General features: G+C 40.3%; 1 protein-coding gene across 1 annotated transcript; it reads right to left on the bottom strand.

Annotated features, from left to right (window-relative positions):
* Positions 1-36,699: 36,699 nt before the first annotated feature.
* On the bottom strand, positions 36,700-141,426 carry LOC142110965 (olfactory receptor 6N1-like). The gene is made up of 4 exons (XM_075193788.1): positions 141,352-141,426; positions 92,516-92,666; positions 54,257-54,345; positions 36,700-37,680 (listed from the first exon to the last, which is right to left on the bottom strand). Exons 1-4 carry the CDS (start codon positions 141,424-141,426, stop codon positions 36,700-36,702), a joined length of 1,296 nt encoding a protein of 431 aa, XP_075049889.1.
* Between the last annotated feature and the right edge of the window lie 2,753 nt (positions 141,427-144,179).

Genomic DNA, 144,179 nt, shown 5'->3' with positions numbered 1-144,179 from the left:
TTTCAACATCTCTTTCCGTTCTAGATCTAAGAATATTAAGGCGGATGCTCTATCCCGCTTATTTGATCCTGCTGACTCAGAACCATTGGAGGAGAATAAATGTATTCTGGACCCTAGCCAAATTTTGGCTGCAACACATCTCAAGAGAAGCTGTCCCCCAGACAAGACCTTCATTTCTGCTCCTCTCCGCATCAAACTGTTACGATGGGCTCATCATTCCCTCTTCTCGGGTCACGCCGGCATTTGCAAGACTTTGGCGTTGCTATCTCCCAACTACTGGTGGCCTTCCTTACAAGAGGATGTAAGGAGGTTCGTGTCTTCTTGTTCCTTATGTGCCCAACACAAAACTCCTAGGAGGAGACCTTATGGCCATTTGCTTCCACTGCCAGTTCCTGATCACCCGTGGTCAAAAATCTCCATGGATTTCATTACAGAGCTACCTTCCTCCGAGTCTTCTACAGTAATCCTAGTGGTCACAGACCGTTTTTCCAAAACCTCTCATTTCATTCCATAGAAAGGTCTTCCTTCTTCCTCCTCTTTGGCCGATATTTTTATTAAGGAGATATTCCGTCTTCATGGTTGTCCTCATCACATTGTCTCTGATCGTGGTTCTCAGTTTATATCCAAGTTTTGGAGATCCTTTTGTCACAAGTCTGGAATCAAACTCGATTTTCCCTCTGCATATCATCCACAGTCTAACGGCCTCACAGAGAGAACTAACCAGGAGCTGGAGAAATTCTTGAGAATATTCATCTCTGCCAATCAAGCAACTGGGTGGATCTCCTTCCATGGGCTGAGTTTGCCCATAATAATCATTTCCACTAGGCTATCTCCAACTCTCCTTTTTTTGTTCTCTATGGCTGCCATCCCAGATTACCCACCTTTTCCCAGATTTCTTCTACCGAGGTTCCAGCAGTGGACATATTATTTCGCAGGTTTTCCCACGTCTGGGAACAAACCAAATTAAGCCTTAGAAAGGCCATCACTAGCTCTAAACAGGCCTACGATAAAAGGAGAAGAGCTGGTCCTAATTTCTCCATCGGGGACAAAGTATGGCTGTCTACACAGAACATTCGTTTAAAGGTTCCCAGCAAAAAGTTTGCTCCCAGGTTCATTGGTCCTTTTTCCATTTCCGAGATCATCAATCCAGTAGCCTTCAGACTAAAATTACCACGTTCTCTTCGTATTCCAAATGTTTTTCACATTTCCTTGCTGAAACCAGTGGTTAATAACGAATTTTCCACTCCTTCTAGAGTTCCTCCTCCTGTTATTATTCAGAATCAGGGTGAATATGAGGTGAAACAAATCCTAGACTCTCGTAAAGTCAGAGGTTCCGTACAGTTCTTGGTAGACTGGAAAGGATATGGCCCTGAGGAACGCTCCTGGGTAAGAGCGGCTGACCTTCATGCACCCCGTCTTGTTAAAACTTTTTCATAAGAAATTTCCCTGTAAACCTGTGTAGGTGTCCGGAGTCCACCTTTAAGATAGGGGGTACTGTAATGATACTTACCTTTCCTTGCTCCCCCGCTGCTCAATCGGACCCGGAAGCCTTACTTCTGGGTTCGGCGGTCACATGACCGCCAGACCTGGGCAGGGAATTCAAATCTGGACTTCCTATTTAAACAGCGCTCTGACACTCTAGAAGTGTCAGAGCAACTTACCTGTTCCTGGCTCCTGATTCCTGTGTCCTCCTGGCAGAGCCGTAACTAGGGTGGTGCGGGCGGTGCCGTCGCCCCGGGCGCAAACCCAAGAGGGCGCAGCAGCCGTCCGCTACCATCCCCTCCCCGCCGGCATAGTAAAAAAAAAATTACAGCAGTGTTAATAAAGATTTAAAAAAAATAAAAAAAGTCACCTGACCTCCCGGCGCCTCCCGGCAGTCTCCTCGCTCCCACTGTATGTCGGGCGTGACGTCATCACGCCCGACGTAATTTTCAGTGAGGGTTCAGCGAGGAGCACTGCTGGGGCAAATAGGAGCAGCAGCAGCGCAATACAGGAGAAAGAAGAACAGAAGAGATAAAGGCGATGGAAAGGTAAGTGAAAATGTATTTATATTATGTGTGTGGACAGTCTATGTATTTGTAGTGTGTGTGGGCAAGCTATGTATTTGTAGTGTGTGGTTAAGCATTGTAAAGTACAAAAAAGAGCTTGTACTTTTGGGTGGAATGGTTTATGGTTCTCTCCTGTTCACTTTAGGAGTGTCTACTGTGTGCTGTTTCACAGATCCTGAAAAAAGTCACAATGCCCCATTGTAAGCTGCTGCTAGCAGCAAAAGGGGCACCATGGTCCTGCTATCCCTCTAATGGCTTCAGTTTCTTCATCTATGCTAGCCATCCTGCTAGATTTAAATCCTGGGCGTAACAAGCTGCATTTGATTTTGAGTGCCGACTGTGCTGAAAGGATGCTTTATATTTTGCTGCTATGTTCTGTAGTGGGATTGAAAAGTGAGGGAGGGTCTGCCTCTGGGTGTTGCTTTGGCTACTGCTCTCTGCATTAAGGTGTGTTCTGTTTTTGGGTGCAATATTTATATTTGGGAAGGGTTCTGCTTCAGGGTGCAAAGCTGTATAATTCGGGGTGATTTATAAAATGTATCTAATAATTTGTAATTATTTGAGTATTAAGTGCATAAAATATTACAATACCTATCACTATATATTTTTTGCATACATATCAGAATTCTTTCAGTACATTTCTAGCCACACCCACACATTAGGTTGGCCACACCCACTTGTCATATGCCACTCCCACTTAGATGGGGGGCGCCGGTGCCCTGTCTCGCCCAGGGCACTAAAATGTCTAGTTACGGCACTGCCTCCTGGTTTCTGCTCCTTGTGTATATTGATCTCCTGTGTACCGACCCGGCTTGCTGACCCTTCTGGATTCTGTTACTCCTGTGTACCGATCCGGCTTGCTGACCTTCCTGATTGCCTGTGCTCCTGACCTGGATTGTCTGACGTTCCTTCCTCTATACGTTTATCTGCCATCTCTGTGTACCGATCTGGCTAGCTGACTTCGCATCTGTTCTGGTGACCCGTGTACCGACCCGGTTTGATTGACTCCGAGATTGTCTCCCGAATCTGTCTGCATTGCCTACCTGTGTACCAACCCGGCCTGTCCGACTATTCTCATCCTGCTCCTATTCCGCTGTACTACATCTTGAGGCAAACCTGAGGACCGCGACCTGCGACTCCTGGCAGCAAAGCCCATCCCGCCTTGCGGCGGTTCTTGGTGAATACCGGGGAGATCGTTAGACTCCGCACCTCAGTTAAGCCAGCGCTAATCAAGGTTAGTAGTGTATCCAGTAATCCGTTACAACAGGTCGATAAGCGATCAGCTCAGTAAGGGACGTTGGTTCACGTTGTTGCGTTAGAATGATGCTCTGGTTTGCCCAGTTAGTTTGGCTGGTGGTTATTTGGATACAGGGCCTACCCCTGGCTGTAATTGGTTGAGGCATTTCGATGGGTCCTCCTTGACTAAATATCAGTTCAGCACAGTTTTTCGGCAATGTTTGTGTAGACTGGGTTTAAACTCGGCCAACTGCTGCTCTCATATTTTTAGGATCGGTGCCGCCACGGTTGCGGCTGAGGAGGATTGTTCTGTTCAAACCATTATGACATTGGGTAGATGGAAGTCTGGGTGCTATAAGAAATACATTAGACTGCAAGATAAGCGTTGATCCTTGCTTCCTTCCCTGGCTGGGCTGACTCATGATGGGCATGGAGGGATTTTCCTAATTATTCCTTTAAATGATTGGGTTGTGGCTCCTCAAGGTTTTTATGGTCTTACCTTCATTTGGGTCATCCCATGCATCCTATCTACTGGCTAGGCCCGCTGAGTTTAGCTAATCATTTGCTGCATTTAGTTTCCTGTTCTTATGTTTGAGTTGTTGTATTTACATGTTTCATACCTACATGTTTCTGGTTGTCCGTAGGACTCCGAAGAGATGTGGCTGGAAGGACATTCTTTGTGTATTGGGCCAGTAAGAGTGGTCCAGCTCGCACCACAAGCATTTTCTCTGGGGCTAGAGGGGTTCACTGGTTAGGTGTTAGGGGACACCCTTGGGCTTCTTTATTAAGTCCTCTGTCCCGGAATAAAGTCAGTTTGTGGTGCCCTGAGATACTGGAGGTTCATTTGTGTCAATGACATGGGTAAATTGAAGGGTATGGAAATAAACGAACATGATAAGTCCAATTTTGAGGTGATTCTGTCTCACTGGCCTGGGATCCATATAGTTTGGTCAGATATTATTCCAAGGAGGATGTGGAGAGGTAGTTTTAACCTGGTTTGCCTCAATAAAGCCTAGGTTGAACCTAGCCATTGTGAAGTTTCTGATGTGAAAATGGGGTATGGTAGTCCAGACATTAAGTTTAAGTTTCCTCACTTGTACGGGTCAGATCAAGTGCACCTTTCGGATGCATGTGTAGTTTGTTTTGTAAAGCCAGTTTTTCGGGTTCTTATTCTGCTCTGAGAAGTCACTTTGGTAGCTGGCTTCGGATTTTTCATTCAGAACTTAGCTTTGGCAGAAAAGCATGCCAATCAATACCCACAATGACACATTTTGGTGGCGGTGGGGCACTCTTCCTTATTAGGGAGGTTCAATTAGTAACACTACCCCATGGGTATTTATGGGACACTTTCCTTCCAGACTGGCCCCAGCTATTGAGCCAAAACAGGGTAGAGTGGGTGCTTTAATTTATTTTCAATAAAATTTGTGACCTTTTATTCACTAAACAAGTGCCAAGTGTCTTTATTTATTAGGTAAGACAACTCTTGTGAAGGGCACTTAGGAAAAGTTAATATGTAAATCAACCACTAGGCAAATTAAAAACATTAGTGTCTGTTCTCTTATCAAGTCTAAGTAGAATATCTTAGATCTGTAGATTATATAACATGATGGAGAGCTTAAAAACTGCCCAGACTGTAAGTGTCTCTTATAACTTCAGTTTATTGGTTTGTGGATGCACTCTTTTAATAAATACATTAATTTTATTTTTTCCTAATGGGTATTTTTCTTATCATAAACTGCCATAGAGTTCAATCTAATGTCACTCTGGAATCTGCTACAGAAATCAATGAGGAATCTGGTTAGTATTACTGAGTATCTTATACCAAGAAGCTTGCAACTGCTTTTATTAATCCCTGTTCACATCCTTCTTTCTTCTTGCATGAGTGAATATCATGTCCCTAAGTCACACACTTATTTATTGTACTAAATGTGACCATCCTTATTCCTTGTATAATTACAGCATCTTATTTACTTCCCACCTAGTATTAACCCTTTCAAAGCCCCATTCCCCCTCCCAACTGTTTGTCCAGCTCTCCTGAAACATCTCTCCAATGCATGCTTGGGTCTTTTTATGTACAACACTTAATTTGCAGCATCCACTGTAAGTAATCTCCTCGCTGATCTACAATACATTTACTTTATGAGTATATTGAATTATTTTTGTTGTTATATTTGGCATAAATTTTAATGACTTGGTACCCTATGGTTACGTATATGCTACCGACTATCTTTTATCTGAACCAAAATGTATTTTTATTTATCTAATGCAGGTCTACCTGCATGATCGTATGCTTGCATCTTCTATATATTTGTCTGTATATATGTGTTATTATATGCTAATTTACTTGTTTAACATAAATCCACCTTTTAAACAAGCTTGTTCAATGTTTTGCACCTGGATAATTAAATATAAGTTATAGATTAGAAATAAGTAGGCTGGTGAGCCAGCTCACTACTTTCACGCATCTTCAGATCTGAATCAAGGCAAAATGTCATTGTTGAGTTGTCGGATCTCACGGGTTTTGGATTCCATATGTACCTCCCTCCCCAGGAGATCAAACGCCATTGCTCACAAAGAAACAGGGGTAGCAGTGTTCTTGTCACTCTCCAGTCTCCAGTGACATTGCTCAGTGCCATTGCTCACACAGAAAGAGGGGTAGCAGTGTTCTCGTCACTCTCCAGTCTCTAGTGACATTGCTCAGTGCCATTGCACACACAGAAAGAGGGGTAGCAGTGTTCTCATCACTCTCCAGTCTCTAGTGACATTGCTCAGTGCCATTGCTCACACAGAAAGAGGGGTAGCAGTGTTCTCGTCACTCTCCAGTCTCTAGTTACATTGTTCAGTGCCATTTCTCACACAGAAAGAGGGGTAGCAGTGTTCTCGTCACTCTCCAGTCTCTAGTGACATTGCTCAGTGCCATTGCACATACAGAAACAGCAGGGGCAGCAGTGTTCTCGTCACTCTCCAGTCTCTAGTGACATTGCTCAGTGCCATTGCTCACACAGAAAGAGGGGTAGCAGCGTTCTCGTCACTCTCCAGTCTCTAGTGACATTGCTCAGTGCCATTGCACATACAGAAACAGCAGGGGCAGCAGTGTTCTTGTCACTCTCCAGTCTCTAGTGACATTGCTCAGTGCCATTGCACATACAGAAACAGCAGGGGCAGCAGTGTTCTTGTCACTTACAAAAAGTGACTGGAAATTAGTGTTATTGAGGTTAATAATAATGTGGGAACAAAAAAAGAGCCCGATTATGTGATTTTAGCAAACAAATTGGGATTTAAGAAAAAAATAGGGATCAAAATCAAAACCAATACCAAAACACGAAAGGGCGGTCTTGCCAAAGCCAAAACCAAAACCAAAACACATAGTTAATCCAGATCCAAAACCAAAACCAAACACGGGGGTCAGTGAACATCTTTAATTTTTGTTGGCCTAGAATATAGTGAAGAATATAAGTGTGACAGAAATAAGAAACTCATGGGGTTTTACATGCAATGTAAAAGCCTTGTTAAAATAGAACAAAGTAGGAAGCTTAAAAGCTTAAAACAAATTATTTAGTAAAGGTTACAAAAGGAAATGTATAAACCAATAATCTCAACATGTCTGAAGCTGGACAAAACATACATACTTACCAGATTTGGACATTGATTCAAGGGAGTAATCTTCTGCTATAGTATTTGTTTTATTATGCTCAGTGTTTGGACACTGTGATTGATGGGCTTGGCAGGGCATATGTAGCTGAACATTTCTTAATTAATTAAGTGGGTAGTCCCCAAAGGTAATTGCATGCAACACAGTGCCGTAACTAGACATTTTAGTGCCCTGGGCGAGACAGGGCACCGGTGCCCCCCATCTAAGTAGGAGTGTCAATAGTCGAGTGGGCGTGGTCAACCTACTGTGGGGGCGTAGCTAGCGCTTTACAAGTTCTAAACAGCACTGAAACCCCTCCCTCCCCATTCTTCACGGTCTGGCTTTGTACGGATCTTTATGTAATAAGCCTCCATAGAATCAAAGTACTTTAAATGCAGCTGTCACATGCTAGCTGTATAAAAAATGAATTGTTTTTTTAAATAAAACTCACTGAAACAAATTAAAACATAATTGTAACGGTACCATCTGTATCACACTGCCCCTTCATCCCACTGTGCCTTCCATCACAGTTTCTCCTTTATCACACCGTGCCATAGAGCCATCTTTATCACAGTGTGCCCCCTTATCACCATCAGACGAAATTATATATATATATATATATATATATATATATACACACACACACACATACAATATAAAGAGCCTCCTAGTGTCCGCCATACAATACAGAGAGCATTCCTGTGAACTCAATACTATACAAAGAGCATTCCTGTGACCACCATACTATATGGAGAGCATTCCTATGACCGTCAGACTATACGGAGAGCATTCCTGTGACCTCCATACTATACAGAGAGCATTCCTGTAACCGCCATACTGTACAGAGAGCATTCCTGTGACCGCCATACCATACAGAGAGCATTCCTATGACCACCATACTATACAGAGAGAGTTCCTATGACCACCATACTATACAGAAAGCATTCCTATGACCACCATACTATACAGAGAGCATTCCAGTGATCTTCATACCATACAGAGAGCATTCCTGTGACCTCCATACTATACAGAGAGCATTCCTGTGACCACCATACTATACAGAGAGCATTCCTGTGACCTCCATACCATACAGAGAGCATTCCTGTGACCTCCATACTATACAGAGAGCATTCCTGTGACCGCCATACCATACAGAGATCATTCCTGTGACCTCCATACCATACAGAGAGCATTCCTGTGACCTCCATACTATACAGAGAGCATTCCTGTAACCTCCATACCATACAGAGAGCATTCCTATACCCACCATACTATACAGAGAGCATTCCTGTGACCTCCATACTATACAGAGAGCATTCCTATGACCACCATACTATACAGAGAGCATTCCTATGACCACCATACTATACAGAGAGCATTCCTATACCCACCATACTATACAGAGAGCATTCCTGTGACCTCCATACCACACAGAGAGCATTCCAGTGACCTCCATACCATACAGAGAGCATTCCTGTGACCGCCATACTATACAAAGAGCATTCCTGTGATGGAGAGGGTGCAGAGGTTACAGCTGTATTTCGGGGGTCCTGGAGTCAGAATTGACAGGTGTCAGGGATCAGAAGGAAGGGAAACATATCTGGATAGGAACAGAGGGAAATGATATGCAGGGCAAGGAAAGGTCAATGATGGGGGCTCTGTACTGTACCAAGAGTTGGGAGGGGCACTGGAGTCATAGTTATCAGGAGCAGAGGTGAGAGTGTTGGTGGAACACATCAGAGGTTCGGGATTTTCATTGGTTCTCTTTTTGGAGAGACAACAGTCAAGTGTCAGTAACTTCTTAATCAGCCATATATTTAGTTTCATTACCACATATACAATCACTCAGGATTGCAAAACCCTTTGCTACTAATGCCAATATTCCCAATATCCAACATGAATCATTACTGACCACTTTACCAATGAGGTTATGCATCTGCACAAAGGCATTTTCAGAGTTTACTCTCCTATAAGTGCAAATTGTTGAGCACTCTTTTCCATATGTTTCTCACAGTGGCATAGGCAATTTGTCACTTATCTGTCTGTTTCATACTGGGTTAGGGAGGCCTTGACCCTACTTCAGTCACTATTATTCTGGCAAGACATATCAATACCATAAGACAGTCATTTCTATTTATCAGAACAAGACTCCCCTGATTTGAAGACTTTGCAGTGTGATGCGTGAATCCAGGTGTCTCTTTCCTGTACTTTCACTGCCATAGGAGTCATCAACAGGACTTGATAGGGACCCTTGTATCTGGGTTCAAGACTTCTCCTGATGTGCTTTCTCACGACCACCCAGTCCCAGGTTGCAGTTTATGGGTACCTGTATCAAAATTAGGGTCTGGAATGGAGGAGAACATTTGACCATGTATTTCAGTTAGTTGTTTCTGTAATAAGGAAACATAATTCAACAAATCACTATGTACGTGCTGTAGTTGCTATGGGAAATAACAGCCCATTCTGTTTGCTGTGCCAATCAGTATCTCATATGATGTTAAACCTGTGTCTTTCCTAGCAGTGTATTTTACTGAGTGTAGGTAAACATGAGATCCATGACAGACCTGTTTCAGACATTATTTTCTGCATTTTCAATTTTAGAGTACCATTAAGGCGCTCCACACATCCTGAACTTTGAGGTCTGTGAGGGCAGATATGATTCCCATGTCTTTTACTGAGTTAATGGAATCCTTGCCCCATAAAGTGTGTCCCTCTGTCACTTACAATAACCTCTGGTACACCATATCGGCAGATTACCTTATTCACAATTTTCTTGGCTAATGCTTTAGCATTTGCTTTTCTATACAGCCATGTCTCCAGCCAGTGACTAAAGAAGTCGACATAGACGAGCACATTCTCAAAGCCCAAGCATTTGGGAAGTTTTATAAGTCTATCTGTATCCTCTGAAAGTGATACTATGTCTGGTGTCTGCTTTTTCATGGAGTTGGGACAAACTTACCTGGGTTATTCTGTGCACAGATTTAGGGATCCTGCCACTAACGTACTTTTGGCAGACACAAACACTGACCTTTACACCACTCTCCATGCACTTCTAGTGCTCCATGTTTTGCCCAAGTCTTTTTCTCATTCTCTGTTGCTGTTGGAGTGTGGTTCGGTCAAACTAGGGATCAGAGGGTCACCATGTAAATAGACTCCCCTTGGGGTACTGGGGCTTTGGCGGCATCTCGTGCGGCCTGGTCTACCAGTCTATTTCCCTTAGCTTCAGGGGTAGTATCTCTGTGTGTGTCTTCACCTTTTATCAGTCTGGAGGACAGCTGGAATGCGGTGAACAGTGCCCTGGTATGTTCATCATATTGACTGGTTTGCTTGCTGAACCCATAAGGTCCCTACTTTTCTATATAGGGCCATAATAATTAGAGATGTGCACCGGCGACTTTTGAGGTCTCGTGTTTTGTGTTTTGGATCCGGATTTTCGTTATTTTTGGGGTTCGGATTTGTCTCGCAAAACACTTGACGAAAGGTCTCGGTTCGGATTTAAGGTTTTGGATTCGGATTTTTTTTGAAAAAAACATAAAAAGTTTAAAAATCAAGTTTTTGGGCTTATTTTCACTCCTAGGCTATTATTAACCTCAATAACATTCAATAACAAGCATTTCCACTAATTTACAGTGTATTCTGAACACCTCACAATATAGTTATTAGTCCAAAACGTTGCAACGAGGTATCTTTCTGGACTGCGTAGAGGAGTGGGTCACCACAATATATATTAAAAACCCTGAACTTTTATGATTCGCACCAATAAATGTACCTGGACTGCGTAGAGGAGTGGGTCACCACAATATATTAAAAACCCTGAACTTTTATGAATCGCACCAATAAATGTACCTGGACTGCGTAGAGGAGTGGGTCACCACAATATATATTAAAAACCCTGAACTTTTATGATTCGCACCAATAAATGTACCTGGACTGCGTAGAGGAGTGGGTCACCACAATATATATAATAAGAAAACCATCAACTCGTTTGATTCGCACCAATAAATGTACCTGGACTGCGTAGAGGAGTGGGTCACCACAATATATATTAAAAACCCTGAACTTTTATGAATCGCACCAATAAATGTACCTGGACTGCGTAGAGGAGTGGGTCACCACAATATATATAATAAGAAAACCATCAACTTGTATGATTCGCACCAATAAATGTACCTGGACTGCGTAGAGGAGTGGGTCACCACAATATATATTAAAAACCCTGAACTTTTATGATTCGCACCAATAAATGTACCTGGACTGCGTAGAGGAGTGGGTCACCACAATATATATAATAAGAAAACCATCAACTTGTATGATTCGCACCAATAAATGTACCTGGACTGCGTAGAGGAGTGGGTCACCACAATATATTAAAAACCCTGAACTTTTATGAATCGCACCAATAAATGTACCTGGACTGCGTAGAGGAGTGGGTCACCACAATATATTAAAAACCCTGAACTTTTATGATTCGCACCAATAAATGTACCTGGACTGCGTAGAGGAGTGGGTCACCACAATATATTAAAAACCCTGAACTTTTATGAATCGCACCAATAAATGTACCTGGACTGCGTAGAGGAGTGGGTCACCACAATATATATTAAAAACCCTGAACTTTTATGATTCGCACCAATAAATGTACCTGGACTGCCTAGAGGAGTGGGCACTGGGCACCACAATAAAATATATAAAAAACCTTCAACAGGTCTGCATTACACTACACATACGGCTGCTCCTCCATCCTCTCCATCATATACATGTTGGAGTTTTAGCGTGTGACAACCTCTTGTTTTTGATAATGTCAGTGCATTTTGAATATTTTTCAATTTGCCCCACACCACTGAATGTACTTTATCTATGATACGCATCTATCTATCTTGACTGCGTAGTGTGGTGGCCCCGGTACACAATTTGGTACCGAGGCCACAATATAATTAAAAAACCCTCCACGTGTCAGAATTCCACCAAAAAAGGGTATGGACTGCGTAGTGTGGTGGCCCCGGTACACAATTTGGTACCGAGGCCACAATATAATTAAAAAATTGGGCATCAACTGTCACCGTTGTTTAATATATGATACACCTAAATATGGACTGCACAGTGGAGTGGCCCCGGTAGTAAATTTGGTGCCGGGGCCACAATACCTCCATCAACCCTCTAAATCCCACTCCACTGATGGCGGACACCGGGCGCACGTCTAACACCAACATTGCAGTTACAGCCGCAGTTATACGCTTTGCAATAGGGTGACTACTATCGTATTTTGTGGTCATGGCAAACGACTGTTGGACGGTCAATTGTTTTGTGAAAGACTTAGCGGTCTTACGACTTCCCCTCTGGGAAGATGACCGACTAACAGCAGCAACAGCAGCAGTGGCAGTAGTAGGCGTACCGCTGCAGGATTCCTCGGATGAATCCCGTATTGAGGAGGACTCAGTCTGGCTGCTGACTTGGGCTGCAGGACTGAATCTGATGGAGATTGTGGAGGAAGTTGACGAGGAGGGTGTTGCTGGTGTGTATCCAACTGGACCACGGGATTTAGGTGTCCCTGTACCGATGAGGGTCCTAGCCCCAGTTCCTGAACTAACCACTGAACTATGAAGGTTATTCAGGTGACGTATAAGGGAGGATGTTCCTAGGTGGGCAAGATCCTTACCCCTGCTTATTTGAGCTTTACATAAACTACATATGGCCATACATTGGTTGTCTGGATTTGGATAAAAATAACTCCAGACCGAAGAGGAGCATTTTTTGGTCTTCTGACCAGGCATGACGATGGGCTTTTTCATCCCATGGACATCAGCTGTTTCCTCCCCTGGTGCCTCATTTACAATAACCACATCACCATCCTCATCATCAAGTTCCTCCACAGCGCCAGCTACATCATCAATAGCCTCCTCCCGAGCCACCTCTTCCCGTACAGTGATGGGAAGGTCAGGCTTCACAACCACCAACATCCTTGGACTCGCCTTGTGGATTTGTGATAATTTCTCTTTAGAAGGCAGAGTTGTTTGCTGTTTTGTTGCTGACAGCATAACTCTCTTCAATTTTTTGTAGGGGGGGGGAGGAGGAGGAGGGCTAAGATCCGTGGGTGAAGCTGAACCACTAGTCATGAACACGGGCCAGGGCCTAAGCCGTTCCTTGCCACTCCGTGTCGTAAATGGCATATTGGCAACTTTACGTTTCTCCTCAGATGATTTTAAGTTTCTCTTTTTGCTACTTTTTCTTAACTTGGGCTTTTTGGATTTTACATGCCCGGTACTACGAGATTGGGCATCGGGCTTGGAAGACGACGTTGATGGCATTTCATCGTCTATGTCATGACTAGTGGCAGCAGCTTCAGCATTAGGAGGAAGTGGGTCTTGATCTTTCCCTACTTTATCCTCCAAATTTTTGGTCTCCATTATATGTAGCACAAGATACTGCAGAATGTGTGAACTTGGTAATATTGCAGTACCAATGGACTTATACTGCTGTATTGGTTTTGCAAATTTGGTTATAATTATTATATATATATTTTTTTAAAAAAATTTTATTTTTTTTTACTTTTTTTTTATTTTTTAAAAACTTGGGAATAATGGGGAAATAACTATGCCCTTAGAAGCACAGAGCACAGGACACAGCACCACTGGACTGAACAGGACACGGCACAGGACCCAGCAGCACTACGGAACTCAGCAGGACAGAGCACAGGACACAGCACCACTGGACTGATACTGCAGAATGTGTAAACTTTGTAATATTGCAGTACCACTGGACTTTTACTGCTGAATGTGTGAACTTGGTAATATTGCAGTACCAATGGGCTTATACTGCAGGATTGGTTGTGCAAATTTTGTGGTAATTAAAAAAAATTAAATTAGTTTTTGGTATTTTTTTAAATAACTTTTTTTTATTTTTTTAAACACAGGGGAATATTGGAGAAATAACTATGCCCTTAGAAGCACAGAGCACAGGACACAGCACCACTGGACTGAACAGGACACAGCACAGGACCCAGCAGCACCACTGACCTCAGAAGGACAGAGCACAGCACACAGCACCACTGGACTGATACTGCAGAACACAGCACAGCACAGCACAGCACAGCACAGCACAGCACAGAACTAAACAGCACAGCACAGAACTAAACAGCACAGCACGAGATCTACCAGGACAGAGGACCACCTAACACACCCTCCCTCTACCCTGATCAATGCCCGAGTGAAGATGGCGGTGACTAGCGGGGAATTTATAGGATCCGAGTATCGCGAGATCCGACAACGGGATTATGAGTCAGAGCCTCAGTTTCAGATTTGAATTTGGCGCCAATACCCGGATCTGTCTCGGATCCGACTCGGATCGGCAACGTTCGGGTGGGCTCGGATTTCATAAATCCGAGTGCGCTCATCCCTAATAATAATGCGCAATTACAAATGCATAACTTGAATCAGTGTAAATATTTACTCTTGTGACTGTCCTTCTGTATATATGCATGCAAGTGTCAGGGCCTTTAGTTCAGCTTCTTGTGCTGACATGTGATTAGGTAGAGTCTGTTGAATCACTATTTCTGTGTGTGTGGTTACAGCACACCCTGTATAAGGGACAGGATCTATGTAATAGTGTGAACCATGTACAAAAAGAGTGATGTCTGCATCTGGTAATGGTTTATCTTTAATGTCAGATAAAACCAGAGATTCTTGTTTCATTAGTTCTATACAATCATGTTCAGAAAATGTTCAGAAAAATTTTGTGTTTGCATTTTTTTCTTCCTGTTCAAGCTGGGATGAAATTCCCCCAAATCCCTAGGGGAACCCCAATATACGCAGGTACTTCTCCCATGTTTTGAAACTTTCTGCAATAAGGCAGCAGGATTCAACATTGTGCACTGCTTAAGTGTAATGTTACTGGGAGTTAGCAGTGCTACTTCATAAGGATAGGCTTCACTAAGGAGCATGTGGAATGCAAGGAAAAGGTTCTTGGTTTGTGAGTTCCACAAGGTTCACACAGATCTGGTAACTTTAATTTTTCTGGAAGAGAAACACTTAGCTTTAATACACTTGCTAATAAGCCACATCATCAGTTTTATTAGTGTATATAATAATAATAATAATAATAATAATAATAATAATAATAATAAGGATTAGTAACAGTCCCTGAAGTACAAGACTTGATACCAATCCTCCTATACCCTTGACCCAATCGGCCAGGTAAAGCCATGAAAATTATCCTTCTAGATAAGCATCTCCAGTGTGCTCCTTTAAAAATTTATATTTCATGTCTTATTTTTTTGTAAGTGTTCATCAATTATTTTCTCTGGATCAGCTGGGTCACTAGTTAAAAAGGTGCAATCCTGGGCTTCAATTTATATATTTAGGGTCAGGCAGTATCCTCCAGACTAAGCTCTCAGGTAGTCCAATATTAACCTATTGTCTTGTGTAAATGTAATAATGTGTTGGGCCACAATACTCACAAATACATTTCTGCATTGGGTGTAAACCTCTACAGTCATGGGTTGCTCTTTTCTTTATTTGGTTTGGTTAAACTTTCATATTAGAATTTTCTAATTATATTATAATGATCTCTCAATTACTCTTGGCATGAGTCTGGTTCTTCCAGACCTGGCTTTCCTTTCTAGACTAGTACACATCCACAGCCTACAGCAAAGGAAAATAACGTGCAATCAATATTCATCCTGCTAATATCAACGAACTCCACTCTCTGGTGTCTCTTGGACCTTTAAAAAACTTGTAAAATACATTTTACTCAGACTCCCCTTTGTCTGAAGATCTTAACATATATCCGTGAACATGAGAGGCTCTGGGGACTCTTGTGTTTCCTTTTTGTCTTCTAACTATGGATTTCTTAGGGATGGAAAAAAGGAAAGGGAGGAAGAAAATGCACAGTGCGCTCAGCAAGTGTTATATGTCACTTATTTCACAATAGAAGGGAATGTCCATTGTGTTGTATATCTTCATATTTAGTAAATCTGGCTGGTAACAAATGTTTTGTTTGTGCTTGGTTTCTGTCACAGCGTACGGTACCGTTAAGGTAACTAGGTGTCCTTGCACAATATCTATACTCTTTTCAAGCACTAAAGCAGCTGCAGCTTATTGCTTTTATGCAGGTAGGTGCTGCTGGTAGTACCGGGTTTAATTGTGCAAACTAGTATGCAAATGACCTTAGCTTGCGACCATGTATCTGTGTCAGTACCCCTTGTACATGTACACTGACTTCATGACCAAATAACATGAAAGGCTTCTCCTAATCTGACAAAGCCAGTGCTGGCACTGATGTTACTTCAGCTTAAAATTGGTTAAACACTTGGCTCTGCTCAGAGGAGAGTATAAATGCCTTGCTATCATCCAGAAGTGCTATTGCAGGAGCACAGATAATAGCTCTTAAAGTCTTAAATCTTTTTAATTTCTGTACAAATATTGAATTCCCATCAATACATTACCATAACCATGATACAAAGAATTATTTACAGTATATGACGATTATAGCACAGTAAATTAGGGCAGTGAATGTCTTTACAACACTGATTGACTCCAAACTGTAATGAGGATACAAATAAAAGCCTTTTGCTTTCTGCACATACAGAAAAACCACCTAGTTTATGCATTTGCTATGCGAATAGCCCATAAACTCTAATATCTCTTTCCAAACCAAGGTAATCAATACTCATCAGAATCTACGTTCTTTAAATCCTTCATTAGTTTATACTTATGTTTGTTGTGGCTGTAGACCAAAACATATTGCTAACTTCTATTCATTGGAAGTTGGATCAATGCAATCTGGATTGCCTAATGGGTCTTTGCAGCTGGAGAACTGTGAATAAAAAAAACTTTTACATAGAGATTAACATTTATTCACTAGGAATTACAGTAACTATCATGCTTGTCAGTATCAGTACATCGTTATCAGATAACCAGTAAACATTTTTGTACAGTGAACAGCTGCTAAAAGATTAACTGTGACGCTATGCATTCCATGCCATGATTTCCTCAAAGGGGCAGTCCAATCTCACAAACAGGGAATGTCAAAGTGACGAGACCTGGGCGAGTGTTCAAAGCCACTCCTTTCTCATCATCACCTAGTACAGCCCCCTTGAATGACACTAATATGTTTTCTGGGTTTACAAACATTCAATCTGTAATCTTGGTTCCAAGCATTCAGCCATTTAAAAGCAACATTGCTTTTCTTATAAATCAGAGTACTATCATTAGACACCTCACACTGTGTCTGTAAATCACACAACAAAATCTCCCGTAACCAAATATTGACACATATTTCCAGATTCTGTGATTCCCATGCTGAAAGTAAAAATATATATTCACAATTCTCACTCACAGACGACATTTTATCTCGTAACATTTCATAACAAACCCTCCTGATTTCTGTGAACATTCATCAGTGCCATTTTTACACAGATTAAAACAGTTTTTAATATCTGCATGTAAAAACTCACTCCCACAATTCTCAACTGCATTAAAAAGAAAGCTATTTTTCTCAACTTCAGAAACAAAACTATTTTGTTCAAATACAGAAACAGCTTGTTGGACCTCAGCCAGCTGAAAGTCACTGTGTTCTTCTGACTTATCTACATTATTTACAAATGTACAACTTTTTCAACCTTGAAACATGTATCTTTTAAAACAGACAAGACAGACAAGCATTGTGATTTAAACTAAATCACACATCTCCCTTACAGAGCACTAAGACAGAGAACAAGCAGCGTGAACTTATCATGGATCTCCCTCACACGCAGTAAGACGGAGCACACACAGAGAGAAAAATTAGCTGATATCTTCCAGCCTACTGCTGTGGAACTACAAGTCCCAGCATTAGACTAAATACAAATTAGCTTCAAAATGTTATTATCACTCAGCACTCAACATATTTTATCAATTCTACATACATTGTCAGATAACAAAAAACAGAGTGCTTCTTATCTCAACACACTGAAATCTTTTACACAGAATTAAGGGGGGGGCACATTTCACTCTCAGCTGCGCAGGATCAAACATACATTTATAATACACAACCTAATTGATTCATTATTTTAGTCATTATATCATTTGTATCAGTTTTTGAACAGTTGATTCATCATTCAGCTTCTGATACATTTAGCATATCCACATATATATTGCGACTTTCCAGATCTCTTAACTTTTCTGTGCCACCTCAAACAATCTCTTGGGATTTGATCTCAATACCCCTTTGTTTTTGTCACATTACCACTTACAACACCTTTGTTTCTCCATTAACACATATCAATTCCTTCCTAGCTATCCCTGCTTTCTTGAAAAATTCCCTGCAGACCTTCTACTCCCCCATTTCTCTAAAGTCCTTGTGCATCATATCTATGAGGGAGCTGCTGTCATCTATCTGTTTACTATCTATAATTCCCATATTGACAGTATTCTGTTGAGTCCAAATCAGGACTCTTATCTAGTTTCTGTGGGCTGTCCTTGCAGTGGACGTCCCGTTCTGTGGACTCCTTGTACTGGATGTCCGTGCTAAATAGTTTCTTTGACAGTATCTGTAACGAAAGTCTTTTGGAATTCTTCTACATAATTTCCCTTTTTTGATATATCTCTGGGGATGGTGTCTAAAATGTTCACTCAATGTTCAGAACAGTAACTCTCTAAATACCTCTATTCCATTACATGCTTCTTTAATCAATGTCTTATGTGACTTTTATGCTTTATACATCATACAATAGGCACAAACACATGCACTCAAAATTCACTCATCTTTCAAAAATTTAATCAACAATACAATTACAGTAAACAAATTGGGTTAGTACTGTATTATATTAATCAGATGATACTTGAGACTCACAAATTCGCGTGTCAGGTGCCTCAGACAGACATGAGGTGACCCAGACTAGGAAGACCAATGAGTAGAAATCTACTGACCGCGGATGTTGGGGTTCAATGTGCTGAGAAACCTCTGTTGTCTGACTTGCAGCCTGCTGGACAGCGAATCTCGGTGGAACCTTCAAGTTGTTAGATCTAAAATTCTGATTCAAGTTTGCCTGTGATTTCAAGTATATCCGTAAGCGCTTCAATCAGCTGAAGAGAATTGACACAGAGCAAGTTCTGTAAACAAGGAATATTCTCTGATTTATTGATACAAAGATACAAGTTTTTATAGCCTACTGAATAAATGAATCCTATGGCATAAGCATACAAGTCTATACCACTAGTCTATGGGAAGAGCTACTGATTAACTTTCTCACATATTTTCCGGTGTTTACCTTCTCCCCCTTCTAAGGTGTTATGCACCTAAGGTGTTATTCCTCCCTTAGGATGTAAGCTCGTATGAGCAGGGCCCCCTCCCCTCCTGTCTCCATACCTGTTCTTCCTCTCTGTCTTTACTGCATATGACTGGCCAGAGTTTCTGAAGTATTGGTACTTTTTGTTCATTGTTCTGTATGGTTTCACCCTGTATAGTCTACTGTTAGTACTGTGTGCGGCGCTGCGGATACCTTGTGGTGCCTAACAAATAAATGATAATAATAATAATAATAATAATAATGCACGTTTTGGCGCTATCCAATAACGATTGTCGAATCTCGATTTGTATTTCCAATGCACAAATATTTATTCTCAAAAAGTAGCAGAATAATTCAAGCGAAATAATAGTAAGTACAGCCGTTACTTATCGCAGGCGCTCTGGATCCAGTGAACAGTCATTCAGTCCTGAAGTCTGTGGACAAGATGTCTGAACACTACATGAAAAGCTCCTGCTTATATGCAAACAGAAATACAGTGAAACAATGAGCTTGTGATTTCACTGCTTTTTTGATTTCAAGTGCTGTTTTTGTTTAAAGTGTGGAGTTGGTTCCAGTAAGGATTGCTGTGCTGTGCTGAGAGAGTGATCTAGTTTGGGGAATTATTCTGTGTGTTTATTGAACAGGATTAGTTTTTCTGTGTGTTTATTAAGTGTCCCTTTTTTTTTTTTTTTTCTTTTCCTTCTCTCTGTTAGAGCTAGTGGGTGTGGTTTAATTGCATAGTTGATACAGCTGGTTAGTGCAAGCTCTATTTAACAGGAGGTAGCAAGCGATTTCATTGAGCTTGTGATTTCACTGCTTTTATGATTTCAAGTGCTGTTTTTGTTTAAAGTGTGGAGTTAGTTCCAGTAAGGAGTTGAATCCAGGAAGGGGTTTAATCTGGTAAGTGGCTAGGAAAGGCTAGTACTAAAGTTCACTGTAGGCTATAAGAAGTTAGGTTAGCCATAATAAGATGAGTAGTAGCAGGCTTGAAGATTTCACTCAATGCATATCTTGTCATATGTATGCACACTTGGAGCAAGTGTTCCAAGGTTTATACCTCTGTGAGAAATGTGAGCAATTGGTCTCTTTGGAAGCCCAGGTAACTGATCTAAAGCAGACCATTGCAACATTGAGAGACATTGCCAACCTGGAGCAGAGTTTACAGCGCACCATTGATGCGTTATCTGAGCAGGGTGGAGCAGAGACAGAGGAGGATGCACAGGTAGGCAGCTGGATAACAGTTACTAGGGTTAGCAGAGGGAGGAAGAGGCAGGCCAGTTCTGAGCTAGGCAATCCCAGCAGATTTGCCAGATTGGATGAAGATACTGTGGAAGGCAGTCCAGAATTGGTAGAGTTGGATGACACTGCTTCCTCTAGCAACCAGGGGAATGGTCTCTCCAGCACAGAGGGGACCAAAGTTACTCAGGGACCCAGGCAGATTGTGGTGGTAGGGGATTCAATTATTAGGAAGGTAGATAGGGCAATCTGTTACCGGGACCGTGCATGCCGAACAGTGTGTTGTCTCCCGGGTGCTCGGGCTCGGCATATTGCGGATCGGGTGGACAGATTGTTGGGAGTGGCTGGGAATGACCCAGCGGTTTTGGTGCATGTTGGCATCAATGACCGAGTTAGAGGAAGAAGGGGTGTCCTAAAGAATGATTTCAGGGACATAGGTAGCAAACTTAAGGCAAGGACATCCAAGGTAGTATTTTCGGAAATACTACCTGTGCCACGCGCTAGTCCAGGGAGGCAGCGGGAGATTAGGGAGGTTAATGCGTGGCTAAAAGATTGGTGTAGGAAGGAGGGTTTTGGATTCTTAGAGCACTGGGCTGATTTCTCGGTCAGTTGCCATCTTTATTGTCGTGATGGATTGCACCTGAATGAGGAGGGGGCTGCAGTGCTAGGGGAGAGGATGGTTAGAAGGTTGGAGGAGATTTTAAACTAGGCTCGGGGGGGAGGGGCAAGCAAGTATTTATGGGATAGACATTGAGAGTAGTAAGGAGGAATTTAACAAGAGTAAAGGGGTGGAGAGGGGGGAAAGGCAAGCATAGCCGATAAGGAGTGGCCCTTTTTAAAGCAAAAAGAAATACCTAAGGGAGGCAATAGACTTAAGTGTATGCTTGCAAATGCAAGAAGCCTGACAGGTAAAATGGGGGTGTTAGAACTAGTAGCAATGAATGAGCAGTATGATATTATAGGTATTACTGAGACCTGGTGGGATGATACACATGACTGGGCAGTCAACTTGGAAGGCTATTCTCTCTTCAGGAGGGATAGGGTAAATAAAAGGGGAGGAGGAGTATGTCTTTATATTAAGCCATAATTAAAACCAAGTATTCAGGAAGTTATATATGAGAATATTGGTGATAATATAGAGGCATTGTGGGTGGAAATATCCAGCGGAGGAAAAAGTTCAGAGAAGTTTCTGATAGGGATATGCTATAAACCGCCAGATATTAGTACGATTGAGGAAGCCCAACTTCTACAGCAAATTGAAAAGGCTACACAACTAGGTCAAATTTTAATTATGGGGGATTTTAATTATCCGGACATTGATTGGAGTACTGAGACCTGCGGTAGAGCTAGGGGAAATAGGTTTCTGAGCACGCTAAAAGACCATTACATGACTCAATTAGTTGAGGAACCAACTAGGAACCGGACTATACTGGACCTAGTAATAACAAACAATGTAGACGTAATATCAAATATTCAAGTAAAGGAGCACTTGGGAAACAGTGATCATAATATGGTCTCATTTGAAATTAGTTTCCAGAAACAACAGTATAAGGGATCAACTAGGACTTTAAACTTTAAAAAGGCAAATTTTAATATGCTAAAGGAGTCTATAAAGAGCATAGACTACATAGCATACACATCTTACAATCCCCTTGCCTATCTTTCGCTCACTCTGCTTCTATTAGCTGGTGATATATCACCTAATCCAGGTCCCCCACACTCCTCACACACACATACATCAGAACACTACCGTTCTATAGCAAACCTCAAACACATCACCTGTCTACCCTCTCTTCCCAAGTCCTTTAAATGTGCCCTTTGGAATGCACGATCTGTTTGTAACAAACTTACCTCCGTTCATGATCTCTTCCTCTCAAAAAACCTCAACCTTCTGGCAATAACAGAAACATGGCTCATGCAATCAGACACTGCCTCACCTGCAGCACTTTCACATGGTGGCCTCCATCTCACCCACACCTCCAGACCTGAAGGCAGACAAGGAGGTGGGGTTGGACTACTTCTCTCCCCACAGTGCACATACACAGTTCTACCAAATGTCCCATCACTCACGTTCACATCTTTTGAAGTACATGCTATTCGCATTTTTAATCCATTCTCCCTACGTGTTGCGGTGATCTATCGTCCCCCTGGAGCACACCAACAATTTATTGAGGATTTCTCTGCATGGCTCCCTCACTTCTTATCTTCAGACATCCCCACCATCATCATGGGTGACTTCAACATCCCCATTGATAACCCACCTTCCAAAGCTGCTTCCAAACTACTCTCTCTAACATCCTCACTTGACCTCTCCCAGTGGATTGAATCATCTACTCATAAGGATGGCCACTGCCTTGATCTTGTTTTCTCTAGACTATGCTCAGTTTCTAATTTTATTAATACACCCTTCCCCCTCTCGGATCATCACCTTATCAGCTACACTCTCACCCCCACTGCTCTAACCTCTCTACTGTCTAACTCTACCAAGCCTCCTCATACTCGTAGAAATCTTAATTCTATTAATCTTCAACAATTTTCCACCTCTCTCCAACACCTTCTCTCCCCTATCTCTACATTCTCATCCCCTGAGATGGCAGTACCTCATTTTCACCTAACCTTAGCAACGGCCCTTGATCAAGTGGCTCCAGCGACACTTCATACTACACGTCGACTTCGATGTCAACCGTGGCACACCAAAGCAACACGAAATCTTCAAAAACTGTCCCGTAAAGCAGAACGTCACTGGCGTAAAATAGCTCTAATGACTTCTTCACATATACTTCTGTCTACCACTCCTATCGAAATGCTCTGGACACTGCAAAACAAACATACTTTCAATCTCTTATCTATGCTCAGGCTTCTAACCCCAAACGCCTTTTCAATACATTTAATCATCTTCTCAATCCTCCCACCCCGAACCCTCCATCTACTATCAGTGCTCAGGATCTTGCTACCTACTTCAAGGACAAGATTGATAAGATCAGACTAGAAATGGTATCCTCCTCCTCAACAAGCCATCAGCTCATTTCCTTCCCACTACCCTCTGACACCCTTTCTTCATTTGACCCCACAAATGAAGAGGAAATTTCTACGCTCTTCTTATCTTCCTACTCTACCTCCTGTCCTCTTGATCCTATTCCCTCGCAAATTGGTAGATCCCTGTCTTCTGTGCTCATTTCACCTCTAACTCAAATCTGTAATCTCTCACTCTCTACTGGCATCTTTCCATCACTATACAAGCATGCAGTGATTACTCCTATTCTAAAAAAACAAAACTCCGACCCAAACTCTCTCTCAAATTACCGTCCCATCTCTCAGCTCCCTTGCCCCTCCAAGCTTCTAGAGAGACTTGCCTACACTCGCCTCACACGCTTTCTTTCCGCAAACAACCTGTTGGATCCTCTTCAGTCTGGCTTTCGTTCTCAACACTCCACAGAGACTGCGCTGACCAAGGTTGTTAATGATCTGATCACTGCTAAGACTGAACGCCATTACTCTCTCCTAATTCTCCTTGATCTCTCGGCTGCATTTGACACCGTTGACCACTCTCTTCTCATACAAACGCTGCAATCCCTAGGTCTTCAAGACACAGTTCTATCCTGGTTCTCATCTTACCTCTCTAATCGCTCTTTCACTGTTAATTTCTCTGGAGCCACATCTGCTCCGCTTCCCCTATCAGTTGGAGTACCACAAGGCTCGGTGCTAGGTCCTCTGCTGTTCTCTATCTATACCGCTTCTCTTGGAAATCTAATAAGTTCCTTTGGCTTTCAGTATCATCTCTATGCGGATGATACCCAAATCTATCTATCCTCTCCTGATATCTCGACATCTGTGTTGTCCCGTGTAACTGACTGTCTTTCTGCCATTTCATCTTGGATGTCCTCTCGTCAACTCAAACTTAATCTTTCTAAAACAGAGTTAATAATATTCCCACCCGCCAACAAGAGCATACCTGACATTTCTATCTCTGTTGATAACATGACCATAAATCCCACCCCACAAGCTCGCTGCCTAGGTGTAATCCTTGATTCATGCCTATCCTTTGTTCCCCACATTGACTCTATATCTAAATCATGTTACATACATCTAAAGAACATTTCCAGAATCCGCACATATCTCACACAAGACAATGCTAAAACCTTAATTCATGCACTAATCATCTCCCGCATTGACTATTGCAATTCCCTCCTTACTGGTCTTCCCAAAAACAGACTCAAACCCCTAAAATCTATTTTGCATGCTTCGGCAAGACTGATTTTCCTTGCAAATAGCTATTCCTCTGTTGAATCACTCTGTATGTCTCTACACTGGCTGCCTGTCTTCTACCGAATCCAATATAAAATACTTTTACTAACCTACAAGGCCATCAACAAAGCTGCACCAACATACATCTCCTCTCTTGTCTCAAAATATCTCCCAACTCGGCAACTCCGTTCTGCAAAAGATCTGCGTCTCTCATCCACCCTCATTACATCCTCCCATTCCCGGTTACAGGACTTTTTTCGGGCTGCACCCACTCTATGGAACTCTCTCCCTCGCACAATAAGACTCTCCTCTGGTCTACAAACTTTCAAGCGTTCTCTGAAAACCTACCTATTCAGACAAGCTTATAATATTCCTCAACCACCATCTTAACCTCACTACCTTTAGCCTGTTACACAATTTCACACAAGACAACTACCCCCGGACCAACATTGTTGTGTGACAGGATCATTTAGCTTATGAGTCACCCTACCTTTGCAGTCTGGCTGGGCCAAGATGCAAAATGTATACTTAACCTCATGTGTCAATCTCCCATTGTCCCATAGATTGTAAGCTTGCGAGCAGGGCCTTCTCACCTATTTGTCTGTTTTACCCAGTTTGTTTATTAGTTTATTACGTTTGTCCCCAATTGTAAAGCGCTACGGAATATGTTGGCGCTATATAAATAAATGATGATGATGATGATGATAGACTGGGACAAAGCCTTTAAAGGAAAAAATACGGAAGAAATGTGGGCTGTCTTTAAAATGTTGTTGGAAACATACACGTATAAGTTCATTCCTATGGGAAATAAATGTAAAAGAATTAAGTCTAAACCAATGTGGCTAAATAAAAAGGTAAGGGAAGAAATGCAAAGGAAGAAGCGTGCATTTAAATTGTTTAAGTCTGAAGGGTCAGAGGAGTCCTTCCATAGGTACAAGGAATGTAATAAAACATGCAAAAAGGAAATTAGATTGGCTAAATTAGAAAATGAAAGGCACGTTGCAAAAGAAAGTAAGACAAACCCCAACAAGTTTTTTAAGTATATAAATGGCAAAAAGATTAAAAAAGATAATATAGGACCCCTAAGAAGTGAGATGGGTGAATTGATAAATGATACTAAGGAAAAAGCAGAGATATTAAACACGTTCTTTTCTTCAGTATTTACCAGAGAGGAACAAATGGCAGGAGTAATACATAAAAATGGAAATTAAACCATGCCATTAATTAATACTTGGTTGTCAGAGGAAGAAGTCCAAAGGCGACTGAAGAATATTAAGATAAATAAAGCTCCAGGTCCAGATGGCATACACCCAAGGGTCCTTATGGAGTTAAACTTTGAAATAGCTAGACCGCTATTCTTAATTTTCAGAGATTCAATCTCATCAGGCTCAGTACCAAGGGATTGGCGAATCGCAGATGTGGTGCCGTTGTTTAAAAAGGGGACGAGATCACAACCAGAGAATTATAGACCTGTAAGCCTGACATCAATAGTTGGGAAACTACTGGAAGGTATTTTAAGGGACAGTATTCAGGATTACTTGGTACGCAATAAAATTATTAGCGGGAATCAACATGGATTTGTGAGGGATAGGTCATGTCAAACTAATCTAATTAGTTTCTACGAGGAAGTTAGTGGGAACTTAGACCAGGGCAGGACAGTAGATGTGGTCTACTTAGATTTTGCAAAGGCCTTTGATACAGTGCCACACAAGAGGTTGGTTTACAAAATAAGGGAACTGGGTCTAGAAATCAAAATTTGTACTTGGATTGAAAACTGGTTAGAGAATAGGGAACAGAGAGTTGTGATAAATGGAACATTTTCTAATTGGTCAAAGGTCTTAAGTGGAGTACCTCAAGGTTCCGTGCTGGGACCACTCCTTTTTAATATATTTATTAATGACCTTGGTGATGGTTTAGAGTGTAAAGTTTCTATTTTTGCAGATGACACTAAACTCTGTAAGGTAATAAAATCAGAGCAAGATGTAGCTTCTCTACAGAGGGACTTACATAATTTGGAGGATTGGGCGGCTAAATGGAATACCACAGATAAATGTAAGGTTATGCATTCAGGGATCAAAAACAAGAACGCAATCTATAAATTAAATGGAATTAATTTGGGAGAATCTATAATGGAAAAGGATTTGGGAGTGCTCGTAGACAGTAGACTTAGCAATAGTGCTCAATGTCAAGCAGCAGCTGCAAGGGCAAACAAAGTATTGGCATGCATAAAAAGGGGCATAGATGCAAGGGAAGACAGTGTAATTTTGCCACTGTATAAATCGTTGGTAAGACCTCATCTTGAATATGCAGTACAGTTCTGGGCACCACTCTATAAAAAAGATAATTTGGAACTAGAAAGGGTTCAGAGAAGGGCGACAAAATTGATAAAGGGTATGGAGTCATTAAGTTATGAGGAAAGGTTAGCCAGTTTAGGCATGTTTACTTTAGAAAAAAGGCGTCTAAGGGGAGATATGATGTACAAATACATTAAGGGTCAATACAGAGAGCTTTCATGGGAACTTTTTACCCCAAGGACCATACACAGGACACGTGTTCATCCCCTAAGGTTAGAGGAGAGGAAATTTCACAACCAGCAAAGGAAGGGGTTCTTTACAGTAAGGGCAGTCAAGATATGGAATTCATTGCCAGGGAAGGTTGTGATGGCAGATTCAATAGATATGTTTAAGAAAGGGTTAGACAAATTTTTAGCGGAAAGGTGTATCCTGGGATACGACCGTTAATTTAAAATAAAGGATAGTAGTGGATATAGGGTAAAAATTGGATTGCAATATTGAGTCTGGGGGGATTTTCAAAATTGAAACAGATGGGCGGTTGCCTACTCTGGATTAATTTCAAATATAAGTGCAGGATCGCAGGAGATCCAAAATAGGTTGAACTTGATGGACTGGTGTCTTTTTTCAACCTCATCAACTATGTTACTATGTTACTATGTAATGCAGATGGTATGGTTTGTTTCTATTGGTCCAGGCTTCAGGAAGGTCCAGGGGGTTGCAGATCATAGGCTGGTTCAATCTAAGGAATCCAAAGGTGGGGGTCATCTCTCCAGGGGATGAGCTCTGTTCTTCCCGCCAAAACTCCAATTACAACCAGTCCATTAGCATTTTACAGTCAGCATCATATTAAAGGTTTGTTCCCTAACATCAATAACTAGAGTATGCAATGTGCGATCTCTTCGCTGAATGCACCGGACAGCTGCTGATGTAAAGGGGATCAATATGATACATTTCCTTTAACCTGAACCATATGTATCACTAATATGCATATAACTTATAACTTATAATGTTACATATAAACACTACTATATTTTGACATAAATAACTATGTGTTGCGACTACGACTAATGTGTACTATTTACAAATGTGTGTTTGTGCCAATGTATACAAAAGTTTAAAAACTGTTATTGCCACGTGTTGCCCTTCCACGCCGCAGCATGCTCTACGCATAATTTCAGACAAAGACAATCAAGTTTGCTTGATATTAATTGAGATGACTTTATCCAATTTGCTGACTTCGACAGCTCCACCCTTTGATAGTGTTATAAACTTTCACCTAATCACCGTCTCAAGTTCAGGATTATACAACACTTCTTCACAGACCATGATCTCGGTATCTGACACCACCCTTTCAGTCTCGTTCTCAGTGATTCTCCCAGAAGACTGTTTTCCACACTTCAACACAGTAGGAACATATTTGACACCTAAACCATTTGCTAGGATGACACCAGGTATAAGGAGAAGGAGCTTACCTACACTAGCAACCATTTCCTCTACCCACTCTCCCAGACCAGAGAACCATTTCACAGGGTTCAACCATGAGAACCAACCTGCCACATTTTCTCCGACCTCATATAACGAAGAATTATGGTTCCTTCGAAATTCCCATTTCAGTTGCAGAATTTCGTCATTTTCCGGTCTATAACCTCTTTGGGATCATCTGTATTATTGGTGATGTACGTGCAACACTTGACACCAAACTGGGTGGCCAAAGTCACACAGTATCCACCAGTAATAGAGGTGAGATAATTCAGTACCAACCTATGTTGCACCAACTCCTTCTTGTACGCTTGTAGCTCACTTCCAGTATACCTGAAAGTGTCATCATACATCTCGCTGATATTGTCTATTAATTTAGCTAGTTCTTGAATATATTTAAAATTTAACGTTCCCCGAGCGGTCCTGGTGAGGTCTAGAGCAACCATAGCTTGAAAACCAGCGGTTTCACTAATCAATTTTGTAGCTATGGGTTCCTCACCAGGAATCATATTTCTCTTGCCACAGTGTTCATACTGTGTGTGTATGTATGGTGGTGATGTAGTCTTATGAATACCAACCATTTCTTCATGAGTAATAGTCATGATTTCAGGAACCAGTTTAGCTAAGAGACACAAACCCTTGGAACTCGGAGTCACCGAGGAATAAGCTTTTCTCCCACAAACAAAGTACACATCATCAGGGAGAACATAAGTAACAGTATGCCCATTAATTATATCGCATAAGGTTTTGACAAAACTACCCATGCCTAATGCCTCCAATTGTTCGAGACACGTGTCAGCATGGATGACATTCTTACAATTACCTATAGAGACCTTTCTAATGGATACTTTCTTATGTTTAGTTACACGCCCTAATTTGTGGTGTCCATCAACAGTCCTGCCTATTGATGACCTTACAAGTCTCTCTCCAAAATGAGTGTGGCGAGCCATTGTCTGATCTGTGAGGTCAGCTTCCCAATTCTCCAGACGCTTTGCATGAGAGATGTTTAGGCACAGTAAGGATCTGTCTAAGGAGTATTGTCGAAGCTTCAGACTAGGGGACCTAGTGTTATTGTACCTCCCTTCTATGGGCCTCCCTCCCCTCAATTCTAGTACCTTAGAAATGTTTAGTGTGAATGGTACTAGTCCTATGTTATGCTGTCCCTGAGGCACATGTGAGCACACCCAGCACTCAGTTTGATTTAGAACCTTACCCACTAAGGAGTGATAATCCTCCAGAGGGTGCCCGCCCATGTCCAGGGTACTGGTGGACTGGCATCGCTGGATGCACTTTTCTTCAACTAGGGAGTCACAGAACTTACAGATACAATACTCATCAGATAATAGCCCCTCACACTGTCTCCGAGTTCCCGAGCTAGCAGATCTTTTCATGACCCCTGGACCAAGCTTGATAATAGGCTGCTCTGGGTATTCTAATAACTCCGTCTCATCTGTATCACTAAAAGAACCTGCCTCTGTCCTCCATCCTCCTTCACAAAAATCGAGTGTCCTAGAAAAAGTAAAAACAAGGAAAATCCTGGAAAAAAAGAAAAACAAAACCCGCCACTCCATCGCTGGAAAGATAGTTCAGTGTCGTCGGTCTCAGCTTTATCTCGCACTTTCTCTGGGTTACTGACTCTCCTGCAGTGGGTGAAATGGACCCAAGTGATGTGGTACTGGTCAGCAGCACTTGGTATGGGCCTTCCCAACGGTCTGTTAAACAACCTGAGTGTAAGAAATTGCGGATAATAACATAGTCCCCAGGTTCAACATCATGACAGTTCGTTTCTGGCATACCAGGTGACATCATTTTGAGTTTTTGTTGTTGTTTTAGCTGTTTGCTTATTTTGATAAGATATTGTACAGTCACTTCATTATTACACTTTAAGTCGTCTTGTGGACTCACGATCAAATGAGGTTGTTGGCCGAACAGTATCTCAAAGGGGGACAGATTAAGAGGAGGAGTGGTTCGGATGCTATGGAGGACTAGTGGCAAAGCTTCAGGCCACGCTAACCCAGTTTCAGCCATTATCTTACCAAGCTTGTTCTTAATAGTACCATTTACTCTTATCACCTTACCACTGGCTTGTGGTCGGTAAGGGGTGTGAAGTCTGCTACTGATTCCCATGAGCTTACACATATTTTGGAAGATATCACCAGTAAAGTGGGTACCCCTATCACTTTCAATGATTCTAGTAATACCGAACCTACACACAAACTCTTGTACAATTTTCTTTGCAGTGAACACAGCAGTATTAGTGGCTGCCGGATATGCTTCTACCCAACCGGAAAACACATCAATACATGCTAACACATACTTTAGATTCCTGCAAGGTGGTAATTGGATATAGTCAATTTGTATTACCTGAAAAGGTCCGTCTGTAGGAGGGATGTGGGATGGCTCAGTTGGAATAGTTTTCCCGACATTTTTCCTCAAACAAGTAAGACATGACATTGCTTTTTTACCAGCCTGAGAGGAAAATCCAGGAGCACACCAGTATGCTCTCACCAGTTTGCACACACCTTCTTTACCCAGGTGAGTCAGACCATGTGCTGCTTCAGCCAGGCTTGGATAGTATGTTCGGGGAGCTACAGGCTTACCTTATCCATCCCTCCAGAGTCCTGAGGACTCTTGACCACATCCCTTCACCTTCCAGACCGCCTTTTCCTGCAGGGAACACAAATCTTGCATTTCAATTAATTTCTGCATGTCTAATGTCTGAAAAACCATCATAGTCTCGGTCGATACAGTCATAGGTTGCCCTGCTGCCCATTTAGCAGCTTTGTCCGCCCTGTTATTGCCCAATGACACCGGGTCTTCTTCAGAGGTATGGGCTTTACACTTTATGACGGCTACTGTCCTGGGTAACTGTATCGCTGATGAAAGTCCTTTTATGTGTTGTGAGTGTGCCACTGGCATGCCTGCTGCTGTCGTAAAGTTTCTAAGACGCCAAAGGGCCCCAAAATCGTGCACTACCCCGAAAGCGTATCTAGAGTCAGTGTATATATTAGCTGATTTACCTTTTGCCAACTCACAAGCTCTCCTTAACGCTACTAGTTCCGCCACCTGGGCTGAGTGAGGTGGGCCAAGGGGTTCAGCTTCTACAACATCCTGATCGTCTACAACAGCGTAACCAGTAAATAGTTCTCCCATTTCGGTCTGTCTATGACAACTCCCATCTGTATAAAACGTAAAATCTACATTTTTTAAGGGGGTGTCACGTATGTCGGGCCTGGCAGTAAAGGTCTGGTTCATGTATTCCATGCAATCATGCGTATCAGTACTCTTGCCAAACTCATCACCATCCATGGTTTCCTCACCTCCCCCCCTTTGTGCCTCTCGAGACACATATGGAAGGTATGTAGCTGGATTTAAGGTGCTACATCGTTTGATGGTGATGTTTGAGGGTGCCATCAGAGCTAGTTCCCATTTTGTGAATTTAGCTGAGGAAACATGTCTGGTTTGAGCTGAGTTCAACAGAGCTGATACAGCATGGGGTGTATAGACAGTTGAATCATGCCCTAATACTACGTCCTCACTCTTACTTACCAGAAGAGCTATTGCTGCTACACTTCTGAGACATGTTGGGAGTGATCTTGCCACAGTGTCCAATTGTGCACTGTAGTATGCTACCGGTCTGCTAGCGTCACCATGTTTCTGTGTGAGGACACCTGCTGCACAACCATCAGCTTCCGTACAGTATAGTTCAAAAGGCTTTTCATAATCAGGTATTCCCAATGCAGGTGCTCTAGTCAGACTATCTTTAAGATTAAAGAACGCTTGCTCTGACTCTTCTGTGTATACGACACGTTCTGGTTTCGAGGAAGAGACTAGCTCCTGCAATGGTAATGCCAGAATAGAAAAACCTGGGATCCAGGATCTACAGTATCCTAACATTCCCAGGAAGGTACGAATTTGCTTCTGGCTCTGCGGCAGAGTCATGTGTTGTGTGGCCTCGATTCTGTCCGTTGTCAAGTGTCTTAGCCCCTGGGTGAGACAGTGTCCTAAGTATTTGACCTTAGTCTGACATGGCTGTAACTTGTCCTTTGCCATTTTGTGCCCTGTTTGCGAGAGATGGAGCAACAACTATTTAGTATCATGTAAACATGACATAAAAGAATCAGAGCACAACAACAAATCGTCCACATATTGAATTAGAACAGACCCATTGCTAGCCTGGTGTCACTCACCGGACTGTTAGTGCCTCTAGGTTGGGACATGGGTCTCTCTCGCTCCTGCCGGCGCCTCTCCTGAGCCGCGGCCGTCCACCATCTTGACTAAGATTGCGCATGTGCTGAAACCCTGAACTGTTAATACCTTGCCTCTAGTCTCATTTGTTAATTAATCACCTCTCAGTACTTAAGGCACCTGTTGCCCTATTACCTTTGCCTGTTCTTGGTTCTCATTCCTTGAGATTCTGAGGTGTTTCCTGTTTCTGCTCGTGTTATCCGTTTGCTCTGGACAAGTCTCCTCTCCACATCGGTAGTAGAACTTACCGGCTGCAGACTACTCTCACTACCTCCGTTACCTACCTGCTCCTGGACAAGTCTCCTCTCCACATCGGTAGTAGAACTTACCCGCTGCAGACTACTCTCGCTACCTCCATTACCTGTCTGCTCCTGGAAAAGTCTCCTTTCCACATCGGTAGTAGAACTTACCTGCTGCAGACTACTCTCGCTACCTCCGTTACCTGCCTGCTTCTGGACAAGTCTTCTCTTCACATCGGTAGCAGAACTTACCCGCTGCAGACTACTCTCGCTACCTCTGTTATTTGCCTGCTTCTGGACAAGTCTCCTCTCCACATCGGTAGTAGAACTTACCCGCTGCAGACTACTCTCGCTACCTCCGTTACCTGCCTGCTCCTGGACAAGTTTCCTCTATACATCAGTGGTACAACTTGCCTATTGCAGACCACTCATGTTACTCCATTCCACGCCTGCACCTGGACAAGTCTTCTCTACACATCAGTGGTAATACTTGTATATTGCAGACCACTCACGTTACTCCGTTCCATGTCTGAGCCTGGACAAGTCTTCCCTTCACATCAGTGGTAACCCTTGCCAATTGCAGACCACTCACGCTATTCTGCGCTGGACAAGTCTTCTCTACATATCCGTGGTGAAACTTACCAGCTGTAGACCATTCATGTTTCCTTGGGATATAGCTACTACTCTGTATGGTACCTATTAGTTGGACTAAAGTCTACAAGTGCCTCTGTATTGTAGCTGCAAGTCGCTGACTCTTCTACTATATTGTTGATTGGTCTTTGCCTAACGCTACCCAGTTATCAAGTACTGGCCTGCTATATGCTACCTGCGTGCTAAGGCATTTGGACTCTTTCCTCAATTTATCCTGTTTACTAAACTGCTGTACTATCACAGTTCCACGATGCCAAGACTCAGCATTTATACTATTGACATTCCTTTCCTCTATTCTACTGTATGGTTCCACTGATTCACTACACTACCCAGAGGTCCGCACTTCTGGTAAGTGTAGCTACACCTGGTGAATTCTGGGTAAAACTCCTAGTGCCCGTGACAGCTGGAAAGTTTGTAAACAGTCATGTAAGGCTTGAGAGAAAATACTGGGGCTGTCAATGAACCCCTGGGGAAGTTTGGTCCATGTATATTGCACCCCCCCGGTAGGAGAATGCAAAAAGGTATTGGCAGTCAGGGTGAAGAGGGACTGAGAAGAAAGCAGAACATAGATCAATGACAGTAAAGTGACTAGCAGACGGTAGAATCTGCATGAGGATGACAGCTGGATTGGGCACTACGGGGAATTGGCTCTCAACAACTTTATTAATTCCCCTTCAGACCTGGACTAATCTATAGCCCCTCCCCCCACTCTTCTTCACAGGGAAAATGGGACTATTTGCTGCGCTGGATGTACGAATGAAAATCCCTTGTTGTAACTGCCTCTCAATAACAGGATATACCCCTAGTTCCACCTCCGGTTTTAATGGATAGCGTGGGATATTTAGAGCTATCCTACCACTTTTTAGATTTACCATCACAGGAACTACGTTTGCCATTAATCCAGTGTCCTGTCCATCTCTGCTCCATAGGGAACCCGGTATTTCCAGCCACATCCCCTTTACTTGAGATGGACTTTGTTCTATAACGGTAGAGTGTAACATTAACCTTTGAGGGGTGTCCAATATATCCTGTACCTCATGCGCGACCTTCTTTGGTATATCTAAGAACACACCATCTGGGCTACAGTATATGACACATCCCATTTTACATAACAAGTCTCTCCCTAGCAAGTTAGTAGGAGCTGCTGCAGCTAAGAGAAATGAATGCTTAGTATGCAGGGGCCCCGATAGTAACTTCTGTGGGTTTAGTTAAAGGATAATGTAACACTCTTCCCGTTACCCCCATAGCTGGAATAGTTTTACTGGTTACCTGTAGATTGAAAGGAGAGGTTATCACAGATCTGGCCACCCCTGTATCTACAAGAAATGTTTGTTTCCTACCAGCTATGTCAACTATCATTGTTGGTTCTTCTCTCTGACTCTCAGTTAACCTCACTGGCTGTAGACTACAGGTATGACCTGACCCCTAGTGCTGACTATCACTTTCCCACACGGTATTTTCTGCTATAACGTGTGCGGGCAGGTATGAGTCCTCTTGTCTATGTGAATTCCTCTTTGGAAGATACTTATGTGACCCACCCTTATGTGTATTGTGTCTCTCCTTTTTACAATCTCTCATGAAATGTCCGGAAGTTCACATACGCAAAGCAGGAGGTACACATACGCTAAGCAATGCAATACAGTTAAAACGCAATATGACAATAAAAAGAAACAGTTTTTCTCTTTTGTCCCTAGATTCAAGTTAGCACACCTTAGATAATGCAAAACGGACATTCGGTTTCACAACACAAAGTAAAATTCAGGTTTTGAACACATCGCGTTCTTACCCATATATGACGCGTCTCCACCCTTTATTGGGGAACTGAAATCCGTTGGTCTTGCGTATTGTCCAGCAACGAAACCTCTGCCGCGAGCCCCCAAATTGTTATGCACGTTTTGTCGCTATCCAATAACGATTGTCGGATCTCGATTTGTGTTTCCAACGCACAAATATTTATTCTCAAAAAGTAGCAGAATAATTCAAGCGAAATAATAGTAAGTACAGCCGTTACTTATCGCAGGTGCTATGGATCCAGTGAACAGTCATTCAGTCCTGAAGTCTGTGGACAAGATGTCTGAACACTACATGAAAAGCTCCTGCTTATATGCAAACAGAAATACAGTGAAACAATGCAGATGGTATGGTTTGCTTCTATTGGTCCAGGCTTCAGGAAGGTCCAGGGGGTTGCAGATCATAGGCTGGTTCAATCTAAGGAATCCAAAGGTGGGGGTCATCTCTCCAGGGGATGAGCTCTATTCTTCCCGCCAAAACTCTAATTACAACCAGTCCATTAGCATTTTACAGTCAGCATCATATTAAAGGTTTATTCCCTAACATCAATAACTAGAGTATGCAATGTGCGATCTCTTCGCCGAATGCACCGGACAGCTGCTGATGTAAAGGGGATCAATATGATATCAGACATGACATGTTTCCTTTAACCTCAACCATATGTATCACTAATATGCATATAACTTATAATGTTACATATAAACACTACTATATTTTGACATAAATAACTATGTGTTGCAACTACGATTAATGTGTACTATTTACAAATGTGTGTGTTTGTGCGAATGTATACAAAAGTGTAAAAACTGTTATTGTCACGTGTTGCGGCTGGATACGCCCTTCCACGCCGCAGCGTGCTCTACGCATAATTTCAGACAAAGACAATCAAGTTTGCTTGATATTAATTGAGATGACTTTATCCAATTTGCTGACTTCGACAAAGGACAGATGAGCCTATTATTCTTATCTCAAGGGGAGCTGGAGGTTCATCTCATGTATGCAATGTAAAACATTAACAGCTCCCACACTACGAGCTGAACATGAAGGTGTTCTCCATGTCAGCTTAACCTCAAGGCCATGGGCTTACATCTTGTAAAACTGCAAATCAGCAGAAAAATGAATAATCTCTTTTAGCAAATCATATTTCTATGCAAGTTACAATAAATGGCTGAACAAAGGCCTTAACAAAAAATCACATTTAACACTATGAAACTTAAAAGCAACAAATATTTGTTACAACATTGCTTTGCTTTAATGGCTAAAGTCCACTTTCCATCTGAATATTTTCATCTCATTATTCAACCCCTGTGGGTGGAAAACTTGTGTTTACTTGAATTGATCATTTCTGGATATCCCACATACAATGTATTTGTTTTCTGAAAGAATGCTTTATATCTTTATTTCTCAGACTGTACACAACTGGGTTCAGCATGGGGGTTAATACTGTATAAAACATTGCCACCAGTGAGTCTATATCAGATGAGTAGGAGGGTGTTGGTCTAATGTACATAAAGATCAAAGGTAGAAAATACATGTTCACCACTGAAAAATGAGAGGCACAAGTGGAAAATGTTTTCCTGCGTCCTTCTGATGAAACTATTTGAAGAACAGATTTGATTATTTTAACATATGATACTACAATTAGAGTGAAGCAGATTAGAAGAATAATAGCACTAAGCGAGGAACCAACAATGACATTGAGCGAGGTGTCTGCACAAGCCAACTGAAGTAAAGGTGGGTGATCACAGTAATAATGGTGAATGATATTTGGGCCACAAAAAGGCAATTTATGAGCTAATACTACCATTGCAATTGTTGATGAAAATCCCAATATCCATGACACCATAGTCAGGAGAATGTATAACTGTCTGGACATGATGTTATGGTAATGAAGAGGAGAACAGATAGCTAGATAACGATCATAGGCCATTACAGACAGAAGAAAACATTCAACAGCCTGCAAAGACACAAAGAAGTACATCTGAAGGAAGCAGCCCATATAGGAAATGGTATCAATATTCATTGAGAACTTGCTGAGCATCTTGGGGATGGTCACAGTTGCAGAACTCATGTCCAAGAAGGATAGGTTGCTGACAAAGACATACATTGGTGTGTGTAGCTTTTGATCCAGCATGACAAGGAGGAATATGATGCCATTACCCGTGATTGTGAAAAGATAGATGGAAAGAAAAATGCAGAATAATGAAATGTGGAATCCCTGGAGACTTGAGAACCCAATGATGATGAACTCCTTAACAAAGCTTGTTGTGAGATTGGTGGAATCAATATTATGTGTATACAATGTCTTCACCTGTGCATACTGAAGACAAGATGGAATTGTAAAACGTGTGCTGATTTCATTTTACATGTCAAAAGCAATTTCTGTAAACTAATCTGTAAACTGTTGTGTGCACATGTTCTTCATGTCTTTCATTAGCAGTACCTTAAATTTACCCAAAATTGTTGTTACTTTTTACAATTCTTATATAATTAAAAACACTCTCAAACAATTTGAAGCTGCACAAATCCAATGTAATATTAAATAAAATTCCTAGAAATTTAAAGGAGATAATGTTGAGGTAAGAAATATATAGAGCAAAACATAGTAAAGAGGGATACAATAAGACGTCTACATTGAGAGTTGTCCAGCTTAACATTAATTGCATTATATGCCAATAATATTGTTTGTTTTTAATACAAAGTGCAATAAAAATATCACAACTTTGAAGTATAATTTTCTTTTTATTTGTTATATGTAGTCACATCCTTATTGCATACATGTTTTAGGTCATGGTTATGGTGCGCACATTATATTCCTATTTTTGATGGAGTTTTTCTAAAAAACATTTTATTCATAGTTGCCTAGAATCTCGTAATGTCCAGGATTCTCAGGACTCCTGAGAGAGCTTACCTGCAGCAAGGCAGGGGGCAAGCTGTAAATTGCATCATCAAGTCCCAACCACCCGAGTTGTTTTGTTTTGGACATAATGACATGAATTGTATCATTATACCTCCCCTACTCAGTTTGCTGAGATTGGTGGGTCTAGATCCAAATGCTCCACCCACCTGATGACGCAAATCTATATCTTAAGATGCAATGAAGTGAATAAACTAGCATTCCTTTTTATAATGCAGAGTATCTGCTACGGCAATCCGTGCAGCATAAACTTATAGAACTAGTAGCAGAGGTCTTCACCTATAGCAGCCGCCTTTCCCGTAGAGACTGGTTTTGCTCACAGGTACTCAGATGCCCCAGGACTTAAACTCAAGGTAGTATAAGTTTATACTCACACGGCTGCGCACAGGTACAGGAGATAGCCATAGAGGGGAGGCAGGCCAGAGATCTGCGGACTGGACGGAGCACCGGAAGAGATGTTAGGTACCAGCAAGGTCACCGGCAACAGTTCGGAATCCGGGTACAGGGAATAGGTCGGGGTCACAGGCAAGGTTCAAAATCCAGAGATAGGCAATAAGTCGGGGTCACAGGCCAGGTTCAAAATCCAGGGATAGGCAATAAGTCGGGGTCACAGGCCAGGTTCAGAATCCAGGGACAGGCAATGGTCATACACAGGTAATCAATGTAAGGTTAAACACCACACAATAGCACAGGAGCAGGCAGCAGTACTGGGACAGAACGCTATACCGGCAGGGAGGCTAAGCCCTCCCTGCCTTTTACACTGGAGCCAACCAATCAGGCTATTGCCCTGCAACAACACACAGGGCACAGCTAATTACATTAAAGCCCTAATTAGCCCACAGGCTGTATTGCGCATGCCCGGCTGAACTGAGTGGCCGGGGCGGGATAGCAGTGGTTTTGGCGTCCGGCCGTTGCCCTGGCAATGGTCGGAACCGTGAAACCGGATGTGAAGTCCCGGTCGTCATAGCGACGGTCGAGAACCAGGGGCAGTGAGTCGCGGCAGTGCCTGCGGCCGCCGCTGCTCGTGACAGTATATAAGATCGATGTGTGTGTTTCTAATAGATAGCCTTTAGCTTACATTCCATCCTCTTGAGTGGGCCAGCCCAAATTTATCTGCTTGTTTCTTTTTTTGGCGATGTGTAGACCACATTATTTTGTATCAGGAATACAGTATAGCATACCTCCTAATTTACAAACATGTAAAATAAACCACACCCCAATCTACCCAAACCCTGTCTTGATCCATGAAAACCTGTACACTTTGGTACTAAAACCCACGCATTTTACCACAAGACCTACCCCTTTTGAGCTCCACGAATCTGGATTGTCCTGCTGAAATCACTACAGTTAGGAGAGATAGCATAGCTGTTTTTATTAAACATTTATGAAATTATGATCCTCATTTATGACATGTACTTGAAGTGTCCACCCTGTGTACATCAATCTGTACATTTACTCTCTGCTTGTAACAGATGCTTCCACAAACTAGAAGTAGTTCAGGTCCCAGTGAAACAACTTTTTGGCCCCCAAAGATTCACTTACCTGATGTTGTGAAGATTAATGGTTGTCTGAGGTTCTGGATGAGTCTGACAACTTGGCTTCTCCTGTCTGTCTTGTGATTTCATAAGATAGCAGCATGTGTGACTCATAAATGAGGGTCACATGACGTACATGTGGACCACAGCATATGTCAACCAACATATACCTAGCTACCTTCGACCCCCTTCTCATGAAATGGGGCAAACATCTGGTCCCACACAAATGCTGTCATCTCGCTCCACACATTTATGTGCCTTGTCAGATATCTAGATCCATACATGCAAAATACCAGCATACCAGGTCATCACATACCTGGTTAGTTCTATATATGAGCAATATTAGAATTAGAGATGCGCTGGCTCTGTTTTCCAAAAACTGAACCCCCCCCCGAACTGTGCACATCTGAGCACCACGCTGAGCCGGCTCGGTACTTTCCTGCTTCCTCAGATCTGAATCGAGGCAAAGCGGCAACTCTGCCTCATAGGATCTTGCAGGTTTTGGATTCCAGAAGTACTTCCCTCCCCAGCAGATCCAGAACAATTGCTCACACAGAAACAGGGATAGCAGTGTTCTTGTCACTCTCCAGTATCCAGTGCCATTGCTCAGTGCCATTGCTCACACAGAAACAGGAGGGGTAGCAGTGTTCTTGTCACTTAACAAAAATTGAGGTAGAGTGTTAGTTCAGCGCTCCCTATGATATAGTGTTGATGGTATGCAGCCTCTTGGGATCAGGGAAAGGGGGAAAAGGGGAAATGAAGGCTAGCTCAACCCTCAATGAAAGGGAAACAGTAGTAATCCCTGGGCGCATAGACAAAGGCGGCATAGGAAATAAAAATTTATTGTAGTTAACAATAGGTAAAAGAGTTGCAACTCTATAAAGTGACTATACAATTTAATTAAAATAATTGTATACAAGTGTCTTATAGTCAATTCCACATATAAAGCAGAAATAAAGAATGTTACATGCAAGCACTGTAATGGTGCTGAAATCGGTAGATTATATATGCAGAGATATGTAAATAGTGACAATGTTCAGGGCAGAAGTAGCCACAAATACAATAACCCTGTAATTGGATGTTAGGCAAGTAGAGCACTGCTTCTAGGGCTATCAAGTCATAGTCCACTGATTCAAGTGATTGGCAGTGTGGCCATTTCTCTAGGGTAATAAACAGTCTTGAAATAGGTCCTTATTTGAGAAGTAAGGCAGATATGTCCATTAGAAAAAAACAGTAATGGAGGCTGGTAGTGGGACTTACCCTTGGTTAAGCAGGCTAAAAAAAGCTGCAGTGGTCTTCCGTATACCTTGATGCCTCCCATCTGTGTGAGGCTGGTTACCGTGGGGATGCTCGAGCGTCCTGCTGCCGGGCGCAAGTCTCGGTCTTCCAGTGGATGGTTGTGCGCATGCGTCTGACCTTATGCCGCTACTCCGCCGGTGATTGAAAAAAATTCCTACTGTTTCACTTAACAAAAATTGACTGGAAATGACTGGAAATTAATGTTATTGAGGTTAATAAATAATGTAGGAACCAAAAAAGAGCCAAGTTATGCGATTTTAGCAATTTTTTAAAATAAAATAAAATACAGATCAAAACTAAAACCAAAACACGTGAGGGCGGTTTGGCCAAAACCAAAACACGAAGTTAATACAAATCCAAACCAAATCCAAAACCAAAACATGGGGTTCAGTAAACATCCTTAATTAAAATCCGGGTGGTGCAAACAAGACACTTAGGGCTAGATTTACTAAGCTGCAGGTTTGAAAAAGTGGGGATGTTGCCTATAGCAACCAATCAGATTCTAGCTGTCATTTATTTAGTACATTCTACAAAATGACAGCTAGAATCTGATTGGTTGCTATAGGCAACATCCCCACTTTTTCAAACCCGCAGCTTAGTAAATCTAGCCCTTAGTAATAGCTATACAAAGGCTCAAAGAGGAAAAGGAATATGTCATGCATGGGGCACTCCGTGAGTTGCTTCTATCATCATTGAAAACTTAGTCCTTCATTAGAATTATTTAAAACAAGAAATAAATTCCCATTTGTTCCTGAATAATCACTAGTCGCGAAGTAATTAAAAACTAAGGAAGTGCTGTGAAGGTAGTGAAAAATAATAACTGTGTATTTAAAATGGCAGGTGCCCCCCTATGTTATATAATGCATTCATTATATCTAGTTTTATTTCCTCATTTTGTTGTTCAAATCTCTGTTTGTTACTTTTCAATTGTCACTGGTATAAAAAAATATTTTATCATCCACCTGTGTCCTTTATATTGGTGAAGGCTACCAGTGTTTTATAATGTGCAAGAATCCATTATTTTGTTATACATTATAACAATAGAATGCTTCTCACTGTAGTTACTTTACATACATAAGTACATTATTTGTCCTACTGGTTGTCTCAATATCAGTAGATAATTTCCAATGGGACCATTGTCTCATTGGTTCTTTCAGCTGTCCTATAACTAGCAGTTGATGGCATAGAAATTATTATGCCTATTTTAAGCTGCAAATATTACTGCAGCTGATGTTAATACAACATCCCCAGCAGTCTAAGGCATCAGAGCTCTCCAGAGGATTCAATTCTTCCCTTAAAGCAATGTATTTCCTCCCATCATCATATTTCCTGACTGACTATTAATAGGTTTTGTCTACATTCGTCTGGCTATGTAAATTTCAAATCCATTGTCAAAAAAAAACACCTTATCCTTAGGTTATTCAATAAATTGATATTACCCTTTTTGTAAGCAATATAATACTCTAATAAAATTGTCATATACATTAGAAAGATAACTAATAAAGTCACATTTACCATGTAAAATATTATGACATACAGACACAAATGAAAAATAAAAATACAAGTTCAATCAAATTTAATACAAACAACTGTTGTTTTCCTCTTTAAAAATCAAGTGGGGATCTTCTATCATGGCACAATCCAAATGGAGATATCTATTAAGCAATGTAAATAGACTACAGGGCTTCATATACTATATCAGTCACACTGAATACTATCAGTAGGAGGGGTTAAGTTAAGTGGTTTGAGTCTGTGTCCAGGTACTTCAGTTGCATATATCAATATATCCCATTTAAAAGCTTTGGGTTGCTCTCTATGTGCACAAACCGTTCAATTAAATATTATTTGTGAAGAGATAATTTGATTAAAATTTATGTAATCATTGCGTGTGTTGTCATGTTAAGTTACTAAACACAACTATGTGTGACATTGCTCTTTGCTATATCATACATCTTACACACAAACCCCTGTTTTCTCTCTACTTACATTTCTCAGGTAAACTCCCATAGCACAATACACTTTAGCTGTTGTTACTAGAAAGTCATAAAGTCAATAATAGATATACAAAAATCAAATGTGAGCGCAACTTTGAACTATAGAAATTGGAACATGCCTCACGCACGATCTCTGCATCTCACATGAATCTCTTTAAAACGGAGAGTGATTTTTAATGGAGTTTGCTCAGTTCCCCAGAGGTTGATTAGAAGAAATGTGCAAAAACAATGGACATTTGAGACTTTCTTAATTATTGCACTATTATGAATACAACAAAAACAAAATAACTATACCTTCTGGGAGTGTGTGTTTTATAACTTTTAATTCCCATAACAAAATTTCAGACAACACTCAGATTCGGCCCATATATTTCAATGACAGCAAACACACAAAGCTTATTAATAGTTTAGTATCTTCTTGAGGCAAACTTTGTTGCTGGTTATTTCTAGTGGGGTCAACGCTGATACACAAAGCTGCCCACTGACCAGCAGCATGACATAACTACTTAAAATGATAGCATTTATATTTCTACTTTAACTCCTTATCTAAGTTACCCTTATATGATCCCACCCCAAACTTGGCGCTGCCCACTTCAACTTAATATTCTTAGCATTTGGCTGTGAAAGAGTTGAAACTTTTGTTATTTGTTCAAAAGAATGTCGAAATAAAAAGCTTTAACCATAATAGTTATATCCTATTTAAACCAGTTTAGCCGACAGCTGTATTTTGTCACCTAGTAAGACAAGGTCTTATAATTTGTATGGACGATACGCTTGCGCAGTATCAATATGCCTATATTACTTGAACACTTTATATATATATATATATATATATATATATATAACATCCACCTGTGTGTTCACTGATTCTCCAACCGTATGAACCTCAATTTCACTGGTCACTTGACAATTTAACTTTGACACTACTTGAGGTTCCACCGAGATGTCCAGATCTTCATCACGCACGGACAGCAGATGTTTTGGACACCGGATGACAGACTAACCAAAATCGCAATCGCAGTGAGTAGAATCTTTGCTCAAAACAAACGCTTTTCTGTCCTCCTGAGTCAGTCCGTGTTTGAGCAAAACTTGGATATCGTAAGTCTCAGTGATCAGATTTTTTTTTCTATGTACTTTAATTGTTATTAGGCATATGATTGAGTGACTCTGTGAATATATGAAAAGAGGTTGAATATTGGATTTTTAGACTGTAATATTGAACCTCAGAGTGAAGACTACCCTGGCTTTATTCGGCAGTCTGTCCTACACGCCCCTGACTCTGTGGGCATATATTTGATTGTCACTGCCAAAATCAACAGAAAGAAGTGCCGGTATATAAAGCTGCCCCTTGAGTTTGGTCATGGACCCCTGCAGTTCTCCGTTTTACCCAAGTGAGGCGTCTGGAGTCAGGGGATTGTCTTGCCTGTCCTTATGAATTCTAGTCATAGCTGTCCGACTGATTTTAAGGGGGTAGAAATTCATTGTACTTAGGGATCTTTGTAATTAGTAGTACTTATAGTACTAATTTTCAAAATCATAGTATATTGGAGAGGAATAAGGACAAGAAAGGGATGCACAACAACTAGATTATTCCTGTAGACAATCAGACTGCATATTGTAGAGACTGAGGCCTATATATGCACAGTCTTATTGGATAAAAGTTCAAACTTTTGGTGCCAGATTATTCCTGGTGCCCCATATCAAATAGGGTCTGTTGTTTTCATACCACTTAGCTGTCATTTCATGCCACTGACAAAAGATATAGGGAGTATTTGGGAAGGAATATTGACAGAGGTTAAATTATCGGCTCATAGTATAATTTCAGGTGACTTTCTAGATCCCAGATTTTGAGCATAGTCAAAGGTTTTTGACTATGGGGAATACAGATAGTCATCAGCTAAAGACCTGTAAAAACCGGTTGATCAGCGGCATGAAACTGCAGAAAGATTGGTATATGAAATGGAATTAATTGAAAAGGAAGAACAGATGTGCTGTATGGACCTTACAGTCAAGGAACAGTCACAACCAGATGATCCCAAACCAATCTTAAGAAACAGAACATAGAAAATATAGTAATTGGGGATGTTTAAGTTGTGGATAGTGCAATGACCCAGGAGACACAATATGTCTTAGTGTCAGGCAAAATGGGTCCTATCCTGGCCACCATGTTCAAAAGCTAATCAATCAGGAAGAAATAATCTCACGTACTTGGACAGACTTTAAAGTACCCAGCCCAAGAAATTAGCTTGGCCATGTGGATGTCCGAATACCCACAATTGGAACAACAAAAACTGTTACAAATGCCGGTATAAAAGGCCAGGTAAAATACAAGACCCCGAAATAGAGTCCTCAACGCCAACCCCTTCATATAAGGAAGTATTGCCCACTGGCATGTTTCCCATAATGACACAAACAAGAAGAGAGGGAAGAGCAGAAATTAATACCACCTGGAATAAGCCTTTGAGTACAACTGAATTAGTGGCCATAGTTAAAGATATCCCTGACATAAGAAACGAACCAATGGCAGTTCATAAAAAATTACATACTGTCTATAGTGCCACTTGAATAGATTTAGATGAGGTTATTTGAGCCTCAGCAGGAGACTCTACAGCGCAAGGTGTAGCCAGGGTTGCAATAACAGGCCAAGAGGTTCCTGCTAATGTAAATGTTTAGAAAACATTGACATCTAGTGAACAATGGCTACAAAAAAAATGCCAAATAAAGTGTGAGGGGTTAATAGAACATGACCCAGCTAACAAAGAAAAACAAACTTATTATGATTGAGTACTCTGCAGACATGCAGATCAGGGATACACTCTAGATATGGTCCGGGACACATCTTTAAAAGTTCCTTGCTTAATGAGCTAGACCGTAAAATTAAGTAATAATTATACCAAAGTCGGCCTGAGCCACGATCCTATGAGCCCACTACATTCCTCACAATTTTGAGAGCAATCAAGCAGAATCAAAAGGACTTGGCAGAAAAATGCAACAAGCCTATTCCCTAACCTGTCTGCTTCATAAACACAGACAAACATGGCAACTGGGACTTCACCAATTGGATCAGGAGTAGACAGAAACAATGGAAACCTACCTCAGAGGTGGCAAAAAGAAAAGCCCTCTGCTTCATTGCCACCATCATTGTCACATGAAGAGAAACTGTCCTTCACTGGCACTTGTGGAGCCCACAGGTCCTAGTGCAGGACCCAATACACAATAGGAAAAGGGCCCCCAGGTACCTACTCTACCTGTGGTTTTACCTAATAATTAAGTGCCCCAGTGTACCATACCTATTAAAATAGAACAAAAAGTGACTGTGCTCTGACTAGTGAATATTGGGGCAGCCAAGACAGTAATTAGGGCAGGACAAATTCCTGAAAAATTGATAATGAAGCACCACATAAATGCAGAAGGCTTTATTGACACCACTACTTTTTTAAGAAAGGCCAAACCCTTATCAAAACAACTACTTTCTGGTAGAGCTGTGGTAGCACAGGTACAGGTATTAGAAAGTTGCCAGGTTAATTTACTTGGGTCTGATCTGCTATCTGCACTGGAAACAGCTATAGTTTACAAAGAAGGGAAAATAACCATCTCTACAGGGGCAGGGGTACATCAACAACTTGCCTATGACGCGTTCATGTAACTCTATACATTACATACATGCACATGGCTTACAGCCACGGAAATTAACTATGTCCTAGCACAGGTCCCTGATGAGTTGTGGACCACCAGTATGGTAGATATAGGCATCCTACCTGTCACCCCACTCTCTATCCAACTTAAGCCAAATGTACAGACCCTACGTATGAAACAATACCCTCTTAACAAAGACCAGAATGAGGCAATAGGTAGACAAATACAAGACTGGGTGCAGGTTGGGGTTTTGAGACCCTGTTGCTTTCCCTGGAACATACCTCTGTTCCCAATCCAAAAGAAGTCCAAATCAGGTGAGTTAGTCTCTTACAGTATGGTCCATGAGCATCGGAAGTTAGCAAAAGGATGGTAATAGACAGCGCTATTGTGCCCAATCCTCACATATTAGGGTTAGGGTTTTTCCACTGTCTTTCCAGGTTGTCTCTGCGTCCTCAGGCTCTGCTGGTTTCAGTCCTCTCTGCAAAATGCTGCTCAGTCTGTCTCCACTCCAGAGATCCCTCCAAAATCAGGGTTAGGGTGCTGCCATCTTTGATTTGGTCATATGATTCCTCTCAGCCAATCAGTATATAGCAGCCTCCACTCCAGGTTACCCTCCAGTTCCCAGGAGCTGTCATTTTGGATATAGTCACCTGATCAATCTCAGCAACTCAGAGTACTGCTTGAGCCCAGCTGGCCGCAGTCTCCAATTAGGGAACAACAACTACTATAAAAGGGGTAGCTGGAGCCCTTATCTGTTGAAAGTGCAAGGTTGTATTTCCAAAGGCCAACCTGGTTCCCAGCAGTCTGCAGTCTTTCTATCGTTCCAGCTCAGACAGTGCAGTTTGCATTCCAGCACCAGTGCGGTTAGGTTCCGGTTCCAGCATTCCTAATCAAACATTCTGGTTACGTTCCAGCTCTAGCATTCCAGTCCAAACATTTCAATTCCATTCCAGTCCCCGCATTCCAGACTTGTTCCGGTTCCAACATTCCAGTTACAGTCTGGTTCAGCAATCCAGTTCCTGCCTGGTTTCCTCTGTTAATATATCACCACCTGTACCAGTCCTTACATTTTCATGCATAGGAGCAAAATCAGGCCACCCAGCTTTGTGTATCTAGTCACCAGCCTAACTCTAGAGACACCACCCAGTCTGGGTACAGACAGATCCTCAGGCATGACAATAAAATCCCAACTGTCTCAGAATGGTTCACTGAGGGGAATAAGAAAGGAGAATGGGATGTTGTGCAAGAAGAAAATGAGAGAGAGGATATAAATGATTCTTTACCAGCTATTGTCGCTTTAAATTTCCCCTGCAAAGTCGCCGATTTCCAACGACTTGCAGAAATCAGCATTTAATACATTTACCCCCCAGTTAGTATTTGGGGTAACTGAAGACTATGGCCCCATCTGGAAAAGTAGAGTCTTTATGGGATCCTCAGGGAAACCAATTAAACATGCTGATTGCATTTTATCTTTATTTGCTGCTCTGCAGTTACCTAGGCAGGTGGCTATGGTGAAGGTGAGAGCACACACTTGAGACAATACTCTAGAAGTTAAAGGAAATGCACTTGCAGATCAAGCAGTCAAGGAAGCTGCTTTAAAACCCGGTGTCGATAATATATTAAATGTGACAATTAAGACATTTGATCTTGACATACTAAAGCAAATGCAGAAAAAGGCTTCTGTAAAAGAGAAGACAGAATGGGGAAAACTGGGGTCATAGGAAACGGAGGGGGAATGGGCGGTTGCTCATTGCTATTGCCTTCCCTCTTCACTATACCCTATAATGGCATGGCAAGGTACACATTTCAAGGGCCATGATGGGAAATGCCCTAGACAAGTACTGGATAGCACCAGGCTTCAGCCAGGCAGCATAAGCTTATTCTGCAAGCTGTACCATATGTGCTTTACATAACTTGTAAAACCGTCCCGGTGCCTGCTAAAACCATTATCAAAGATCATTATCCCTTTCAAAGACTACAGATTGATTTCATACAGTTACCCAAAATTGCAGGATATGAGTATGTACAAGTGTATGTGGACGTCTTTTCGGGTAGCTTGAAGCTTGGGCCTGTAGGACAGAAAATACTAGAACTGTAGAAAAAAAATTAATCTGAACAAAAGGAGAAAAAAGCAAAGTTTCTGGTATTACGTAAAAAAATTAATGTCAGAAGCAGTTTGCAGATATGCATCCCAGAGAGTGACGGGGAAGTCACTTATCTGGAGAAATACTAGAATACATATTAGCAAATCTAAGCATCTCTCAGACTGTGCACACCCCCTATAACCCATAATGCAGTGGCAAGGTAAAAAGACTAAATTATACTATTATATTAAAGTTACAGAAATTAATGGCTGAGACCCAGAAAAAGTGACTGGAACGTCTCCCACTGGCTCTGTTCTCGATAAGAAATAGTTCCACTGAGAAGCACGTTTTAACTACTTACGAAATCCTTTTTGGAACTCCTGCTAGGACAAGATGTTACTTTCCTCAGCAATTGTAGCATAAACATGCAGATTTAACTGAGTAAGTAATACAATTGCAACAAGAACTAACACGAATACACCACAGGATATATGTTTCTATTCTAGACTCTAATCTGTCCAATGAGACTCAAAGCCTGAAATCAGGTGACTGGGTGTGCATAAAGAAGCACGTGCGAAAAGGATTGGTTCCCCAGTTCGAAGGGCCATATCAGGTTCTACTCACCACACCAACATCTGTCAAGGTGACTTTACGAGATTCCTGGATCCAAGCATCTCATTGCAAGAAAATACATAAGAGTAGTATGGTGGAACTATAAAGTCTTAGTTCACATTTTTTACATTTTATTAAATAACATAAGAAATGGGTGATCACAATTCACAGGGGCCTAGGTCTGGTCAAATATTATGGATATATATTCTAGGTAGCATTATTCTTTGTGCAGGAATCACACTTCTTATCTGCTAATTGACCCCTATACATTTGAGAGGAGCACTAATGACACTCATGTAGTCCCTAATCGCACCAAAAAAGAACTGCATAAATTATTGAATTCCGAATGGGTAAACAATTTTTTAATGGTGCATATACATGCAAATGTTGAATTTATCTGATTGTTGGATCTGTACTCATTCCCCCATAACATCAAAGACTATGCCATTGTCAGGCCGCAGGCTTTCTGAGGAGTATAATAGAGCAAACACTAACCGGTATTAGCGCTACTGAACTAGCAGGTGCGGAGTCTAATGTACCCCTGGTGTTCGCCAGGGACCCCCGCAAGGAGGTTTGGAATTCGCTGCACAGGGTACGCAGGTCGCGGTCCTACTAGCCAGTTGCCGGTGTAGCGTAGAAGGGTCAGACGGTCCGGGTCGAGCCAATCAGGAATATACGGTACCAAGGGGAATCCGAAGGAGTAGTCAATCAAGCCGAGGTCGCAATACAATATGGGTCACACAGAAAACGGGATAGTCGCCAAGCCGGGTCACAGCGAAGAGCAGGAGAAGAAGCACACTAGGAGAACCAGAGCAGGAGAACCAGGAACACTGAACAGGAAACCTGTTACTCTTGGACCCTAATGGCGCCAGAGCCAGGTTTAAATAGAGGCAAGGTACCGCTGATTGGTAGGCTCAGGGGGCGGCACGATGGAGAGAATTAGCATCCCGTTGCCTAGCAACGGGACAGAAGCAGGGCGCATGCGCCCGACAACACCGCCAGCCGGAAGCCGCAGCGGAAGTCAGACGTCTGTCCCCGTCTGACAGGGGATCAGCGGGGACGGCGTCTGACAGCCATATCTGGTTCTACCAGTAATTTGGGATGAATTAGCACTACCAATCAATAGAAACTGGACAAGATGTAGTACTGCACTACTGTGGCATGCCTCTGATATTATAAGTGGAGGACAACAACAGTTACCAGAAAGATATTATTATGTTTGTGGTCATCGAGCATATGGGTTTTTTACCAGTTGGAGGTCAGGGATCCTGTAGTCTACCAAGACTAGTCACTGCGACATGGATTAAAAAGAACATAGATTTAAAACATAGCCCATTCCATATGATTCATAAGAGAGCACTTCAGAAGGAACATGCACATGATTTGATATATCAACCATGGTGTATAAAAATGGGACTACCTTATCCATGTTTAGAGGATCAGTACAAAACGCCCATAATATGCAAAGTTTAGCCAAATTTTTTGAAAGTGTAACTGATGGAATTTTAGAGGTCTTAAACATTCAGACCATTACTTTGCAATATCATATTAAAATATAGCGACACCATCAACTGGCATTGGATTATTTAACAGCACCCTAGGGTAGAATGTGCCAAATAGTAGGTCCTGTATGCTGTTCCTATGTAGCAGATAATTTTTTTGAACCTATATATGAACATGTTAAAAAGGTAAAGGAACTTAAAGAAGAGATTAGGAAAAAAAATAAGTCTTGAGCATATCTTGGATGGAGGATGGTTCTCGTGGTTAATTCCAGCAAACTGGTTTAAAGGGATTGGTGGGTGGTATCCAGCCATCTTTTCAGATATCTTACAATCATTGACTCATATATTAGTGATAATACTTGTTTGTTTCATTACAGTAAAATTAGGAACTTAATTGATAAAAAAAACTAAAGACAACAAAGTGCTGTTCTCAAAAGAAAAAAACAACCAGAACTCCAACTGACGCCCTAGTAGGACTCATGTCAGGAACTTCATCCTGGACCAGCAGTACACATTGTTCTGATTGTCATCAATTGCAACCTGCAGGACTGTATACCTGTCTGCACTGTGATGGTCATCTACAAGAATAATATGTGTTTTAAAAAACTTTACAAATTAACTTTTTTGTTTTTACATTTGCAATTAGCTATGTTAAAGCTAATGAATGCTATACATGACCTGTAGGTAGGTCTGCTAATGTCCGGTATGTTGAGTATTGGCAATTTATCCTAATTATAATTGCATCTACCTTTTACCTTTGTTGTCTGTCTCCTCATCCCTCCACATCTTAACTGTATTTAACAGCAGAAAATAAGCAAAACTTGTAATCAACTAGATTGTCTCTAGATTTAAGATAGTTAGGAGTTAATTACTGCATGCAGCTATTAATCAGTAACTGCTTAAAATGTCAAACAGGATATTGCAAGTAAGCTGAATATGGGTGTACAAATTAGATATGAGGGTCAGAAGGAAAGTTGATTAGAGGGGGAGGGGCATGTATATATGATTGGTAACCGATATAGTAGTCCTAATGGATCATGGAACCCACGATTTGGAATTCACTAGGGTTCTGAAATTGTGATATATATATATATATATATATATATATATATATATGGACCAATTATTTGTGATGAGGCAGATAGGTTCAGGTTTTGAGCAAGAAGAGGGGAATTGAAAGAATTAAAACTTTTGTCATTCGCTCAAAGGAATGTAATGATGAAAACTGACACCCATAACAGTTATATCCTGTTTAAACCAGTTTAGCCTGCAGCTATATTTTGTTACTTGTTAATACATGTCTTATGATTTGCATGGATGATAACGATACGCTGATGCAGTAGCATGTATATATATATATATATACACACATATATATAGACTTGTTTTTAATAAGCTAAGAGTATTTTGCATCACCCACCTGTGTGTTCACTGACTCTCCAGCCGTATGAACCTGGATCTCACTGGTCACTTGACAACTCACATTGTTGTTTATTTGGATTTTATTATTTTGGGAAGTTTATGCTTCCAGTATCACGCTATGTTTTTTTGTGATTTGTTTTATTTTACATGATCATCCATATGGGGAGTGACTTCCTGCAAAGAAGAATCTGAATTCTATTGAATATAAGTATTATTTATTTTTATTTTTATCACTCACCTACTATGTAAGAAGACCATAAGAGCTTGAGGTTTCACCATTCTTTTATTGTTATCACTTGACAACTTAACTTTGACAGCTATAATGACAAACTGCTCATTTTTGAGTCCCATCGATATGTGTCTCAAGGTATTCCCTGCAGGGTAAGTGTGTATTGAAAGCAGTGACAATTGTAGAGTAGAATCCCATCATATGTCTATGTAATGGACCAACGTCGGCCATACCTATTCTATGGTATGGTACTGTACAGGGGTGTAATTAAAATGACAGGTTTCTTAAGCATATTTTTAACTTGAATTGACTTCTAGAGGCACAAGTTTTTGTCTTTTTACCTTGATGATACAATGGTCTACCTGTGAGTGTAGCTTTGTTGTTGGCTCCATTGCTGTAACTCTCCCTGCTGAATGCTTGTGCGACTGTGAAGGAGAACAGAGTGTCCTGATACTATGGTTGATATTTTATTATCTTCAGCCATAACATAGCAGAACCAAATTAGCTCACTGGACATTTTTTTACTTTCTTTTTTTGCTATTATTATAAGGGCACAGTTGTACACTTATATTAAAGCTGACTCTAATATTTCAGACTCTTCCATGTTAATTTTGAGAGAGGGGGGCAGGGGGTTTGAGGGGTTACATCTTTAAAAGTTTTAGAACTCTTGAGCTGCAATTTGACATGCAAATGGAGAACCACCACTGAGTATTGCATGAAAGAATAAGAATAAACAATGACAAATTTGGAATAGTCTAACATTGAAAATCTTGACTTTTGCTCTACTTCCTGTATTGCAAAAAAAGTCACCGTTTTTTGTTTTTTGTGAGAGCTCAGTGTACTGGATGTTTTATGATAAACCATATTTTTTTTTGTCTGTTGATTTTACATTATATTGCTAGATCCTTTTCTTAAATTTGGTGTTTTTGTGATTTTTTAGTTCTCACCCACTTTTTCAAATTCATTAAATCTAAGAGATTCAGTGATGTCTTCCTTTTTTGTTGTAGATTAGTTGAACATTCGGACAATCTCACAGAGTATAATGCAATCATAGTCCCATAGTGGGTACCTTAGGCCGGGTCATTGGGCCACCTGCAATTTTTTTTTATTTTAAAATGTTTCTAATAGACTGATGAGTCCATGTCTTGCCCCCCCGGGCTAAAATTTGCCAGCCCTCCCCTGTTCCCTTATCTTGTCCTCTCTCCCCTTGGCCCTGGCTCTCTCTGTGACTACTGCCCTATCTCTCTTCCCCTACACCTATAAGCTTCTAAAGAATCTTTATCTACAAACACCTTACCATTTCTTCTCTTCCCACTCCCTCCTCAACCCACTCAACCTGGTTTTCGTTCCATGCATTCCTGTCAGGTCTGTCTGATCGTGGCATCGCTCCAGAGCTGTACTTCCAGGTAGCGCTGCGGCGATCACGTGACCTGAGGAGGAGGCGGGGAATTCTAACTTCCCCACTATTTAGTCTTCACTATAACACTCTCCAGTGTCAGAGCAACAAGTGTACTTAGAGCATTTTGTTTATTGAAGTTAGGTTAAGATCCACATTGTTCTCCATATGGGTGAGGGTTGTAGAAATTTCAGTGGTGTTTATCTGAATTGATTCATTGATTTTCCAAATACTGTGATAGCAGCCATTCAGGGATTCCCGTCCACTGACTTCTGGTTCCTTAGCCACCTGATGCTCTTCCACATCACGTGGCTCCTCCACCAGCTCATCTTTGAAATCACCTGTAGCTGTATTGGCACCTAGAATGAAAGGGAGACCCCCTAAAAAAGGTATCACCATGTTAAATCATATGCCACTGTGTAAAGATAGATTACAATACAAATATGTGTGTGTATGTTTGTGAGTGTGGGGTAAAAATGTTGTTTCATTAATTCTGACTGTATTGACCCACATAAATGTATGATTTTAGCTTCTGCTAGTTAAGGGAAAAAAACAAACAATCCGAAAACAATAATGTAATATATAAATTTAATGTACCTGGTGGTGTGATAGGCTCTGTGACGGGTGGGCTATATCCGGTGTCAATTAGGCCCACCCCTTACACCATCTCCTCATCAAAACAGGCCATTGCCCTGGTCTCAAGTGAAGTGAGTTCTAGTGGGCCAGTGGACCACCGCCTGTCCTTTAAGCATGCCTGCGGCTGTCACTCAACTTGTCCTTAAGTCTATGTTTAAAGTCTTGCCACCTGTGTGACAATTGTCAAAATAAGGATGAAGAAAGATTAAATTATCCTAAAAACCTTGACACCTTGACACTATCAAGCGCAGCCCCCACACTTCTCCTAGGTGCTGTGGATGGACGCCTGTCTGCTCTCACTCTACCTGATTCCGGGTGGCCAATAGATGTGCAGGATGTTTAAATAACTCATATTCACTTGCAAATATGCAACCTGAATCGTTCTCTCGTATCAAGCTGCGGGTGCTGAAAGCAAAACCTGACTGTTGCTTTCAACTACCGGCTCGGTATGTCACGAATGAAGACAAAGTTAATGCATGAGGGGCCGTCCGCAGGTGTGTGCGGCTCCAATTGGGCAGTTCTTGCACTATTGTGCGATTGCAACGCCGATAGAGCATTTTGCGGAGAAGGCAGCCTAACCTTCTCGAAGAATTGAGGGCAGAGATAGTTGTACGTAGGTTCACTCAAAATGACAGTGTTATAGGCAAGTGGCCTAACACACTCAAAACATGTTTGCAAAGGCCTCTTTTGTGTCCATTCCTACTGTCTACAGTATTTATTCCTTTCTTGTACTTATTTTGCTTGATTTAGTACAGTTTATTAGGTGCCAGTTAACATTTATAACGACCTTTGCTATGACTTGATTTACTATCCATTCATTTGATTTGCATGTAGTGTTACATTAATAGGAATATACTACTTAATAGTATATTAACAATAAGAAACTGTAACTGCCATGCCCCATAAATGGCAAATGTCTGCTCTGTGAGTAACTGCACAGCAAAATACACAAAGGGACAGACCATTCTTGATGTCAGTAACTAAAAAACTATTAATGCTCATAACTGTGGTCCCAAGAACAGTATTTCCGATTTCTACAACATTCAGCATTTTATTTATGGAACATCTATGGTGTTGGATATTTCACATTGCAAGCTACCATTATCTGCATTTCTGTGTATGTTGGACACCAAAAAAAATATAAACTAATATAACAAATCCTATTTTCAACAGAACGCCAAACGCCACCACAACTGCAATGAGCAAATGGCCCAGAAGGAAGAGGAGGTTGTCCAGGGGCCGGTGGCTCAGGAAGAGGAGCTGGCCCAGGAGGAGGAGGACGCAGCTTAGGAAGAGGAGCTGGCCCAGGTGGAAGAAGCAGCGGGAGCCAACTCTTACACAATGTCACCACTCCTATTCAGGACACCAACCAAACCAGCAGACCAGCAACAGGTGCTGATGGAAGAAAGTAAGTACTGGGAGTTTTGCCAATGTTTTATTAAAGCATAAACAAGTTGACATGAAAAACTGTTTATACTTCCCATGGTCACACTGTACAAAACCAGAGGTCATCCTAAGTATCCTCAATGGGGAACCAGTTCCCTCCACTTCTTGTCTTGTGTGCAGGCTGGTAAAGAAGAGGTTGGATTGAAATTGTATCCAGGGAGTTGAGCGTCTGCTTAGCAGCCTATTGGCAAAATTTACAATGAAAAAACGTCAAAAAATATACTGCCAAAGTAAATAAACAAACAGTATTATACTTCTGATTATTACTGTATTCCGGCAGTTCCCAAAGTGTGCGCCGCGGCTCCCAGGGGTGGCGCGGCACTGTCACTGGGGTGCCGCGAGCCAGACATAAAAAAAAGAGAAGACAGAAACTTACCAATCAGCGCGGCGCCGGGACCCAGCAGCCTCCTCTCCCCCGCAGCAGCTTGTCACTGACGTCTATATTCAGTGACAGCTGTGGGAGAGAGGAGGCTGCTGGGTCCCGGCGCCGCGCTGATTGGTAAGTTTCTGTCTTCTCTTTTTTTTATGTCTGGCGTGGGGCAGAGTGAAAAGGATGGTGGCACTGGAGGGGGACAGTGTGGCAGCGGAGGGGGACAGTGTGGAAGCGCAGGGGGACAGTGGACAGCGGAGGGGGACAGGGTGACAGCAGAGGGGGACAGGGTGACAGGTGGCAGCAGAGGGTGACAGTGTGGCAGCGGAGGGGGACAGTGTGGAAGCGGAGGGGGACAGTGTGGCAGCGGAGGGGGACAGGGTGACAGCGGAGGGGGACAGGTGGCACCGGAGGGGGACAGTGTGGAAGCGGAGGGGGACAGGGTGACAGTGGAGGGGGACAGGGTGACAGCGGAGGGGGACAGGTGGCAGCAGAGGGGGACAGTGTGGCAGCGGAGGGGGACAGGTGGCAGCAGAGGGGGACAGGTGGCAGCAGAGGGGGACAGTGTGACAGCGGGGGGGGACAGCAGGCAGCAGAGGGGGACAGTGTGACAGCGGAGGGGGACAGTGTGACAGCGAAGGGGGACAGCGGGCAGCAGAGGGGGGCAGCGTGACAGAGGGCTGCAGATGGGGCAGCGTGACAACACATGTGCACATAACATAACAACTGTTACTCTTGATGCCTTTAAGCAGCGTATGTGACGTTTCGCATCTTGTGGACATCGGGCATTCGCAGCGGACAGGTACGTATGTTTTAGTACGTATGTACGCTGCGCACTGTAAGCGTGCTGTAATGACTCAGGCCCATTGAGTTTAAGTGCGTTCAGTTTTAGGTGCGTTCAGTTTTAGGGCCTCTCTTGTCAAAGTATATTGTTTCAAAGGTTTCTATAAATATGTTCATTAGTCCATACAACATATTTTGCATTTTAATTGTATAATTGTCTTAATGTGCTTTGCAGTGTTTACTGTAACATAGTAATGTCATACTAACATTGACGCTAAATGTTAATCAAACTTACCTTGAAACTATTGACACCCATGGCAAAAATAATTAAATGCAATGATAATTATTTAATCATCTTTTTAACTAAGTTGACTGGGTGTTTAATACTTTATATAGCTTTTGTATTGCTATATATTTTGCTTACATGCACCTATGTTGTATAAACTGATATAAACTGTTTCAAGTTTCTCTTGATCTATTAAGAAAGGATGATTACAATGCTATTTACGCCCCTCAACATAACATAAATAGGGGACTTTAATGGTTGTTATATTTCTCTCAGGTGTGATCAATCTGTGTGTTAATACCTTGTTGGTATCTGAGCCCTCTTTAATGGCTCTGTTGGAGTTTATGGTAATAAAAATAACACATCCTTGTGTCTTTCCCTATAGGGACTAATAAAGGAATAGATACTTAGCTTAACATAAACAGAAGTGACCAAAATGGTCCCAGTTGGTTTATATTATGGAGATTCACACTGACTTTGTAGAAATGGAAAAATATGTGATGCTTGGGCAGAGTGGAGACATCTGAATGGAGCGCAGGAACAGTAGGAAAAGTTAAACTGTATAGTTTTAGAAGGAACAAATCTTTGTGTACCGCTGGTTGGAATAAACATAAGGAAAAGAAAGTCAAATTGGTTTTCAAATGGGGAGAAGTTTTTTAAAAGCAAAACAGATAATTTTTAAGAACTATAAGCTGACTCAGAAGAATAAAGATAACATAGTGTATCTAGGTAGGCAGATGGAGGCCACAAAACAAATCACATTTGCCAAGGCTCAGACTATAGAGAAATGACACAGCGAGCAAACAAGAGGATAAATGTTTTTAGACATATGAAAGGAGAACAAAGGGAGGGAAGTAATATTATAAGATAGATGGCAGCAAACAAGACTATAGCTGATCATCTAAATAAGTATTTCTGTTCAATATTTACAGTGAGAGGAGAAGAAAAGGGGTCACAGATGCCAATAATGACATTCATCCCAGTAAATCAGCTGAAAGTCACACACACAGAAACAAAGCAACAGAACAAGTAATATTGGACATAAAACACATCTGCTGGAACATTGATTACACGACTTACAGGTGTTCACAAGACTAAACACCTTATTACCTAATTACTTAATTACTGGTAACTGGCTTATATTGCTCCTTATGTTGTTCTATCATAATACTATCAGATTACATTTCACTTGATGTTCTATATCTACATTTAGAAACACATTTATGTGCTCTGTGTTCTTATAATAATTGATGTTTGAATAAGAACTGGTAATTGTTTTCTAGGCATATTATTTACATATATTAACTCTCATAACAACATCTGTTAGTGATGATTAGACACATGATATGTTAGTAATATAATCCTAAAGACATCTGTTCCCTCTGAGCTTCAGTGGTAAAGTAATGGGATATATGTGGGATATTAAGACTTAAAGCAAGAACTTGGACATAATATATATATATATATATATATATATATATATATATATATATATATATATAATTATCTTTAGATGTGTAGATGATATAAGTCTTTAATACATTTTTAAAAACTCTATTAAGAGTCCGTTGCACATAAATCACTTTCCCAACTTTTCTACACTAGTAATTTACATCATTAGTGTTCCTGCATGTGTGTTATCTACCCTAAGTAAATATCTAACTTGTTATTGTAGTTAGTGTTTTCATTAGTGACTTTGTATGGTAAGTATATCTTCTAATTTATTTTTAAAAAATGTTCTTTACTATTAATTGCATTCTTATAGAGCCTGAGTCATTAAGGGGAGCAAAGAAAAGGAGTAAGTTTGATCTTGGACAAACCATGTTACAATGCAAGGGGTGCAAATGAGTTTATTATTTTGCACATAAGATAAATACTGACTATTTTTTCATGTAGCTTACAAATAGCTGATTTATTTTTACACTGAAATGTAAAGTTGATCTAAGACTGTTTCCCAGCCCTAATCCTCAAGTACCCCTAACAGTGCAGGTTTTCCAGGTGACCAGTGATATAATTAGGACCACCTGTGTATCTTTCAAAATGTGTCAGTCAGTAATGATTACACCTGTTCTCCAGCAAAGAGAGATGGAAAACATGCACTGTTAGGGGTACTTGAGGACTAGGGTTGGGCAACAATGATCTAGGACATGCCCTACCCCAACTATAAATCTGCCATCACACCTTAAATTTACCTCCCCCCTCCAATGCAACATGATTTTGCCCTGGTGCAAAATTACTATTTTTTTATGCTTTACTTTCCTTAATGATTCAGGCCCATGGTCTTTATATTTAATCTTCAGCTCTATGTAGTCTGTGTATTAGATAATAATACCACCACCATCATGTTGGCAGCGGCAGTAAATGATTGTGCAGAGCTTGTGGGCGGCAGTTACATTGTCACTCTTGGGATTGTGTTAGTTAGGATAGGGTTATATGTGACACAGACAGTGTTTGTGTTGGTACAAGCCTCAATACACACAATGTCTATTTTGTGTGCAAACTTGCATATACACACTGCAAACAAAAAGATCAGTTTTATTTAATATAAACAGCAGTGTCCTCATAGAGATGAATATAAATATATTTGTTGCATTGCTCCCTCCCCCAAATACTTCTGTATTTAGAATAATATGTAAAATGAATTTGTGGCCTCCTGGTCCTACATAGGTGGATAAGGGGAGTGCACGTGTAAGTTCAATACAGTAATATTATTATTACTATTATTGTCGTAGATTTGTAAGGCGCCACAGTGCTCCGCATCGCCGTACAGTAGGGGAAACAGTACATACATAAAACAGGGACATACAAGGTAGACAAAATAAATGCAGACATGAAAACAAAGGGTATATATGACCCTGCTCATTAGAGAGCTTACATTCTAAATGGAAGAGGGCACAGCTGAAACAAGAGGAGGAAATGTGTTTCAGAGTGGAGATTGGGATAGTTGTGAGGGTGCATTACTGTGAATAGTGTTATTGAGGATAAGGTCACCTCTAAAAAAGAGATGGGTTTTCAAAAGGCATCTAAAGATTTGAAGGTTGTGGGAAAGTCTGATTGAGCATGGTGGGGAATTCCATAAGTGGGCAGCAGCACGGGATAAGTCTTGTAGGTGGGAGTGAGAGGTGGTTACCAGAGATGACACAAGGCGAAGGTCAGATGTAGATCTAAGAGGGTGAGAGGGAGAGTATTTTGATATGAGACTTGAGATGTATGCCGGGGTAGTGTTGCTGAGGGCTTTGTAGGTAAGGGTGAGTAATTTGAATTTGATTCTGGTGGACAGAGGGAGCCGGTGCAGGGATTTGCAAAGTGGTGCAGCAGATGTGGAGCGGTGATAGAGGAAAATCAGTCTTGCAGCAGCATTTAGGATGGATTGAAGTGTGGATATATGGGTGTCCGGAATGCCAGATAGCAGGAGGTTGCAATAGTCAAGATGGGAGATAAGATTGGATAAGAGTTTTGGTAGCAGGTTGAGTAAGAAAAGGGCATATATTGGCAATGTTTTTAAGTTTGAGTCGACAGGACTTGGAGAGAGTCTGGATGTGAGGAATAAAGCAGAGGGCAGAGTCAAGTATGACACCAAGGCAACGGGCTTGGGAGACTGAGAAAATTGTGGTGTTATTGACAGTGAGGGAGATTTTTGTACAGATGGTGACACTTGCAGGAGGGAAGATAAAAAGCTCTGTTTTGACATGTTGAGCTTTAGGTAGCGTTGGGATATTCATGTGGAGATAGCAGAAAAATAGTTAGTTACACGTGATAGTACAGAAGGAGAGATATCAGGGAAAGAAATATATAATTGGGTGTCATAAGCGCAGTGGTGGTATTGGAGGCTGAATGAGCGAATTAGTGCCCCAAGAGAAGAGGTGTACATTGAAAAAAAGTAAAGGGCCAAGAACAAAGCCTTGTGGGACCCCAACAGATAGTGGAAGTGGAGGGAAGGATGTGCCAGAGGTAGAAACACAAAAGAAGCAGTTCAATAGGTAGGAAGTGAACCAGGAAAGAACTGTGTCATGAAGGCCAATCAAGTGAAGGGTGTGTAGGAGAAGAGGGTGATCAACAGTATCAAAAGCAGCAGAGAGATCCAGGATAATGAGTATGCATAAATTATCCTTAGATCTTTGAGTATGTAAATCATTGGTCACTTTAGTGAGAGCAGTTTTAGTGGAATGTTGGGGGCGGAAGCCTGATTGCAGAGAGCCGAGAATGAAATGAGTGGAAGTGAGAAAGGTGCTTGTACATTAATTGCTCAAGTAGTTTAGAGGCAAAGGGCAGGAGAGAAATAGGACGGAAGTTGGAGAGAGAGGCTGGATTGAGAGATGATTTTTTAGAATAGGTGAGATGAGTGTATGTTTAAAGGAGGATGGAAATGTGCCAGTGGAGAGAGACAGATTGAAGAGGTGAGGTAGGCATGCAGTGTAGGAGAGGGAGCGGAGAAGTTTGTAGGGATTAGGGTCAAGTGGACAGGTTGTAGGGTGAGAAGATAAAATGAATGCAGAGACTTCGTTTCAGTTACTGGAGAGAATGAATTAAGGGTGGATTGGGGAGTTTAGGTAAACCTTGGTAGAGTGAGTGGAGTGAGTGGAATTTGACAAGAGGAAATATCTTTTCGAATGGTGTCAAATTTGTCTTTGAAATAGGTGGCAAAATCATGGGCAGTGAGGGAGGAAGGAGGAGGAAGTGCAGGGGGGCAGAGAAGTGAGTTAAAGATGGCAAAGAGGTAACGTGGGTTAGAAGACTCAGTGGATACTGAAGATTTGAAGAATGTTTGTTTGGCAATTGAAAGGGCAGTGCTGTAAGATGAAAGGATGAATTTATAGTGGATGAAATCGGGATAGGAACAAGATTTCCTCCAGTGGCGCTCTGCAGTGCAAGTAGCGGGTCTGTTTGTTGTGCCTTGGCTGGGGTTTCGATAGTCGGAGATTATATGTAGTAGCTGGAGCTGCATTGTCTAGGGCTGAAGTGAGTGTTTTGTTATAGAAAGAGGCAGCTTGATTAGGACAGGGCAATGCAGTCATTGGAGAAGCTAGTTGTTTTACTGAAAATGAGAAGTAGATTGGGTTAAGAGTACTTAGGTTTTGTTGCATACGTATGTATTTGGGTGCAGGGGGAAGGGCATGTGGTAAGGGGAGGCTGAAGGAAAGGAGGTTGTGGTCGAAGAGTGGGAAGGCTATATTGGAGAAACTAGAGATGGTGCAGTAGCAGGAGAAGACAAGGTCAAGGGAGTGCCCATCACAATGGGTGGGAGATGAGGTCCATTGGGAGAGACCAAAGGAGGAAGTAAGTGAAAGAAGTTTATTGGCAGAAGATACAGAGGGATTATCAATGAGAATGTTGAAATCACCTAATATAAGTGCAGACAGATCAAAGGATAGGAAATATGTGAGCTAGGCCGCAAAGTTGTCAAGGAATTGGGAAACTGGACCTGGGGGGCGATAAATGACAGCAACACGAAGATGGAGAGGATAAAATAGACAGATAGTGTGGACTTCAAAGGAAGAGAATGAGAGGGAGGGTTCAGAGAGTATGACTTGGAAGGTGCAGCTTGGAGAGAGTTGAATGCCTACTCTACCACCTTGTCTGTTTCCGGGTCTGGGAGTGTGGTTGAGGGAGAGTCCCCCATAGAAGAGAGCTGCAGGGGATGTAGCATCAGAGGAGGTGAGTTTGTTTATATCAATAAAATTCATATTTTGCTCTCTGTATTAGGTGGCAGTCTCATGGCTGCCCTATGTATTGTTTGGCAGTCTCAAGGTTGCCCTCTGTATTGTGTGGCTGTGACAAGGGTGCTATGTGTTGCATGGTTGTCACAAGGGTGCTGTGTATTGTGTGGCGGTCACAAGGGTGCTATGTGGTCTTCTGCTGCTGTAGCACATCCACTTCAAGGTTGGATGTGCTATGAATTCAGAGATGCTCTTCTGCATACAACCCATCGTTAATTGAGTTACTGACGCCTCCTGTCAGCTGAAACCAGGCTGGCCATTCTCTTCTGACGTCTTCCATTAGCAAGGTGTTTCCACCCACAGAACTGCAGCTCATTGGATGGTAATGGTTTTGGTTTTGAGCATCATTCTCTGTAAACTCTAGACACTGTTGTGTAAAAATCCCAAGACATCAGCAGTTTCTGAGATACTGAAACAACCCATATGGCACCAACACTCATTCCACAGTAAAAGTCACTTAGATTAAATTTTTTCTCTATTCTGGTATTTGGGCTGCAGTTTTTTGCAATTTTTAACCATGTCTGCATACTTTTATGCATTGAGTTTCTTCCACGTGAATGGCTGATTAGATATTTGCATTAACTAGCAGGTTTACAGGTAAACCTAAGTGAACAGTGAATGTGTGTGTATATGTGTGTATACATATATCATCATCATCATCAACCTAAAATAGCGCCACCATATCCCATAGTGCTTTAAAATTGGGAACAAACAGTGATAAGACAATACTGGGCAATACATACAGAGAGGTAAGAGGGCCCTGCTCACAAGTTTACAATCTATGGGACAATGTGAGTTTGATACACGCTATAAGCTATATCATATTGCATATTGTTCCAACTTGAATGCAGAGGTAAAAATTATTTAGTGGGCTCTATGATCAGTCACACAACAATGTTGGTCAGATGGTAACCTAGGGGAATAATGGGTAGTTGAGGAATATTATAAGCTTGTCTGCAGAGGTGGGTTTTCAGAGAACGCTTGAAGGTTTGAAGACTAGAGGAAAGTCTTAATGTGCAAGGGAGGAAATTCCACAAAGTGGGTGCAACACGAAAAAGTCCTGTAACAGGGATGTGATGAGAGTGGAAGAGAGACGCAGATCTTGTGCAGAATGGAGGTGTCTAGTTGGGATACAAGTGAGGAGATGTATTTTGGTGCAATTTTGTTGATGGCCTTGTGTGTTAGTAGAAAAATGTTTTGTTGAAATTGTTAAAATACAGACAACCAATGTAGAGACTGACAGAGCGGTTCAGCAGAGGAAGGATTGAGGATTTTGGGATGACCAGTAAGGAGGGAATTGCAATAGTAAATATGGGAGATGATTAGTGCATGAATTAAAGATTTTGCATTGTCCTGTGTGAGATATGTACATTTTTTGGTAATGTGTTTTAGATGTATGCTGCATGATGTAAATATAGAGTTGATGTGGGGAAGAAAGAATAGTTGTGATTCAAGGATTACACCTAGGCAGTGAGCTTGCAGGGTGGAATTTATGGTCATTTTAGCAACAGAAATAGAAATGTCAGGCAAGACGCTTTTGTTGGTGGGTGGGAAAATTATTAATTCTGTTTTGAGTTGGCGAGAGGACATCCAAGATGAAATGAGAGAAGGACAGTCAGTAGCATGAGACACAGGTGGTGAGATATCAGGACAGGATAGATACATTTGTGTATCATCTGCATAGAGATGATACTGAAATCCAAAGGAGCGTATTAGTTTTCCATTAGAAGCTGTGTAGATAGAGAAAAGCAGAGGACATAGGACTGAGCCTTGTGGTAGTCCAACTGATAAAGGAAGCGGAGCGGTGATGGATCCAGAGAAAATAACAGTGAAAGAGCGATTAGATAGGTAGGATGAGAACCAGGATAGGACAGTGTCTTGAAGACCTAGGGATTGTAGCGTTTGTATCAGGAGAGAGTGGTCAACAGTGTCAAATGCAGCAGATAAATCCAGGAGAATTAGAAGAGAGTAATGGGCTTTAGTTTTAGCTGTGATCAAATGATTGACAACTTTGGTCAGGACAGTCTTTGTGGAGTGTTGATAGCGAAAGCCTAACTGAAGAGCATCTAATAGGTTGCTTGCAGAAAGAAAGAGTGTGATCAATATAGATACATACAATAGTGATTTATATATATTTATACTTTGTATGTTTGTGTTAAAGCACTTTATAAATCCCCTACACTGGCTAGAATTATTTCTAAAATGCAGTACAGCTTTGAAATGGAGACGATAGACTCTGCCATACTCCACTTCTGCTTCGGCCCTTATCATGATGTGGTTCAAGTGGCATGTATACATTGCAGAGGGAGCGGGTGCAAATAGAGGGTCATCTTCCTTCTCTCCCACTCACTCGCTAGTGGCTTTACCTGATTATCCCCAGGAGGATTAGTGGTTACCCCCACAGCATCTTTTGGAAGTTCTATGTTTCTATGATGTGTATTGCAATTTTTTTTTGTTTTGTTGTGTTGTTTCTATTTTCAGAATTTGTGGATTTATATTTGTTGTAATACTCATTGAGCAACCTCTCCCCCTCTGTGAGGGTCTTCCCCCCCGTATCCCCCCTTGTTGATTCCCCTTCTTTTTTTTCTGTTGCCCAAATTATTTGCAAAAACTTTATAAATAAAAATAATCAAAAATTGCATTTTTGTCTTCAATGGTCAATAAAATAACATACTTTTACATCTCAACTGTCCCGATTCCATCAAGATAGTCCTAATTCTAGGGGACTATCTTCATTAGCCAAGAGCTTGTCCCAGCATGAGGAACAGCAGTGATGTATTTCTACTCTTCACTTTACATACATGCTGTGTGCCAGTTAGTGGTGCACTCTTTATGTAAGGGAGGATTGGAGGGAGATATAGGTAGCTGGAGGGAAGTGCAAGCTATGCCCTTCATGGTGCTGACCACACCCACACACATCTGACCAAACCCACACATAACTGGCCACACCTCTGATGGGACAGCACTTTTCACAACAGGCCCTTTATATTTTTCAGCCCCAGGCCCATGTGGCTCTTAATCTCACCCTGGCAGCAGTCAGCACCTGCTGTACCTGGAATGATGGGCGCTTTGGGCACGTCTATAATGTATAAAGTCCCCAGGGCGGCCAAAACTGTTTTAGAGATTACATTTACTGTGTAAGATCACTGTCAGGGTAACATACACAAGTTTAGCATGGCAACACTGAAGAACATATCTGTAATATCGGCCTATATATAGGGGCTGTGGGATCAATAGGATGCTCAGCCCAGGCAACCAAACTCCATATATTGTTTATTTGTTCCATGTTCTGAAATAAAAAAATTACTTTGTACAATACTATATTATATTGGGGAAATGATAGCATAATACACAGAACATAACACATAACACATAGTACATAATACACAGCACATCACATAGCAAATAGCACATAGTTCATAGTACATATCACATAGTACATAATACAGAGTACATAATACACAGCACATATCACATAGTACATAATACACAGCACATATCACATAGTACATAATACACAGCACATATCACATAGTACATAATACACAGCACATATCACATAGTACATAATACACAGCACATATCACATAGTACATAATACACAGCACATAATACACAGCACATTGCACATAGTACATAATACACAGCACATATCACATAGTACATAATACACAGCACATATCACATAGTACATAATACACAGCACATAGCACAAGGTAAATAATACACAATACATAATACATAATAATATTGTTCTCTGCTTCAGCATGCACATTTATAGTGTTGCTTCTCTGCTATCTGATAGCCCAGGTATGTCAATCAATATCGGTTTCCTTATTATGGTCTGTGATGCACATTTAAGGATTGTGAGTGACATGATTCTGAAATATATTGAGGAAAATCATTTTTCTAACAATTATAATTAGAGATGGACGGGCTCGGTTTTATTAAAGTAATTTTATCGTTTTAAAATAAGCATTGCCCAATCAATTGTATGTGTGTCCAAAGCACAAAGTAATTTATTTTAGCAGATGTAAATAGTCAACAATTCAATACATTATTATATTATGATAAAGTACAGTACAGCCCAGCCAATACCAAAAGATAATACATACATACCGCTACAATCGCATGCGCTCGCTGCGCACCCACGGGACCCGATGGACAATATTCTGTATAGAATACTGTGTCAGAGTTGACTGAGGCCCCAGTGAGATGCAGCTAATATATATACAGTCAGTGTTTCATTGTGAACAATAGAGATGACGTAGATTGTTTCTATAGGTCCAGACGTTGGGTGGGTCCAGGCCAGACAGGTAATAGGTTGATTCAATCTAAGGAATCCAAAGGTGGGGGTCTTCTCTCCAGGGGGTCTGCTCCTTTTCATAGCTAGTATCATACAAAGGTTTTACTCTCTAATATCAATAACTAAAGTATGCAATGTCAATCTCTTCGCCGACTGCACCGGACAGCTGCTGATGATTAGGGCTTCAATATGATACCAGGCATGACACCTTTCCTATTATCTAAACCTTTAATAACACTGAAGTGTACATATAATCATCTTATATAAACTAATAATAAACCATCTGCTCACAAATTACAGTGTAACGGAACCAATATGAATTGTATAAATAACTAAATGTTGTAATGTGAGTGTGTGCGTGCGTATTTTACCGTGCGATCGCATCACGCCACATGTTACGTGGCGTATGCTTCGCAATACGCACGGCAAACCAATATTAAACCAATATACTTTCGTTCATCCAATTATACGACTTCAACAGTCCACCCTTTGATAGTATAATAAACTATCACCTTAAAGATGTTATATGCAGGATCTCAGTACCACGTTTCATTGTTATGTAATACAAATTCCCCTTGGTGCATGACCACGCTGTTTGTAGATCTGAACAAGTTATCATAAGAGAGAGAGTCTTAATCCTCTAAACGACTTCTTCTACTATAAACCGTACACTTCTGGAGCTTGGAGATAACCTTTTGTATGCCCTTCAAGGGTGCAATAAAACACTTAATACATTATTTGGAAAGGTACAAGGTACAGTAGAACGTGTATCAGCTATACAGAATTCTCTACTACAGTTCTTCAAGTTTAACAGGTTCTTCTGTCCAACGCATGTCTTCAAGCTCAGAATACATTTAAACACTTCATGTTCATCAATAGCATCATCCTATGTCTATCAATAATGTCATATACAATCTCCTTCAGCATGCGTTAATATACACACATCCAATAATGTCACCAGTTCTTTTCATCAACACTTATGGGCGGGTTATTGTCTGTTCATTCTTCCCAGTCTCTCAATACTCAGATTTAACAGTGATCGGCTTGCAAAGCATTGGGAGACTTCAGACTAAGGGACCTAGGTGTCCTACTTTTTCCCTTAGTGACCTCCCGCCTATAGTTCGGGTACCTCAAGAATATTTAGTGGAAAGAGAACTAATCCTACTTGATATAATCACTGAGGCACGTGTGAGCACGCCCAGCACTTTGTTTGGTCTAAAACCTTACCCTCCCAAGAATGATAATCATTCTCAAGGATGCCTGCTCAAGTCCGAATATTACTGGACTGACATCGCTGGGTGTGTCTCTTTTTAACTAAGGGGTCGCCGTACTTACGGACGTAATGCTACTCAGACAATAACCCCTCGCACTTTCTCCAAGCTTTCAAAATTTTCCTTTACCCCTGAATTGAATAGAGTAATTGGCTGGACTGATTATGCTACTAACTTCTTCCTCCCCAATACCTCCTTATCATTACCTGAACCAGTCTCCGTCACATGCTAATAATCAAAAGAATTAACCGTCCTGAGAAGAGAGTGAAATGAGAGAACACAAAAGAGGAAAAACTACAACTTCATGCTGGACAACAGTCTTAGCCTTTGGCTCAGGTGCTACTAACTGCATTCGAGGCCTTCCAGTACAGACTCATGAGTGCCCTTGGACCCTTCTCTGAGTGTTGGCCCCTCTGCAGTGGGTGGTATGGGCACCAGTGTGTCTCTGCTACCCTTAAAGCCGTGAGGCTGGTAGCCTACACCTGGTACCTGTCTGGCAAATAACCTAAGCTTAAGAGATTTCTGCTCCACAACTTACTCTCCCGATCCAAAATCCTGACAGTTAGTGTGACTTTTCAGGAAACAGTGTTTTGGACGTTCTTGGTTGCTGTCTCACTATTTACCTTCTCTCAAGGTCTAACCTAGCCTCCCAGTTACAATCTCATCTCACAAGGGGTCAAGAACATTTCAAAAACTGACAGGTTAAGAGTCTGCCCAGGGATGATCTCTTGGTAGCGGGAAAGGATTAGTGGCACTTCAATCAAGTTCCAACTCTTATTCTATTCAATTCATTCTACCGAGTACCATTACTTTATGTTCACACTGGTTTATGGCTAATTGAAGGTATGTGATTTGTTACCACTACTCATACATTATACATCTATTATCAATAACATGAATACCCCTATCATCTATTATAACTCTAGGACTATCACATTAAATAACAAAAGCTTTGAGTATGATACAGTAATACATTTAGACATATTTCAATACACCTCTACCCAGACATATTTCATTGGTACACCTGTGTATACTTGAGGATCCTGCATGGTGGTAATTGGATGACGTGTATTTGTTTTACCTGGAGGAAAACCCATCAGCAGGAGGGATATGGGATGGCTCTATTGGTCTACCTTGTCCATCTCTCCAGAGTCCACCAGACTCCTCACCACATCTCTTCACCTTCCAGACAGTTTATCCCTCAGGTAACACAAATCTTCCTATATTAACCAATATGTGTATGCGTGCATGTGTGTGTGTGTTCACCTTTTTAAAACTAAAACAATACAACGAAAAAACAAAACAAAACATAGATTTGTTAGCTGTCACATAAAACCCTGCTGTCTATTTGACAGCTATGTTCTCCCTGGTGTGACAGCCATGTATGGTTGTGCGTGTAAGTGTGGACCTTACTAGCAGCTACTTCAGTTGGTAACTGTGTCACTGTATGAAGTCCTCTATGTAGTGTCCTAATCATGTGCTGGTATTGCTATAAAATGATTTCTCAGTCACCTCAACATCACTCTCTAGACTAGAAAAATGCTAAAGACCAATGTATATCAATCAATTTTCCCTCTGCCAACTCACATGTCATTCTCAGTACCTCATATTCAGCTACTTGACTAAGTGGGAAAGGCAAAGGGGTCTCTTTCTATAACACTTTCTTCAAATACAACAGTATCCAGTACATGCCTGTCTAACAGTGAAAAATATAAAACATGAAAATTCTACATTTTCTAGGGTTTCACATTATGTCGTATCTTGTGGTAAAAATCCTACTCCAATGTTCTATACAGAGATGCATATCTGTATGCTTAACCTCTAGCATTCTTCTGTCCTCCTGTCCTCCCCACCCTTTGTGCATCCATATAAAGGCACATTTTTGTACAGGAGGCACGAACCAAAACACAAAAAAAACAAAACAGATATGCAATCTATAAAACATGAATCGTATTTCCACAACAGAACCTTTCTGCTTAAAAATCAGCAGTTTCTATACACATGAAAACAAAACCCCTGACTGTTTCTGTAACTCATGTCAATCTAGTGTGTGCATCTCTGAATTTGTCTTATGTAAAAACATAAAAAATATGTTTTAGCCCCATTGTTGAGACTGTGCCTGATTTTATCTCTATCAGAGCAGAGAGAGAGAGAGAGAGAGGGAGAGGGAGAGGGAGAGGGGAGAGAGGAGAGAGGAGAGAGAGAGAGAGAGAGAGAGAGACTAGCATTTGTGTAAAGAATGGGAAATAGGAAAGCAATGAATGATGGGAATACAAAGGTTTGAATACAAACATACATGTAGAAAGGGAGATTTTTACAACAAAATGACAGCTGGATTGGACTCTGACTCTATGGGGAAATGGCTGTATTCATTCCACTGCTCCCCTTAGCTATTTGCAAACTATGACCCCTCCCCATACCTGACTAGGGGGTCTTAACAGTGCAATCCAGTGTCGCCCGTCATTTGTTCATTAAGAACTCGGTATCTCATTGACTACATACCTTTTCAACAGACTTTCCTAACTTATGATAGAGAAATGAAAAATTTACTCTTTGTGACTCATTTTTTTCCTCTGAAATACATAAAACGATATTTTGGAGCAAAGTATGTACATACTTCATTGTTGGATAATGATTCTCAGCCAAACAAATTATCATGAGTCACTGCAGCCTAAAACAAAAGAGTGTTCCAATTGTCAATTGTTAATTTGTCTTTTAAGAGTGATTCTTCTATTTCTCTATCTCCCCTTTTGATCACTAAGTCTATACTCCTTTTGTGTCCCCTTTATCTGTGAGAAGAAAAACAAGATAGTTGTCTTAAAACAGCAAACAAAACAAACATTTCTATTCTTTGCCATCGGCCAGCGATTTAGGAGAACAAACATTTTACAACATAAATGAACAAACAAAATCAACAAAGATTACCTTTTAAATAAGTTTCTTCCTACATTTTGCACATTAATACTTACCACAGATTTAACCTTTACTTTGTCTAGTTGTAGGATTACAGGTCTGACCTGAACTCTAGAGTTGATTATTGCTTTCACGCACAGCATTTGCTGCTATAACATGCGTGGGCAGGTGTGAGTTTTCTGGTCTATGTGAATTCCTTCTTGGATGATATCTACGTGACCCACCCCTATGTCTATTGTTTCTTTCCTTTGTACAATCTCTCCTAATGTGTCCTTCTTCTCTGCAATTGTAACATCTCACTATTCTGGGTTTCCTGTTATGTGGGTTGTATGCTGGTGGTCGTGTGTGCAGTCCCTCTAGTGCTGGGATACTTACCATCATTACCCTATCACTTAGTGTCTTTTTCTGTTCATTTATACTTTTATCATGTCCTATAACTGACTCCCTGAGAGCACTTACAGTGATTCCTCTCCAGTTTGGTAATGAAGTTTGTACCCTTCTTTTCAAGTTTTCCTTGAGGCCATCCATTAGAACTTTAACAGCAACCTCTCTGTAATATACATTATCTTTTATGTCTGGTACCCCAGTATATTTGCCCATTGCTATCAGAGCTCTGCAAAAATACTCTGTTGCATTTTCACTATCTTTTTGCTGGATACTAAAAATTTTACTCCAGTCCACTAACACTGGGAAATATATGGCCAACCGTGTGATTATTTGTTTAATATTGTCCTGATTATCATCCTCGGTTAAGGATTCATCCTCCTCCAACATACAATCCTTAATGAACTTTTGTATATCAGTATTGAGAGGAAGACAGGTCTTCAATAATACTCGCCAATCGTTATTAGTTGGCTCATACACATTACCATAATATCTAATAAACTGCTGACATTTGGTCAAATCTTTCCTAGGATCAGGGAAATCAGACAAAATTGAAAATGTTTCAGACCTAGTGCATGGATCATGTTTTGCTACATGTTTTAAGGGAACATCACTATTCCTGTCTGCTTTCCCATTGGGAACTGCAGTTGTGCAGACAGGATGTAAGTCTACCAAATCATTAAAACTAGTTACTGAAATTGCTGCTGCAGTACAATGGATGTCTCCCCCTGTGTTAACCTTTTCATTATTCTCACCACTTTCAGCCGCTGCCCTTGCTGGTGGGACCGTTCCTCTTCTTTGTCCTGAAACATTACTTTTAAAATTACTTAAAACAACATACAACTTACTAGTTACCATTTTTACATTTTTGGTATTGGCTGTACTTCCCGCCGCGACCGAATTTATCGGGGGCGTGTTTGGGCTCAGTTCGCCACGCTTGGCAACGCACACTTCCGGAATGCTTGTTTCCGGTACGCTTACTTCCGCTGAACACGCGTTTTTCCTTACACTCACTTCCGCTGTGCGTTCGCTGCTCTGCCACGTGTTACCTTCCATTTGCCACAATTTTAAACAGTCATCATGTTCAATTCTCGTTTTTGTTGATTTAATCAACCGCACTTTATCTCTAACATTATTTAACACCTCTGAGTCAAGAGTACCTATGTTTGGGAAAGGTTTCACACACTCCCGGGTCATGTTGACCCATTTGTCGCAATATGCCGTAGCATACGCACCGTATTTATTATACATAACATATTTTGCCGAACCAACCGGCCATTCATTAGGCAGCACAACATGAACTATCTCTAGCGTTTGCTTCGTATCCATTGTAAAAACAACCTATTTCTCAACGCTACGCAAAACAGAACCTACTAGAGATTTTTATTCGTGGACGTTTTCAACAGGCACGTCCCCTTAAAGATATCAATGCCCTTCCTAGTTTGAGTACTTTACAACTGTCAGCACCCGATATCATTTAAGAATATCAGTGGTTGCAGCGTATTTCCTCCCACATCTCCCAAGTCGCAATCACGGCTGTACTAAATCAACCATGCAGTCCGATCGCACGGCTTAAGGATACTAACTATCGGTAAGCTTTGCGATTAATATTTGGGAATGCCGCGAAAACCTGTTATTTTCGCTTCGAGTATACCTGCCAAGTATACTCTATGGTGTCTCTTTACCACCTGCTCTTTGTTAGAACAGAACACCACTCACACAAAGGTTTCTTTATATCCTGCTCTTTGTTTCCAGAACAGAACCTTTGTTGTCAGGTCACCTTTTTTAACGTGCCCCGTCAGACACACCTGAACTACAGCGCTATGAATTTTAACTAGTACCACACCGCCCTCCCAATACTTAATCACGGCCTTGCCATGCGGTCGATTTGCACAGCTCAATGATTCATTATGCGGACCACAGACAACATCGCAATGCTCTGTCCCTTCCAGCAAACAATACCCTTTATCAGTGAATGTCGTGATTAGTATTGGGTGCACGTGTAAAAACCTATAGTTGCCTATAGTTACCAGTATATTTTTGCCTTTATGTATACATTCACATACACACACATAACCTTTGTTTTCTGTACAGAAAATAACTTTCCCAAACAATGGCACTATCTTTTCAGAGACTTTACCAACTGCTTACAGTATGCATATAATAACTATCAAAACGATTGTTCAACCACGTGGAAAATCTACCGGAAGTTCGCGTACGCACAGCGGGAAATACACATACGCTCAGCAATGCAATATACTTTAAAACATAAAACGACAATAAAAAGAAACATTTTTCTTTCTTGTCCCTAGATTCTAATTAGCGTTCCTTCAGTCTATGCAACAACGGACATTCGGTTTCGCAACACACAGTGAACCACAGGTATTAGATGCATTACGTTCTTTCCTGCTTTATGCGACGCGTCCGTCAATACACCCTTTGTTGAGGAACCGAATATCGTAAGCGTTGCATACCTGCCGGTAACGTAACTCCTAACTCATGAGCCCCCAAATTATTAAAGTAATTTTATCGTTTTAAAATAAGCATTGCCCAATCAATTGTATGTGTGTCCAAAGCACAAAGTAATTTATTTTAGCAGATGTAAATAGTCAACAATTCAATACATTATTATATTATGATAAAGTACAGTACAGCCCAGCCAATACCAAAAGATAATGCATACATACCGCTACAATCGCATGCGCTCGCTGCGCACCCATGGGACCCGATGGACAATATTCTGTATAGAATACTGTGTCAGAGTTGACTGAGGCCCCAGTGAGATGCAGCTAATATATATACAGTCAGTGTTTAATTGTGAACAATAGAGATGACGTAGATTGTTTATGTAGGTCCAGACGTTGGGTGGGTCCAGGCCAGACAGGTAATAGGTTGATTCAATCTAAGGAATCCAAAGGTGGGGGTCTTCTCTCCAGGGGGTCTGCTCCTTTTCATAGCTAGTATCATACAAAGGTTTTACTCTCTAATATCAATAACTAAAGTATGCAATGTGCGATCTCTTCGCCGACTGCACCGGACAGCTGCTGATGATTAGGGCTTCAATATGATATCAGGCATGACACCTTTCCTATTATCTAAACCTTTAATAACACTGAAGTGTACATATAATCATCTTATATAAACTAATAATAAACAAAATGCTATCTGCTCACAAATTACAGTGTAACGGAACCAATATGAATTGTATAAATAACTAAATGTTGTAATGTGAGTGTGTGCGTGCGTATTTTACCATGCGATCGCATCACGCCACGTGTTACGTGGCGTACGCTTCGCAATACGCACGGCAAACCAATATTAAACCAATATACTTTCGTTCATCCAATTATACGACTTCAACAGTTTCCTTGAAACCAAACCCACCCGAACTTAGGGGTTCTGAATACTGAACCGAGTCGGCTCGGTACTCTGGCGCCTATTCAGATTCCAAAACGAGGCAAAACATCAGTGAGACGTCGTCGGATCTCGCGAGTTTTGGAATCAATAAATACCGGCCTCCACGGCGATCTAGCGCCATTTGACAAAGGGACAGAGAAGGGTTAGGTCACAGTGTGGAGCAAGGAAAGTGATAGAGTAGAAATAGGAGGGTCGTAATTGTTCTGAATTTGCACTAACAAGTGTTTGGGGTCTCATATACACCCTTATATAAGAGCTGAATTTGCTGAGTGCTGAAATCCTAATATAGCACTGTATTTTTCTAAATTTTCACTACCGAGTGTTTGGGGTCTCATATACACCCTTATAAAAGAGCTGAATACTCTGAGTGCTGAAATCCTAATATAGCACTGTATTTTTCGGACTTTGCACTACCAAGTGTTTGGGGTCTCATATACACTCTTATATAAGAGCTGAATTTGTAGAGTGCTAAAATCCTAATACTGCACTGTATTTTTCATAATTTCCACTACAAAGTGTTTGGGGTTATTGAAAAGGATTCACAGCAATACACAGAAGAGCAGGAGCAGCAAGCAGCTGCTACCACCAGTACTGATAATAGTATTCCCTGTACATCATCTGGTAAAGCATAGCTGCTCGCTTTATCAAGGCAATAAACCGGATGACATCTACTGATGTTCCTTATATAGTGTGGGGACTCTCCCTTTTGCTAACATATTCCTTTTATCAACCAATTACACATCACCAACTGGGAGGCACCATATATTATGATTGATACTGATGCAACCAATGGATAGCTGCAAATTCCTATTACCTCCTCCCACCTTTCCCCTGATTGGCCTAAACTCGGAGATGGTGAATTCATGTAAACAGACAATCGGGGATAGTAAGTTATATCAATTCCATTAACCAACGATTAATGTTAATCCAAAATAAGGGATACAAGAGTAAAATGTATACGATTTATACCTTTTTAGCTGGTTAGATGTAATGATAAATGCCCAGCTTATAAAGTTTAATTGTTATTGATAATTTTAGACTTCAAAAGTCAGGCAATATAAAAAAAGCGAGATTGTCTAATATATCTCTTTGATCTATTAATTCATAATCATATGCATATAATGATAAACTTTAAGCATTCCACAGATTGGCCTGTCGATCCTTTGTGTTTCCTTATCATTATCAAACCCCTATATGTGTAAGTTTGGGGTCCCTAAATTAGATAATTAATCTATTTATTTTTCACATCATTAAACCCTATTTATAATGTGCATAAAAATAAGGTGAAGGGGTCACTACAAGGCTCTCTGTACTGTGCAGGGGTCACTACAAGGCTCTCTGTACTGTTCATGGGTCACTACAAGGCTCTCTGTACTGTTCATGGGTCACTACAAGGCTCTCTGTACTGTTCATGGGTCACTACAAGGCTCTCTGTACTGTTCATGGGTCACTACCAGGGCCGGACTGGCCATCTGGCACTTCTGGCAAATGCCAGAAGGGCCGATGGCCAGATGGGCTGGATGCTAGCTGGCCGGCCCCAACGCTCAGCGCACAGACTGTCATGCCGGAATTCCTGCATGACAGTCTGTGCGCTGAGAAATGGGGCCGGCTGTATACTTACTTCCTGGTGGCCGCGCGTCCTCTTCTCCCCTCCTCTTCTATGAATGGATCTGGCTATGTCACATGGGACGCGCACCATGTGATAGGTGCCGTCCCATGTGATAGGAGAGACTGCACAGCGCGCCGCGGAGCGCACAAGGTAAGAGGGAGGGGGGTAGTTTATGTGCCAGATTATGTAAAGTATGTGGGTGCCAGGGTATGTAAAGTATGTGGGTGCCAGGGTTTGTAAAGTATGTGGGTGCCAGGGTATGTAAAGTATGTGGGTGCCAGATTATGTAAAGTATGTGGGTGCCAGGGTATGTAAAGTATGTGGGTGCCAGATTATGTAAAGTATGTGGGTGCCAGATTATGTAAAGTATGTGGGTGCCAGATTATGTAAAGTATGTGGGTGCCAGGGTATGTAAAGTATGCGTGTGTGACAGGGTATGTAAAGTATGTGGGTGCCAGATTATGTAAAGTATGTGGGTGCCAGATTATGTAAAGTATGTGGGTGCCAGATTATGTAAAGTATGTGGGAGCCAGGGTATGTAAAGTATGTGGGTGCCAGATTATGTAAAGTATGTGGGTGCCAGGGTATGTAAAGTATGTGGGTGCTAGATTATGTAAAGTATGTGGGTGCCAGATTATGTAAAGTATGTGGGTGCCAGATTATGTAAAGTATGTGGGTGCCAGGGTATGTAAAGTATGTGGGTGCCAGGGTATGTAAAGTATGTGTGTGTGACAGGGTATGTAAAGTATGTGGGTGCCAGATTATGTAAAGTATGTGGGTGCCAGATTATGTAAAGTATGTGGGTGCCAGGGTATGTAAAGTATGTGTGTGTGACAGGGTATGTAAAGTATGTGGGTTCCAGGGTATGTAAAGTATGTGGGTGCCAGATTATGTAAAGTATGTGGGTGCCAGGGTATGTAAAGTATGTGTGTATGACAGGGTATGTAAAGTATGTGGGTGCCAGGGTATGTAAAGTATGTGGGTGCCAGGGTATGTAAAGTATGTGTGTGTGACAGGGTATGTAAAGTATGTGGGTGCCAGGGTATGTAAAGTATGTGGGTGCCAGGGTATGTAAAGTATGTGGGTGCCAGGGTATGTAAAGTATGTGGGTGCCAGGGTATGTAAAGTATGTTGGTGCCAGGGTATGTAAAGTATGTGGGTGCCAGATTATGTAAAGTATGTGGGTGCCAGGGTATGTAAAGTATGTGGGTGCCAGATTATGTAAAGTATGTGGGTGCCAGGGTATGTAAAGTATGTGGGTGCCAGGGTATGTAAAGTATGTGGGTGCCAGGGTATGTAAAGTATGTGGGTGCCAGATTATGTAAAGTATGTGGGTGCCAGATTATGTAAAGTATGTGGGTGCCAGGGTATGTAAAGTATGTGGGTGCCAGGGTATGTAAAGTATGTGGGTGCCAGGGTATGTAAAGTATGTGGGTGCCAGATTATGTAAAGTATGTGGGTGCCAGGGTATGTAAAGTATGTGGGTGCCAGGGTATGTAAAGTATGTGGGTGCCAGGGTATGTAAAGTATGTGGGTGCCAGATTATGTAAAGTATGTGGGTGCCAGGGTATGTAAAGTATGTGGGTGCCAGGGTATGTAAAGTATGTGGGTGCCAGGGTATGTAAAGTATGTGGGTGCCAGGATATGTAAAGTATGTGGGTGCCAGGGTATGTAAAGTATGTGTGTGTGACAGGGTATGTAAAGTATGTGTGTGTGACAGGGTATGATTATAGTGTGTACGTGTGTGACAGTGAAAATATAGTATGTTTTATGTGTGACAGGGTATGACTATTGTATGTGTGTGGGGGCCGGCGTATGACCATAATGTGTGTGTGTGTGGGGGCCGGTGTATGACCATAATGTGTGTGTGGGGGGGGGTCAGTGTATGACCATAATGTGTGTGTGGGGGGGTCAGTGTATGACCATAATGTGTGTGTGTGTGTGGGCCGGCGTACGACTATAATGTGTGTGTGTGTGGGGGGGGGGGGGGGGATCGGTGTATGACTATAATGTGTGGATGGGGGTGTCTTAATATAATGTGGGAGGTAGGCTGGTTAATCTAATGGTGAATTGCAGGTAGGGGCTAATTATTGGGTGCTATTCAATTTGTGGGGGGATGGAGGGGCAATTTAATAGTGGGGCCTATCAATTTAAGATGGGGTGATTGGATTTTTAATTTAATGCTGGGGTGGTTTGGGAGCTATTAATTGAATGTGGGGCTGTGTGTGGAAAATGAGGTCTATTTATTAAATGTGATTATGAGTTATTTAATGCCTGGGGTGGTTGTAGGAAATGAATATATTTATTAAACTTAAATGCTATTTAATTTCTTGCTGGGGTTGTTTGGAGAAAGGGAAATAGTTTTATTTATTAAATGGGAATGCTATTTAATGTCAGGGCTAGTTGGAGGGAAATAGATTTATTTATCAAATGTGAATACTAGTATTTTAATGAGTGGCTGCAGTGAGGCCTAATTTTAAAACGTGGATGCTATATTGATTTAACACCAGGGCTAAATTTCATTTACTCATGTACTTTTTCTCCTAATAGGGCATCCAACATTCCAGGATCCAGACAAGCAGCAACTGATCTAAAGACACCAGCAGCCACAAGTGGTGACCATGACAAGACAGGTAGGAGAGACCAGGACAGTCTGCCAACTGTTCTGAATTTGGTGGGTGACTGTCCCGCTTAGTCAGGATTTGGTCTGACTACAAGAACAGTTGGGAGATATGTCCTACTTCACACTGTACTGCTTGTTAAGGCAGAACTGCGTGCACCTAACAGTAGTGCACACAGTATTGCCTGTGTATTTGTCAAAAATTTGTCTAATAGCCAAATTACATTATAGGAGCCCCTATGACTTAAGTGCCGGGCCACCGAGACTTAATCCAGTTCTGGTCAGCAGGAGGAATTTGTGCTCCCAGTTCCGCCCAGGACACAGCCTGCAGAGCAAGCCGAGGAGCTCTAAGTCTCATGAGATTTATTAATCTCGTGAAACTGAGAGCTTCCCTGCTCACTCTACAGGAATGTCAGCAGCATCAGAAGCATAGATAAGTACAGTGGGCTGGGGGTGTCATAATGTATCTGGGGGGGTGGCGTAATGTGGATGGGGAGGGTCTGATAAATGTAATGTTTTATTATAATGTATGTATCAACGCACCATTTTGACCACGCCCCCAACATAATGTAGCTACGCCCTTGGCGGCACCGCCACTGCACTGTCGCACACATTTTTTTCAACAGAGGTGGGCCTGTGTGCTTTAAATGCCAGGGCTGATTTTTAGTCCCAGTCCGGCCCTGGTCACTACACAGCTCTCTGTACTGTGCATGGGTCACTACACGGCTCTCTGTATTGTTCATGGGTCACTACAAGGCTCTCTGTACTGCTCATGGGTCACTACAAGGCATTTTGAACTGTTCATGGGTCACTATAAGGCTCTCTGTACTGCTCATGGGTGACTACAAGGCTCTCTGTACTGCTCATGGGTCACTACAAGGCTCTCTCTACTGTTCATGGGTTACAGGAATGTTGTTTGTGTTCTGCAGTGATCAACGGAAGGTTTTGTATTTGCATGGGTCTCTGTATTGTGCAAGGTTCAAAGAAAAGCTCTCTGTATTGCGCAGGGCTCACAGAAAAGCTTGTTCTATTGAACAGGGCTCATAGTGAAGCTTGCTATATTCTGCAAGGCTCATAGAAAAGCTGCCTGTATTGTGCAGTGCAAGGATCACATAAAAACGTAATTGTATTGTGCATGGGTCACAGAAAAATGTATTTGCATTGTCCATGGGTCACTGCAAGACTCTATGTATTAGAAGGTTAATTCTAGCCTTCTATTACATAAATGGTCATTAGAAGGCTATCTGAATTGTGCGCTGGTCACTAGAAGGCTTTCTGCAAACTGCATAGGTCACTGGCAGGGCAGGTGATGGCATGCAAGAGAATAGCTGTGAAAGCAAAACTGATGGACATGGGATGGCATGTGAGCAAAATGCTGTTGGGTATTGGGTGGTCTGTGATAGAATAGCTTGTGTGCAGGACAGTTGTGAGAGGCTTGTGGGAAGGGAGTGCCAAGTAAGAGAAAAGCTAGTGGGTAGGTGGTGGCAAATTAAAAAGAAACTGCTCAGATTGGGGCATGTGTGAGAAAAGCTAATGGGCCAAGGGTGGCACAAGAAAAAGGCTGTTGAGCAGTGGATGGCATGTAATCAAACCTGAAGGAACAGCGTGGGCATCTAATGAGCTTGTGGGTTGGTTATCATGTGAAAGAAAAGCTGTTGAACTGGGGATGACATGTATAAAAAGCTGTTTGTTAGTAGGTGTTATGTGAGAACCTGGTGGCCAGCGGAAAGGGCATGTAATAATCCAGGAGCAGGGTGGCATGTGATAGAAAAGCTGTTGTGCTGGGGTATTTGACAGAGGCTTGTGTGCACTGGGTGGCAAGTGAGAGAAATGTTAGTGGGCAGAGGGTGGCATTTGATAAAAAGCTGGTGGGTAGCTAGGTGATTGTCAAGTTCTATATTTCTAAATTTTAAATTATAAGTATGTTCACATTATTAAAAGTTATGAAATTCCATGCACAAATAAAGTATAGTTTTACATGTTCGTTGTACTTACACACAATCTAAAATTTAATAAAACTATTCAAGCTCTGCCACTTAAACTCCAGAAAGCAATGAATTAAGACAATTAAGCCTTAATGGATGTGTTCCTTGTTCAATACAGACATGGTATGACATCACATCCTGTGGTTAGCTGCAGATTCAGCACTATCATGGAGTCAGATTGCTGTCACTCACACAATACAGACATGGTATCGCCATCACATTCTGTGGTTAGCTGCAGATTCAACACTATCATGGAGTCAGATTGCTGTCACTCACACAATACAGACATGGTATGCCATCACATTCTGTGGTTGGTTGCAGATTCAACACTATCATGGAGAGAGAATGTTGTCACTCACATGATTGTAGAGCTGCTAATTCACAGAATACACAAATGCAATGAGCAGCTTTATAGCACATCAGTCTTGACTTATAGATTGCAATTTTATGCTTATTTGAGCACTCATTGCATTAGTTTAACATACTTTGTATTACTGATGACAATCCATTTGCATGAAGTTTTTATGTTATTAATAAATAAATCTGATATGCTTTATTATTATATTAGGGGTGTAGTGCAGTGGTGTTTTTATTTCAAAGAAAAGTGTTTTTAAACTCGTGCCTGTATTTTATTTACATTTTTCCCTGGTGTACTACAGGTTCCAATAGGCAATGGGTGCCAGGGTATGCAGGCACTTGTGGTTCTCCAAGTGCCAGCAGTAGTGCCTGGGAGTGACTGAGGCGTGAAGACATCATCATATCCAAGCACAATTACCTCGTACAGCTCTGCCCCCTGTTCCCATCGGCAGTAACTATCAGTGGGGGTCTTTCAGGTACATTTTTACCCCATTTAAACTTCTGCAGTGACCAGATTGAGTGGGACTTGTCCATAATACTTTTGAGATATATGCAGAGGAAGAGTCCCACTATCCTTATCACTGAAGAGGTTAAACAAGCCAGTTGTGTGATTATTTACATTCTGCCATATAGTCCATTTCAATGTGTTTCTATCAATATATACTGTAGCAGATATCATATAGCACTGTCTTCTAGTATTTTCTCTTTTGCTTTATCATTGCTGGGGGGAGATGGCAATATCACTAATTTGACAGCTGTTTGTTTATATTTAGCTTGTGCAATCTTTACCCCATGGAGTGAGACCTTACACTGTTATAGAAGCAATTATTTCAGTATCTGAATCTTACCATTTTCCCCTTTTGTAGATTCACTGTAAAATACTTAATCAGTGGATCATTTCCTGCAAGACCACAGAAAATATGGAATCCGGAATAACCCCTATTCAATTCTGGGGACACTTTGTTTCATTTTACACTTCATTAATTATAATAACATGTATATAGAAAACACTAGGTTAGGGTGCATGTTAATTTATATTGGATATTGCTTCACACAGTTATTCATTTTCAAAACATTGAATTATTTAAACATCAATTAACTACAGGAATAAGTTTTATCCAGAAAGTGTCTTTTACTGTTCATTTCAGGTCTCAGTAGAATGTTGTAGCATTTAGGAAAAAATATACAGCTCAATATTCCAACACCTGAAGCCAATATAGCAAATATTTCCACAGTGACCATGTGTTTCCCCTTACTGCTCAGATAGGCAGGTATGGCACAGACCCAAACACTGCAGAACACCAACATGCTGAACGTGATGTATTTGGCTTCATTAAAGATGTCAGGTAATGTCCTTACCATGAAAGCTAGACCAAAACTCAAACCTGCCAGGAGCCCCATGTAACCCAACATGAAATAAAAGGCAAGGACAGAACCCTCATTACATTGGACGATGGCCATCCCAGGATAAGAATCCCTGTCATAGTCTTGAAAAGGAGGAGACACTGACATCCAAATAGCACTGGTGAGAACTTGAACAGATGAGCAGGTCAACACAACAGAATTTGGCAATTTAACACCAAGCCATTTTCTCCAGGAACTTCCAGGTCTGGTGGCATTGAAAGCGATGCAAACCATGATAGTCTTGGCCAGGATAGAAGATATAGCCACAGTGAATATTATTCCAAAGGAAATTTGCTGTAGGATGCAGGTGATATCCACTGGGTGTCCGATGAACAGAAAGACACAGAGTAAACTCAGCTTCAGGGAGATGAGAAGAATGAAACTAAGGTTTCTGTTATTGGCTTTTACTATGGGAGTGTCCCGGAATGAAACAAATATTTTGATTATATAGACAGTTAAGAGAAAAAATAGCACAGATACTGCAGAAAACACTGTAGCAATTGTGTCCTTCTTGTATGATAGAAATTCTACTATTCTGGGAATACATGTATCTTTCTCCTCATTGGGCCATTCATCATCGGGACATTTGTTGCAGTTTTCGCTGTCTAAAAAACATATTGAGCAAAATAATGTTATGTTAACACATAATACTGTTCCATTGCCCTATTTACTTCTATTATCAAGTACATTACATTGATTGGCCTTTGCAACTGCTTCCAACCGCTGAAGTAGTAGAGACAATGATAAGGCACCACAAGCATGCAGGAACACAGACCCAGAGACATTACAATACAAGAGGAGAAAAGAGATATATATTTATTTGCCTCTATGGAAAACTGCTAACAGCAAGACAAATTTCTTCTGCACATCTCCTAATTCTATTCTCCATGGGATTGAGTTCTATACAGTTATATTAATCCTATAAAGGAAACATCAAACTAAAGGACACCTTTTGACTTACTGTATGCACATGCTGACCATATTGATGTGCAGATAAATACAAAGCTGAAATTATTATTATTTGTAAGACTCCACAAATGGACCCCCTAAAATTGAGTAGAGTGACATCTTCAAATTACCAAATAACAAAGCTACAAGTTACATAATTAGGCAGAACAAACATCAAAAAGTTCCATAGTAGGGCATAACAACTAACAAATACATGATAAGCCAACAAAAAATAGTTTGATAATACATGGAGGGTACAAAGGAGTGTAGGGAATAGAGTAGGGAGCACACAAGCATGAAGCAAGCATGGGTACAACAAACAGGGCCAGAAATAATGAAGGATACCTGGCAGCTCGTGCTTAACATGGGTGCACAGATGGCTTTGATACTGAAGGGAGAAAAACAGAATGAAAGAGAGGTTCATGAAAGTTTACAATTTAGATGGAAGGAGCAGATATAAAGAGGGTGACATGGAGTGGGTAAGTGTGAGGGGGCAGTAAGGGGATGAGTTAGGAGGACACTTTAATGAAAAGATGAATTTTTAGAGTGTGTTTGAAGCCTTGGAGACTAGTGTATAGTCTGATTGATTGTGAGTGATTTGGTGGGAAGCAACATGGGAGAACTCTTGGAGATAGGAATAAGAAGAGTGAATCAATGTGGAGGAGAGGTCGCATAATGTAGCTGGGCGGAGAGGGTGGGAAGGAGTGTAAATGTAAATGAGGTTGGAGATATAGAAGAAGAGGAGTGGCAAGGGCTTTGTAGATGAGGGTGAAGAGTTTGAACTGGATTCTGTAGAGGATAAGGAGCCAATGGAGTGATTTGAAGGGAGGGGAGCCTGATGCAGAGTGATAAGAGTAATATAGGATGAAAAGCAGTACTGAGAAAGGACAGAAATGGGGAGAAGTGGGTTAGAGGGAGGACAGAGAGAAGGAGGTTGCAGAAGTCAAATCAAGATATAGCAAAAGAGTGGGTGAGAAACGGTCTGATCCTGGAGATGTTTCAAATATGGTATCAGCATAATTGGTAAAGAAAATGAATGTAAGGATTGAATGCAAGGAAGATTGAGGATGACGACCAGACAACAGAAGTGATACAAAGGAGAGGGTAGTTCTGTCAACAGACAAAGAGAGGGGGATGTATGAGGTCTCTGGAGGGCTGGAAGACAATGAGATCAGTTTGGACATGATTAGTTTGAGACATGCTAAGTTTAAAAAACACTGGAACATCCAAGAGACAATAGAAGAAAGACAACTGGATACATGAGAGAGGAGGGAGGGAGAGAGGCCATTGGAGCAACGACAGTGGTCGAAGTGGGCTGGATTACAGTGATATGCCATACTGCCAATTCTCCTACTGTCTTCATTGTAAAACTATCAAATTCCATTCACTTACATCTGTCACAACATCACTTCTAAATTTCCATACCACCAATTTTAGGATTCCACTATGGCCACTGAGGAGAGGTAAATTTGGATTTTGTCAGTGCAGAGGTAGTACTAGAGGCCAAAGGACCTGATAAGATCAATGAAGGGTGGAAATGTGCAGGAAGAAGAGAAGGGGGCCAGAATCTACCCTTGGGGGATGCTGACAGGTCAGAGGAAGTGGAGGGGAAGTGGAGTCAGGTGTAGAGACAGAGAACAAGAAATTGGAAATGTAGGTGGTCTACCAGGAGAGTATAATGTCTTGGAGGCCAATGGAGTGGAGCATTTGCAGGAGAAGAGGAAAGTCCATTGTGATGAAGGTCATAGAGAGGTCCAGAATGATGAATAAGAAAAGGGAGTGGAGGGGGTGAGATCGAATAGGTTCGAAAGGACAAGTGGTGGAGTGAGAAGGACACAGTCTTCATACCCAGAAAAAGGGGGATGGAGGACTAGATCAGTAGGCTATAGGAGGAGGGGGTGAAGTGAGAGGAGCCTTGTTGGTTGAGATGTCATGTTAAATGCACTAGATTTGCAGATAAAGTGGGAGGCAAAGTCAAGGATGGAGAGGGAAGAAGGGAGGCAGTTAAGGTCAAAGGTGGAAAAGAGGCAATGGGAGTTGGAAGACAACTAGGATATGAGGCATCCAGTAGATCTATTCAGAGAGATCAGGTAGGACTGGATGAGGTAATTAATTTGAAGTGGAGAAAGACAGCGTGAGAGTGTGATTTCCACCAGTCATTCTTGGCAGTGCAAGAACATTTTTGAAGGAAGCGGGTCAGTTTTGAATGCCACGTTGTGGTGTGGACTGTTGTAGGCTAAGAGTGACAGTCCAGAGGAGACAGCCAGGCCAGTGAATGAAATAGTGGAGGTGAGGGAGAGAGATAAATATAGGGAGGAGGAGAAAATGGCAGGGTCAAGAGCATCAAGGTTGCACTTCATAAAATTAAACTTGTCAAAAAAGGAGATGGTGATGGGGGTAGGGAGATTCTAAAGGAGAGGAGATGGTGGCCAGAGAGAGAGAGAAACTGGGGAGATAGAAAAATTAGAGATTAGAGGTGTGCAAATACAAGATCAAGAAAGTGGCAACTGCAGTGGGAGGGAGAGGATTTTCATTGGGACAGACCAAATGAGGAAGAGGGAGAGAAATTTGGTAGCATCAAATCCAGTGGAATTGTCAATTGGGGTGTTAAAGTTGCCCGGGATCAGGGAGGGAAGGTCAGTGAAGAAGAAGTGAGGGAGCATGGCATTGAAATTAATAAGGAATTGGGAGACAGGACAAGGGGGATGGCAAATGACAGCAACATAAAGGTAAACTGGGTGGATGAGGTGAATGTTTGGACCTCAAAGCAGAATAAAGAGAGAGGCCTTAATGAAATGGCAAAAGCATGTTAGCAAATGCATAATATGAAACATAACCATATTAAAGAATATACAAAACCCAATATTAACACTATACTGTTTATAAAATTATTTACAAATGTCATGTATTTAGACATGTTGTGCCTGTGCAAAACATCACACTTTTATTGTCTTTGCACTTTTTACTTTGTGGTGACTGCACCACAATAATTATTTTGGCTAAGTGAGCTTTCAATAGGGCTATATTTGTTTTGGACTGTACTGCATGGTAATATCTTTTGGGATTTTTTGTGTTGCTACCACAAACTATTATCTTGGGATTTGTAAGTTTCAGCTTTGCGATTAATTATTTGCAGTCATTTAGGTTATAAGAATGAATAGCTAACTTAGGGCTTTTATTGACCTGAAGCTGTATAAGCCCCTATATGTCACATATTGAGTATCCCTGTGTGCCCCCCCCCATCCCCCCCACACACTGGCTCATTGAGACTTTCTCTGCTTCCTCTCCTTTCAAAGACACCACTACCATTGCAGCTGCGGCGTTTTTTGTTTATGGCGGTCTTGAAGCCTATGCCTGCCAGCCTCCATCTAGCTGTGTCAGGCCAGTGGATGCCATATCAGGAGTCATTCCCAACACCCTTGCCCTTGGTTCCCATGATATACACTAATTCCCTGCTCCTGCCCCCTTGACTTCAACCCAGGTCCTTTAATGTTTTTCAGCCCCTATTTTGACCACCCCACAACTCCTGGTGCCCTGATACTGCAGCCACTTATGTCTCTAGAAGTTGCCTCAATTGCCCTGTTCCGTGGGGGTTCCTCTTCCTACAGTTCTCCACCTTGCTGTGACTGGTTCACCCACCCCCTGCCATCTGCTCACAGCCGGCTTGTTTCAGGTGTACCCACATTTTGCCCCATCAGTTCCTCCATCCCTAACCCCCCATTGCTTCCCAGCACTGGACATGGGGCCAAATTTACTCAGCACACAACCCTCACCTCACATCTACTAGTGGCCTGAGTGCTCCTCTAATCTGTAAAGAAACTACTGTTTTATAACTTCGAACTGTCACAATCCACACTGCGCACTTGTGATTTGGAAACTGCTGGAAGAGGCAGCATGGAATTCCAGCATTTAGTCTTATATTCTCCTATCCCCAGCCTACAGATCTTACTGGATCTTTCCCCATGCAGGCACTCACTTTCGCACACACACCTATAGGTATTACCATCTACTGATTAAGGACAATAGAAGCCTGTAGCTTAACCAATTGTGCACATGATGCACTCTGAAAAGAGTTAAGACGTTCACAATTGCATTAAAAGGGTTACACAGCCAGGCAAGATATCTCTTTTAAACAGACTATAGATTTGTTTAGAGCTATAAGGTGTAAAAACTCTTACCTGTCCTCATTCCAGCGCTGTCAGCCGCCTTTCCGGGTTTGCAGCGAGGAGGTCACGTGACTAACTGTCATGAGACATCATGTGAACTCATGGTGGGGAATCTGAAATTAAAGGAGGACCTGACATCATACCTGTGTCAGATCAACAGGTCAGTCCTCCTGACTCAGTCCTTGTGTTTCCAGAGCTCTGTGTGGCTGTTTATTCTGGTGTTCCTGTCTTGGCTCCCTGGTTAGCTGCATCTGTGGATCCTCCTGCGTGCCATCTGACCTGTGTACCGAACCGGCTTGTATACCAGACCACTCTCCTGTCTAATCCTAAGTACTGCTGCCATCAGACCTGTTCACCGAACCGGCTTGTATACCAGACCACTCTCCTTTCTAATCCTGAGTACCGGATGCATCTGACCTGTGTATCGAACTGGCTTGTATTCCAGACCTCTCTCCCGTCTAATCCTGAGTATCGTTGCCATCTGGTCTGTGTATTGAACCGGCTATTATCCAGACCCTCCGCCTGTTCAGCACAGATTGTCGTCTACTACCTTCCAGTGAATACCACAGCACCCTCAAGGTACCTAATTACTACTTCTATTGCATTGTCAGTTTCATCTATTCCGCTCAAGTCTAGGGGCAAAACCAAAGGCCCCGACCTGCAGTTCCCTAGCAGCCAAGTCCATACCAATTTGCGGTGGTTCTTGGTGAAAACTAGTGGACTGTTAGACTCCGCGCCTTGTTAGGCCTGCACAAATCTGGACTGAGTGTATCCTGAATGTAACATAAGGACATCAACTTATTACATTAAAATTTAATATAGGAAAAAATGGTACAATGCTTGAAGATTATAAAGATAATTAATAAAGATGATGTACAAGATGTAGCAAAAACGATTATAAAATAAAATGAGAAAAATCAGAATATAAACTTACATATGAGTTATATAACTGGCACCTGGAACTGGCAAGAAAGATGGACAACTAACAATTTGATTGTGTTGCCAAAGACTGACGCTAATTATTATTATAAGTGAGGATGGGTGTGAAATGTCGACATTCATATGTCAACTTTCAAAATATCTACACCATAATGTCGACAGAGACAATCTCTAGACGGTTATAATGGCGACCAACAAAATGTCTACATGTAGATAATGTCTACACATTTAAAATGTCGACATACATAATGTCTATATGTGCAAAGTCTTGACATCTAAAATGTTGACACATGAGAATGTCAACACTGTCATAATGTCTACACTTTTGTAATCTTGACATACAAAATGTTGCAATAAATAAATGTAAAAAAAACAGTGTGCCCCCCCCCAAACAGTGTAACCAATCCTAGAGCAACCAGTCTAGGCTGGTACTAACAAAATTGAGGGGGATAATGCGTGTTACACAACCAGCTTCTAAGATATTTTGAACATCAGGTGTATCATTTTTTTGGTGTAATAGTCTCGGGATTGTGCAGATGTTCAATAAGCATCTTGTTTTAAAATGTTTTAAAATGCTTGTGCTTAACCCTATGTTTAAAGCATGGCATGTTCCTGGGGAGAACAATACCATAGCCAATGCTTTATTTCAGTTTAACTGGGTCAGGTTTATGGATTTGGCACAAGCAGCTAAAAGCATTGAAACATCATGCACTTATGTTTGAAAATTTTCAAGCCAGGATAGAAGGAATAGCTTGAAAGGCACTGGTCCATGCAGCCCTGAAAAGGTATAGGGAGGTCTGGAAGGAATGAGAAGCGTTCAGGATTGTGGGTTACATTCAAGGTAAGACGTAGGAACAGGCTATATTGACCTTTCTCTGGCACAATTTTCCTATTGGGAGATCCAGATCTTCTATGGGTCAGTATTGATAGGTATTCCTTCTTTAAGAAAAAATTACACGGAAGAGTTGCTATTACTAAAAGTATCCTGGGCATCATGGCTTTAAAAGCATGGGCTAGAGTTAGGAGGACAATTGGAGGCCTTTGGATGAGAATCAGTTTTGTAATCTGATAGCAGTGGTGGAGGAGGTAGCATCGGTAGTATAACGGTTGTGTTATGAGCCATGCTATTTGCGACGGTTCACACTTTCGTCCATGCCTGTCTGTTGCATAGCAGCCAAGATGCTCCCCTTGTGTCTCTGAACTACTGCGCTGTTCGCAATGCCTCACACTGTCTTTTCTGTCCTGGCTGTTGCCTAGCAGCCAGGACATTGCCCTGTCTCTTCAATCCCAGCTGCTTGTTAGACAGCTGGGACGCTCTTTTTTGTGATTGCAGTCATGTGACTGCTATCACCTATTACTGTGTACGGCTTGCCTCCTGATCGGATCTCATTACTTTAAATGGCAGGGAGGGCATAACCTCCCTGCCGGTTTTAGAATTCTTGCCCTGAATTTTTGTGCAGCCTGCTGTGTTGCTGCATACTGTACCTGCTGATTAAATACCTGTTGCCTGAATGCTTGTTCCTGGATTATCATAGTCTGCTGTCCGTCTCAGCCCATTGACTTTGCTATCAGACCTTCATTGCTCACTGTCCTCCCTGACCTTCTTGCTTGACCTTGATATTACATTTTGCTGCCTGCCTTCAACCATTTGCATCGGTACTTGTCACCCTGTGTATACCGCCTGGTAAACTATTACTCCCAGTCACCCTAATCCTTTGCTACCTGGTTACTAAGATAAGCTTTTACTACTCTGATGCCCCCAGGTCTTGTACTCTGAGTACCTTAATGAGTTTGGTCCCCAGGGCACAATATGTGTATGCTATTACTACAGATGGGTTACCTCTTGGAAGGGGGGGGGGGGGCTGTTGTTTGAGGGCACAGGTTCCTTTTTGTGAAATGCAACTAGCAAGTGCAAACCTTTTTTTTTATCATCTACTGCTTCTTTGTTATTTACCCATCTTGTATAGAAAAATACTGCAGGCAGCACCAGGTCAGCATGGTGGCTTAGTGTCTAGCACCTCTACCTCCCAGTGCTGGTGTCATGAGTTTTTTTCCTGACCATTGCCTTATCTTTGTGGAGTTAGTATGTTCTCCCCATGTTAGTGTGGATTTCCTCACGAAATATAAAGACATAATAGGATCTTCATTTGCTGCTAACAAATTGACCTGAGTCCCAAGAGAGCTTGTATTGTGTAAGCTCTCTTGGGACAGATTGCCTTCTCTGTACACTGAGGCAGAATTAGTGGTGCTATATAAATGTTGCGATCTAGTTTAAATGTTATTTTTGTTTTATTGAAGCTCAATTCTTTATTGTCCTTATACCCACATGTTGTGCAATTGTAATATATTAATAAAGGCACACACACCAATGATTGTGTTTAATTATATTATATTATTTAACAAAATTAGAAAAATTAAAGCATATAACAATTAATAACAACACACAACAATTAATCATTAAGGTCGTCCAATAATTTGATTTGTTGTTTTATTTTGTTCGGGAATTTTGCTTGTTTTTTTATATCTCTGGATGTTTCCAGAGATTTCGGCCACCGAAGGGGAGTTTCTTGGCCTTATTGAGGTGTATTCAGGAGCTGTAAAATAAAATAGAAATAAATAAAAAATCCATTGCCACCGAATTTGGAAAATAGACAGGAATTAGCAGAGACGTGTACTGTTACATAACTTTAAACTGACAGCAATGTCTAATGGGATGCAAAATACAGTTGGAGCATGAGGCCTATGGCTTTTGTGTTGCTGTTTTATATATATATACACAATTCTGGTGTGGCCAAGGGAGGGGGGGGTGTAAAGTGTATTTTCCAAAAATATTTTGTAGGCCCATCATGATGGAAACCTGTGACATTTATGTCAACTTTAATTGAACATATGTGACATCAGGGATTTATTACCAGTACAATAGACATCTAAATGTTATAAAATTATGTAAAGGCCTTATTGTAAGTACTTACCATCTACCAATTCCTCTGCCTCTTGGCTGGCCACCGCCACCTCCACTTCCTCCACTTCCTCTGCGACCTCCACCACCATTTTCACTGCCTCCGTGTACACTTTCTCATCCTCCTCCTCGCCCTCTGCCTCCACCACCGCCTCAACCTCCACCTTTTCCGCCCAGGGCGGGATTAAGGGAATGGAGGCCCCTGGGCTAAGAGGGCCTCCATTCCCCGTTAGAACCCCCTGTGAGCCGAGCCGCCCTCCCTATGAGTCACCCGCCACCCCCTCAGGCACTTACCTCCTTCTCCTGTCACTGTAGTTCTTCCATGGCGCGCTGTAAGCTCTTTACTGAGGAGATCTCGTGAGAGTAAGACTTTCACTCTCACGAGATCTCCTCAGTAAGGAGATTACTGAGCACCGGGGAAGGACTACAGTGACATGCTCAGCAGCATTGATTGGGCCGGGGGCGCCCCCACACCGATCAATAATGTTGCTGAGCACTTTCAAGGTCCTCCTAGATGCCTGATGCCCCCGGTCTGTAGCCCAGTTAGACCTCGGGTTAATTGAACCCTGCCTCCGCCTGAGGCTCCCCAACCGCCTCCTCCTCCTCCTCTGCCTGGCGTCGTTCACAACGTCTACGGTCAAGTGCAGCAAATGGTGTTTTAAAGAGAAGTATAATTAAAGAAGTATCTGCAGGTGCATATGCTGACGCTGCTCAGATGACGGCAGACGCAGGTGCTTTTAGAGAGCACGGGTGTCTGTTTTAGCATAAAAATGCCCCATGCATATTTTTGCATTGGATTACAAAAAATGATGTAAGTGTATGTGGTTTCTGTGATTACATCTTTTGCAAATATACTTAGGTGTTCCTTCTGTGGAATGAATCAGGTTTCTCAATTGCAGATATGTTGCATGATCTGTTGTTTCAGTGTAGCCTAAATAACATATGTATTCTTTAGTCTGGACGTTAGTGTTGTGGTTAGCCATTCCATCTGACACCAGTAGGGTACTAGGTTCGAATCGTAAATGAAGAACGTACCTGTGCAGACTGTGCGTTTCGCGACTATTAGTGAGGCAAAACGTTAATTATATTGGACATATTCCAGATTGTGTATTATTAGCCTTTACATACGCATCCATGTTTATTTATATTTTGAAGTTTCCTATTACACAATTTTCGTGATGGAGAACAAGAGAATGTGTGTGTAATTCTTTATTGTTTATCCTTCAACTTTCATGTTGACAGTAATGTATGTGTTGGGTTTGGAATTTCCATATCCCAAAGTTTAAATTGTACATGTACCAAGGATTTAGGTCTCCAATATTTCTTTGTAGAATTGATAATAATAATATAATTGATTGATTGTTGCATTAATTGACATTATTAAAGTAAAACTGTTTGTTATGAGGCAAGTCTCTGCTATTCATTCTACTCCTGCACATACTGTTTCCAACTTGCACGTGTTGGTCAGACAATCCCTTTTTCATCAGTGGGTTTAGGAGTTTGATTTTTGCCACATTTTGTGGAATATCGCTACATAGCATGTTGAAATTTGTGTGCCCCCCAAAAAAAATAAAAACAAAAAAACAAAAAAAGTCCAATTATTATTAGTATTATTAGTATTATTATTGTAAGTATTATTATATGTGACTGAATTTCAATATCTAAATATTTAAAGTGTGCATGTACCAAGATATTTAGGGCTATAAAATGTCAAAGTATAATCATTGACATTAGTAAAAATTAAAAAAAGGAAAAAGGCTTGTTTTGAGAGAGACGTTGATGCTCAGTTTCTCCTTCTAGTCTATCTCATGCACACATTGTTTCCACTTGCACGTTGGCGTAGTGGTTAGACAATCCACCTTTCTACAGTGGAAATCTGAGTTTGAATCCTTACAAACGCTCTTATCTCTCTGGAGTTTATATATCCTTCCCATCTTTGTGAGGTTTTCCTATGTGTCCCTTATGTATGCATACGCTTGGTTTAAGTCCACACACATTAACCATACAATTTTCTTATAGTAAGCTGTAATGCTTTTATATTATTACTAGCGTATTGTTAGCTGTTTTTAACAAATATTAGCAACTAACTGTTGACACATCAGCCACTTTACAGTGTTATGTATTACAATGGGGGTTGCAATAAAAAAGCGGTTGCTTTTAAAAAATGTGCACAATGTTTAATGTTTGATATAAATATAAAATAATTTTGTAAAACAATAAAATAAAATTTAGGTGAAGTGTGTTAATCAAACGATGCTTTTAGAACAGTTTATTGTTGTTGCTGCTGCTGTAGCTGCTTTGGATTTAAACCTGACCCTGAGCTTTCTTAAGTTTAAGCAAGGAGTTAAGATAAAACTCACAGCTTTTCTTCTTAACTATCCGACGGATCCGGAGGGAACGCCTACTCGTCTTAAGTCAGTACAAGTAACGCCTACTCTTCTTAACTTATTTTGGTTCTCCGCCCATTCGTCTCCCATTCCCAACCCTTTTTTCTTAAGTGGTCTGGAAACGTCTTAAGTGCAGTTGAGAGATTTTCATCTTAACTTAAGAAAATCTTAGCTTATACAATGGATTATCCTTCTTATCCCCTTCTTCTGGGCATGCGCAAAGAAGAATGTCATAAGAAAAAACGGCAGATACGATTGCTAATGATAAGGCCCTCTATCTCCTTCTCCTCCTTTGAAGTCACTCCATTCGCCTCTTCTCTCCTCTTTACATTCCTTTTGTCATCTATCATTCCTCTGGCCCTTTCTCCCAATTTCTTGAGAACTTTGCCACCTGGCTTTCCCATGTCCTCTCTTCTGAGCTTACTACTATTATCATTGGGGAATTTAACATCCCTACTGACTCTCCTAGTACTATCGCTGCCTCTGAACTCCTAACTCTAACTTAATCCTATGGCCTCCCCCAATGGACAATTTCTGCCACCCACCATGATGATTACTCCCTGAACCTATTATTATTATTATTATTATCGTTTATTTGTTAGGCGCCACAAGGTTTCCGCAGCGCCGAACATGGTACAAACAGTAGACTATACAGGGTAAAACAGTACAGGACAATAAACACAAAGTACCAGTACTTCAGAAACTCCAAGCAGGCAGATACAGTAGAGACGGAGCAGAAGAACAGGTATGGAGACAGGAGGGAAGAGGGCCCTGCTCATTCGAGCTTACATCCTAAGGGAGGGTAAACAAAGTCAGGCACAAAAGGGAGCCAGTGAAGCAACGGGGAGAGAGGAAAGGAGCCAGGGGAGAAACAGAAGGGTGAGTGGTTAAGTGGATGGTTGGTTGGTTAAGTGAACCTAGTGTTCTTCCGTTGCTATCTTCCCTCTCTCTGACCACAATCTCCTTTCCTTTACCCTCTATTTACCCCTTGCCCCCATCTCCCACCCTAAGTCACTCTCACTCTGCGTCCCATCAACAGCATTGACCCCATCATCTTTGCATCCTCCCTTGAACCCTTATTCGCTCCCATTTCTTCCCTATCATGTCCCAACATTGCTGTCTCTCTTTATACCTTACATCACCACACTCTCTGTTGCATTTGAAATTGCAGCCCTAGTCACCCCCTTTCCTCCCCTCAAATCTAAACCCCAATTTTGGCACTCTAGTCTTACTTTTTTCCTTCAAAAGTGCTCCTGCTTCTCCTAATGCCACTGGAGGAAATCCAGCTCCATTACTGGCTTCATCCACTTTAAATTCATCCTTTCCTCCTACTATTTTGCACTCTCTCTTGCCAAACATACCTATTTTAACCTCCCTCTCTCCACTAGTATCTTTCCCTCGGCCTTCAAGCATGCTTTCATCTTCCCTATTCTCAAGAACCCCTCCCTTGACCCATCCTCTCTTTCGGCAAATATCTCTGCTTCACTTTTCTTCTAAAATCCTCGAATGACTTGTCTTCAATCGCATGACCCACTTTCTCTCTTCCCACTCAGTTTTTGATCCTCAGTAGTCTGACTTCCATCCCCTTCACTCAACTGTGCACTCCGCACTAAAGTGACAAATGACACACTGTCAGCTAAGTCCAAAGGTCAGTTCTCCCTTCTCGTACTCCTCGACCACTCTGCTGCTTTTGACACCGCCGATCATTCTCTTCTCCTCAGCACCCTTCACTCCCTAGGTCTTGGCGAAACAGCTCTCTCCTGGTTTGCCTCCTACCTCTCTTTTTGCTCTTTTAGCATGTCTGCTTCCGACTCTTTCCCTTTCTATTGGAGTCCCATAAGGCTCTGTTCTGGGCCCTCTTCTCTCTGTGCACCACCTCTCTCGGTGAACTAATTCAATCATTTGGCCTCCAATATCACCTATGCTGACCACATGGAAATCTATCACTCCTCCCCTGACATCCCTCCCGCCTTTCTAACCCAGGTATCTTGCTGTCTCTCCGCTGTAACTACCTGGATGTCACAGTGCTTCCTGAAACTCAACATCTCCAAATCTGTGCTTATCATCTTTCCTCCTGCCAATGTTGTTATCCCTTCCAATAACTCCATCTTGGTTGACAACATCACTCTCTCTCTTGTCACCCAAGCTCACTGCCTTGAAGTGAAAATGATCAAAGCTAAAAATGCTGAACTATGGCAATAGGCAGAAAGTAACTACTTTTTCAAATAAGCGGTGAGATGTGACAATACACACAGACTATGTATTATTATCTTCATCCCAATATTTATTCAGCAACTATGCAACTCACAAACCAGAGATCCTGTACATCAACAAAAAAAATGATACAGTATAGAATGCAAATATTCTTCTTTGATATGTCTTCCGCCCTTTGCTCATGCACCAAAATTTGTAGGTCCGTGAGTAGAAAGCCGTGAGCCCACAAATAATTAATTGTGAATGAATAGATTGTCTGATCCAAACAATGTGGTTCCAAAGCACTAAAGAAATTGTTTGCAATTGCGTAACTCAAACGTACTGCCAATGCAGATGCAGATGCAACTAGTACTAGTATGAAGATTCAATCCAAAATGCTTACAGTACATTGTACACAGCCTTGTTTTATAGAGTGTACAAAAAGAAAAGAATAAGGGCATAGGTGATTGGTCAAGGTGTCAGGACCTCAGAAGAGCTTGACATCCCATAAGTAGCAAAGTCTCCCTTTATGTACTTAAGCTGCAGTTGGCACTCCTTGAATTCCTGTTTCCCAAACCACCATCCATAGTATTACAAAGTAGAGTTCTTATTTTTACATGTGGTCGTTTCTCTCTCCAGAACAATTTCCTATTATCCTATTTACCTAAAAAAGTCTGCGATTTTATCAATTGCTTATCATTGTGCGCCTTTGATGTGCTGCTGAAATTTGTTAATGGGAATGATTTTAGCATTAGCAAAATTTGACCAAAATTTTCCTGTTAGAGAAATAACCTATATGTGGCAGGAGAATGAGGGTTATGGGAGTGACTAAATTATGCACCCATATTGCAAACAATGCATTAACATTCAAAATGACTGCAATGTTGTCACTATAGGAATATAATCAACCACACCAACATTGTATATATTCACTTGTTTTTCAACCCTGCACGTGCCTTTTTAAAAATTAAATTGCCAATTTCTCATCAAAAACCCACCAAAGCCTAGTGCCCTAGACTGTAACCTAGTCCGCCTATTGGATAATTTGGGGTCTCATGCTCAATAGCTCTGATCTGTTGACCTAATAATAAATTTGTGCTGTACCATAATCCTATTGTCAGTTGAGATATCCAAGTACTTACAAACAAAGTTCTAGCCAAGATTACTATGTATTTTCTGTGAGGATCCCTTGGAGCATTACAAAGTTATACATGGATGCATAGGCAAAACTGTCAAATGTATGCAGTTTGCACTTCATCAATATTGTCCAATTAATGGGAGTAATATTTTCTGTACATGACCCCACATATACACATATGATACAAAAAAACACATGAGAACAGACTAATGTATTTAATGAAAGTTAATGATATGATGCCCAACCTTGGATCTTATGGACACAAACATACATGCTTATGATGTTATTTTTTTCTTCCACTATGCTAGCTGGAGATGCTGAAGCAGAGTGTTAAAGTGATAATTTAATTTCTTCAGCAAAAGAAAATTTAAGAATACAATTATGTCATTGTTTATTTACAAAAGAAAAGCTTGCGCTGTGATAATATCACTCTCATTTTCAGTCTCTGAAAACTCTGTCAACACATTCCAGACAATTACTTTTAGTATCAATAAAAGTAGGTTGTACTACAATGTACAAATGTCATATTACAATTGGCTGAGAAGGTATATAGGCGTATCTTGATGCTCTTAGCTCCCCGGGATGCAATGGAGACTTTGAAGAAATTCTTGCAACTCTTTGTCCAACATCTCTGATTAGAAACATCTGTTCTTTGAATAACTCCTTCATTCCTGTTCATATCCCTCTGATCAGCTCACACGCAAGGATCCATTTGACATAATAATACCACATCAAATATTAATGATATACTAAAATAAGATAAAACAATGTAAATATTTTCATATTAATAAATTGTCTTCATACAAACTCAAACATATTTGACAGTCCCTCATTTGATAGTTCTCTAAACTATAACACAATATTATGATTACAAGGTTTAATTTGTTCATAGAGTTCTATAATTTATTCCCCTATATTATTCACTCTCTTAATTTCTCTACTCAATGTTTTCTTACAAAATTTCAACAGTACTGGTATACATTTTAATACAAAATAGATAACTAACAATATTTATAATATAAAAACAAGAAATCTTCCTAATGAATGCATCAACGATTGAAACCATGTACCAAAACCTGAAAAATTATTATTATTATATATTGTTTTTAATCTAACAACGAAAACCTTGTATCTACTGCAGATAATGTCATGTTATATATAAAATCTCTCTTTGCTTTTATTACTTCATCCATATAATTATCTTCTCTAGATTATGTTTCATTTGTCAAAAAAAAATACAACTTTATGTTTCATACTTCATCTGTAATGTTACACAATAACCTCTTGTTTGTGCAGTAAAATAATTTAAGATCAATCTATGTTCTATTAACAATATATTAAAAAACTTGAAGTTCTTTTTCAACATAACAAAAGGTTTCATCATACACATTTGATATTTTATCAATCAATGTAGCTAAACCTTGGATATAAAACCAATTCATATTTCTATGTACAGTGCCTATAACTTCTAATATAATCCATACTTGTACACCAGTTGATTCACTAATAAGTTGTGATACTGGTTATTGTGCACTCTTTTCATCACTTCTTTCCTTTCTTTTTATAGTCAAATATCTATTAAATACTTTTTTCGATACAATTTCCTTTAAATCATTTAGTGTAAATACATTAACAACTGGAATCACCTAACCTAGATAACATATTCTACCTTAATTCAATAATATACACTTATATGCCTTACTTCCACATTTGTAATATATTATCTAATAAAATACATGGTATTGCTACATGTAATAATTCTATGTATACAATATCTATAAACTTTCCGTACTTGCTTTTCTCTAACTGCTCTTTACAAACACCATCTTGTAACATTATATTGTATTTTCCTGCTACGGTTCCCAAAGATATCTTTGATCCAACATATCTAAATTTTAGATTTTTTTTTAAATGCAGGAATATTCCCAATTTTACCTAGATGTTCATTTCTCTCATCTATAGGTCTATTAGTAAAATTTATACATGTAACACTTTCAGTCAATACATGTGGCAACAATTTTAAATAAAGAGGTCATGTTTCATTATATTTCCCAGCAACTGGTCTTTCCTCTGGCAAATTAAGCAACTCTGTAAGATTTAAAGGTATTGGCAACAATTCAACATATTGGTGTCCATGTAGTGTATGTGTACATATCCAACAATTAGTTTAATTGCTCGTCCTATCATACCATTGTACACATTTTCAGGAGGTTATTACAATATTGACATATTCATATTTCAGTTGACAGTCTCTCATTACAAGTCTCAGGTTTATCTCCAATTACTTATCTTTTAATTCTAACTTATATGTGTCATTATTGTATGTGTTATTAGTTATGAGTAGAATGAATGATGAAGACAGTTCTGATTCTCTATTTTTACGACTATATGCCCCCATTTCCTCAAAACCACTACCGGATCTTACCATCAGGTCCTCATAACCAAATGTCCATAAAAAAAAATAATATAAGGTATAACAATAAAACTAAATCATGCCTATAGCGGTGACAAGAATAATAATAAGGATATTTTCCTTTGACTTCTGGTCAGATTCTTCTTCCTGAACCACATCTTTATCCCATTCCTGAAACAAAATTGTTATATATGGTTCCAAAACTTTATTAGTCTTTAGATTAGGTCACTGTCGGATCGACTACCTTCTTGCAGTGGGATATGTGAATCCAAGTATCTTGTTTCAGAAACTTTCAATGCTGTGGGTATTCCCATCGATCTGTCAAATAACTAGAACATTAAAAATTTCTGACCATATCATTTTCCTTGTTGTATATACTGACAGTTATCAATAGGCTTTTGTAGTACAATCAGTTTCAAAGTCTCTTGTTGCTTTTGCAACTGCTTACTCATCTTATTCAGGTACTTAACAGTTACATCTTGAATGCATTTTAAAAGTCTCTTGCGGGCTGATAATAATATTGGGTTATCTTCTGAACAAAATCTCATATGGTGAAAAAATTGAATGGAAGTCTGTAAGTGGTTCTGATACTATAAAATATTAGAGATAAACCTCTAATCAAATCATCCCTGTATTCTTCATCACTTTACTCAGTGTATTTTATATACCGTTAAATCGTTTCAGAAACTTATTATTTTTATTCTTTAGTAAAAATACATTTAAAAAAAAAAAAACTTCCACATTGAAATGTGTACCTCTGTCATTCTCAATCATTGGTGATATACCATATCTATACACAAATTCATATACCAATTTCTTTGCTGTAAATACTGCAGTGCAACTTGCAGTGAAATTACACTTCTATCCCACTTAGAAAACATATCTACAATCATTAGAACATACTGTAGATTACGACATTTTTATTTGGATGAAGTCAATTTTATATTACCTGGAATAAGTCTCTGCAGGAGGGATATGTGATGGTTCTACAGATATTGCTTTACCTGGATTCTTCCCTCAGGCAAATAAAGCATGAACCAGCCTTTTTACCTGCATGAGAAGAGGAGCCAGGTGCACACCAGTAGGCCTCAAGTCCACACATACCATCCTTATGTAAATGAGTCAGACCATAGGCTGCTTCTGCCAGTGCTGGTAGGTAAGCCTTTGGGGCCACTTATCTATCTTTACCATCTTTCCATGTACCATTGGTATCTTGTACACATCCCTTCAACTTCCAGAGGGCCAATTCCTGTGAATAACAAAACTTTTACATTCTGATTAATTTCTGATCAGTAATTAATTGAAACAACAACAAATTCAAGTCCTGTGTAGAAATGTTAATTAGTAATGGACTTCTTACTACACCTATTGTAACTTCATATGTCCTTTTATTACCTAATACAATTGATCAGTATTACTTGTGTGATTTTAACACTTAATCACTACCTGCAATGACATCTGAATAGCATCTAACATCTTCTTCACATATTGAAAATATGCTATCGAAGTACCAACTACAGTTAGACAATCTCTAAACCACCACAATGCACCAAATACATATCTACTATCTGTGTAGATGTTTAATACTTTTGATTTGCACCAACTCACACACTGTTGTGAGTGCTACTTGCTTATCTTATACATAACTTTCCAGTCTCATTTTATCTATGATAACTACCATCTGTATAAAAAAATTATACCTACTCCTAGTAAGTGTGTATCCGCAATGTCAGATCTAGCAGTAAAGGTTCTAGTCCAAAAGTTCCATACAGTCATAAATTAATTCATAAAATTTTTTATATACTCATCAGTACTCTCATCCACCCTCTGTACATTCCTATGTACACTAATTAAGAACATAACAGTATTAAATATATTACACCAACAAATGGTTAGATAAAGAAAAGCCAAAAGATCTCATTTACAATTTACGAATCTGGCAGCGAAGACTTGTCATGTTTGTGCAAAATTCATCAAGAGCAAAACAGGATACGGAATGAAAAGAGATAATTTCTGACTAAGTACTAGATATTATACTTTATCTATGAATAATGCTACAGTTGCAAATACTTTTAAACAGATTGACAATGAATGAGCATCTATGTTTAAATTCGTCACTATAATAAACAATAGGTCTTTGATAGTTTCCATGTAAACTCCAGCTACACACCCCTAGAAAGATGTGCACTTGTGATTTATTTAGCATCTACTGCATATGCAGAATAACTCGCACTCTTTCTGAGGAAAGATGTATCAGTCCTTGGGTCAAGCAATAACCCAAATACTTAACCTGAACTGGCAAAATTGCAGTTTATATCTGGAAACCATGTAGCCATGTTGATATAGGAATATTAACAGCTAACAATAGTGTCTACAAAGACTGTAAAAAACAAAAAGCAAAAGTAAGTTATTAACATATAAGATAAATACAAAATCATAGTGATATAAAAGTCTCAGGAGAATCAGACAATAAAATTAATAGTTCACATAGATTGTAAGCTTGCGAGCAGGGCCTTCTCACCTCTTTGTCTGTTTTACCCAGTTTCTTTGTTAGTTTACTATGTTTGTCTCCAATTGTAAAGCGCTACGGAATATGTTGGCACTATATAAATAAATGATGATGATGATAATAGTTCAATATCTAAAGTTCCCTGCTTTTGATCAGAAATCTACACATGTATTTCATTCTCTTCAAAGCCCATGGCCCACCTTCTCTTGTGCTGGACACATAGAACAGTTTCCACTAGGAGGGAAAGGTGTGGGGGATGGTTTTGTTTCTCTGTCCTAACAAAAAACAATGATAGAAATAATTCTTGTCAACATGTAAAATAGTTACCAGACATTTTTGGGTTTGGTTCACAATCACATTGAATATTTTTAAATTATTAGGCTATTAATTCTCTTTGTCTAAAAGATTTTAATTGAACAGTCAATAATGTATATTTCAAATCTTTCTTTTTCTTACTAATAATATATCACAATTAATGATCAACTCTTACTCCTACACTATAGGGTTGCAATTTGAATAATGCTTCTCAAAGTTTCTGCTAACACTTCAGCTCCAAATTTTAACAGTCATTTATCTATGCTCTACTATGTTGTATACATATATACACATACATATACCCATCTAATGTGACATTTTAGCCACATCTTATGCATAATAATCCTTAAAAGATTTACTATTCTTTAGCTTAATCATAAAAAGTTTATATTAATCAACTCACAGGAGAAAATACATATTTAGCAACACAATTATATTAAATATTAGTAATTTTAGTATGATAAAAAATGTCATTCATGCACAGCATTTAGAATTATCACACAATTGAACAATGTCCCACAGGCAATGAAATTTCCAAAACCCATAATGCATTTCTAACATTTTTAAAAAATAAATAAATTTACAGTTAACTATTTCTAATATACTAAAGCAGCCCCAATGCCATCTATTGGTTACTTCTGGTATTGCAGCCACTCCCTATTACATTATTTCATTGGAATATTTCTCCACTATTTTATTGTTATCCTGTGTCTTTTCAGACATAACTGTTTCAGAATCACCTAGATCAGATTCAGGTGACTGTAAAACACTTTTGTTTATCAGTTCTTAGCCCTTTCACTCTGTCAAACAATACTTCAATATGTCAATAACTTTGTTTGCTGATTTTTTCAATTTCTCAATTTCTGTTTGCACATTATCCAAAATATTTTTTATCAAAGGACTCTGTACTTGGAAACTGCTTATCACAATGATTAGTCATATTCATACAGCCTTACACAAAACACTCAAAAAAACACATTTTTTTTTGTTGTGTAGTACCGCAGTTCTACAAACATATAACTTCTTTTTCTATCTAAACCTATGGACAATCTATTTCTTATACTTCATTGAGGATTTATCCCCCGCAGTACATAAATCGCTCATTATATTTAATATTCATCTTTATTTTATTTTATTTATTGTAAGAACTGGTCTCTGCAGTACGCAAGTCCAAATTTCTCAAGTTGAAATGTGTCCCGCAGTGCGCAATCAATCGATAGTGGCCCCGCAGTTCCACTATCCAGAAAGTCCATTAGGCCTCACGTCTGAGAGATAGCCTCAATCTCAACACTGTATTCAGTGACTATGTAGATTTATTAACTCTTTATTTTATCTCTTAACTTCTCAACACTCATTAACACACACTCATACTCAGATAAGCAGTTCACAAAGCAGCTTCCCCTGAACTCAGGTAAATATTTTATATTGCCTACATTCCAAAAACAGAAATACATATGATGTACTGTTTAGCAAAGTAGCAGACAGAAAAATGTAACACTTTAAACTCATACTTTTAAATTTTAAAACAGTTACCATAATCAAAAATAATAAGCTAAAAGTTCTCATTTCTGCAACACAAATTTCATGGGGAAAAAAAACCACAAGATAACCAGTTTGCAATCTATGGTGTACACTTTTTTCTATTTCAAAAGGATCGGCAATAACTTACCTTCCTTTATAAAAGAGAAAATCGTCAACCATACATTTCAAAATTAGAAATCCAAATGTCCCTTTTCCAAATCGAACATGTTGAGAAATCTCAGCGATTGCCTCTAATTTTGTTAAAGTAATAATTTAATTTCTTCAGCAAAAGAAACTTTAAGAATAAAATTATATCATTGTTTATTTACAAAAGAAAAGCTTGCGCTGTGATAATATCACTCTCATTTTCAGTCTCTGTAAACTCTGTCTGTTCACATTCCAGACAATCACTTTTAGTACCAATAAAAGTAGGTTGTACTACAATTTACAAATGTCATATTACAATTGGCTGAGAAGGTATATAGGCGTATCTTGATCCTTTTAGCTCCCCGGGATGCAATGGAGACTTTGAAGAAATTCTTGCAACTCTTTGTCCAACATCTCTGATTAGAAACATCTGTTCTTTGAATAACTCCTTCATTCCTGTTCATATCTCTCTCATCAGCTCACACGAAAGGATCCATTTGACATAATAATACCACATCAAATATTAATGATATACTAAAATAAGATAAAACAATGTAAATATTTCCATATTATTAAATTGTCTTCATCCAAAAAAAAATATCTTTGACAAGAGCGCGACCTGGAAGAGGAGGCACAGGGGAGGATAAGCGTGACGGGGCATTATGAGTGTAGATATGAAACACATTTTTGGGCTATCTATTTTTGCATAAAAGAGTGAATTAATGAATTAATTACATATATTTACATATATTATATTCCCCATATTATTTCTTGTTTATATAGCACCACCATATGATGCAATGTTGTACAGAAAATATTTGTGGCACAGTGGTTAGCATTTCTGCCTCGCAGCACTGGGGTTATGAGTTTGATTCATGACCAGTGGCCTATTTGTGTGCAGTTTGTATGTTCTCCTTGTGTTTGCGTAGGTTTCCTCTTTGATCCAACTAGTGACTTATATACTGTTAATAGTATGTTTGCATGTATCCCCCTTTTTTGTATCCAGTGATTGTGTTTACATTTGCAGCTGCTCTCTTCCCTCTATGTGCTGCTACTCATCTTCCTGTCATCTTGTGTTCCTAAGTCCTTTTCCATTTCAGCTTTCCCCAATTGTATTCCATGTAATGTGTGAGTAGTATAGTTATGACCATAACCCTACACTTACCTACAGGAAACTTCTTCTGGCATTCTATGGCAAATTTTGTGGGCTTCTGTGTAAAAATATATGAAAGCAATAAAGTTTTGAAGGGACACAAGAAGGAAATAAATAACACCCTGAAAAGCATGCAGTTAACATGGGAACACTATTGTTTCTTATCTCCTTAATTTACCTCCTGACCCATTGCCACCTTTTTCCCCTCCTGTTACCACGTTTTCTCCTCCTTCCCTCTTGCCACCGTATGCATACACTTTCCCCATCCTTTCCCAATGCCATCTTATGCACATCCTGCCCATATGTAACCTTATGCCCCTACTTCCCCCTATGCCATATTTTTCCATCTTGCCCCTGTGTCACCTTTTTCCCCTTCTGCATATATGCAACGACTTTACCTACATTACCATCCCCAACCTATTTACCTTCATTACGATTACCATTTTGTTTATCCTTATTGCCATCCAACTTCTTTATCCTTAATATTACCAGCCACCAGTTTGCTCTACTGCCCCACTGCTATCTTTTGCCCTTCCTGCCTCTGTTGCCCCCCTGCTCCTAAATCCACTATTCTACCTGTAGGAAAGCTGACAATAATGCAAAAAATGTGTGTGCTTATGCCGTGCTTAATCATCGCTGTCATCTGTCACTTATACTATACCTGTAGTGGGTGCAAACTTTACATCTGGGAAAGAGCGTACTTCTGCGTGTGCCTGAACTTGAAACACCTGTATCAATGGAGGAAACTCCTTTACTGTACCCCGGCTACGTTCAACTGCCCCTTCCCTTCCCCATTCCGTCCCTGAAATCGTAGGCTGTAGAAAATGTCCTTTGTGCTCAAAGATGAATTGAACATTGTTGTATTCACAGGCGTATGGTCCATTTCTGGGCTTGCGCAGAACGATTTTACACCAGTAATACGGTATCGCTATTTTTTCTAGACTGGGATCGCTGTTTCAGTTATCTGATATTGGACGCATTTTATATTTACATTGGCATCATTTCTTTCCCTCCAGGATTGATGTGCCCTAATTGATCTAATTGGAACTTGCAACCAATGCTGAAATCAATCTTCACTTTTTTGCATGTTAAGACCTACTCACCTTTGCTAATACTAACTTCACTGATGGTGAGGAAACATACTGCTGTGCTTATGGGCAATGTTCTCCAATGGTTGTGTACAGTGCACCCGGATATAGTCATAAGCAGGGAGCTGCAGCATTGGAAACCACTGAGACAATTAAGTGAGTTATATAATTTATTTCCTATGCAAGTCCTCTGACAGTGACATTTCATCAGGATCTGGACGTGGAATACCATTATTATACCAGCATTACTTTGATTGCTATATATCTTTCAACTTATGGGCTGATTTGCTGGATATCTTGGAAGGATGTTATTGTGATTATATCTTTATATGAACTACAATATATTTACTAGTGTTACATGGACATACTTATCAATGTAGTCCGTTTATAGACATCATTTGTGATTCCATTTATACAACTTTTAGTCCCAGTGTTTTTTAAATGTTTGGTCTCAGTTACCAATTTACCAATTTATGAGGCCTATGCATTATATTTATTGAGACAATCAAAATATATTTTTTTATATACTGTTATCTCTGGTTTTATGTATCCTGCCATGGTTTCTTTTGGTTTTCCAAGTTAAGACCACACATATATACCATAATTCAGCGCTGATTTGTCTTTTTGTCTTCGCTTGACTCAATTTCACAAGCACTTTTTAAAAATTGGTTGGCTAATGTCATTTTATTTTGCAAGGTGTTATCTGCAATATCTGCAAATAGATATTGTTGTATTGTGTACATGGTTGGATTTAGAGTTATTGTAAACAGACATAGTATGGGCTTTTTTGCAGCTGTGCCTTTGTTGTGCTTATGAAATATTTTTCCTATACTCTTGCTTGACAATGTGCCACAGTAATATGGTAAATGTTTTGAAAAATGTAACAGCAAATAATACACAGGTATATTATTTGATAGATAACGCTTTGCATAGTAGATATGGAAAATGTGTCATACACATAACATGGCTCTGCACTTAGATAAAAACATAATATAATATTATATTACATTGGTTTGTAGATGCTAATGTACGGATGTAACTGGTTCAAGGATGAATCATTGGCATAACATAACACTATACTTAGATAGGTGATATAAGGTTTGTCTGGCTCCATTCCATTCAATGTAATTTAGATGTGAGATTAAATAGATTTGGAAAATGGATCATATATAATAATATAAAACTACACCCAGGTGGAAAACATACCGTTAAAATGTCATATACTGTATTGTAGATGTTCTGTATGCATGTATCATGTGCAAAGAAGCATCACACACAGAACATAACACTACACTTCACTTATGTAGATGACATAAGGTTAATCCGGCTCAGATCAGTCCTATCTTAATTAGTAGTGATGTAAGTTCTAAAATGTGTTTCTGATAATGCAGATATTGAGTGCTGAATTCCAATAGCAGGAAGGTAAATAGCAATAGTCTCTTTAAAGTACATGATTGTATTCCAGAATGAACAGTTGAAATTCAGCTAATAGAAAGGTCCAGAAAATAATCAGAGATCAAGAGCCAGAGAGGTAGACGTCTACAGCTAAAAGGTCAAACTCAGGTAACAATCAGAATGGAACATGAGCACTGGTCTAGAGATTCAGGTTTCAACAGAGACAAGTTAAATAAACTGACAATGTCTTGCTCACAGGAAGCTGCTTTTATAGGCCTGAATCTGTGTTAAAACAAACTTCAGGTGCTGGCAACTCATTACTAGCAGTAGAACTTTAGGCCCTTTCCAGATGCAGTTCTGCACAGATGAAATAAAAATTAGTGAAGCATGTTGTTAGCTGAGCCTGTGGCTCCCTGCATAGATGCTATATTGTTATAACAAAGAATTTGCAGTTCAGGTCAAGCAGTGCCTGATTCTTCCTAGGCATTGGCATCTGCAACAACATAGCTAATCAGGTCACAATGGTGTCACATTAAAACAAGGTGGTCATTCACTGCGGATCTCTCTTTTATAGATTAACCAGCTCAGCCTGGCCGAGTCACTTTTGCAGGGGGACCATGCACTCTATACTACTGGTATATGATATATGTTATTCATTACTGGGGAAGACTGTCCATTTTATTTAATTGTTTTTCACAGGGAATTGGATTTTAGAATGATTGATTTTTGAAATGTGCTGTAAAAGTCCCCAAAGGGGGCAGTACTGATACTACATGTAAAACAGTAATCAGTCATTTTGATTTAGACACATTATAATATTACAATACAAAATTATAACTTGGGAATTGAGCAAATAATTAAAACTGTGATGGACCATGTGTCCAGTTCATGCTTGTTATATCTTTATCTACTATAGCATAGAAATATGAAATTTTTTAGAAGCTATTTATAGAAAGGCAATGCATCCAAACTAATAGTTTGATTTTAATCAATTTTAGCACTGTGAATTGCCTAATTGAATAAATAGATAACATCTACATCTCTCTACAATGGACAAAGGGATGTGGGCAGGTAAAGTATTTTTTTCAATAAAATATAAGATATTTACCGGATGTATTAGATATTTCTCCTTCTGAACATGGAATACAGTCATAGCAGCATATGGGAGATCCTTTCCTTCTTGCTCGTCTGTTTCCCGGAAGACAGATCGCAGAACACAAACCTTGTGGGACCTAGGGAATAAAAATATTAACCTGGCATTGCAATACTGCTGTCCAAGTATGATATTGTTTTTCTTGTATTTTAAATGTGTATATTGCTCTACTCAGATAATGTTTGAGATTAACAAATACATTATTTAAACATTATACTTGAATATAATCAAAGTTACTTATTATTGCAGCTGGGATATACTGTGCTTTCACAACATATACATGAATATAGAGTAAAGAACATGACTGGCATGAATTTGGTGCACTGTAGTCTTAAATAATTTTCATTGACTTGGTTTCATAAGTACCCTTGCCAAAAAATAAAACTTAACTTTTATTATACCATATTAAGAGTGTCTTGTTTATTATTAAAAACAGAATAATATTAAAAGAATTATGAATTGTGATGTGTGATTTTAAAATCGCTGTCCATATCTCCCTTTATCTCTTTCCACAACAGTTCCTCTACATTATCAATCTAAATATAAACTGGTTGTAAAATCAGTTCTAATTTTCTCCTATAGCAGTCTACAATCCTCTCTTGGAGTCATAGTAATCTCATTATAATGGGCATCAGACTTGGTTCACAGTGCCTAAGCAAACATTTATCCTGTATCATCCTAGGTAGGTAGCAGGGATTAACCCATTACTACTCATGTGGTTCCCTGTAAAGAGTTTAGGAAGGGGAGTTTATTGCTATTTCCCTATTCTGTTCTAATATATCTTGGGGTTGGGCAGACTGCTAAACCTATAACAGTCTAAGTAGATCGCTAATGGAATCAAGTCAAATGTTAAATTTTGTGCAGAGGTGCACAGCAAGACGCCAACACGCCTTTCGCTACACTGGGCTTTCTCTAGACAAATTCGTAGGATTTTTAAACTCTCAGCAACCAATGAAGAATTAGGTGTGGACTGCATTGTTGGAGGAAGTTAGTATTGTGTTTAACCCCTTTTAACCCCTTTTGATCCATGTAAAATAATTTAATTGTGTTTTAATCCGATACAGTAGCTATCTAGAATTTGTAACATTTCTATCACCTCTATACAGCCAAAATGTATAATCAAAGCTCTATATAGGACAAGTTTTCATAATCACAGTATCTTTTAGTGACTGCCATTCCTTTTACTTGATAGCGCGGCATTAACAATTGCCGCAAATATATTCTATATTGAAAATATTTAACCTCATTAGATCGAGGATATTAGAATCAATAGGTATAGCTATCTTTGTTCAAAATATTTAAGGTATATTTATCCCATTAAATCGAAGGTATTACATTTAATAAATATAGCTTTCCATTCTTGTAAAAGTCCTTCCTTTTTAATATGATTATATCATCCTGCTGCTAGATTCAATTTTGGAGTTCGACAGTTACTGTCATCTACATATCTCTGTTAAATCAGAGGGTTCTAAATGTCCGATCTTATTACTCTGACAATGATATTCTTCATAAGTCATCTAGTAAAATCTGATGCGCTTTTAATTCTAAATGTTAACTCAAAAGAGCATCAATGTCTAATGTTGTATTATTTTATATTAAGTATACATCACTTAACATGAGAGTATGAAGAGCAATTGGTCAATCAATCAATAATTCCTCTGTTTTACACATACATCGGAGATAGTCATGGGAAGCAGAACATAAGCATCCGAGACCATATCTAATGTACCAAAACAGATCAGACAAAATAGAATGAGTTTCTTTTGCAGTATTAGAGTAATGTCACTCCGGAATTCCAAATAATTGTTGGTTTCCATTTAGAAAATCGCTAGCATGCTGACATGTTAAATTAGGAACTCTTATCGCCTGTCATACTGGAGTCCAAAAGTTTTCTAAATGTAATCGTCGTAGTTTCAGAGCTCGCTGCAAAATCTCCCACCCAGTAACATAAAATTGAAACTAAACTAAGCACTTCTAATAAACTTCTTTCAGGAATCTAGTCTGAATTTTCTTTACTTTATAATTGGTAGTTGAAAAATCTGTTGATATTGTACCCTTTCTTAGGATTGGATCCTTTTCCAGAATTTGAACAGAGACTTTAAGTTCATCTACAGTGGATAGGGGATAGGGGATAGCAAGATCCTGCAGTAAACAGATAAGCCTTTATATATATATCTATTGGTACGCACATAAGCCTTTGGTGTTCATTCCCTGCCTTACCTTGTATTTCACTATCCTTGATATCTATTTTTTTTCCATATGTTACTTCATCTGAGTACCGGTTATCTGAGGATTTCAAGAACTGACATGGTCTATTGAGGTGGTGACAAGCAGCGGTTCACTTACTGATGTGCTTGTTTTACACTTACTTTGGGTATACATAATATATACCACGCTTTATCATTGGCCCATATTTCTACTGATACTGCACTATCAGGCGCCTCTTTCTACATCTTTCTTCTAAAGGTTTTTTGTTTACCGAATTTACCATCTGGTCTTTTGGAGTATTGGCACTCATCCTGTAAACAAGGAAGGGCTTTTGGACTATCTTACAGATTGATAAGAAGTGTTAGGTAGAGCACCTGAGCGATACATTATTATTGTTTGATTTGTATATATATATATATATATATATATATATATATATTACTGTTGAATTTTTCATTTATCATTCTCCTCAGTGAGTTATGCTATTCTTATTGTCATATTTATTATAATTGTAATTGTATAATTATCGTTTTTATTAGAATTGACCTTTCCATGTCTCCATGTTATTCTCCAAGGTAAAATTATCAGCTGCTGATCTTCTGGACGTGATGGATCAAATGTACCCACATAAACCCGTAAGGGAGTCTTCATATTGCCATTTGTTGTCCATACCCAATTCACAATTTCTAGTGTTTCTGGCATTTCTCCTTTTTCATTAAAAAATAGTTCTTCATTATATGGGCCTCTGTAGTTAACTTTACTTACAAAGTTTCTTAGCTTTAAATAACAGACAGAATATGGTAAGAGGTTTTACACATACAAATTATGACCTCATCTGCAAGAATAATGTAGAATTAATGTAATCTGTAACATAGTGTAAATTATTATGTAGATCACAACAGGAACTAATACATATATAAAAATAAGAGAGCCTTATGTAAGTCCAGGGACCCATACAAGGTAGGAACCCCTGCACTCTTTGCTGTCCCTACATATTTTAATGGGTCATTATAAGAAAACACAGATGTTATAAAGAGTTAACCAGTAAAATCCATGCGGTGGTAGACACCATTGTGGGTGCACAGAAAAGGTATTGAAAAAGTGTGTTTGTGGTAATGGTCTTAACATTGTGCACAAAATATGCTGAAATAAGACATTTATATATATATATATATATATATATATATATATATATATATATATATATACATACACACACACACACACACACACACACACACATTGGAATCATGAGTTGGCTATAAAATGTAAAAGAGATGACTACAGATGGAGAGGTATCAGATGCAGTGGTTGTAAATTACATGTAGGGTGTGAAAAGCCCAGATATATGGTCATAATGGCTTCTTATTGTTTCATATAGTGTCATGATCCTTGATACTACAGTATATTTACAACTTGCTTTGTTGTATTGAACATTATTATTAATTTAAATTCACAGTTTTTACTCCATTCTCATAATCCATTTTCTTACTATTTGCTATTTATTGTTTGCTTGTCTCAGTGAGTAAGTGGGGTTGGCATCATCTGCTCCTGTTGTTAGGAGTCTGTGATATCTTAGCCCAGCGCCAAACTCTCAGCCGATCACAGGAATCACTGACACTGGTAAGAAGATGTCAGTTGCTTGTTCTCCATGTCGGCTGTCTGCACTCATTATGGAGGATAAGAAAAACAATGAATGAGTGACATAACGTCAGGGGTTTAGGCTACATTGGCACCCTTGGAGATAGCTTTGGGGTCCTAATGGTAGTGCTAGAGGAAAAATTGAGAATATGACTATGAGGAAGTTGTTAATATAGTGGAAGTAGGTCTAAGGGTTAGTAAAATTAGTAGTGAGGCGTTCTTCTTCCAGTCTGTCCAATGAAATGTTTGCATCCTGTTATGTCGTTCTGCTTTCCAGTATTTTCTTCAAAGTAATGATCTACCCACCTCTGCTCCACAACTTATTAGGTTCACACTCAAAGACAACTACTTTTTATTTGGTGATGACATATCCTATGGTAGGCAAGAAGTAAAATGGTGATAACCTATTTATGGCCAAACTGGAGAAAGACCTTGTAGCTATCTGGCACTAGACAAAAAAAGTTACATGTTAAGGTTAGTAATAAGCCCTCATGTTGTGCTGTTATAAATGTGCAGTAGTGTACCAGCTGTAGAAATACTGTCCTGTACTGAAGGATACATTATTATTACAGCCTCTTTGATAAAGATGATTATTGATATTTTTGGGAATTTTATGTGATGTCAATGATTTAATAGTATTTGGAAAGTTCTATGTGATGTCATAGATGAACGAGCAATGTCCGAAATGTAGACATTCAAAACTTATTCAGATTGGTGTCCAAATTCGTTTGTGAACTGAATCTCATGAGAGCTGTTAAATTATTCTATATAGTACAACATACGAAGCAATATGATTTTTGTTCTGGAATATTTTTGTGTATTTTTACTCACCTTGTGTTGAAATTCAGAGATAGTTAAACCATACTTTGCTCCATACATATACATATCATGTAAAGCCTGGGCCATGCTGAGGACTGCTATATACACTTGGTAGGTGGCGGAATCTCCAGAGTAATTTAAAAGCTGGCTAAAGCTCTCCCTCCCGGTGCAGTTATCAAGATTTATCCCAAAAATATGTGAAAAGATAACATTCTTTTGAACATTTCCAGACAAGCACCTAAAGTAATAAATCCAGATATCTTCTAATAATCTGTCAGTCGCACGGCTGGATGGATGAAAACTGTATAAACGTTCCTGTAATCCAGGGATATAACGCAATGGAGAAGCAAATAGCAAACTACGATCGGCCAGTTCACTCATATCGGAATGTAATAATTCTCTTGCATTGGACCATGATGCTGGAAGGAGAACTGTCTTGTTAAAGAGATAATATTGTGCTTTATTCAAAACACTAATGAAGTTTATTGTTAAAGTTCCACAAATAACAACAATTTCAGTTGATGAATTTTGCAAAACAAGATGAATGTTATAAAATAGTGAAGGAGAAATTCTAATTTTGAATTCAGTACAAATTCCATAATTATACAATTGTTTGCTCAGATGTAGCAGCTCCCGTTCTCCAGCATCATCATCTGATGTTATGATTCCGACCCAGTTCCACCCAAAACTTCTCAATAACTTTGCAATTGCCAAGTGTTGCATCTGATAGTTTTGAACTGTGCGAAAGAGGTTTGGAAAAATAATCCTATCACTTAGCAGCGGGTCTCTCGCTCCATAGCTGATCTAAAAACATCAATAATGTAAATTTTCAAATACAACAGTTACTTTTAATACTTAAGAAGAACTCGCAATGACAGATGTTGTAGGCTTGAATGACACAAATATTTGTTTACCACTTAGAACATATTAGCGAGACTGAACCTCATTTTCCATACTTGTGTGGAAGTGTTTGTAGTCAACTACAAGTTAAATCATACTCTCCTACTCTCCCGAATTTCGTGGAGTCCTCCCAGACTCCCGAAAGAGTAGGCAAAGCTCCCGCATTTACTGAAATTCACAGCATTCAATGGAGGGGGCGGGGTTTAATCGTGCCATTAAGCCCTAACCTCTCCATGCAATGCTGTAAATTTTGGAATTTTATAGTGGGGCGGGGCTATGGTGACGCAACAATGTCACCACGCCCCCTTCCTACCCCATGTCACGTGACTTCTCCCCCGGGGGAGAAATCTTAACAGTTGGCATGTATGAGTTAAATGCTAAATGCAATTACCACATTTTTACCCTAACACTGCAAGCACACACTATATACTGTCTCACCGTTATGACATGTCTGTGTAATCAACTATATTATCTACTTTTTCAACAGAGCTTTTTCTGTATACAAATGGATCATGCATTTCCTGGACTGCATCAGGTAATATATTTTTCAGCTGTTAATTATGCCAAAACTAATCTTGGCCTACCTCAGTTACTAAATTTAATTTTCTGTATAAAAAAGGGTTTCTTATAAACAATAATTCAATATTTTAAATTGTGGTACATGTATCATGGTGTTACAAGAGTTTTATATGTTTATACACTGTGTATGAAGTCTCTTATTTGGTAAATCCTACAGCAAATATATGTATATATGTGTATTCCATAGACAAAAAACCTTACGGTTTAACATGTTCGATTTAGGTTCCTTACACACCATCTAAAATGTAAGAAAACTATTGAAACTCCTCCACTCAAACTCCAAAAAGCAATGAAATTACATTGATTACGGCAGGAACCTTAATGGACGTGCTACTTGAGCAATACAGACATGGTATGACATCACATCCTGCGGTTAGCTGCAGATTCAGCACTATCATGGAGTGAGATTGCTGTCACTCACACAATACAGTCATGGTATGTTCTCACATCTTGTGGTTAGCTGCAGATTCAGCACTATCATGGAGTCAGATTGCTGTCACTCACAAAATAAAGACATGGTATGTCATCACATCCTGTGGTTAGCTGCAGATTCAGCACTATCATGGAGTGAGATTGATGTCACTCACACAATGCTGTAGCTGCTAATTCACAGATTTGTGTGTTCACTGGAATACACACATGCAGTACTATTACATTTTCTTAGTTTAGCTTTATCGTAGTTTAGGGCCTGTGTGTCTTAGGAAGAGACATTAGAGCAACTTCATTAAAAAGTAGAACTACAAAATTACACTAGAGTTAAATTACATTAAAATGGTGTATAAGCCACTTGGCTCGTTCTCATGCCGCTGCTGATCTGCTCACTACCAAGAAACGAGAATGGAATGCTCGGCACAAGGAGAAAAAAAAAGACAAGGGGAACCTCCTGTGTGATATTTATACAGGAGGGGGTGCTAGGCTTGTGAGTAATTTATGGAAAAAGAAAACAGAGTTCGATAAGAAAAGGCTAAATAGCACTCCACCCTAAAACTTAACTTTTATTAATTATGAAATAAAAATAATGGGACATCATCTTGCCAAAGAAAATATAAAATATTAAAACCAAAAACATAAACACAAAAGACATGTGTATTTAAAAAACACTCACTGGGGGGATTAGAGTTCTCGTATAAACTCAAAATCTTTTCTGATATAAGTGTGGCAGATAAATCGTAGTTGCCACAATAAAATCAAAGGGAGTAGGTTATCATATGCCCAGTGATCAGACTTTCCTGAATTATAATTGCAGACTGTATTGTCTAGATCCTCGAGTGGAAAGGAAGGGACAGTGTGATTGTGAGTGCTATTGTCAGCAATTCTCGTAATTCAAGCATTGTATTGGAAACTATTAAAATTTTATAATTGGGTAAAATAATGAATGTTGTTAGCAGTGACGGGCTGGGCCAGGGGGGAATATGCCCCCCGGGCCGGACTGAATCAGTCTATTTTGGGCAGTTCCATGACGCCCGAGCCTCTATTGCTTGGTGGCTGGCCCCTCCTCCGGGTCCAGCGGCCTACTATGATTGGCCACGGATCTTCCGATCCGTCCTCCTACCTCCCCTCTCTCTCCCTCCCCTCTCTCTCTCTGAGCCCCGGTGTCACATGGGACGCGCACCACATGACAGGTGCCGTCCTATGTGTGAGGAACAGCGCGCAGATGGGATGAATAAGGTAAATGATGGGCTGCATGTCAGTAAAATGTGTGTGTGTGTGTGTGATGGGCAGCATGTCAGTAAAGTGTGCGTGTGTGTGATGGGCAGCATGTCAGTAAAGTGTGTGTGTGTGGGCAACATGTCAGTAAAATGTGTGTGATGGACAGCATGTCAGTAAAATGTATGTGATGGGCAGCATGTCAGTAAAATGTATGTGATGGGCAACATGTCAGTAAAATGTGTGTGATAGGCAGCATGTTAGTAAAATGTGTGTGTGTGATGGGCAGCATGTCAGTAAAGTGTGTGAGATGTCAGTAAATTGTGTGTAAGATGTCAGTATAGTGTGTGTGTTATTGTAATGTGTGAGAGAAGGGGGGTCTTTATTTAGTGTGGGAGGTAGGCTATTTAATGGTGGAGTGCAGGAGGGGGCTAGTTATTTAATGGGTGCTTTTTTGTTTTTGGAGTGGTGGGGGGCAATTTAATTTATTTGTGGGGCTGTTTGGATGGAGGGAAATAGGTTTATATATTAAATGTGTTTGCTATCTAATGTCAGGGTTGGTTGGAAGGAAATAGATCTATTTAGCAAATGTGAATATTATTATTTTAATGTTGGGGCTGGAGGGAGGCCTAATTATAAAATGTGGGTGCTATTGATTTAACACTGGGACTGGTTGGAGTTTTCTATATTTTATGTACCCATTTTTTTCTAAATAGGGCCTCCAATATTCCAGGATCCAGACAACCAGCAAATTAGCTAAAGTAATAAGCAGCCACAAGTGGTGACAGTGACAAGAACAGGTAGGAGAGAGCAGGACAGTCTGCCAACTGTCCTGAATCTGGTGGGACAGTCCCGAATTTGGGTGACTGTTTCGCTTAGGACAGTTGGGAGGTATGTCCGGCTTCACCGTGTACTGCTCGTGAATGCAGAACTGTGTGCACCTAACAGTAGTGCACACAGTATTGCCTGTGTATTTGTCTAAAATGATAACCATGCTACATCATAGGGGGTTACCCTGTCTAAAGTGCCCAGGTCCCCCAGAGCCTTAATCCAGCTCTGGGCCTCGGCATAAAAATATATATATATATTAAGCAACACTAAAATAGCCTCTTTTTATATAGATAAATATATATTGTACCAAAAACCACCCTTTAAGGATGGGCTGCTACTTATGGGCCAGTGCTGTGTGCTTGCCCCCCCGGGCTAAAGTCTGCCAACCCTCCCCTGGTTGTAAAACTCTCGTTACTGTCAATCTGCCAAATAAAGGAAGAAATATATGGATCTTGTAAGTGCTAAGAAGCACCTCTCTGATCTTGCCGTTGCCCTGTTCAAACTGGAAAGATATTATGAGTAAAAACTACATTTAATGATTATCTGGCTAATTATGTCAGCAATATACTCCCTCTGTATAGGAACTTAGATATGTCTCATATCAAGAAATTGTAAGTTCAGCTTAAAAATGATGTACGGCATAAACAGCGCTGCCCTTGCTGTAATGATAAATCCCGTGTCCAGAAGAACACTAGGGGGTAAATCTATCAAGGTCCAATTTTTTCAGCGCGTTAAAATCGTGGCAAATCGCGGGTGATAACCCGCGATTTTAGTCCAAAATTTCTCTAATGTATCAAGCTGTGATTTTTACCCTGATCTTCAAAATCGCTGGTCATCTCTAGCGATTTGCTGCGATGTAAAACACTCCCGTGTTAGCTAACTCTCCTGTGTTGTAGCAGCGTGTTCTATACACACATCCCTGTTACACTGTCCTGTCATACAGCTGGAGGTCCCTGCAGCTTTCAAAACTGTTAAAAATAGATAACAGTTTTTTTCTAAAAAAGCATTCAGTATTAACCCTAGTGCAACCAGACTACTGCTGCTTCGGTGAAAATTGTGGAAAAATTTTGCGTGGGGTCCCCCCCTATTTTCATGAAACCATCACTAGGCAAACAGGTCGGGGTTGGAGGCACTATAGCCGGGGTACATGTGGCAGGGTTCCCCCTGCCATAATGACTAACCAACCCCAGGCTGTTCAGTGCTGGGCTGGATTCCCTAGGGAGTGGGGTCCGCTTAAAAAAACAAGTAGGGCCCCTTAGGGACACCCAACCCAGTGCTGATAGCACTAGGGCTCTTCCTACACCCCTGGGTGGTGGGTGTAGGGTAATAACGGCGATATAACTCATAAAAAAAAGAAACGGATGCCATTTTGTTTTGTGGAACTACAAGTCCCAGCCAGCCAGGTTCCCCCTAAATAGTGTGGGCATGCTGTTACTTGTAAAACTACAAGCACCAGCATACCCACGGCAGCCAGGGCATCCAGCCCAGAGCTGAACAGCCTGGGGTTGGTTAGTCATTATGACAGGGGGACCCCTGCCGTATGTCCCCCTGCTATAGTGCCTCCAACCCCGGCTGGTTTGCCTAGTGCTGGTTCCGTGAAAATAGGGGGGACCTCACGCAAATTTTTTCCCCGATTTTCACGGAACTAGCAATAGGCTGGCAGCACTAGGGTTAAGACTAAATAGAGGAGGGACCCACGCTTTTTTTTTTTTTTTAAATCACAGCAGGAACCTCAGAGCACTTTTGAATTTCCCAGGCCCCATCTTAGTGCAGTGAATAAATTAACTGACGTCACTGAGGGGCGGGAAGTTTAAACGGGCTCTGTAACACAGCTCTGGCACCGCTCGGAGAGATTATTAAACTGTGAAATGAGAGCGGTGCCAGGGCTAATACTAGTATAGCGTGCCACCCATCAGCCCCAAAACACCAACCACCCCCTGTGTACCCAATAAATATGGCTAAATTCTCCTGCTTACAGAAGAAAAGTGAAGCCACTTTCAGTACACCCAGCACACACCTCTATCTGACATGCGCAATGTTATGAAATCCCCTATCTTTAAAATGGGGCATATTTTACCAAATCGTAAAAAAACTGTAACTTTGTCAAACTTGTGAACCCTCAAAGGCACTCCTCAGCCCTAATAGCTTTCTAACAAAACTTACCGCGTGTCTGTAAACGCCCTGTACACCGAGTTACGCTCCCCCCCCAAAAAAACAGAAAAACAGCGACTTTTGCAAAACAGCAAGTGGAAAAAAACGGACAGATTTTGAAATTTAGATTGTTCCTAAATTGTAATTTTCTATTCTTTTTTCCTGAAATTTGGCATGCGGCACCTGTGGACAGTTCTCCATTCGCATGACAAATTTCAGCTTAATAGCTTTAATACATTTTAAAATGTAGACCCTCAAACACCCCCCCCCCTCTCACAGATTTCCAATGGCAGAATGTCGTTTTTTAGATGTAACTTTAATATAAAGGCACGACTGTGCCCTTATAATTAGGAATTACCGAATAAGAGACTTCTTCTCCAGTCTTCTTAAGCAGTTGCTGTTCTATTCCAGCATGAACCAACATAAATTCTTGTTTTTGATCTATAAATGCATAACCTTACATTTATCTATGTTAAACCTCATATCCTCCAGTTATTTAAGCCCCTCTGTAGAGAAGCAACATCTTGCTCTGATTTTATTACCTTACAGAGTTTAGTGTCATCTGCAAAAATAGAAACTTTACTCTCTAAACCATCACCAAGGTCAATTAATATAATACATTCCGGTTACTATAATAATTCCTTTCATAAGTTACTTCTACACATTTAATAGGCACATTACTCATATTCCTTTAATATTGTAAAACACTCATTTACCTTTCTTCATTCTCTTATCAATACTTTTATCTTGATAATTTCACATTGTATTAATAACATTTCACTTCTTAATTTACACACATGTGACCACGGTAACGTTTCCCAAATTTACATAATAACATGTCTTCTCTCCATTATGCAGAGCCTATCGTCAGATCGATTTCAGACAAAGCAGTCTATATTTTTTAACAGACTTAATTAACTCTACCGATTTAAACCCATAGGCTTTGAACACTCCTTTTCTCATTGATATAATACACTCCGATGATATAACTCCTCTCATCTATTTTTTATGAATGTGAACACTTCTACATAAGAGAAAAAGATATTTTCTTTCTAAATACGATACAACATCTATACAAAATATATTGCTTCTAAAATCATGTTCCATTTGACAACCAATAAATTCCAGAATTAAAATATTCTTTTTGTTAAAATGAATGATTGCTATATCCAATAAAATGATATCATAGCTAAAACGATCCCATTTTATTTATGTGTATATATATATATATATATATATATATATATATATATATATATACCCACAATCAGGGCAATATATTCCTCATAGTACCTTTAGAAATTCACAGTCTTAAAAAAATATATAACCAAACATCAATTGGCTGTCGGGATTCTATAAACACCATTTAAGTTCAAAGTCTGCATTCAGACCATCTGGGATTAATGTCTGTAATTTAAAGATACTCTCCATCTCTGCCTTAGATAATCTGATTTCCGGATCTTTACATCACCAGTTATCAATCACTAATTTTATCCCACATTTTTGATATTGTGGAGATGTTCGACTAAATGTGTTTCTAGAGTTTGACTAGTTTTGCCAATATATTGTTTACCACATATGCATTGGATCAGATAAATGACGTTCTTTGAGTGGCAAGTAATAAAATCTTTAATTTCAATCCTGTAGTTGTAGATATATATTCTGTAATCTTCAATTTATTACTTTTGATATTTCTACTAGGTAAGCACATGCTGCACTGATGAAACCCTATATAGATAAATTTAGGCTTTGTGGATAAAATAAATCGGAGTGTGGGATCACTCAGTAAAACTCGTCAGTGTTTACACAGCACATTCTCATCTTTCTTATATTGCCTATTATACTGGGTAATAAATGCTAAATTATTCCCTCTGTTCTTTTTAGTCTCCTTAGTCTTAGGTTTTAGTGATGCCCTATCAATTTTATTTATCTTACTAAGTGCCCCCTCTATTATCTCATGTGAATAACCTTTTTGAGATAATTGGATCTTTAAATTAGAGATTTTTTCCTCACATATTTGTGCTTCTGTGCAGTTCCTTTTTATATGCATGGACTATTTAATATGCTTTAAATTTGAAGTATGTCATAAATTGTAGTGGAGATCTATTCTACTTGCGCCATTCTCTCAGCGCCTCTCTCATCTCTGCCCTGTTTGGCGAATGGCTGATGTTAATGCCTTTGGCATTGCATAGAGCCTTAGGTCCGCCCTGGACACCTTGGCATAATCAGACATCCTACGCGTTCTCCTGGCTGCAGTTATTCCTCTCCTGAATAACTCAGCTCTCCTGACTGGTGCACGAAAGCCGCCTGGGGTTATCCCACCGTTTGCCACCAAAAATCTGTGACAAGATGAACCGCCTCGACCATCCTGTCACTTGTGTTGTTGGGGACTGGATGGGCTTGCCTTGCCTCCACCCCCTTTCTTTCTCCCAAATGCGCCCTCTGCCACAGTAGGAGGGGCTTAAGCTGGCTGCTGCCATCACTGCACTCCTTAGCGGCATCCAGAACCGCGTCCTTTAAGGTAACTGTCGCTACTAGTGTACCGCCTCACTGGGCACCTGGGTTGGTACTCCTGAACTGTTACTGTTGATAAGGGTTGCTGTGGATGGTTCCCCCTGGCCTAACACACTGGGCAGAGCTGCTAGATAGTGGGCAGAGTGGTGGTACTAGATGCTGGGTCCAAACCGCAGAACAAGTCGGATTAGAGTTGGGTCAAATCTGCAGGTCACAGGAATTACAGCAGGGAAGTAGTCGTAAAGCAGGCTCTTGAAGCAAATGATGTTTATTAGCTCAAGTGTCCTAATAAGGACAGTTCACACTAGTGTAGGGTACTAGTGACCAGAAGGTCAGATGGAACAATAATACATTTCAATGCAAACCAGTGCTCTTTTTATACAGTTTTGGAGACTTAGCTTGGCAGGAGGTAATCCATCCTCCTGTCCCTATAACCAATCTAAACTGATTCATGAAGCCTGCACGTGAATCAGCCCAGAGAGGTTAACACCTTTTTATATCGAGGCTAGTGGCAGGGGCAAGTGTACTTTCCCCGTGTCCACGAACCCACTCTCCTCCCTGTGCCTGTCTGTCTGGGGCAGGAAATTTATCTTTTAAATCTCCCGCCTAAAACTCCCTACAGGCTCCTTGCTCTGGGATTTTCCTCTCTGGCCGAAAATAATACCAGAGGGAGAGAGACCAGGAACTGGGGCAGCAGCCCCTGCTTGCCACTAGCTGAAGCTCTTTGAGTTCTACTATGCCGCTTAGCCTCCTGGATCTATTTGATTCCAGTAGGCTGCTTTGAAAGTCCATCCGGCAGCCACTGAAACTGGCTACCGAGGGGTGAACAATCCAGGGCTGCCCTTGCAGCCCTCGCTGGACCACCAGAGACATGGTAAGTACTTTTTTTTAATATACACATACACATATATTTTCTATAGAGCTTACATTTAAATACACTTTTTACACACATTGTTACACTCCCGGCTCCTACAGCTGGGAGTTAACACTTTCAGTGCTGTGCACCGGTTAACTAGCAGTGCTGCAGCCCCTACAAAATTTAAGTATTTACATTTATTTATTAAAACTCTTCAATTGTACATTTATACACCCTAGCACCGGGGTTTAACCCTTCCCATGCTGCGGCACCGGGTATGTGCACATTGTAAAACAATTTTTTTTTTCAATTAAATACATTTAAACATTTAAACATTTACTTTAGGCATGCAACACCTAGCGCTGGTGTTTTTAATCTCTCCAGTGCTGGGTATTAACCCGCCCGACACCTATTTAAACATGGCCGTCACACACGTCCGCTGCCCAAACACTTGGATCCCGGCCACAACAAGTATTGAAAAATAGAAAATATTAGAATATATAGCAATTTTTGGGGTGTGCTACTGCGTGCTGCCTTCCTTAAAAATACATTTCACTGAATGACCCTTCCAAAATAAACAAGTAATGAAAAATAGAAATAATATATATAGCCTTTTTTTGGGGTGTGCTACTGCGTGCTGCCTTCCTTAAAAATACATTTCACTGAATGACCCTTCCAAAATAAACAAGTAATGAAAAATAGAAATAATATATATAGCCTTTTTTGGGGTGTGCAACTGCTGCTGAATCTCACATGCAAAGAACCAGTTTTTTTCTAAATTATTTAAGTTGTCACTGGCCCACACAGGATTACTTTCACTAGAAAATATTTAAGTTTAAAGAATGAAATCCTTTTTTTTTTTTATGGATTCTGCTGGTAATAGTCTGACAGCAAAAACACTGTTTTTCTCAAATAAATAAATATACTCATTAGTTCAGAATGATATATATCTAACTCAGTCTGTATACACTTTCTAGTACTATTATATATATGCAATGCATTAACAACTAGTAGCCACTAGTCTGTGTAAAGTCTATTTAAGATTGAAATTAATAGCAATTGATCAGCAATCTGTTAAAGCTGAATATTCTGTACAGAACTGCTTCACAATAATGACAGGACTCTATTGCTTTCCTATGAACCTAGTTTACCCTGAATGCTATTTTATAACATTAAAAATGTTTTAAAGGAAATTTGGTTGTGGGCCTTATAAGTCCTGTCGAAGTCAGCAAATTGGATAAAGTCATTTCAATTAAAATTGAGCAAACTTGGTTGTCTTTGTCTGAAAAGATGCGTACGGTACGCTACGGCGTACAAGGGCACGCTACGGCGTGGAAGGGCGTACGCAGCTACTACACGTGGCAGCAACAGTATTTGGTCTTTTACCATACATTCGCACAAACACGCATACTTGTAAAATAGTACACATTAATGGTAGTTGCAACACATAGTCAGTTATGTCGAAATATAGTAGTATTTATGTGTTATAATATGAGTTATATGCACATTAGTGAAATATATGGAACAGGTTGAAGGAATCATATCATGTGTGCTTTCATAATAAACCTCTTTACATTTGCTACTGTTTGGTTCACTCTGCGAAGGAATCGCAGAGTGCATACACAAGTTATGAATGATAGGGAATTATGAACTACTTAAGACTAAGGAATCTTGGCGGGAAGAGCAGAGCATACCCCCTGGAGAGATGACCCCCTCCTTTGGATTCCTTAGGATGAACTAGCCAATGATTGACAACCCTTTGGACCTTCCTGAAACCTGGACCAATAGAAGCAAGCTATACCATCTTCATTGTATTACTGTATTTCTGTGTGCATATAAGCAGCAGCTTCACATCTAGTGTTCAGGCATCCTGTCCCCAGACTTCAGGATTGAATGACTGCACACAGGATCCAGAGCGCCTGCGATAAGTAACGGCTGTACTTATTATTATTATTTCGCTTGAATTTTTCTGCTACTTTTTGAGAATAAATCTTAGTGCTTTGGAAACACAAATCGAGGTTCGACAATCGTTATTGGTTAGCGACAATACACACTTAACTATTTGGGGGCTCGTGAGCTTTGGAGGTTTCGTTGCCGATGATATGCAAGACCAACGGATTTCGGTTCCTCAACAAAGGGTGGAGACGCTTCATATACGGGTAAGATTGCAATGTGTTTAAAACCTGAATTTTACTCTGTGTTGTGAAACCGAATGTCCGTTTTGCATTGTCTAGGGCACGCTAACTAGAACCTAGGGACAAAAGAGAAAGCTGTTTCTTTTTACTGTCATTGTGCGTTTTAACTGTATTGCATTGCATAGCGTATGTGTATTTCCTGCTGTGCGTACGCAAACTTCCGGTAGATTTCACACGTGGTTAAACAATCGTTTTGATAGTTATTATATGTGTATAGTATAATTACTTGTGAAAGCCTCTGAGACATTATTACTATTGTTGGGAACTTTTAATTTTCTGCGCAGAAAAGGTGTATAGTGTGTGATTTTGTAACGTAGATACACTGTTTACTATTCATTGTGCTCAGTTGCTGTCTGACGAGGCGGATTGCCCAACTGAAGGACGGTATACAGGGCAGGTATACCGAATGCGAAAACGTGGTTTTCGCAAAGCGATACCAAAAGATCGCAAGGTTTGCTAATAATTAGTATTGGTAGGCAGTGCGATCTAACCGCACCGTTAGTGCGAATTGGTGAAGCAGCTAGGAGGAATTATACTGGAAAGGCAGGTTCATTTTATCAACTTGCGCTCCCAGCGATAATAAACTCAGCAGATTTTTGTGGTGAGCCAGGGTATCGAGGAGCTGATAGTCCTTGGGGCCCACAGTGATATTTATGTATTAGGGGTCCTCGCCGAGTGCGAGAAAAAGCGAGTGGACGCGGCTAGTGGAAATACGTTCACCGGGCATAAGAGATCTCTAGCAGTGATTGTAGCAACAGGGTTGAAATTGTTGGGTGGAAAGAACAGAGCATTGAGGTGTGTCTGTGTTCCACAGAAAAGAGTATTGTTGGCCGGAAGGAACAGAGCATTGTGGTGTGTCTGTGTTCCATGTAGATTGGTGTTGTTCAATATGGGTGCTAAGCATACGCAAGAGATGGCCAGTATACTGCCGAAGGAAAGTCCTATTGGTTCAGCGAGATTTCTCATGTGTAAGAAATATGGTGCATACGCATATTGCGACACGTGGGTAAAGATGACCAAATATTGTGATAGGCCTTTCCCAACAATAGGGAGTTTTAATGCAGAGGTACTAAATACTGTAAAAGATAAAGTATGGTTGATTAAGTCAACGAAAAAGAGAAATAGACATAATGATTGTTTAAAATTGTAGCAAATGGAAGGTAACACGTGGCAGAGGAAGTAGGCATGGCAAAAAGCGCGCGCAGGGCGGAAGTAGCCGTTGAGAAGCGTGGCGAATTCAGCGCAAGCGCGCCCCCACCACCTTATGTGGCGGGAGGGGTAAGTGCAGCCGTTATTAAAACTGAGAAAAGGAAAATTGCTAAGTTATATCCTGTTCTAAGTCAGTTCAAAACAAATGTATCAGAAGATGAAGATGAACCCACTGTGATTAGAGCCATTGCTCATGCTGTTAATATGCTAGAGGTTCAGCATAAGTATGAGAAAGGAGCAATAGCTGAGATAGGTGAGAGTAGTGTGACCACTAGGAGTGATAGCGTTCTAAATCTTGAAACAGCAGATCCGGTAGTGACTTCTGAAACCAGTGAACCAGTGGGTGCGTACCCAGTCCGCACAATATCAATTCCCAACGGGAAACCGGATAAGGATGGTGTAGTTCCTTTAAGAAATGTTACAATGCATTGTCATTGGACTAGATCAGAGTTACGTTCCATTATGACTGAATTCCCAGATCCTAGAAAAGAGTTGGCAAAATGTCAGAAATTTGTTAAAGACTTAGGAAATGCACACGAACCAACCAATAAGGATTGGCGTGTAGTGTTGAGGGCGTGTCTTCCTCCCCATACTGACACACAAAAATTTATTAGAGATTGTTTGTTGGACGAAGATGACACCTTGACTGATGAGATTAACCAAGAAAATATAGAACAAATTGTCAAACACTTAGCCATCTATTTTCCAGTAGTAGTAAATTGGAGTAAGATTTTCACCATAAAACAAAAGGATAGTGAAACAGCCTCAGATTACTTTGCTAGAGCTATAGCAGCAATAAAACGGTTTACTGGGATATCCAACATAGGTGAGGACCCACATCACAGAGAGGTAGCTGTAGGAGTATTAATGGATGGCCTTAGAGAAAATTTAAAGACGAGAGTACAAACCACATTACCTAATTGGAAAGGCATCACAGTAGATTATCTTAGGGAGTCTGCTGTGGAGCATGACAAGAACCTTTTTAGAAAAAAGGAAGAGAAAAGTGATAGGTTAATCATGATAAGTATACAGGCTCTAGAGGGGATGCATACACGACCACCAGCATACAACCCATATAACAAGAAACCTAAAGTGATCAGGTGTTTCAACTGTAATGAGGAAGGACATTACATGAGAGATTGTAAAAAGGAAAGATTCAATGTACAGAGGGGTGGGTCACGTAGATATCCTGCAAGGAGGATTTCACATGGCTTAGAAGACTCACATCTACCCGCGCATGTTACAGCAGCAAATGCTGCGCGGGAAAGCAATAGTCAGTGCTAGGGGTCAGGTCATACCTGTAGTCTACAGCCAGTGAGGATAACTGAGAGTCAGAGAGAAGAACCAACAATGATAGTTGACATAGCTGGTAGGAAACAAACTTTTCTTGTAGATACAGTGGCGAGCCGATCTGTAATAACCTCTCCTTTCAATCTACAGATGACCAGTAAAACTATTCCAGCTATGGGGGTAACGGGAAAAGTGTTACATTATCCTCTAACTAAACCCGCTGAAGTTACTATCGGGCCTCTGCATACTAAGCATTCGTTTCTTTTGGCTGCGGCGGCTCTTACTAACTTGCTAGGGAGAGACTTGCTATGTAAAATGGGATGTGTCATATACTGTACTTCAGATGGTGTGTTCCTAGATATACCTGAGAAGGTCGCTAATGAGGTACAGGACATATTGGACACCCCTCATAGGTTAATGTTACACTCTACTGTTATAGAACACAGTCCATCTCAAGTAAAGGGGATGTTGCTGGAAATACCAGGTTCACTATGGACCAGAGATGGACAGGACACTGGACTGATGGCAAACGTAGCCCCTGTCATGGTCAATCTAAAAAGTGGTAGGATAGCTCCAAAAATCCCACAGTATCCATTAAAACCGGAGGTGGAACTAGGGGTATATCCTGTTATTGAAAGGCTGTTACAACAAAGGATTTTAATTCATACAGCCAGTACAGCAAATAGTCCCATTTTCCCTGTGAAGAAGAGTGGGGGGAGGGGCTATAGATTAGTCCAGGACTTAAGGGGAATTAATAAAGTCGTTGAGAGCCAATTCCCCATAGTGCCGAATCCAGCTGTCATCCTCATGCAGATTCCACCGTCTGCCAGTCACTTTACTGTCATTGACCTATGTTCTGCTTTCTTCTCAGTCCCTCTTCACCCTGACTGTCAATACCTTTTTGCATTCTCCTACCGGGGAGTGCAATACACATGGACCAGACTACCCCAGGGGTTCATTGACAGCCCCAGTATTTTCTCCCAAGCCTTACATGACTGTTTGCAATCCTTTCAACCCCACAATGGGTCTGTTCTAATTCAATATGTGGATGATTTGTTGCTGTGCTCTGATTCTTTTATGTCATGTTTACATGATACTAAATTGTTGTTGCTTAATCTTTCACAAACAGGGCACAAGGTGGCAAAGGATAAATTACAACCATGTCAGACTAAGGTCAAATACTTAGGACACTGCCTCACTAAGGGGCTAAGACACCTGACAGCCGACAGGATTGAGGCCATACAACAGATGACTCTGCCGCAGAGCCAGAAGCAGATTCCTACTTTCCTGGGGATGTGTGGATACTGTAGATCCTGGATCCCAGGTTTTTCTATTCTGGCATTACCATTGCAGGAGCTAGTCTCTTCCTCAAAACCAGAACGTGTCGTACACACAGAAGAGTCAGAGCAAGCGTTCTTTAATCTTAAATATAGTCTGACTAGAGCACCTGCATTGGGAATACCTGATTATGAAAAGCCTTTTGAGCTATACTGTACAGAAGCTGATGGTTGTGCAGCAGGTGTCCTCACACAGAAACATGGTGACGCTAGCAGACCGGTAGCATACTACAGTGCACAATTGGACAATGTGGCAAGATCACTCCCAACATGTCTCAGAAGTGTAGTAGCAACTGCTCTTCTGGTAAGTAAGAGCGAGGACGTAGTATTAGGACATAATTCAACTGTCTATACACCCCATGCTGTATCAGCTCTGTTAAATTCAGCCCAAACCAGACATGTTTCTTCAGCTAGATTCACAAAGTGGGAACTAGCCCTGATGGCACCCTCAAACATCACCATCAAACGATGTAGCACCTTAAATCCAGCTACATACCTTCCATATGTGTCTCTAGAGACACAAAGGGTGGGAGGTGGGATAAACCCTGGTTGATGATGAGTTAGGCAAGAATACTGACACGCATGACTGTATGGAACACCTGAATCAGACCTTTACTGCAAGGTCCGACATACGTGACACCCCCTTAGAAAATGTAGATTTTACGTTTTATACAGATGGAAGTTGTCATAGACAGACAGAGACGGGAGAGCTATGTACTGGTTACGCTGTTGTAGACGATCAGGATGTGGTAGAAGCTGAACCCCTTGGTCCACCTCACTCAGCCCAGGTGGCGGAACTAGTAGCATTAAGGAGAGCGTGTGAGTTGGCAGAGGGTAAATCAGCCAATATATATACTGACTCTAGGTATGCCTTCGGGGTAGTGCACGATTTTGGGGCCATTTGGCGTCTTAGAAACTTTACGACAGCAGCAGGTACGCCAGTAGCACACTCACAACACATAAAAGGACTTCTGACAGCGATACAGTTACCCAGAACAGTAGCCGTCATAAAGTGCAAAGCCCATACCTTTGAAAAAGACCCAGTGTCATTGGGCAACAACAGGGCAGACGAAGCTGCTAAGCGGGTAGCAGGGCAACCTATGACTGTATCGACCGAGACTATGATGGTTTTTCAGACATTAGACATGCAGAAATTAATTGAAATGCAAGATTTGTGTTTCCTGCAGGAAAAGGCGGTCTGGAAGGCGAAGGGATGTGGTCAAGAGTCCTCAGGACTCTGGAGGGATGGACAAGGTAAGCCTGTAGCTCCCCGAACGTACTATCCAAGCCTGGCTGAAGCAGCACACGGCCTGACTCACCTGGGTAAAGACGGTATGTGCAAACTGGTGAGAGCATACTGGTGTGCTCCCGAATTTTCCTCTCAGGCTGGTAAGAAGGCAATTTCATGTCTTACTTGTTTGAGGAAAAATGTCGGGAAAACTATTCCAACTGAGCCATCCCACATCCCTCCTACAGACGGACCTTTTCAGGTAATACAAATTGACTATATCCAATTACCACCGTGCAGGAATCTAAAGTTTGTGTTAGTTTGTATTGATGTGTTTTCCGGTTGGGTAGAAGCATATCCGGCAGCCACTAATACTGCTGTGTTCACTGCAAAGAAAATTGTACAAGACTTTGTATGTAGGTTCGTTATCCCTAGAATCATTGAAAGTGATAGGGGTACTGGTGATATCTTCCAAAATATGTGTAAATTCGTGGGAATCGGTAGCAGACTTCACACCCCTTACCGACCACAAGCCAGTGGTAAGGTGGAGAGAGTAAATGGTACTATAAAGAACAAGCTTGGTAAGGTAATGGCTAAAACTGGGTTGGCATGGCCTGAGGCTTTGCCATTGGTCCTCCATAGCATTCGGACCACTCCTAGACCTCCTCTTCATCTGTCCCCCTTTGAGATACTGTTCGGACGACAACCTCATTTGATCGTGAGTCCATAAGACGACTTGAAGTGTAATAATGAAATGACTGTACAATATCTTATAAGAATGAGTAGACAGCTAAAGCAACAGCAACAAAAACTAAAAATGCTGTCACCTGGTATGCCAGAAACGAACTGTCATGATGTTGAACCTGGAGACTATGTTATGATCCATAATTTCTTACGTTCAGGTTGTTTAACAGACCATTGGGAAGGCCCGTACCAAGTGCTGCTGACCAGTACTACATCACTGAAGGTTGCAGAGAGAGACACTTGGGTCCATTCCACCCACTGCAGGAGAGTCCATAATCCGGAGAAAGTGCAAGATAAAACTGAGACCAACGACATAGATCTGTCACTTGTGAGTCTGTTCCGGGAGACCTAAAGCCTGCAGTCTAGACACCTGAACCAGAGACGTTGCCCCAGAACTATCTTTCCAGCGAGTGGCGGTTTTTGTGTTTCTGTTGTTCCAGGATTTTCCTTGTTTTTACTCTTTCTAGGACATTCTATTTTTGTGAAGGAGGATGGAGGACGGAGGAAAGTTCTGGTAGTGATACGGATGAAATGGAGGCAGAGGAAAAGTTATTAGAATACTCAGAGCAGCCCATTATCAAGCTTGGTCCGGGGGTTATGAAAAGGTCTGCTAGCTCAGGAACTCGGAGGCAGTGTGAGGGGCTATTGTCTGATGAGTATTGTATCTGCAAGTTTTGCGACTCCCTAGTTGAAGAGAGATGCATCCAACGATGCCAGTCCCCCAGTACTCTGAATATAGGCGGGCATCCTTTGGAGGATTATCACTCCCTGGTGGGTAAGGTGCTAAACCAAACCGAGTGTTGGGTGTGCTCTCACGTCCCGCAAGGGCAGCATAATATAGGACTAGTGCCATTCCCTCTAAACATATCCGAAGTACTCGAATTGAGGGGTGGGAGGCCCATAGACGGGAGGTACAATAACACTAGGTCCCCTAGACTGACGCCTTGACAATACTCCATAGACAGATCTTTGCTGTGCCTAAATATCTCTCATGCAAAACGTCTGGAGAATTGGGAAGCTGACCCATCAGATCAGACAATGGCTCGCCACACTCATTTTAGAGGGAGACTCACAAGGTCACCAATAGGCAGGAATGTTGATGGAAGTCACAAACTAGGGCGTATAACCAAACATAAGAAAGTAGCCATTGGAAAAGTCTCTATAGATAATTGTAAGAATGTCATCCATGCCGACACGTGTCTGGAGCAAATGGAGACACTAGGCATGGGTAGTTTTATCAAAACTCTGTGTGATATAATTAATGGGCATACTGTTCCTTATGTTCTCCCTGATGATGTGTACTTTGTTTGTGGAAGGAAAGCTTATTCCTGGGTGACTCTGAGTTCCAAGGGCTTGTGTTTCTTAGCTAAACTAGTTCCTGAAATCGTGACTATTACTCATGAAGAAATGGTTGGTATTCACAAGACTACATAACCACCATACGTACACACACAGTATGAACACCGTGGCAAGAGAAATATGATTCCTGGTGAGGAACCCATAGCTATAAAATTGATTAGTGAAACTGCTGGTTTTCAAGTTATGGTAGCCCTAGATCTCATCAGGACCGCTCGGGGAACATTAAACTTTAAATATATCCAAGACCTAGCTAAATTAATAGATAATATCACCGAGATGTATGATGACACTTTCAGGTATACTGGAAGGGAACTACAAGCGTACAAGAAGGAGTTGGTGCAACATAGACTGGTACTAAATTATCTCACCTTTATTACTGGTGGGTACTGTGTGACACTGGCCACCCAGTTCGGTGTCAAATGTTGCACATACCTCACCAATAATATGGATGACCCGAAAGAGGTTACAGACCGGAAGATGGATGAAATTTTGCAGTTAAAATGGGAATTTCGAAAGAACCATAATTATTCGTTATATGAGGTCAGGGAAAAGGTGGCAGGTTGGTTCTCATGGTTGAACCCTGTGAAATGGTTCTCCGGTCTGGGGGAGTGGGTACAGGAAATGGTTGCTAGTGTAGGTAAGCTCTTTCTCCTTATACTGGGTGTCATCTTAGCAATTGGTTTAGTTGTCAAATGTGTTCCTACTGTGTTGAAGTGTGGGAAAAGGTCTTATAGGAGTAACACTGAGAAAGAGACTGAAAGGGTGGTACCAGATACCGAGATCATGGTCTCTGAAGAAGTATTGTATAATCCTGAACTTGAAACGGTGATTGGGTGATAGTTTGTTACACTATCAAAGGGTGGAGCTGTCAAAGTCAGCAAATTGGATAAAGTCATTTCAATTAAAATCGAGCAAACTTGGTTGTCTTTTTCTGAAAAGATGCGTACGGTACGCTACGGCGTACAAGGGCATGCTACGGCGTGGAAGGGCGTACGCAGCTACTACATGTGGCAGCAACAGTATTTGGTCTTTTACCATACATTTGCATAAACACGCATACTTGTAAAATAGTACACATTAATGGTAGTTGCAACACATAGTCAGTTATGTCGAAATATAGTAGTATTTATGTGTTATAATATGAGTTATATGCACATTAGTGAAATATATGGAACAGGTTGAAGGAATCATATCATGTGTGCTTTCATAATAAACCTCTTTACATTTGCTACTGTTTGGTTCACTCTGCGAAGGAATCGCAGAGTGCATACACAAGTTATGAATGATAGGGAATTATGAACTACTTAAGACTAAGGAATCTTGGCGGGAAGAGCAGAGCATACCCCCTGGAGAGATGACCCCCTCCTTTGGATTCCTTAGGATGAACTAGCCAATGATTGACAACCCCTTGGACCTTCCTGAAACCTGGACCAATAGAAGCAAGCTATACCATCTTCATTGTATTACTGTATTTCTGTGTGCATATAAGCAGCAGCTTCACATCTAGTGTTCAGACATCTTGTCCCCAGACTTCGGGATTCAATGACTGCACTGGATCCAGAGCGCCTGCGATAAGTAATGGCTGTACTTATTATTATTATTTCGCTTGAATTATTCTGCTACTTTTTGAGAATAAATCTTAGTGCTTTGGAAACACAAATCGAGGTTCGACAATCGTTATTGGTTAGCGACAATACGCACTTAACAGTCCATTATTTCCTACAACAATTAAAACAATGTTTTTCATACTATATGTTGCTATTTCTTACTTTCAACTCTTCCCATTCCACCTCACCAACTGTTAGGGCGCAAGCATCAGATGCGAGCATCATCATCATTTATTTATATAGCGCCAACATATTCCGTAGCATATTCATGTATTATTTTATGGGCGTACAAATGTGTATATTTTACACTGCACAAACAGCTGTGTCTCTCACTCTGCATCAGCCCCATATACTGTGTATTTAACAGTCATTCTTTAACATATTTTCTAGAATACTAGCTTACCCATGAATAACAATATGTTAGCTTTAAAAGTGGGTAACTTAACTTTCCTGTATTTTACAGAAAAAATATTTGCAGCAATTACCTGTGTATAACCATAAAGATTCAGTAATTGTGCCATTGTATAGGTTGTTTCAGAATGAAGATCTCCAATAACACCAGCCAATTTACCATGTTCCGTACATAAATAATTGGGAACTTCCATCTCGTGTCCAGACAGTATCTCTATAACATCTTTTATACTTTTCATTGTATGTCCACAAGAATCATATGCATACATTCCCAGAGTAACATTGGGCAGAATATTCGGGTTCCTGTTAACCTCATTAATGGCAAATATGAAAGCTTGTAGCTGCTGATATTCTCTGGGATGAACACTGTGGGCAAAAACATATCTCTAAATTATATATTTCATCATATGAGAACTGTCCAAGTTTACACATACATATAATACACAAGTGATGGTAATATATGAAGTAGTAGCATAGTATTGCTTAGTTCTCCACGATGTTTGGAACAACCTCCCTGCCGAGTTCCGTCAAAAACTGTCTGCAAGTGTACCTAGAAGAATTGATGCATTAATGCTGTTTTGAAAGTAAAGGTTAGTCACACCAAATATTGATTTGATTTAGATTTCTCTTCTGTTCATTCACTTTGCATTTTGTTAATTGATAAAAATAAACTATTAACACTTCTACTTTTGAAAGCATTCTAACTTTGCAGCATTTTTTCCACACCTGCCTAAAACTTTTGCACAGTACTGTATGTCAGTTGGCTAAGAGTTATTCATAGTACAGATACACTGGGCTGAGTCTCATAGATATACAAGGTAACTGTTGAGATCATTATATTTGGGATCATACTGCCCTTTGTAAATATTTGCATTGCTTCTCTCTTAAGTAATTCTTTTTGGAGATCTCCTCCTCTGATTCCCATATGTATATTTTCCATTGCAAGGGCTTGCATTAATTTAGGATTATTATCATAAAATAATAATAAATGCTTTGCAACTTTTGTTAGAACTTTAAAGTTCATTTGATCTTTCTTAGCATTTCTTACATTCTTACATCTTCTGCGTGTTCTAGCAAGCGTTCTTTGAAAGGCCGGATAGTCATTCCAGTATAATTTTTGTGACAAGGACAAAAAATACAGTAAATGACAGCGGAGGAGTTGCAATTTAAGAAGAGCTCGATTTTCCAGGCTTTTCCATATCTATCCTTATACTCTTTTGTCGTGATGGTAAGTTGACATGCCTTACAAGTTCCACAAATAAAAAGGCCTTTGATTTTATTCTGATTTTTGAGTCAGAAAATTTTAAAACACAAACCAATATCTGTGGATTTTAACTTTGCAAAAGAACGCACAGCAAAATAAAATAAAAAATAATGTCACCTGTTAATAATAATAAAGTCATTAATGATAAAACAGTTTAAAATAGTTTTTTTTAAAAAAAAACCTTCCCTTGAAATATATTTATTAGAATGTTGTTAATGTCTACTGAACATAAAATTCTGAATATAAAATACATTTTTACAGTTGCTCGTGATTGCTAACACGTAATAACATGCATACAAGACTGTAAACACTACTGTTCAGGACTTAGACCCACAGCTAGAGCAAGAGATACAGCAGAGGTCAGAGCTGGAGTCAGACATGGCTGTGTGTGCTTGAGTTTGGCAAGCCCCTACTGTACATTGACTATGTAAATACGCCCCTTCTGCACCCAGTTCACTCCCGGAAATTATTGACTATAGTAAGTGTCCTTTGCGTGCGAACACACAACGGACATGGCTGCATTCACGGACGTATCTCCTGGATCTGGGCACGCGCAGAGTGACTTTGTGTACGATACGCTCAGAATCGCCAGATACGTGCCCACATTCCTCTCAACCCTCTGCAATTGGGCTTCTCTATATTTAACTGAGATCATACTCACTAAAGTGACCAATGATCTACTCATGGCTATTTTTTGAAATTTTATTTTAAAACATTATTATATGTCTGTTTTAGATTTCAGTTAAAAATACACACATGATAATTACGCCAAATTTCACTCCTCCCTGCTCATATTCCTTGACTTCTCTGCTGATTTTGATACAGTTGAACTTCCTCCTCTCCTCAACGCCTTTCACTTTCTTAGCCCTTGAAGCACTGTTCTCTCTAGTTTCATCTCCTACCTTTGTGATCAGGCATTCAGTGTCTCTACTTCTAACTCATGCTTCTCTCCACTTCCTCTAACTTTTGAGGTCCCTCAAGGTGGTATTCGCAACCCTCTGCATTTCACTCTTTACACCTCTTTTCTTGGTGAACTCAAAGGCTCCTTCACTAGCACCTATATGCAAACATCACTCAAATATATCTGTCCTCCACTTCTTTCCTTCTCTCATATCCCATATCCCAATGTCTCTTTGCAGTCTTTGCATGAATGTCCCAATTCTACCTTACGCTCAACATGTTCAAGACTGAACTCATTATCTTTCCTCCTCTTAGAGTTATTACCCTACCTGTGTCTCTCTGACAGTTGAAAAAATTACACTTTCCTTGTTCTCCGTGTATGCTGCTTTGGTGTCATTATCGACTCAGCCTTAAGCGCCACTCCACATAACCAATCTCTTATGCAATCTTGCTTCCTTCTCCTATGAAATATTGCCAGAATTTGCCCCTTTTTCACTCAGGACATTATTAAACCTCCTTATTCATTGTTTGATTATCTCATACTTGGACTACTTGCTATCTGGCATCCCCTCACCCTTCTTTCCACTCTAAAATGTTTCCTAAATGCAGCAGCAAGCCTTGTCTTCTACTTCCACTCCGCCTCCTCCCCTGCACCACTCTGCAAATCCATACACCAGCTCCCCATTACCTACATAATTAATTCAAGTTGCTCACCCTCATCAACATCTTTGACCTTGTCACGAGGTACACTCTGACTTAACCTCTCCATTATGACTGATGCCTGTTCCCCTCTGATAATTTTGCCCACATCCAAGACTGCTCTTGCACTGCTCCTCACTTATGGAACTCTCTTTCCCACACAACTAGACTGTCCTCCAACCTTACATTATTCAAGCGCTCTCAAAATTCACCTTTTCACTATTGCCTATCCTACTACCACCTGAGATTTGTCAGGCACCATCCCCGCACTGTCCCTGCTCTCTCCTGTCTGGCATGTTCTGTTGCTAGGCAACTGGATCTCTTCTTGTTCAGGCAGTCTGCGGTCAGTGATGAAACTGACAGCCCGATTTCTATCAGAGAAATCAGACCAACCACACTCTATTTATAGCTGACTCTGGCACCATTACGGTGACAGTGTATTAGGTCATTATCTAACTCCAGCATCTTCTTTGTCCTGTTTTCATTACCATCTCCCTGTTTCTTGCTCCAATGTACCTTTAGTTCCTGACTTCTCTTTGGATTATGATTTGGTTTCTTTTGGCTCTCCTGGTTTGAAAATGAGCTATGTAAAATCAATATGATCACAAACCATCAAAATAAACAGAAATAAAAGAAGAAACGTGCTCAATGCAAAAAATGAAAGCAAATAAATGACAGTATGACAGTATCCTCCCACCCCAAATCCTCTGACTACCATCAGTGCCCAGGATCTTGCTTCCTATTTCAAGGACAAAATAGATAAGATCAGACTTGAAATTATATAATCTCCCTCGACAAGCAATCAGCTCAATGACTTTGTAGCACCCTCTCACACTCTCTCTTCATTTGATACCACAAATGAAGAGGGAATTTCTACTCTCTTCTCATCTTCCCACTCTACCTCCTGTCCACTTGATCCCATTCCCTCACAAAATAGTAGATCCCTGTCTCATGTGCTCATTCCACCTCTAACTAAAATCTGTAATTTGTAATCTATCTCCCTCAATTTTTCCATCACTATTCAAGCATGCAGTGATTACTCCTATTTTTAAAACAGAATTCTGACCCAAACTCTCTCTCAAATTACTGCTCAATCTCCCAGCTCCCGAGTCCCTCCAAGCTTCTCGAGAGAATTGCCTACACTGGCCTCACACACTTTCTTACAGCAAACAACCTACTGAATTCTTTTCAGTCATGCTTTCACTCTCAACACTCCACAGAGACTGTGCTGACCAAGGTTGTCAATGATTTGATCACAGCAAAAAATGAAGGACATTACTCATTTCTAATTCTCCTGGATCTCTCTGCTGCATTTTACACTGTTGACCACTCTCTCCTCATACAAACGCTACAATCCCTAGGTCTTGAAGGCACTGTCCTATCCTGGTGCTCATCCTACCTATCTAATCGCTCTTTCAGTGTTAATTTCTCTGGATTTACCTCTGCTCCACTTCCTTTATCAGTTGGAGACCACAAGGCTCAGTCCTAGGTCCTCTGCTATTCTCTATCTGCACCACTTCTCTTTGGAAAACTAATAAGATCCTTTAGATTTCAGTATCATCTCTATACGGATAACACAGAAATCTGTCTATCCTCTCCTGATCTATCACCATCTGTGTTGTCTTGTGTTACTGTCTTTCTGCCATTTTATCTTGGATGTCTTCTCGCCAACTCAAACTCAATCTTTCAAAATATGAATTAATAATATTCACACCTAAAAACAGAAGCTTCCTGCCTGACATTTCTATTTCTGTTGATAACATGACCATAAATCCCACCCCGCAAGCTCGTTGCCTAGGTGTAATCCTTGACTCACAAAAATCATTTATTCCCCACATCGACTCTATATCTAAATCATGTTACATACATCTAAAGAACATTTCCAGAATATGCACATATCTCACACAAGACACTGCAAAACCTTAATCATGCACTCATCATCTCCCACATCGACTATTGCAAGTCCCTCCTTACTGGTCTTTCCAAAGTCAGACTTGAACTCCTACAATCTATTTTGCACGCAGCGGCTAGATTGATTTTCCTTGCAAACCGTTCTTCACCTGCTGAGCCACTCTGTCAGTCTCTACATTGGTTGCCTTTATTTCAACAAATCCAATATAAAATTCTTCTACTAACATACAAGGCTGTCAACAAAGTTGCACCGACATACATCTCCTCACTTGTCTCAAAATATCTCCCGACTCGACACCCCCGTTCTGCACAAGATCTGCGTCTCTCTTCCACTCTCATCACATCCTCCCATTCATGGTTACAGGACTTTTTCGGGCTGCACCTACTTTGTGGAATTCCCTCCCTTGCACAGTAAGACTTTCCTCTAGTCTTCAAACCTTCAAGCGTTCTCTGAAAACCCACTTCTTGAGGCAAGCTTATGATATTCCTCAACCATCATCCTAATCTCCCTAGGTTACCCTATTACCACCCTCTACACAGCTAACACAAGACAACAACCCTCTGACCAACATTGCTGTGTGACTGTGCACGCAGCCCACTCAATACTTTTTACCCATGCATTCTAGCTGGTACAATGTGCAATATGATGTAGCACATGCCCTTGTGTTTCAAACTCCCACTGTCCTATAGATTGTAATCTTGCGAGCAGGGTTCTCTTACCTCTGTGTCTGTATGTATTACCCAGTATTGTTTTATTAATGTTTGCTTCCAATTGTAAAGTGCTACGGAATTTGCAGGCGCATTATAAATAAATGTTGATGATGATGATGATGATATGTAAAACACCTAGGGGTATATTTACAAAAGTGCGGGTTTGAAAAAGTGGAGATGTTGCCTATATAGCAACCAATCAGATGCTAGCTGTCATTTTGTAGAGTGCACTAAATAAATGACAGCTAGAATCTGATTGGTTGCTATAGGCAACATCTCCACTTTCTCAAACCCGCAGTTTTTTTAAATCTAGCCCCTAAAGACACATCAATGTTGGCACAGTGTTAAAGCTCTCTTTAAAATGTATGCACTTTTGGAGCCTCTCGGACTGTGCCAACAATTCTGGAACAATTAGGCAAATCTTACCCTAAATTTCCCAAGCATGATGTTCCTGGTCTTCTGATGACGTTTGGTGGCCGGATCACCTGTGTGTTCTGTCATCTTTACCATGTGTAGAACATGAAAGTGAGCCAATGAACTGTAGGTGGATGGTGACTGTAGTGTATCAAAAAGTTATCAAAATAATCCAATTTGTTTCATCCAGCTAGCAGACTTTGTCAAGGATAGATGCACAGTGTAAGTGAGGCTATAGTGTGCCTCCTTATTTGATTGGTCAATGCTTGCTTTATTAAGTATTAAAAATTAAATTATTACAACTTGTGTTAAAATAGAGAGACAAAATGCCAATTATGTGTCTTAAGGAATTAAAAATAAAAATTAATTAAAAAAAAGAAATAAAAATAGAAAGGAAAATAAAAATAGATAAAAAAATAAAAAAAAGATAATAGTGCAAATAAAAAAAAAAGAAATAAAAATAAAAAAGAAATAAAAATAAATGAAAAAAAGAATTGAAATGTATACTTATTAATAGAAATATATACTTATTAATAGAAATTATATGCTTATGTATCACTAGTGAAATAAAAAAAAGGGGCAGCAATTGAACCATGTCTTTGTAGTCCTTGCTTTGTGCATTGGGGCACAGTTGTGTTGGAATAGAAAAAGGCCTTCCCCAAACTGTTGCCACAAAGTTGGAAGCATAGCATTGTCCAAAATGACTTGGTATGCTGAAGCATTAAGATTGCCCTTCACTAGATATAAGGGTCCTAGTACAAACCCTGAAAAACAGCCCCATACCATTATCCATCTTCCACCAAACTTCACAGTTGGCATAATGCAGTCAAGCAGGTAACATTCTCCCGGCATCCACCAAACCCAGACTTGCCCATCTGACTGCCAAACAAAAAAGTGTGATTCGTCACTCCATAGAACACGTGTCCACTACTCCACAGTCCAGTGTCGGTGTGCTTTACACCACTCCATCTGACGCCTGGCATTGGTCTTGGTGATGTGAGGTTTGCATGCAGCTACTCGCCTGTGGAAACCCATTCCATTAAGTTCCCGCTGCACAGTTTTTGTGCTTACATTAATGCCAGTGGAAGTTTGGAACTCTTCAGCTATGGAATCAGCAGAGCGTTGGTGTCTTTTACGCACCATACGCTTTAGCAGTTGTTGACCCCGCTCTGTGATTTTATGTGGTCTTCCTTTTTGTTGCTGATTTGCTGTTGTTCCTAAATGCTTCCACTTTATAATGATAAAACTTACAGTTGACCGTGGAATATCGATTGGGGATATAATTTCACGGACCGTCTTATTGCAAAGGTGGCATCCTGTCACAGTACCAGGCTTGAAATCACTGAGCTTTTTTATCACAAATGATTACAAATGGAGACTGCACGATATACTATAATATATGTAAAGAATAGTATATAGAATACATTTGAGATACTTGAAATGGAATATATCTTCAACATTGATAATCAAAATAAAATAGAGATCTCTATTTATGGGTGACATACTGATCTATTAATATAGAATATATTGTATTATTATTATAAAGAAGCAAAATGTATTATGGTTAGATTATAGCCGAAGATCTAACAAAAGCTGGCGTATATGGAATACATTTTAAATAATAGAAATATACTCTTTTAAAAAATCAAAGAATTAAAAAATTGAAATGAAAAACTGGACATCTTGAACATCATAATATGGGGCCTGATTCATTAAGGTTCTTAAATGAAGAGGATTCTCAATTCAGTCTCCTGGACAAAACCATGTTACAATGGAAGGGGTGCAAATAAGTGTTCTGTTTTACACATAAGTTAAATACTGACTGTTTTTTCATGTAACACACAAATATCAACTTTAAATTTCAGTGTACAAATAAGCTATCAAATATTTCTGTGTTACATGAAAAAACAGTCAGTATTTAACTTATGTGTAAAACAGAACACTTATTTGCACCCCTTCCATTGTAACATGGTTTTGTCCAGGAGACTGAAATGAGTATCCTCTTCATTTGAGATCCTTAATGAATCAGGCCCATGGAGAGAATTAGGAGAATTACCTGGTGGAGTCCAGGGTTATCCTGTGGGGGCTGTGTGTGGGGTTGAGCTGACACCTCAATATTTAAGAGCAAAGCAATATGAAATTCAATAAATAAGTTACTTACATACAGAAATTAAATCAAATAACAAACATTTCAAAGCAAATTCACTAAAAATAAAAATAATAATCTTTAAATGACCAATCACATTTAATTTCACTATCAAATTATTTTGATCACAGTATTTTGTTTATTCCACTTATTCACAAGTTAGTCTTAATCACTGTATTAATATTGTTTTATTCACTGTACTAATATTGTATTAATCACTGTATCAATCAACACAGTATCAATCACTGCACTAATTATGTTTTACACTTACCCTTCACATTTAATTTATTTGATGATTACACTCACCTTTTAGGAAAAAATTATAATTATTAACTTTATCTTATTATATATTATTAATTCATATCACTAATAATTCATTTCACAGGGAATATATTTAATTAGTTGATTATCACTTATCGCTACAATATGTATTTTTCTGTTCAATAATGACACACACTTTTTCAATGGATACAAATACATTTTTATCAGAAATATATGGTCTATACTACTTGATTGTAATTTTTACATTATCTATATAATGAATTTGTCTGAATAATAACTAATTTTAGCTCAATAATTACATAACAATATTTGATTTATTATGAAAAAATTTTAAAGGAGGAAAACCTATAGTAGGTAAATGAATAAAAAACTTATATTAGAGAAAAAAAATCTGTTTTTTCTATACATCCAT

This window comes from Mixophyes fleayi, chromosome 1 (genome assembly GCF_038048845.1).
Source record: "Mixophyes fleayi isolate aMixFle1 chromosome 1, aMixFle1.hap1, whole genome shotgun sequence".
Classification (NCBI taxonomy): domain Eukaryota; kingdom Metazoa; phylum Chordata; class Amphibia; order Anura; family Limnodynastidae; genus Mixophyes; species Mixophyes fleayi.
Note: the sequence above shows the minus strand (reverse complement) of the source record. Positions and strands in the feature narration are given on the sequence as shown.

Coding starts and splice junctions, on each gene's coding strand:
- LOC142110965 (XM_075193788.1), bottom strand. CDS start 141,426: ATGACAGAACACACAGGTGATCCGGCCACCAAACGTCATCAGAAGACC. Junction 92,667..141,351: donor TCATGCTTGGGAAATTTAGG/GTAAGATTTGCC, acceptor TGGGCGGAAAAG/GTGGAGGTTGAGGCGGTGGT. Junction 37,681..54,256: donor AGGTGGCTAAGGAACCAGAA/GTCAGTGGACGG, acceptor TCTTGTCTTCAG/TATGCACAGGTGAAGACATT.